Genomic DNA, 141,228 nt, shown 5'->3' with positions numbered 1-141,228 from the left:
AAGGTCCCTCCTCTGTCCTGGAGGACTTCATCCACATCAACACCTTTTGAAAGAACAGCAGCAGCCTCCACATTGCAGGCACACAATGAAGGGGCAGAGCTCTGCTGGGATGGAAAACCCACCCTGGGATTGTTTCCAGTTCTGAACCCAGAGGCCAGGAGTGCCTGCAGCTTGGAATGCTCATTCCCTGTGTCCCCTCTTTGGAGCTGTGCTCAGACTGGCTGTTTTCCTTCCAGAACGCTGCTGCTCTACCTCCCAGACAGCGAATCCACCTGAGGAGAAATGGAGCATCTGAATGTATCGCTCACCCTGCGAGGGTGATACAGACACAGACACCTGACTTGGGCTCACAAAGTTTTATTGCCATGAGGCCCTTGTTGAGTCCTTGCTCACGGGAACAGGGCAAACCAGCACAATGTTCAGAAAGGACCAGCTCACATTTCTGCTGCCATTTAAGCCTGATTATTGTTCCTCCTTCTTTACTTCTTTCTTTCCTGTTTTTCACAAAGGAAACATCTGAATACTCGAGATTTTTCTATATACTAGAACAACAATTTCTGGATATAGCTGTAGCAAAATTGGGCCTGAAAATTAGCCACTGGGGTGAAGAAAGAGAGGTAAAAGAGCAAGAAAATGAGGGCCAGGAAATCGGAAGAGGGATGATAAAGTGACAGGTACTAGCTGATGTTACCTGCTGCCTTGTTGGCTGGGGCTGAAGCAGGAGGATTGTTGAAGATTAGGGTTTTTCTTCTTTTTTCTGTCTCTCAGGGAATTTTTCTCCCATTGGTTGCCTCAGAGATGATGAACAGACACAAGAGACAAAAAATCCCCTGGCTGTGGCTGGGCTTCTTCAAATTCCATTGAAATGGTTCTTGAGGGGAGGGGGGAAGCGGTGCAGTGGCAGCAGTCTCTTAGCTATGGAGGAGGAGTCTTGTCCAGCTCAGAGGGCTGGAGTTGTGGTTTTGGTGTGGGACTGCTGCTGCAGAGAGAATTCCCTGCTTCTGCAGAGTTTTTCCTTCACTGCTTCTCCATACTGTGGGTGAGCCTGTGCTGGTGGTTGTTCAACCGGGACCTTTCAACACCCGACCTCACTGGGAGGGACCTTCACCATCTGCTTGGGTGCCTCAGGGGAAACCCGGGAACCCGATCTCCTCCTTGTTATAAGTGTTTTGGTCTTTAATAACAGTTAAATAAGTGTCATAGGTTAGCAAGCTGAGTCTCGGAAGTGAGGTTCTCCTTACAGCTTCCTCTATGACCTGACAGGACCTATCAGATGGCCAGTTTGAATATGGACAATTCTTTGAGCCACTTAAAGTTGTGACTGCCTCTGTGATACACACTTAAGAATAGACAAATTTGCCCCCCCAGGCTCTCTCTCATTTCTGGTGCTGGGAGAGGTGGCTGCGGTGCCCATGCGGGGGCCAGTGGGCCCGGCCCCTGCTCGGGCCAGGCCGGGCCGGGCCACGGCTCCAGGATGACCCCCCCCAGGGCTGTGGGACCCCACCCCCCGGGACCCTACCCCCCCTCCCCCCCCCCACTGCGGCCAAGATTTCAGCTTCGTGACCAACAGCGATAAGACGCATTCCAGCTGCAAGGCTGAGGTGAGATTAACCCGTCTATTGCTCTGAAGAGCTGAAAACCTGAGGGAAGAAAAAGAGTAGATGCTTAAAGCTGAAAGTCTATTGTGAAGCTATGATATATCAGAGTATCCCATTGTAATTTCATGAAGATATGGGGGGTGGAGTGTTCAACTCGTAAGCAGATGCACCTGCACTGAGATATGCACATGCTGACGCAGCTGTAATTTCATGAGAAGCTTGGACAGGGAGAGATGGAAGCGTTGAGGACTTTTGCTCCAAATGGGAAAGGAGAAAACCTCAGTTCCTAAAGATGCTCCCAGAGATAGTCCTAACGATGAAGATGAGGAAGAACCTTTCCTCCCAGGGAAGGAGAAGGGCCTCTGTTTTTGTTTCTGAATGGCTCAACCTTAAAATTGTACCCCAAAAATCTTCAAGAGTGGACCCTTGAAAGCAGTTGCAGGAAAAGCTGCAGGTCGGGGGGAAGGGATTCACATCACGAGCAGAGAGACCTCTTCCTAAATGGACTGAGCAATATTTGGAAATGGGTGGCTGTCTCGTTGTGATACTGTTTTCATAGCACGAGCAAGAAGAGACTTCTCTTTCTAAATGGACTGAAAAAGGTTATTATGGAAGTGATAAACAGACTGAACATCTTAAGGGTTGTCTTTTTACATTGTCAGTGGGAGAAGGGAGGAAGGTGGGAGGAGGAGAAGAGTTCTGAAGGTGTGGTATAATTTTTTTTCCCTCTTTTAGGTCTGTTAATAAACTTTATATTCTTTCATGTCGGGGTCCCTCCCCCGCCATGTAGCCCTGGGAGCCCTGAGGGAGGCACGGGGTTTCCCTGCCCCTGGTCAGCCTCGTTCCCCATTGGTTGGTTTGTGTTTCCTGCGCGGGCAAAGGACCTCAGGTCCCGTGACTGTAGCGGTTCCTCGGCAGAGCCCAGCCATGCGGCTGGGGAAATAAACATCTCTGAAACATCTATCAAGAATCCGTCTATATATATATTTCTTTTCCACGGGACTCCTGGTTTGATATAAGCGTTACAGTATCCCCACTGTAACATAATGGTAGAGAATTGTGAGCAGAACGATCCCTGATCCCTAAGCGACTGATTTGTGTGAGTAAACCCTAGAAACCTTGGATTCCTCTTCTTGGTTTTGTTTTGCTATTCCATATCTAAACTATGGAGGAACCGTGGGAAGACTCTTGGCTCTCAGAGCTGCATATGGACATTTATCTTAAACTTAAAATGATTCTTGAACATCTCTCTGTAATGTTTAGCTTGATCCAAGCTCAGAAAGAACTGAAACACTTCCTGGCATGGTTGTTTAAGAACTTTTTCTATGTTTCTTGGGATTTAATTCTTACCAAGGGCTTTTGGAAGACTGTTTGGACCCAGTTAATATTTGAGTCAAAATATATGCCGATGGAAGAATATTTTCGTGAATATTATTTAATAACCGAGACTGTTGAGCAATGTCAGCTGTGTCCTGGCGAAGGGAAGCCTGCCTCAGGGACCGTGCGGCCTCGGCCACGTGCACCGAGCGCTCTGCGAGCAGCAGCGAGACAATTCCCGCGCGTGGGCGGAGCCACGCGAGCCGCAGTGTCGGTGGCAGAGTGAGGCGCAGTGGGAGCGGCGGGACCTGGCAGTGCCCGCCCGGCCCCGCGCAGCGCGTGGTGGAGCGAGCCCCGTGAGAGCCTGAACGAGAGGGGCGGCTGGCAGCGGTGGAGCGGAGCTCTGCCCAGCCGAAACGCGCGCTGGAGCAGAGTGCGGGGGGGTCATCGCTCAGGGACCCGGCCGAGATGCAGCGCCTGGCAGTGGCAACGCAGCTGCGACTAGAGGAGGTGACGCACGGTGAACGGAGCGGCGCGGCCGGGCCCGGCCCGCGCGGCCCCAAACGCGACCCTGGGAAAAGCGCGCCGGAACCAGCAGTCCCCACAATTCCAACACGGGAGGGACCGAAAGGGAGAGCAAAGACACAGCGAGACAGAAAACAGCAGCCACTCGGAAAAAGGAAAAGACCATAGTAGCTAAGATCTTAGGGATAGTGAAATGGTATAATGTTAAACAAAATTATGGTTTTATAACAAGATGTGATAACCAGCAAGACATATTCGTGCATAGAACTGCTATTAAAAAGAATAACCCTGAAAAATGCATCCCAAGCTTGGGAGATGGAGAGGTGGTGGAATTCAAAATCATACAAGGTAGAAAAGGGTTACAAGCATCGCAGGTCACTGGGCCTGATGGTGTTCCTGTGAAAGGCAATATATATGCAAGAAATCGTAGTCATGTTAGACAATATCTCCATTGTAAACCCCCCCTACAGTCTCCCTTTCCTAATCCCACCTTTCCCTTTTATCCTATGTCCTATTATCCCCAGTGTATTCCCAATCCGTTTTTTCATCCATGGTTTTCCTCACAAAACCATGCCTTTGCCAATTGTTTCCCCAAAAATCCCTTTCCAATGCCGAGTGGGGGATGAAAAAGGGGGAGGGAAGAAATTAAACCCTCTCCTGCCTCAGTTTCCCCACAAAGCATGCTCAGAGAGTTCTGTCTCCCTTCTGTCAGCCCTAAGATGTTCCACAGAATCTGTTTGGACATTTAAAGACTCAGGAGGGTGGCTTGTTTTGTTTTGAAACTGTTCTTGTTATGTTAATCCAGTTGTCTTCATTCTCCTTTTATTAAAATAAAACGGGGGAAATGTCGGGGTCCCTCCCCCGCCATGTAGCCCTGGGAGCCCTGAGGGGAGGCATGGGGTTTCCCTGCCCCTGGTCAGCCTTGTTCCCTATTGGTTGGTTTGTGTTTCCTGCGTGGGCAAAGGACCTTCGGGTCCCGTGACTGTAGCGGTTCCTCGGCAGAGCCCGGCCATGCGGCTGGAGAAATAAACATCTCTGAAACATCTATCAAGAATCCGTCCATATATATTTCTTTTCCACGGGACTCCTGGTTTGATATAGGCATTACAGTATCCCCACTGTAACACTTTCAAGTTTGGTGCCTGCTTTGCATTTCTCCTATCGGAAGCCGCGGAGGGACGGGGAGCTCGGATCCCCGGCGGGGGGAGAAAAATAGACACCAGCCAATATGGTTGACAAATACACTCCCATTTATTAGCAGTCTAAAGGCACTTATATAGTATACCAGCTTGTTAGCTCCTAAGTGGCTTAACGCTTATCAGGACATATTTCTATTTCTACACAATCGGACTACATTGGCAGTTTTCCACAGTCTTGTTATGTTCAAAAGAATTTTGTCCTTGCCTCCTTATACTCCTAGATATCACACCTGCAAGTACGTTACTCCCTGAAATTTCTCAGGCTGAAACTGTTCTGCTTACAGAGACTTTCCCACGGAAAGTGTCTCATACACACAGGCCCAAAAACCTCCAGCTCAAGAGCTTGCACAGCTCCTTTATTGATCCCAATAACTCCATTCTCCAACATTCTCCTAATTCTTATCTCACAGAAGATAAACAGTAATGAGTATTTTGAACCAAACCACAACACTAAATTGGTGTTTCTGCCCGGTTACTGTTGCCTCTCGGAGGTGTAGCGACCTGGTTCAGGAACGGCACGACGACCACCTCAGGTCGTTCGGACCATCAGCTCACAGACACCAATGTGGTGGACGGCAAAATGGCGTTTATTCGTGGATTACATAGGGTTAAATAACCTGGGTTTGCCACGTCACTTCCTTCTGCTCACCTATCACCTGTAGAGGGGAGGGGTTTTACCTGTCCCGTACAACGCGATATCTTCCGAACGCCTGTCCCTAGTCACCTACATTTCCCCCCCCTCTATCCTGAGTTACCCGCATTTCCCCCCCCACCATGATTTATTAAGAAACATACAAAGTATAAATGCTATAAAATTTCAAGAACTAGTAAAACCTACATAACAAGTTACAAAAAGTGGTATAACATTCACAAAATAGATGTGTTCTAGAGCAATTGTTGGCGGTCAACAAATAGAATGTTAACCTTTTCTAACCGGCTTTTAACAAATGACACCAATTTGTTTAGTATGCAAGGCCCAAAAATCAACGTTAGGAGTAACATAGTGAGGGGGCCTATTAGAGTGGAAACAAGGGTGGTCAGCCATGGAGACTGGTTAAACCATGACTCGAACCATCCTTGTTGGGCTTCTCTTTCTCTTTTTCTCTGGGCTAGCCTTTCCCTTAGTTCAGTCATTGAGTCCCGTACGACTCCGGTGTGGTCTGCATAAAAGCAGCATTCTTCTTTCAAGGCGGCACACAGGCCTCCTTGTTGCATGAGCAGGAGGTCCAGTCCTCGCCTGTTCTGCAGGACGACTTCTGAGAGAGAGGAGACAGATTTCTCTAGAAAGGAGATGGATTTTTCGATTCTTTGTAAGTCCTCATCAATAGTCATCTGCAGCTGAGAAAGTCCCTGGTGTTGGGTCACGAGGGCTGAAACACCTGTGGCCGCGCCGGTGGCTCCAAGGCCGAGCAGCATTGCGATGGTTATGCCTGTTATTATTTCTCTCTTGTGGAGCCGGCTAGGTTCTTCAAGAAGGTGGTACATTTCTTCTTCTTGGTGATACAGGACTCTAGGAACAATTAAAACTTGGACACAAAAGTCAGCAGAGTTATCGAACTTATCAAGAAGCACACAGGGGCTTATTCCGGATCGCTGGCAAACAAACATCCCTGATGCGAATGGGACCACCCACTTATTGATCGTTTTGTTAAGTTTGACAAATTCAGTACAGACATTGCCTATTCGTTTTGCTAAGGCCGCATTGCCAAAGCACTCGCCTCGGCCTGTGATCTGACTCAGAGTAACTCCCCACACTATCGGCGGGTGGCTGCCCACTTTCATGGCCAAAGCCACCCAGGGATCTCGCTCCCAGGGGGTTGTTCCTGCTGTGCCTGGAGCGCAGACAGGTTTAACTGAGCCATCGGTTGAGCTGTGGAATTGGTCATTTCCCGGGGGGGCAGTGGGTGCGGGAGCTCCACGGCCCATTGGGGATTGACATAGCTGGGCCGCTTCATGTCCCGAGTGGGAGGGAGCTGTGTGCGGCCCGGATGCCCCCTCCCCCTCCCGTTTCCCTGGAGCTTGGATCTGCACTCTCTGGCAAAATGCCCCTTTTACCCACATGCCCAGCATGGTCCTCTAGGTCGCGTCTGGTATGGGGGAACTGCTGTTGATGGAGGCTCCAATTGGGGGCAATTTGTTACAGCGTGGCCTGCCTGGCCACACTTAAAGCATGCCATTACACTCGTTATCGCAGTGCGGACAGCTGCCTGGATTGGGGCCAGATGATCTTCTTTTGCGACATGCTTAATCATATCTGCAATACTGGACCCGGCTGGTAATGACCGTAAAATGTCCTTAGTGGTAGAGTTGCATTGTTGGCGCAAGCATTCTGCCACCACAGGGCCCTTCGCTTCTGAGGGCAAGTTAGAGGAATCAACCGCTGCCTGGAGGCGGTCCACAAACTGTGTGAAACTTTCACTCTCGCTCTGCTTTATTGTGGACCATGGCGATGGTCTAGCAATAACTCTGGAAGCAGAGCGGATAGCTTCTCTAGCGGCGCGGGTAGTTACCATGACTTCGTGGGCCCGTAGGCCCTCGGCCTGCGCCTGAGGGGTGATCATGGTTGGGTCCGTGCCCATTAGCCGCTGTAGGCTGGACCCGTGGAGGGGGTGGTCTGCCCCAGTTACTAGGGCTAGTTGCTTTGCGCAATTGTCCTCCCATTCTTGTTTGAAAACAATCATCCCTGCCCCATCAAAAATTAATCTGCAGGTTTGTTTAATGTCAAATGGGAGCAGGTCATCCCCTCCAAAAACGCTGTCAATGAGGGTGGAAACCATAGCCGAATTGATCCCTTTGTCTGCAATTGCTTTAACAATTGCTTGTATATCTTTAGGATTTATCAGTGAGTAAATCCTCTGGTTTCCGGCTTGCCCTCCTACTCGGACCGGGAAAGCTAGCGAGGCTGAAGGGGCCCATTCAGCACAGGCTGTTTTTATCTTTCTCCAGTCTGTAAGCGGAGTACGTTCTTTTTCAAATTTCCCCTTGGCCCGGGTAGGAGCGCGGTAGTTATAGCTTTTATCTGTTCTGAAATCATCTTTGTCAGAGTCGGAGTCGGTTACGGACCGTTCGTCAAGCCACTCGCTCCAGCTATAGTCCGACTCGGAGCCGGAAGTCGACTGACTGGATACTTCCGGGCTCCGGAGCTTTTTCCCCGGGCTTCTACCCCGCCCCCTTCTCTTAGGATTGGGCCGCTCCTTCCCCCTGGGCTCGCCCCGCCTCCTGCTGAGGGAGGCTCTTGCTATATAAGGGCATGTTTCCGGGCGAGCGCTCTGGTTGGCCTTGGTTCCTCCTCCGGGATTCCCTCCCCTTTTCCGTTCACGCGCGTCTGCGGCATCCAGCGGACCTCCCCCGCTCCCGCCGGCCGCGTGTGTGCCCCCCGGCGAACCTCCGCCGCTCCCGCCGGCCGCATGTGCGCACCCCGGCGGACCTCCGCCGCTCCCGCCGGCCACGTGCGCGCACCCCGGCGGACCTCCGCCGCTCCCGCCGGCCACGTGCGCGCACCCCGGCGGACCTCCGCCGCTCCCGCCGGCCACGTGCGCGCACCCCGGCGGACCACCGCCGCTCCCGCCGGCCACGTGCGCGCACCCCGGCGGACCACCGCCGCTCCCGCCGGCCACGTGCGTGCACCCCGGCGGACCTCCGCCGCTCCCGCCGGCCACAAGTGCGCACCCCGGCGGACCACCGCCGCTCCCGCCGGCCGCGTGTGTGCACCCCGGCGGACCACCGCCGCTCCCGCCGGCCACGTGCGCGCACCCCGGCGGACCACCGCCGCTCCCGCCGGCCACGTGCGCACACCCCGGCGGACCACCGCCGCTCCCGCCGGCCACGTGTGCACCCCCCCCCGTCCCCTCCGGGGTCGGCGCCATTCTGCGGGGCATAGGGCGGGGGTCTCGCCCACGCCGTTTCGGACTCCGCTTTAATGGCAGCCTCCCTGGCTTCCTCCACCAGCCCTCCCCAGAATGACTGCACCCGCTCCTTTCCCTCTGCAGGTAGGGTTGGGCTGGGGGGCCGTGGAGAGGGTGCTTGCTCCTGCGAGTCTGTGCGCTCGGCAGGGCAGCTTTCATCCGTAGTTTGCGTGGCCGCACCAACTCCCAACCGCGGTGTGGCCAGCAAACAGTTCCGTGCGGCTTTCCAGGTCTCCTGCTCTTGCAGGGCCTTACGCAAAGCCTGCACGACTTTTCCCCATAATTTAAGGTATTTCCCCGAACCCGAGGACATTGTTTCATCGGCTAGAGCCTTAGTACATCTGTCCCATACTTCTGGGTGGAGGATATCCACCGGTCGGTCTATGACCCCAATTTCCAATAGCCTCGCAACAGCGAGTGTAAAATCTTTCGGTTTGCAATCAATACCCCATTGCTTATGAATCTGAGATACGACCTTTGCGAGAGCTTCCATCCTCCTCGCTGGTCCGGGAGCGTCCTCCCCGCCGGGCTGGTCCTGCCGCACCGGCCGCCGTTCACCCGTCCAGGCGAATTCCCGATCCCGATTCCGATTCCGGTTCCCGGGTTTCGGCACCACTTGTTGCCTCTCGGAGGCGTAACGACCTGGTTCAGGAACGGCACGACGACCACCTCAGGTCGTTCGGACCATCAGCTCACAGACACCAATGTGGTGGACGGCAAAATGGCGTTTATTCGTGGATTACATAGGGTTAAATAACCTGGGTTTGCCACGTCACTTCCTTCTGCTCACCTATCACCTGTAGAGGGGAGGGGTTTTACCTGTCCCGTACAACGCGATATCTTCCGAACGCCTGTCCCTAGTCACCTACATTTCCCCCCCCTCTATCCTGAGTTACCCGCAGGTTACAAACCCAACCCTCTACAACAAGTTAGTAAGTAATGTAATAAAGATAAGAAATTAGAGTGTTAAGCTGGTTTGTCAGGTCAAGTTAAGAAGGGTTCTGTGGCCTAGTGATTGGTGTTGGGAGAGGGTGCTTTGGGTTTGATTTTTCTTTTAGCTCGGTTTGTTTAGGGAGCTGGGAACTCCCAAAGGTACGATGACACTGCTTCCTCAAATGCATGACATCATCCTACACATCATCAAGAAAGGTGTGGATTGGACAAAAAGAACAGCCAATGGAATCATCCCCTGGACAAATGATTGGTCAGAAATGAACCACGGAATGAGCCAATCATAATGAACATGCAAATGAAGGATTGAAAGTGAACTGACCAGTCGTGAACCGAAACAAAGACTGTATAAACTGTTCTGGTGCCCAGCACCCGGTGCTCCTGAGGTGACCCATTTACCAAAGGAGCACCCAGCGTTGTGCCTGCGCTGTTTTTTTTCTCTGCCTGGCCGTTTATGGCATTTAGGCTATTCCCTATACCCGTCCCCAGTTACTGTTGAATAAATAATTAGTAATAATTTAATTGGCAATGTCAAGAGAGTGTTTTTGACACTCCCTCTCTCTGGAGGGAGCACCTCCTGGCTGCTTCTGGGAGCCTGGCTGCTGCTGCCTTCACCAGGACATCCCACTAACACCTGAGAGCTAGGGGAAAACCCAAAACAAACCCCCCTCCACCTTCTCTTTCCTCCCGTTGCTGCCCAGCCCTCGCTGGTTTTTGCCCTTGCTTCTGGGGTTTTTGCTACACTTTAACCTAACACCCTGTGTCCGCCCGGACTCCCTGGTGCTCCTGCCACCACTTCAGGGCTTTTGCTACACTTTGTTTGCCACCCTGGGTGTGCTCACCTCTGCTGTTCTAGCCTGCCACTCCGAGGTTCCTGCTACAGTCCAGCTCACTGCCTGGAATGGTGCTGAGACCGGCTGCTGCCCGTGAGTTTCGCAAGCAGAGCCATTTCCTCTCTCTCTGCCGCCCGAGCCGCCATTGCCGCGTGAGGGAGAGGAGGCTGAACTTGCACCACAGCGCCCCCTGCAGCCACGGGGGAATCATCGCACCCACCCTGCCTGGCCGGGAGCCACCAGCGCCCCTGCTGGCTGTGACCAGAACTGCACCAGAGGGGAAAATGCCTGTGGCTGGGACAAGGCTGTTACTGGGACTCTGGTTCTGTTTATTGTGGCTGCCACTGTTGTTGTTTGTTTGTCTTGAGATATATATAGATGTTTGTAAAGAACTGTTATTCCTCTTCCATATCTTTGCCTGAAAGCACCATAATTTTGAATTTATAATAATTTGGAGGGAAGGGGGGTTGTATTTGCCGTCCCAGGAAGGTTCCTGCCTTCCTTGGCAGATGCCTGTCTTTTAAACCAAGACAAATGTAAATAAAAATGAAAAGCAGTTACCTCTTGCCATTGCATTAATGCCCTAATTGGTGTCATGCCATAAAGTTTGCCAAGATGATGAGAGCTGAAACCAAGTCTCAGCTGTATTTCTACACACTTATGTCCCAAATTTCAGTAGTACAAAATTAAACAAATTAGGGAAAGAGTCGAGAGGATGCTCAAATCTGGAAATTACATTTTTCAATGAAATGGAAAACTCATTGGGGAGGGTTGAGAAATGCCTGAAGAACAAGAACACCCTGGGATGCTGATAGAGATTGACGTGGTTAAGAAACAATGCAAAGCGGAGTTTGCTCATCCGGCTTGAGCAGTGTCATAGACAGGTCAGTAATGTCTGTTCTAATTCATAAGTGGTGGTTAAAAATCTCAATAAAGAGGACTAATCATAAATATTCCTGACCTCTGAACTCAGAATAATAGTAAGAAGCTATTTTGCTTTGAGATAAAGGAGGTGAAATACAGCAAGAAATGAGGACGTAATCCAAACCCACCATGTAAGATCAGTTATCAGATCTAGACCTCTGCTCTCTTTAGCCCTAATTCATGAGGTCTCCCTTGACTCCTCACCAATCCCCAGGGAAGCTCCATGGACTCCAGCTGCTCTCTCACATAACAGGAAACTGCCCCTCCTCATCTTCCCAGCCTGGCCTTCTTAAAATCCATGTGGCTCCATTGCACAGCTCCAGTAACAGGAGCCATTGAATTATGTCTCCTCAATCCAGACAAGATCACAGACCTGAAACCACACCCAGTTCTCTATCCCATCCTGTTTATTCCCTACAAGGGCTGCATTAGGTGATAGGTCCTTCCCAGACCCCCTCAGCACAGGGACTGCCCAGAAAGGGCTTGGGGGTTTCTCCCCAGTGGAGCATTGTCAGCACTTCCTGGTTTGGCACAGACTGGTTCTAGGTAGCAGGGGGGCCTCAAAGATGGCTCCTGTGAGGAAGCTGCTGGAAGCTTCCCACCATGTCTGTCAGGTGGCTCTGAAGATGGACATGCTGCTGGCCCAAACTGGGCCAATGAGAGAGGTTGGTAATGCCTCTGTGATGACATATGTAAGAAGAAAATCAAAACAAAGTCACAAGATTTTGGATTCTAGTCAAAGAGGAGGAGGAGGTGAGAACATGTGAGGAAAACACCATGGCAACCCCAAGGTCAGTGAAGAAGGAGGGGGAGGAGGTGCTCCAGGTGCCGGAGCCAAGATGCTTCTGCAGGCCGTGGTAAAGACCATGGTGAAGCAGGTTGTCCCCCTGCAGCCCATGGGGATCCACCATGAGGGATGCAGAGATCCACCCACATCCTGTGGGGAGGTGCCCATGCCAGAGTGGGTGGATGCCTGGAGGAGGCTGTGATCCAGAGGGAGACCCAGTGGAGAGAGAGGGCCCTGCTCGCAGGCTGGAGCAGCCTGTCCTTGGCGGACTGCACCCTGTGGAAGAGTGACCCACGCAGCAGCAGTTTTGGGAGGGCTGTGTGCCCGAGGGAGGGGCTCACACTGCAGCAGGTGTGGTATAGCTGCTGCTCATGAGAGTGAACCCACGCTGGGAAGTTCACAGAGAACTGTCTCCCGAGCAAGGGACCCCATGGCCTCACAGGGGAAGGACTCCTCTCCAAGAGCAGCAGAAGGAAATCTTGGTGAGGACTGTCATAGGTTAGCAAGCATAGTCCCGGAAGGGATATCCTTGCTAAGGGGTGCTTACAGCTTCCTCTGGGACCTGATAGAACCTATCAGCTGGCCAGTTTGAATATGGACAACTCTTTAAGCCACTTAAAGTTGTGACCACCTCTGTGATACACACTTAAGAATAGACAAACTCCCCCCCAAGCTCTCTCTCGTTTCCGGCGCTGGGACAGGTGGCTGCAGGCCCCGTGTGGGGGCCAGCAGGCCCGGCCAGGCCCTGCTTGGGCCAGGCCGGGCCGGGCCACGGCCAGCCTGGAGCCATGGGCCTGTTCCAGCCACGGAACCCCCCCCTCATTGCCTTGCCGTGGGCGACCGGAGCAGCTTGGCTTCCCCCCCCTCTCCACTGCGGCCAAGATTTCAGCAAAGCGGCACCTCTGTCCGGCAGAGGTCAGGTGACCACAAGGCCGAGGTAAGATTAACCCATTTATTGCTGTGAAGAGCTGAAAACCTGAGGGAAGAGAGAGAGGAGATACTTAAAGCTGAAAGTCTGTTGTGAAGCTATGATATATCAGAGTATCCCGTTGTAATTTCATGAAGATCTGGGGGGTGGAGTGTTCAACTCGTAAACAATAGGCAGATGCTGACGCAGCTGTAATTTCATGAGAAGCTTGGACAGGGAGAGATGAACCAAATGAGGACTGTTGCTCCAAATGGGAAAGGAGAAAAACCTCAATTCCTAGAGATGCTCCCAGAGATAGTCCTAACGATGAAGATGAGGAAGACCCTTTGCTCCCAGGGAAGGAGAAGGGCCTCTGTTTCTTTGTTTCTGAACAGCTCAACCTTAAAATTATACCCCAAAAATCTTTCAAGAGTGGACCCTCGAAGGCTGTTGCAGGAAAAGCTGCAAGTCGGGGGAAGGGACTCACATCACGAGCAGAGAGACTCCGCTTCCTAAATGGACTGAACAATATTTGGAAGTGGGCGGCTGTCTCGGTGTGATACTGTTTTCATAGCACGAGCAAGAAGAGACTTCTCTTTCTAAATGGACTGAACAAGGTTATTATGGAAGTGGTAAACAGACTGAACATCGTAAGGGTTGGCTTTTTACATTGTCAGTGGGAGAAGGGAGGAAGGTGGGGGGATGAGAAGAGTTCTGAAGGTGGTATAATTTTTTTTTCTTTTCTTCTTTTAGGTCTGTTAATAAACTTCTTTATATTCTTTCAAGTTTGGTGCCTGCTTTGCGTTTCTCCTAATTCTTATCTCACAGAAGATAAACAGTAATGAGTATTTTAGCCCAAACCACTACACTAAATTGGTGTTTCTGCCCGGTTACAAACCCAACCTGCGACAGGACTGACCAAAGCTTGGTGCCCTGTCTCCTTGGGCTGTCAGTGGCAAGGAGGGAGGAAAGTGTTCTAAGGGCTTATTTTACTTCTCATTATGCTCCTCTGATTCTGTTAGTAATAAATTCACTTTGCAACTTAAATTGAGCCTGTTTTGCCTTGAAGTGTTTCTCCCGGTCCTTATCTCACTCATAAAGCCTTCCTTAACTGTTTTTCCTTTTCCCTCCTGATGGGGTTTTCGAAGTTCCCCTTCTGTTTTCCTTTTCTCTTAAAGAATTTTCCCCATACATGTTGCAAGGGGGACAAATTACTGGGTGCTTAAGAAAAACAAGAGACAGGCCAGAGAGGGAGGAGTCCATCTGGCTACTCTCTTTCACCTGGGCTAGTGGGCTGTTAGTCCCCGGTGTTTTGGATGGAGAGAGAGGCTGGAAGGAATTTGTCAGCATGGCAGGCTTCTGCTTTTTTGGCTGCCTTCCTACTACTGGAGAGACCCTGGGATTCCCTTTCCCTGCCCTGCTGGGAGCTGGGCTGCAGCCGCCCTGCCCGCGCCGTTGCTTCGAGCCTTCGCTACTCTGTAGCCCAAGAGCTGCCTGGCCCAGGGCTTGCAGCGTGCCTGGGACTGGTCCTGCTGCAGGGCTGGGGCTGGCAGGGCCTTTCCCACACCGAGCGGCTGTGGCCAGTGGGGGCCCTGCCTCAGCCCCGCTGTGGCCACTTTGCCTGCAGAGCCCCCGCTTTCATTTCCGCACCCTGCGAGCCCAGAGCACGAGCCGTGTGTGCCTGTCCCTCTGGGGCAGCCTCCTCCCTGCAAAGCCCTCCTGACACTTGGCCTGACACTTTGGGGAACTCCAAGAGCCATGAAAGCTGCTGGAGGGACAACAGGGCAGGACACCAGCAATCCTGCAGCTTCCTGGTACTTCCACCTCCAAGTGATAGAGGAGCCAGTGAGGAGTGGGGCTCTGCTGGATCTCCTGCTCACCCAGCACAAGGCACTTGCTGTTCTGCTGCCCAAGGTGCCTCTGCAAGGGGCACTGTGACCAGCTGGCCCATGCCCAGGGACCTGCCCTTGGCTGCAGCACAATGAGCCTGGCTTTATTTATGGAGAACATTTTGGTGCCCTGAGTCCCCACTGCCATTTGTCCCTCCCAGGTGAAGGCACTGAGACTGGGGATTGAGAAGGAGGGAAGGCTCTGTTGTGTCCCCCTGTGCAGTGGTTTAGTGCATGGAAGAGGAGACACGGCTTTGCTGCAGATCTTGCACAGCCTGGAGCTGCAGGTCATGGCCACGAGTGTCCCAGATGGGACAGGAGAGTCCAGGGCTGCAGGACCACCCTGTGGTGGTGGCACTGGGAGAAGAGGGTGAGATTTGGTGCAGCCTGTGCACATCCTTGGGATGAAATGGACACAGTTCAGAGCCCTGGTGCCAGTGAGTTGTCACACAGCACAGATGAACTGAATCGTGCCGCAACTGGGCCAGGAGACACTTCAGAGACAGAGTTGTGGGTATTTGCTTTATTCGGCGCGCCGGTTGTGTGGGGATTGCTCCTCCAAACACACACAGCTGGTGCTCTCTACAACACACTATTAAGTGTTAAATTATGAATATTCATCACATTCCTTGGGACAGGTGTGGTTATACAAATTATTTCTCAGAAGTCATTAGCATATGGGCCACGCATGCGCTGTGTGTCCTGGTGGTTGCACTGGAGGAAGGCCTCTCCTCTTCCTCGGGGGTCTTTTCTGATGAAGGCCAGTAGTCATCCTCTCTGAACTTTTCACCTTTCTCCCTCGGCATGCATAGTCCTTTGAGGAATGATTCAGCAATCTCTGAGATGATCCTTGTCCCCTCTATCTTGACAAGATTAGGGTGAATTCGGCTTCTCAGGCTTTGTAATTAACATCTTCTGTCTGAACTAACATTTGCTGTCTCCCAATAGTTAACTTGTGCTTTCATGAGTTAGTTATTGACTGCCCCTTCTTCAGAACAGAGAGCAAAGGTGGGTGTGAGAAAGAGGGTGCAGACAGTGTTGAAATAACTGCCTGAAACCACAATCTGAGCTTTCATCAGAAACAGTCTGTAATTTTCAAACCTTCAGCCTGTGCAGAGATGTCCCAGGTAATAACTGATCTTATATGGTGGTTTTGGAGCATGTCCTTACATGTTGCTGTATTGCACCTCCTTTGTCTCATGGCAAAATAGCTTCTTATTATTGCTCTGAGTTCAGATGTCAGAAACATTCATGGTTAGTCATTTTTACTGAGATTTTTAACTACTAATTAAGCATTAAAAGACATTCTTAATCTGTGTATGGAACAGTTCAAGCTGGCTGAGTAAATCCAATTTTTTATCCCATGTTCACCACCAAAATCATTATCAGCATCACCTGACTTTATTGTTCTTTCTCAAGGCACCTCTCATCCCATCTCATTCAATTCCCATTTTACTGAAAATCCTAAATTTCCAGTTTAGGGCACTATCTGCATTCCTCCTCTAATTCCATATTACTTTATTGTGGGGTTTCAGTCTGTTCAAGCACAGCTGGGACATGGTTCCAGCTCTCATCATCCTGACAAACTTTATGACGTGCCACCAGTTAGGGCAATAATGCAATGACAAGAGGCAATGGTGTCTCATTTTCATTTACAATCTCCACTTTACGTGGTAGTAACAAGGGGGAAAAATCCTCCATGGATCAAATTACCTCAGCTTGTTCAAACACTTGATCACCCTCATGGGCAAAATACTACCAAAACCATTCTGTATATTTAATGGGCATTCTCATGTTGCAGCTTGTGTCTCTGAGCCAGTCAAGGCACCTCACCAAGAAGATGTCAAATGGAGAGAGAAATGCAGCAAGGCCATTGAGGCCCAAACTGCTCCCTGGGTCTGACAGACATTGTTCCCTGGGGAGGTGGTGGAGCCTCCATCCTTGGAGATATTCAAAAGCCTCTGGAGAGGTTCTGGCCAACCAGCTCCAGGTGTCCCTGGGTGAGCAGAGGAGTTGGACCAGGTGATCTCTTGGGGTCACTCCCAACCTCACCTACTCTGTGTTTCTGTGATCCTTTACAGGGCATGTGACACCTGGAACCATAGTTTTCAGAATCTCCAGTGTCAGATGTGGCTGTATGCATACCCAATTCTGGTTTGTGTTTAATTTTCACTTCCTCTTGACTGTTTAACCTTTGCAGATGTGGTGACAGAAAGTGCATAAGAAGATGAGTGGTGTGATACAGAGGCACAGAATGCTTCTGAGCCTGTTGTTTCATTCCACTCTGGGGAACTGTGGGGGGTTCTTTTTAAATGATGACCTAGGACAGAATTAAGCCAAACAAGGCGAATATTCCATCTGAGAATTGTTTATTGGTAATGAAAAGGGTGTTGCCCTACCAAAGAAGAATAGGAAAGGAAGAAAAGGAAGACGGAAAAGGAAAAAGAATAGGGGAGAGCAGCAGAGAGAGCAAAGACAGAGAGAAACAGCAGGAGTTACCACTGGAGCTCTGGAATGTGCTGTCAATGTCCAACCGGCAGAAGGTGTGTGCACACTCCCTGCCGAGGGGAGCCTGCGCAGCTCTCAGAGGGGCACGGCTCCACAGGCACAGCTCCCACATCGACGGGCGGCCAGACACGAGGTGAGTGGGGATCGGGCAGGAGGTGCAGAACCCTGGACAGGACCATGGTGGTGTCACAGTAGCGGGCTGGATCCGTGAAGCGGGGTTGGAAGCAGATGGCTCAGGCAGGAACGAGACAGGCAGGGACGAAGCACGTAGGGTATCAGGCAGGAATGCAGAGAGGCAGGACAGGAGATGGGTGGAGAAGGTGAGGGAGACAAAGCGTCAGGGCAGGACACAAGCTAGGTGGTCAGCAGGCATCCAGCTAGCTGAGAGGAAGACCGAGCGAGTGAGCAAGGGAAAGCAAAAAGAGCAAAAAGGTTTCAGTGAGCACAACAGGTAAAAAGCCTCCAGGGCAAAAAAGCCAAAAGACCAAAAGAGCCTGGAGCTTGTGACAGAGTTACTGTTATACCCCCTGGCTCTTCCCAAGGGTTGCTTGCTGGCAGACCACTGGTCCAGTCAAATATTCGAATGCAGTCCGTTGGTGGAGACCTTTTGCCATCCGATTGGAGAACCTTTCTAGAAGGCACAGTCCACACAGTACACAGACACAGTAGGAGACCACCAGTGTGTCCTTGGTGGTCTCCTACTGCTTGCCTATTACTGAAATGGCTGTCAGGCAAAGTCTCCCAGAGACAGGGCTTTCCTCCATCTTCTCCTAGCTGCCTTTTGCAAGTAACGTGTGTGAAGTCCCTCCCTCACATATCTCTGACAAACAATGTTGAGACAGAAATCAAAATTAAATGGCTTCTCACACTGGTGCAGTATTGATCACTGAGCAAAATGGAAGTCAGGAAGCAATTCCAACATGTTGGAAAAATCATTTTAGTGTGTTGCCTGTATCACTTTACTCCATAATTCTGGTTGTGGTTGAAGAAAGAATGGAGCTGGAATTTCAATGTCCTCAGGAGAAGCCATTAAGGGAATTGTCTGTTGCTTCTGACTTCTTCTGTCCAGCTGTCATTACATTTGTCCTGAGCTTGACCTCCCACCCCACCTGCATTTCCTGGGCTTGCTGTGCTGGGAAGTGCTTGTGTTGCCTGAAGACTCAGATCATTTTTAGGGCATTTTTGCCTCCTGGGACTTGGTGTGTGATCCTCCTGTGCCATGGCAGATATATCGAGTGCCTGGCTTATGTAAATGAAGGAAACAGCATCCAAAGTGCCCCCCAAATCAGAGCAGCTGAGTTACCCAGAGAGTTCTGCACCAAATCTCAGGTAAGAGCCCTGGGAAGCTTGGATTTTAGGTATTTTAGCATTTAATGTGTGTGAATCATCTGGGATGTACAGCAACATGGTAATCATTTAATCTGGAGAATGAAGCATTAAGTTGCAGTTATTATTTCTATGTGATGTATTTATTATATTCTTCTTCCTAGTTATTGGCCCTGATTTTGTTGCTCTTTTACCTCTGTGTAAAGGGATGAAGGGAGAATAATTCAAACAAACTGTGAGGAGAAAACTGGGAGCCAACCAGAAATGACATGAAGATTGAGCTCTCAGGCATGGACCAAGAGTGCCCTGGAGAGACAAGCAGATCAGAGATCCCCAGCAGCACTCCCAGGGCTCCAGGACAATAGAAGGGCTCTCCTTGGAATGGTCTGAGATGAGATCCCACTGTCTCTGGGGTCTCTCCCATTCCATTTTGTCATCTTGGGATTTGAGTAGCCCATCTGACCAGGGCTGAAGACCTCCTGCAACTTGTTGTGGCTTAGACTGGGACATGTAGAAGAAAGCAGAAGCTGGAGATGAGAAAAGGGATTTCAGAGAGTATCCTGAGGGCATGGGCAGGTTTTGAGGTGAGATTGACACCAGAGGTGGTGGAAGCTCAATGACAGGGCACAATGTGCATTGTATCTGCCTGAGCTGCACAGGGCTCTGGATTCAGGGGCTCTGGCCCCATGCAGGGAACTTTGTCATGTCCTGTGTCTCTGGCTGAATGGCAGTGAAATTCCTGGCTACAGCACAGGAAGCCATGGGAATCCTACCCTGAAAGATCCAGTGCTGTGCATGGAGGTTTCTGGTGGCATTTGGGTGTTGTGTGGGTGTCCAGGAGATCGCATGCCCAGGTGTGATCAGCAGGACACAAGGCTTACAGGAGACACACACTTTTCTGCAGCAGCTGAACATGGGGCTTGAAGCAGGAAAAGCTCTAAAACAAGGAGGAGGGAGTGAAAGATCTTGGCCAAGCCAAAGAGCACAGAACTGTTCAACTTTGTATTCCCAATGCTAAGAGAGTGGATGCCCACTGCAGGCAGCAGTGAGGGCCCACTGAGTCAAACAGGGGATCTCTGCTCTGCAAAGCACTTGGGATTGCAATGGAGTTGGTCTTTGGGAACTGGAAGGAATCCCTGGTGCAGCTGCCCCTCTTCCTCTGGCTCATCAGGGCAGCTGTGAGATGTGAGGCTTTGGGAAAGGAGGAGCAGAGCTGCACATGGGGCACCTGTAAGCTCTGCTGCTTTCTTGCCTGAGCACATCCTGGGCTGGGGGCAAGGGACAGAGGCAGAGAAGAGGAACAGAGCAACCCTTGTTGCTCAGCAGGGCCAGGAAGTTCTGCTGGGAGAAAGGAGATGGCCAGAGAGAGAGTTTAAGGGATCACTGGAAGCTGATGTCTTGGAGCATTTCCCTTTCCCAGGCTCCTGCCCACTGCTTCAGGAACTCCCAGCAGCACCTTCCACTGGTCTCCTCTGATTCCCAGCAAAGCCAGCATGAGGATGAGCAGGAGAGCCAAGCTGAGCCAGGTTCATCCTTGCTGGAGCTGCATGGCTTGGGGACCCCTGTCCCAGGGACCTGAGCCCACCCGTCCCTCTGTGCTGACACCACCTGAGAACTGAGCGGGGAGAGCAGCTGGAGTTCCAGGCACACCCGAGTGGAGAGGGAGATTTCTGTGGGGTGGGATAGGCAGAACAGGAGCTGATAACTGGGGCAGGATGGAGCTGTGAGGGGGGTGGGCAAAGGAGGACCCACCCATAGCAATGATGCAAGGACTTTTTGTGTCATGGCAGAGCTTTGGGAGTGCAGGTGTGTGGAGACCTACACAGAGTGTTCTGCCTTTCTGTTGTTGTGTCTCTCTCTGCTGTTGGAGAATGGATTTCTTGGGATCAATAAAAGAGCTGTGCAAGCTATTGAGCTGGAGGGTTTTTGTGCCTGTGTGTATGAGACACTTTCCGTGGGAAAGTCTCTGTGAAAAGCAAAACAGTTTCAGCCTGAGAAATTTCAGGGAGTAACGTACTTGCAGGTGTGATATCCAGGAGTATAAGGGAGGCAAGGGCAAGATTCTTTTGAACATAACAAGACTGTGGAAGACTGCCAATGTAGTCTGATTGTGTAGAAATAGAAATATGTCCTGATAAGTAAGCCACTTAGGAGCTAACAAGCTGGTATACTATTTAAGTGCCTCGAGACTGCTAATAAATCGGAGTTTAGTTTTCAACCATATTGGCTGGTGTCTGTTCCTCTCCCCCCGCCGGGGATCCGAGCTCCCCGTCCCGCCGCGGCTTCCGACAGTCTGCCATAAGATTTTGGGAAAAGCTGTGGAGATGAGTAGCTCTCAGCAGTTTCTCTTGCAATATCTCATCCATCTCTGTTTTAATTTAATCTTTCTTTCTCTAGGTGGATCTTTCTGCTCTTCATGTCATAATTCTTTAGAAATCCAGACTTTTACTGCACAGACAGGAAAAAATGATGCAAATGAAATAATACTGACAATCAATGAGGTGGAAATCAATGCAAAAACCTAACAAGGAAGAGGGAATTACCAATGGAATTCTTTAAAATTTTATTAATAACTAAATTTCAAGGAACTTTCAAAATTTCACTGTGACTATGGTGACTATTTACAAACGAACCTATCCCCAGTGATCATTGCCATTATGGGATTTGGTATAGATAATGTAAACCTATCCTTAACACATGAGTGACTTGGTCATTTTCTCTGATATTGACCTAAAAATTCTTCTTGGAAACTCACTGACAAAGACATGACATGTGATCTTCCGGAACACCCACAGACCGGCTTAATCTTTACTGTTTTATTTGTCTTTTCTTTTTCAGTGTTCAAAGTCAATCCCTAAACAGACTGATCAAAGTTCATCTTGAACTGAATGTGTGGAGATAGTTCTTAACCTGTTAACAAGCAAAAGCCAGCTCTAATTCTTAAATAAACCACACTTTGTGGACATTGAGAAGGATCCCTGCTGGTCTTAGACATCTCTGAAACACTGAAGCTCCATTTGCACAACACCAAAACAAAGCACTCATATGGCAGATGAGACATGACCTTCAGGCAGCAAAGAGATTTTGGGGCAGAGGAATGCCACATTTAAACTTTGGAATGAAATTCTTCTGTTCATTTTCCTTTGTTTCTACAGGTGGAAGTTTCTCTGGCAAGAGGAAAAATACCTGTCCCATATCAGTGCTCACCTTTGCTGACCGAGGCAGGTAAGCAGCTCTCTGATGTTTCTTTCTCTCCTGAACAAGTGGTGAATGTGCTGCTGCTTTCGGGGTGGAAAGGAACCACTCTCTTCCCTTCACCCGAGCTGTGCACACAGGGACCAGCAAGCTCTTCCCATCCCCCAGGTCTCCTCAGGCAAAGGTGGCAAGAACTGGGAGCATCGGCAGCACAGGTGTTTCCAGGGGGGCTCAGAGAGGAACTGAAAGTGACAGGGAATGGTCATTTGGGAGAAAAGCTGAGCTGTGGACTGGCCATCTGGATCTGGTGTTTGTTTCCCCAAGGATGGTTCTGCTGCCTTTGGTGTCCAGAGCTGGCTGTGCTGTCCTGGTACAGCTTGGAAGGGGGGGCTGCAGAGCAGGAGAGAAGGGTGGAATTCCCCCTCTGGAAAGGGCTGTTGGGCCCAGGGACACCCTTGGGGCAGGGCCTTGAGGCAAAGCAGGGCTGATGATAATGCTGGAACTTCCTTCTCAGCAAGCAAGGCTGGTTCCAAGTCTGGCCACTTGGAATTCTTTCCTGTTGGAAGCTGCAACAGTGTGAAACTGCCTTGATTTTATGGTAACTCAGGATGATGATAACTCCCAGAGCACCCAGGGGTCAGCAGCCTCTGCAGAAATGTGAATGAGCTTAAAAATTTCCTGGTTAGTTTCATTTCCTTGAATGATTGAGGTTGTCAATTCATAAGCAGCAAACCTCATGTCATCACGACATTGTTTATCAATTAAATCATTCTTCTCATGATTCCAGAGCATTCAATGATCTTTTCAGACCTCACAGGTATTGCAGAGTCAGTGTCAACTCAACTCCATTTTCTCCCCTTCTGGTCTAACACTGATTATTGCCCTCAGTTAAACTGTGGCCGGTTGTGTCTGTCAGCAGTGTTAAACATGAAGCCATGGGGGATGGCAAAACTCTGCCTTTGTGTGTTACTTTGTTTGTTTATTTATTTGGTTTTTTGTTGTGTTGAGTTTTTTAGACCTATTTTCAGGTCTTCTTTTGAAAAGCATTCAGTTTGTTTGGGAATGCGGTTTTGGTCTCTGAAGTAGGAACTGATAACTTGTTAGACAGCGAGGTCTCTTTGGGGCCCTCCTTGGATGACAGGAACATTCTGTAAAAGTTGGATGAAAAAAGACCATGACATTTGTCAGAAGAAGTTTCAGTGTTCCCGAACAAGGTGTGTAAGGTCTCAGCATGTTCTGGCTGGAATTCCTGGGTCAGATGTTCCTGTCTTCTGACATTTCCCTTTTCTAAGCCTCCAGCAGCTGATTCAGAGGGGAACAGGTTTCTACACGTCCTGTGTCACATCTGCCTCTCCCCAAATGTCTGGATTAATATCCCAACCCTAATAATATCTGAAACAGCCCCTGAGAGATATTTTTAAGTGACTGAGGAGCAAACCCCTCATTTCTAAGAACAACTGACCTCTTTCCCATATCAACTCTCCAAATTAATGCTTCCAACAAAATTTCCTATGGCCTTATGGGAAAGTCACCTGCAAAGCACAAACGTAGTGCATTTCCAAACCCTTAAAAACCCCTGGGCAGCAGAAGCAGCAGAATTTAACATGACAGTTTCCAGAGTTCAGTGCCAGATTGACATTCAGTGCCCTGAGCTCCCTGTGTAGTTTATGGACACGTGGGTGATGTGGTCAGTGGAACTGAGTTTGTGGCCATCTCACCCCAAGACCTTTGGCTTCTTGAATGATGTGAGACTCTCATGGTTTAACCCCAGATGGCCACTAAGTACCACACAGCAGCTCGCTCACTCCCTGGCCCTTGGCACTCCCTGAGTGGGGAGGACAATTGGAAAGAAAATTTTTGATTGAGACAAGAACAGCTTAAGAATTGAAAGAAAGTAAAAAAATATAGTAAGAAGAATTGCAATGAAAAGGAGAGAGGGGGAGAGAGAGGGAGGAATAAAACCCAAGCAATGCCCAGTCCAATTACTCACCACTCACTGAGCGTTGCCCAGGCTGCCCCTGGGCAGTGATCAACCCCCTTCCTGCCAATTCATCACAGTTTATATACTGGGCAGGACATTCTGTGGTCTGAAATATTCCCATGGCCCATCCAGGTCACCTGTCCTGGCCCTGCTCCCTCCTGGTTTCTTGTGCAGCTCCACACAGGCAGAGCAAGAGACACTGAAAAGTCACTTGGGGTGAGCACAGCTGAGCAACAACTGAAACATTGGTGTGTTATCAACATTGTTCTCATCTTGAATAAAAAAAAAAAAAAAAAAGCCCTGGACCAGCTACAAGGAAGAAAATTAACTCTATCCCAGCCAAAACCAGGCCAGAGACCTCACAGTGCCCATTTTTCTCCATGTCCCATAAATACAGCTCAGAGTAACCAGCTCAGAAGAGAAAGCCTGTGCTGTGGAGATCAGAGTGGAGACGAATCCCCATTGTGGTGGTCTGTGGTGAATTGGATGAAATCCCTCCAGGAGTTCCTGTGTCTCCTTAGCAAGTGAAGAGGGGGAATTTGTGATTAAAATCCAGTGAATTAAACACTTGCCCTGTAACTCCAATTGTGCTTCCCCAGTGGCCAAACATGGCAGGTGTCTTCCCAGGACAAGAATTGATCCAGAATGTGGAATACTGATGTCTGCTTTGATCCACCACCACACTTGTTCAAACAACATCTGATTTAGTTACATCAGACACAGCTGTGAGACCTGGAGACAGCCTTGTCTAGAAGCTGAGATGTATCCAGACAATGCAGTGCAGCATGTTGAATTCCAGCTTGGCAGTCATCAGGATGGCCCACCTTCCTCACTGGTCACTAAAGTGGGAATATTGAACACTAATACACTCATAAAGTAATGAAGATATCACACCAAAAGTGTTTCTATGAGGACTGAGATAAGGGCAGTCAGGCACATCCTGGCACATCCAAAGTGCAGAGGGAGCCAGAGCCAGAGAAGGGCAAGATCTTTAGTGCAGTGCATCAAAGCCAAGCCTGGTACAGCTCCCTAAGTGATTCCAGGTTCGTGCTGAGCTGATGCACTGTCACTCTGCAGCCTGATGGTTCCCAGGGAGCTGCAATTTCAGGATACCAAGTGCCATGAATTCCCCTTCCTCCAAACATGGGCATGGGAGTGTGAAAACAGTTTCTTCCTCCTTTTTCCCCATCTCAGAGCTTGGACAGAGAGACTCTTGCAACCTAGACTAGAGATTTAAGCTGGTGTTTTAATTAGGGTGTCCATTAAATTTCACTGCAGGCAGTGGGGTCTGGGTTGAACTTTCCTCTCTTGCATCCCCTGTCACAACATCCTGGGAGCACATTGGACTGAGATAAGCTCCCTGTATCTGCAGGGGTAACTGAGATCTCTGGAAAGGCACAAGTTTTCTTGATGTCTGAACTCAACTCTTTGAGCACTTGGCACCTTCAGAAGTCACAGCTGGTGCCAGGTGCCAGGGGAGAGAGATCAGAGGGCTTTGGGAGAGTATTTCCCTTCTTTGCTCACTTCCCTTCTGTGCCTGTTCCAGGCCAGCTGCAGGATCGTCCCACCCCGGGGACTGCAGGGATGGAGCAGAGGAGATGGCCCCTGTTGGCTCTGACACTGTTTCTGGCCATCCCTGTCTCAGGTAACGCTTCCAGGAGCTGTTCTGCTCCTTTCTGGGGGATTCCAGCCTGCAGATGATCAGAAGTGCAGGAGCTGAGGGTCGTGCTCTCCTGAGCATCCCTGATTTGAACTCCACAAGAGCCAGAGCTGCCCTGCCCCTCTGCTCTTGGGGAATCCAGCCCATTGCAGCAACTTTCTGTTTTTCCCCGTTCTCTGTCCCAGACCTCTCTGTCCTTCCCACCAGTACATTTTCTGGTTGATGTCAGCCAGATGCTCACTCAAGTTTGGTTTCCACAGAACATTTCAAGGTCACCTGTCCTGAGAAAGTAGTTGGAATTGTTGGCCAGGATACAATCCTTCCTTGCACCATCTCTTCCACAAAGCCACTGGACAACCCCCAAGTGCACTGGATAAAAATCACAGATGGGCACACAGAGGACATCTACACATACGGGCAGTTTGGGGGTGAACCAATGCAGAAATACCATGGGAGAACATCAGTGCCAGGAGATGGATTTGCCACTGGGAATGTGTCCCTGACACTGAAGAATGTCCAGCTGGCAGATGAAGGAATGTACAGTTGCATTGTGACATCCAGGGACTGGAGCGCTGATACATCCACCAAGCTCAGCATTGCAGGTTGGAGACTTTCTGCGCTGGGTGGGGAAGGGGGGAAGCTCTTACAGAGGGAAAAGAGCTCTCTGAAAGGTCACTGTCCCCCAGCTGATGCCGCCTCATATGACCCAACACATCACCTCCCCACTCCCAGTGGCCTATGGGCTTTTTGATCAATCAAGCAGTTACTGTGGTTTGTTATGAGTGTCACAGCTGGCATTAGTTTTAGGCGTGAATTTCTCTTCTAAGGGTTAGGTATTTTTTGTTCTATGTGTTTTATATGCCCTTAGGAAAAAAGACATTGTTCTCTTTTCTTCCTTTGATGATTATTAGTTGTAAGGTCTTGTTAGGATGGTTGAGTAATCCAGCTGTAAATAACCATGCTGCAATACTAAAAATATTGTTCTGTAAACATAAAAAGATAAACCATGTAATAATTGTCGTTTTAGAGTTCCTGATTGTGTTGCAGCTTTAGCTACAGGAGATTTATTAGGTTACTATATGTCCAGTTAGGTTACTATATGTTCCGGTATGGAGCTGGGTTTATTTGCCTGTAGGGGTCCAGAAGTCTTCATCAGTACTTTCCACAGCCATGTAGGTAGCCAACAGTCCTTTCCACTGCTGCTTGAGTGGCTCCTTGTCTCATGTCTGGATATACACCCAGTTTTCTGTCTGGTGAGGATATACTTGAACATCCAAGGCTATTAGAGGAACTAAAACAACACAACTCATGCAATGATAAAGATGTTTTTTCTAGAGACTTGCTGCAGCAGTTCCATCTCTGGCCTCAAGTTGCAGACACAGAGCTATTCTCGCCACTGCCACACAGGAGCAGTTGGTGAAGATTCAGTAAGAAACTTGTTTTGTTGAGAACAGAAAACAACCTTGTACAGAGAGAAGAGCAGTTTAGAATGTGGGGAATATCCATCGGGAACCGATTGTGTGTTGGTGGCCATTAGAATCAATAGTACCAGGCCACAGGTCCTCAACTGTCCATCAGAGTCATAGGTACAATCCCAGTTTGGGGTAACTTGACCACAGCTGGTTGGCCCACCTTTAGGTTGCCCTGAAAAGCTTCAATTTTAATCATTTGGAGCTGTTTCAAAATACATAGGTCTCAAGAAATTTTGTGAAGTGGGACTACCCATGGGTCCATGTTGGTTATTTATCTGATATAACACAGACCTTTTATTCCATCCAGATTCATGCAGTCTAAGGTAGAGCTTTAGCAAACCATTGGCACGCTCCACAGTCCCATTGGATTTGGGATAATAAGGTATATGGAAAACCCATTTAATACCTTCCTTTTTGGCCCAGTCTTATACCCACCTGTGCACTTCCCATTCCTTCTCCTACTACTTCCACTCCTGTTTCAATACTAAGAGCAACTCCTCTGTACTTCCCTTCACCATCAATGCGTTTGGCTGAGGTATCAGTGAACCAGACATCTTCAACTCCAGAGTCTGAAGTGAATGCAGGAACATAGATTTATATGGCTGTTTTAAAGCTGACATGTCTGGAGTCACAGCTATCTGTAGTTTTGTAGGTTTCAGTGACATCCATTTGATCTGTGACCTCAGAGATATTTGCACACCATTTGTGCACCGTTGGTGTTTGTGCAATTCCCTTTGGCAGAGCACTGCCTTTCCTAATACTGGCCAACAGATTGAAAGGTCCTTGGATTTTCACAGGCTGACGCTGTTGAATTTTTCTCTGCTTAAGAGCATGGGTCAGAGATAATAATCCCTTTTCCCAGTGTATCTCTTCTCAGTATCTTTTTATGCTGTGGAACTGAACCCTAATGGTCTTCTGGATCCATATGGCCTTTCTGAAACATTACATTAAGTCCCATGTTCAGCAAGGACCCATTCAGATAATGTAGGATCACTGGTGTGACCAGGTCCAAGTGATTGGTATGTTTTAAACTCTTCTATCAGCGTTTGCAAAGCCTGTTTGTGACTGTCAAGCCATTGCCAGTTTTGGCTTTTCCTCATTAATGTGTACAAGGGTCTTGCTACTATAGAGAATCCAGGAACGTGGTTTTTCCAGTAGCCCAAAATATCCAGTATCTTTTGAAGTTCCTTTTTAGTAGTAAGGGTAGATCTGGCATGTAGTTTTGTAATGGTTTCATCTGGAATTACAGCTTGGCCTGCTACTCCTCAGGTTCCCAGGAATTGCACCTATGAGAGGGGCCTTAGCACTTTTATCCTCTCATCACTTAATCTGCTCCTTATATCCTGTCTTGTTGTTCTTACTGCACTTTTCTCCTCACCTCCTACCAGCACAGCATCAATATATTGATAGATTTGTACTCCTTCCGGAGTTTTTGTTTGTTGAAGGAGTTAAGCTAAAGCATTGTGTGCTATGATGAGTGAGTGCTTATACTCTTGGGGCAGGCGGCTGAGGGTGTATTGTGCTCCTTCCAAGGTGAATGGAAATTTGGGTTTATCTCCTTCCTGAATTGGAACATGTCTTTTATATCCCAAACTACCATCCATTCACGTGCAGCTGCCTGCAGTGTAGCAGTGGGGTTTGCAATATTTGGGATGGCTGCAGTGAGTGGTCCCGTATTTGCATTAAGCTTTCAATAATCAATTGTTAAAAGTCAGCTCCCATCTGCTTTTTTCATCAGACAGAAAGGAGAATTGTAAGCAGAATGCATCCTAAATATAATGCCTCTTTGCTCTAAACTTTTATTTGCTTTATTGATCTCTTGTTTGGCTGCTGGAGGTATAGGGTATTGTTTGATATTAATTACAGTAGAAGTAGTCAACACTGGAACCATTTGTGAGACATTGATTTTCCTGTCCTTCCCAGAAAGATACTGTGTGGGTTTTTTTACTGTGTGGGGTTTTTTTACAGTGAGGGACTTTTGTGTGTCTTAAGTACCAAACATCCTCTCTGGGTAACTGCCAAACTTTTCCATTGAGGATTCCTGCTTCTAAAATGTTTTCTCCATGATCTGCAATTGCAAATGGATGTGAAGTCATTCACTTTTCCCCAGGTAATCATAAACGCAGTTTGGCAGTGTAACAAATAACATTTTTTCCATTAAAACCAGTCAAACAACTTTTTTTAAATTAATTTTTAAAACTTATGTTTAGATTTTCATCATTTTTGGGGGTGATTAAAGAGATTAGAGCTCCTGTGTCAATTCAAAACGTCAAAGACTTCCTGTTGTGTTGCAAAAGGATTGGAGGTGTGTTTATCCCATGAGGGTTTGAGTTTGTAGTTTCCCCCCAATCCCCCACTCTGGGCTGCCTTTGATTAACTCTGCTATGACATTGTTAGGTTGTTTTCCTAAGGCTGCTCTGGGTATCCCCAAAGCCACGGCTGTTCTCCACAGCTCATTTTGCTGTTCTCAGGGGAAGCCAGTTGGATTAGGCTTTTCTCTCAGGTGGGTTTTGTTTAAAAGTCTTTGCCCAACTTTCAGGACATTCATGCATTTCAGTATTTGGGCGCCTTTTGTGATTTTCCCAGCACATCTCTCTTGCATGGTTTACTGTCACGTTTCTATATGTCACAACCTTCCCAAAAGCGCCTCCAAGAAAGCCTCTCGGTGCAGCTAGCACACTTGCACACACACACCGGACAGCTAGCTAAAACAGTCCGACGATGAATGAGCAAGAAGAGTTTTCACATAAGGTTTTACAGGAGAGCTTTAATGCATCCACACTCGTGCAAGGTTTCAGAGAATTCCCGGGGCAGAGCAATGGAGGGTCCAGGGCAAAGGAACTAATCGAGAAACTCTGAGGGGGTATCAGGTAACCAGGGCTGTGGCGGCCAATGGAGCCAACCAGGGGAGCAGAAGTGGGGTACACTAACATGACAGAAGAAAGCATTCTGGGGGAAACTTTTCAGTCACCATAAGCTGGAAAGGAACCTAGGACTTATCCCACCATAGGACTCCTTTCATTCCTTGTCCAGCAGGCCCACCAGCCTCCACAGTTTACTACCTCATGCAGGAGTTCTACCCACGCAGAGATGTGTCAGGGCCTGTGGGTCTTGTAAAGCTTCATTATGCATTTCATCTCCTTTGATTTTGTCTCATCTTCCCTCCAAATAATTTTTTAGCATAGTTGGACCTCCTCTTAACAGAGGTCTAACATATCCATCTCTGAGGAGATTGGAATGTCTCCCTCTGCCCCTCTGTGCATTGCCTGCACGCAGGCAGCTTTTGTAACAGCAGCAGAGGTGTCATTAACTGACCACATAGGGATTGAGGCTTGTTCTCCTCTCTCCGTAATATTTATTCATCTCTGTGGCAATGAAGGAACATCACAGCACAGCACAGCATCAGACCAGTGGGGTACATCGATCAATAGCATCCCAGCACTACTCTCAGGCTCTTGGTTCAAAGGACCTCATGTTTCTTGGGCTGACTGAGCAATGTGTTCTCCCCCAAAGCTTGTTCAGTAACATCCCCAGGCTCCCAGGGTGCAGAGCTGCCCTGGCAGTGGGCTTTTCCCAGCACAGACAGGACAGCCTGGACTCTGCTGGGTCCCATTCCCCCATGGGTTCTAAGGCCAGCTGTTGTCCTGCACAGGATCTTTCCAGCTAGGATGCTGGCAGGGGAATGTTCTTTCCTTAAGGAACACTTGGAAATTACCATAGCCTGGGCTCTCCCCCATGGCCAGGCTGTTGGGCAGTGAGGAGGCCACGGGGTTCCTTTCAATATTCCTGACCAGCAGCACAGGAGCTCCAAGCCCATGTTTAGAAGGGCTCACAGTGGTGCTGAGACTCCTTTCAACAGGCAACACATGAAGGAGGAAAAAGTCTCCAAGTCATGAGGAAGACTAAAGCTCCAGGAGAGAGGTCATGGCTCCTTCCCGGAGAAAATGCCTAGTGGAGATGGACTTGTAATCCAGGGAAGAGATCAGTAATGGTCCTCATGAGTGCATCAGTATGTGAATTCTCTATCCCTGTTTTTAAGGGATGAGTGAGTTCTTTCCCATGGTCTCTGAATTAGAAGGATTCTTTGGGGAAAGAGATGTCTGAAGTTCAAAGATTTAGAAACAGGCACAACATGAGGGAACTGAGTCTGAGTTCCTTGTCCATAAAGAAAGCAGGTAAAAAAGAAAACATTCCCAGATTGCAACTCCAGTTGCAGGTTTAATTCCTCTGAGGTGAATATTGATCAGGCAGAGAGTGGAAGGAACAATAAGAGACCCTAAGAAGAGATCTTCAGTAAGAGAATTTGAAACAGAGTTTTTGAGCATCCCCAGGGCAAATGGGTGGTCTCATTTCCAAGGAGGCAATGTCAGTGTTCCAGGGATACCTGTCTTTCTTCACAGAAAGGACACTAGTGTCCAGTAACAATGGGGACCTGGAATCCATGTTGCATTGAGACCACCAGCAGCTCTCACAACAAATTCAGACTCTGCAGAGAGCTTTCCAGAACATGCAGAGCTTTACACAGCGTGACCTTCAGCTCCTCAGAACAGAGCTGGAGAACAAACTAGGTGAGCAGGGATATTATCCTTCAGGACTTAATCTCTCTGAAGGGAAAAGCTGCTCTAAAGAACAACTGTAGCTCATCCTCCAAAGCACCTCAGAGGGGATGGGGAACGACAGTCCTTACACGGGGAACAGCTTTAGCACACCGTGACACTGAAGGAGCTCCGTGCTGAAGTGTTCTCTGCAGGGGTAAAGGTCTCTCTTCTCTCCCTTGTCCTTGAAGAGAGTGGGAACTGTGAGTTCTCTCATTGCCTGACACTTACTAACGTTCCTCCGTGAAGTCTGGTCCCTGTCTGTCCCTTTCCCCATTGCCCTTCTGCTACTTCCCCACTCCTGGTGCCACGTTGGGCGAGGCTGGGCTGTGCACACCGTGTGTCTGTGCCCATGACGAGCCCCGCCCTGTGCTCCCCTGCTCTTTTCAGGGCCATCTCTGTGGGCAGTGCATGAGGTGGGGGCAGGGAAGGGCACTGGCAGCACTCAGCATTCTCTGACCAATGTCCAGGGACCTTCCCCTGGCCAGGCACAGGGCCCGTGTCCATCTCAGGGGCCACTGACCAAGGCTGAGGCCCAGTGAACATTCCTGAGACTACAGTGTGGCTGGAGAGGCAGGTGGGGGATGCCCCAGCACACCTTCCTCCTGACAAAGACCGTTGCCTCCCAGGGCCTACTGATGCTTTCTGGAGCGATGGAGTGGAGTCATTCCTGCCCTCCGAGAGCCCATCAGGCCTTGGTCAGGCCTTCAGAGAGGCTCAGAGGGAGTGGGCAAGCCCCGAGAAGGGACACTCTGGCAGGGACTTTGAATCTGAGCTTTTGGGCATCATCATTGCAGATTGTTGTCTCCTCCTCAAGAGGACAGTGGCAGTGTCCCTGTGACATGGTTCTTTCTTCCCAGGAAGGACAGTGGAGTCAAATACAAGGACCATGGAATCCATGTGGAAGGAGGACCTCCAGGAAGTCTTCCAAAATATTCAAACTCTGCAGCAAGCTTTCCAGAAGATGCAGGACTCCACACAGCGTGACCTTGAGCTCCTCAGAAGAGACCTGGAGAATGAACGAGGTGAGCAGGGCCATTGCCCAGCAGAACTGCATCTCTCTGGAGGTAAAAGATGCTCTACAGGCCAACTGTCCTGGGAGCTTGTCCTTCACAGCTCCACTAAACGAATGGAGGACCATCCTTACATGGTTAAGAGATTTCTCATCCATGCCACTGAGACACCTCCAAGCTGAAGTGTTCTCTGCAGGAGTCAAGGTGCCTCTTCTCTTTCTTGTACTTGGAGAGTGTGGGAACAGTGAGCTCTTTCATTCCTTGATAGTTGTTAAGTCTGCTCTACAGGCAAATCATCTAGTGAGCTCATCCTCCTCAGCTCGTCAAATTGATGGAGAGGGACAGATTTCCTGGATGAGTAGCACTTTTGTCCTGCCCCCTAAGACACCTGAATGCTGAGGTGGGGACTGCAGGTCATCAAGGTTCCTCTGCTCTCCCTTGTCTTTGAAGGGAGTGTGTACCATGGGCTCTCCATGACCTGAGATGTGCAAAAGGTGTCCACCTGCACATCCTCCTACACAGTCACCTTCTCACAACAGAGTGGTGTCTCCCACAGTCCACAGATGCTATGTGGAGAGATGGAGGGGGATCATCCCAATGCTTCATCCTGCCCATCAGGCCTTTGCCAAGCCCTTCAGAAAACTCACAGGTCCTGTGCTCTTTCCACAGCCCTCCAGCAGTCAATCCATCCCAACCAGTTCTGTTGAGGTGGGAGGGTGTTTGTTTTCCTCTTTCCAGAGCCCACGTGCCCCTGAACCCTGGGAGCTGGACACTGCAGGGAGGGAAAGACCACAGGAGTGTGAGAGCCCCAGATGGAGCATAAGGCCTCAGGCCTTGGGCAAGCCCTGCTGCCCCGCCCAGCTCAGGAGTGCCTGATCAGCCTGACAAGTGTCTCCATGGGTAACTGGTACAGGAAAGTCATCCTTGGTTCCAGGGAGACCCATCTCTGTGGAAGACCATCTCCTTCGTAGTCCGTGATCTGGACATTCCTCTGGCCCCTCTTTCCCATCTGAAAAGGAAGGAGCTTTTATTTCTCCTTGGACCTCTGAGGGAGCAAGTTGGAGCCACAGGCCCCATGTCTGGAAAACAAAATTATCACACATACACTGTTTTCTCTGGAAGATTTTGTTGAAATGAGAGTAGAATTGTTTTAAGAGAACTGTGTGTGTGTGTGTGTATGGTGGGGCAGTAGGTGAGTGTGGGGGGGGCCTCAGTGTCATGTAGAGCAGAGAGTTGGCCATCTCTGTTTGGATCTCCACTTCCAGATTGAGAAGTTGGGAATTACTATGGAAATGTGTTGCGTGACGATCGGCGACGGAAGATACAGATACAGAGCTGACTATTTATACCTCTTCAGCTGTAACTAAAAATAGATTTCTTATATAAGCAGCAATCACTATAACAACCATATCTATGTTTCTTAATAACATTGCAAAACTACAAGCTAGCACTAACCGACACAGATACATACCAAGCATGCCATTCCCTTATACTAGCTATTTCCTGGTGGGCCGTACTGCCTGCCATGGTTTGTGGTGTTAGCGTGTCCACTTCTGAGATGAGTTTAGCAGTGCTCTCACTTCTGCTTTCTAGCTGTATCTCCACAACAATTAGCAGGTTTTAAATCACTCTGGAAGTGTTGCCCTGGGGCAGTGTCAGCTGGCACCAGGAGATACTCAGGCAGCAGCTGGGCTGCGGTAGGGAAGGTCCATCCCTACAGCAGATGGGACCAGTGAAGAGCCCTGCAGCTACAGCTCCTCCCATCCTATGGCCAAACCAGAGAGGTCTCCTCCATGGAAATTCATCTCACTTGTTCCCTATCCCTTCTCCCCTACCACCAGCATGGCCTCTTTTTCCTTCTCCCCAAGAATTCCTGTCTGGATTTCAGGGATGGTTGGAGTTCTTGCTGCTAAAAGACTGAAGAAAGAATTCCCAGAAAGATTACTGTGTGGGCTTCTTGTGGGTCCAAAGGACCAAACATCCGCATTGGTTAATTGCCAAACTTTTCCTTTAAGGATGCCTTATTCTAAAATATTTTCTTCGTGATGTGCAGTCACAAATATATGTGAAGCTTTTCCCCAGGTAACCATAAATGCACTTTGGCAGTGCAACAGATAGTATTTTTTCCATTAAGATCTGTCAAACTTTTTTTTTTTTTTAACTTATGTTTAGATTTTCAGCATCCTTGGGGATGATTAACAGATGTGAGCTCCCGTGTTAATGAAAAACTTTAAAGGTTGACTTTTAACTCCTACAGCTAAATAGATATGGGGCCCCTCATTATGAGAAAACCATTGATACGCAAGAATGTGCAGGGTGAGAAGGCCCAAAGCTTGCCCAGTGCCTAAGGGTTTTTTCCTGTTGTGTTGCAAAAGGATTGGAGATGTGGCTTTTTCCTGAAGAGGGTTTGAGTTTGCAACTTTCCTCGTGCTGCTCCTCTCCTCCAAAATTTTCTACCCTGTCCAATAATACTCAGTCTCCCCCAGTGAAACAAACTCTCCTGAAATATTCAGTTTCTAATTCCCCTGCTCTTCACCCATATTTTTCCTGTAGCTTTTCCAGTTGCAGGGGATCCCAGAACGTAGTTTTGACCATGTTCCTCCTTTTACCTCCTTGGGGTCCTCTGGAAAATTTGGTCTTAATTATGTCTCTCATTTTAAATTCTGGAACCTTTTCCTCTTTAAGAGGTGGGGGTTCTGTGGTTTAATCAGCATCCCATTTGCTCTTTTCATCACTAATTTCAGCAGGATTTTCCCAAATATCACCATCCCAATCTTTGGATGATGTTATCAATTACTGATTTTTTTTTAAATCCATAGGATTTTATTTTTTTATTAATGTCAATTCTAATTTTTCTTCCAAAGTTTTTGTCTTTTTCTTGGATTCTTTAAACTATTGTATCAATTTGTCATTTTGGTATTGTAGAGACAGTTCTACATGGTTTTTGTTACTTTATTTCATTTCTCCGAATGAGAAATTGGTTACTTGCATCATCAGTTTTCTCTAGTGGAATGTAGCCTTTAAACATAATCCCAATGTATGACAAATAACTCCTCCTTTTTTTTTTACCTTTCAGGAATCCCCATTTTAAATCTTTTTTCTCTTGTACTTTTCCCCACTCTTACCACTTATCTATTGGCCAAGGATGGACAGTTTCAATATGAATATTGGTAGTCTGCAAAGTTTTTTGTCTGTTTCTCAAAATCATTTGTCATCCTGCCCAACTACACCAAAATGTCACAGGGAGAGTGGCATCTTCAGACAAAGTTTATGAAAGAAGCCCTGCTGCTGAGTCTGAGGGACAAAAAGCATTCTTTTGTGTGTTTAAACTCCTTCACAGAAAGAAGCTTAAATGAAGGGAAATCCTTCCTTAGCCTCAGATTTTGGCAACAGTTTAAATTTAAGGAAGTTATAGAGGTATAACTGAATCCCTTTGTCCTGCAAGTTCTAATGATGACAAATCTCATATATCTATTTATAAAAATGAATTATTTATTAACAGATTTAATATTTATTGTTTATTATTTATTCATTAGTTATAAATGAACAGACAACAGATGAAGGATCTTAATAAGAATTACTTACTATACAGTATAGAACTAAAAGAACTACTAGTAGATTGTAGGATAACACACACAGGGCACTGTATCAAGGTACCTGTATTAAAGCTAGCAAAAGAAGTAGTATTGATTAGGAGTCAAATGTAACTTATTGCCGAAGTGATGATAACTTACACAGATTCCTTCACTTAACCCCTGAGGAGGAATTGTGAAGTAGGGGTTCCCACTCAGGGGAGAAACTCCACACATTTCCAGGAAAATGTATAGAAGACTTCTGCTTTGTGAAAGTTTGGTGTGGCTTTTGTAGTTGTAAAGTGATTGGCTGTCTGTCAGAAATTGCACTTCAAAAGTGAAATGTTTATTGTCAGTTGAGAGATGCCAGACCAGTGTTAGCCCCGTGGCACCAAAATATCTCACTACAAGACAGCTCGTCCTGTTTGAGTAGTCTGACCACTTAACAAATAACAGATAAGCTCTTAGGGGTGGGTGAGATTCCCTCCTACGAAGTCCCTTCCCAGTGCCAGGGAAGGCGACAGCTCTCCAGTCCAGCCAGACCCATCCCAGAGCACCATGGGGCACTGCAGGCAGGATGGGCTGCAGTGAGAAATGAGCAGGGTCCCTCCTGCCCCACAGGCTGTGCACATCCCGAGGGAAAGCAGGCTCTGCCCATCCATGTAGGACTGGGACTATTTCTCCATTCATCTCCACAGGAACTCTTCAGGTGGATACTCAAATTTGGGGGAAAGATTGAATATTGCGAGATGACATTCAGATGTTTCCTTTTCAAAGGTGCTGTTTGTCCATGTGCATTGCCGCCGGTCTCTGTCACCTGGATACAACTCGCTTTATTGCTGCTGTTGCTTTTGCTCACATTGGCTGCTGGTGCTATTCTCGTAATACGAGGTAAGGGCTCTTGGTTCTCAGGACCTCATGTTTTCAGAAGCCTGGCCACGGGAGTTCAATCCCTGTGAGAAGGTTCTATGCAGAACCTGCTCAGGCAGAAGCTGTTCCTCATGCTTGGTAGAGGAAGGCTCTGAACCTGGGTCAAGTGAAGTGGCTGAGAGTTTTACACATCACATCACTTTTGGAGTTTGAAAGAAGCAGACATTTCTCAGCTCCTTGTGAGACTGGTCTGACAAGTAGGATGAAATAGCAAGTGGACTCTCTTGCTCTACTTGACAGAAGCATTAGAGAATCTTCATGCTAAGCTCTTGTCAGGTAGAAGCTTTCCACGTGCTTGTCTGTCATCCAGAAGCAAAAGGGAGATACCTCCACATGCAGCTGAGAGCTTGGGTGGACCCTGGTATTTACAGGCAAGACAAGGAAGAAAAATGGGATTGGTGACTTTTCCTGGGGTGAATTAGAAGGGTCCCTTCCTCTGCCTCCACTGGTCTCATCCTCCCCCAAGCCTCCACTGGAGCTCGTTCATCAGAGCTGGACCTGTTTCCCTGAACTGCCAGTGGTGCCTCCCACCTTGGCAAGGGCCTCTCCAGAGATCTCTGCCTCTGCAGCCATGGCTGGGGACAGGTCCCCTTTCCCCAGTCCAGTGCCAGCTGTTCCAGCTCTGTGGTGTCTGAGGGCACAGCCATGCTCAGCACTTACTGGGGGCATTTGTGGATGTGGTTTTCCTTCCTGGCTGGGAGCTGGAGCAGGGCCCTGCCAAGCCTGGAGAACCTGTGGCAGAGTGTCATGGCCAAGGGCCCAAAGCAGCCCCAGGAAACCATTGCTCATGGCAAGGCAGGACTGAGCCTCCCCTAACAGCTCTCCTGAGCTCACACCACTCACAGCTTCTGAGATCTATGCATGGAGCTTCAAATGGATCTAGAGAGGTCCCCAAGGGCTGACAAATGCCCAGGAAGGGACCACCATGGGAACACAAGGGAAGGAAGAAGTGCAGCTGATGAAGCCGTGGAAGATGGGGCTGTGGCAGACACCTGGGGGCACATGTGGACACGTGGGCACAGAGCCCACCTGACCAGGCCATGTTGGTGACCTTGGCAGAGGCTCCTGGTGGCATTTGGACTGTTCTTATACGACGTTCACACTGGAGTATCTCTCACCTGGCTGTGGGGTTCCTCTCTGCAGCACCACTGGGAGATACAAACCTGACCTCTCTGGTGTCAGGAGTGTTCAGCACCCGTTTGGCTGAAGCCCTGAGCCTTCAGCTTGGTCTGCAGAGCAGACCCTGGTCTCAGCAGGAGACCCCACTACATACCTCCTGTGCTCCTTCCCACCCTGAGCAGCTCTGCCATGCGCTGACAGAGGCAAAACCAAAGTCCTAAGCAAATTGGAAGAACAGAATTGGCCTGTTAAGCAATCTCCTGGGCATGAAGGAGAGCTGTCAGGGGAGGTTCTGGGAGGAGAAGGGCAGGAGCAGAACAATCCCAGTGTGGGGTGTCAGGAGGGGAAGGGGCCGAGTGAGGCCCGAGCAACCTCCCTGTGAAAGCCCATGTGGTGCTGCAGAGCCCTGGGGTGTGATTGTCACTGCAGAGAAAAGCGAGGCCAGTCGAGGTCTGTGCCCAGAGCACGTTACCTGCAGAACCCCTTCCAGTGCATAGAGATTTTGAAGCTCCTTTTCTTTTCTTTGATGTCTAATGGAGGAGTCTCATCCTCACGTCAGGATATCACAGATGAGCAGGGGGAGAGTCTGTCGGAGCTTCTCTCACTTCCAGTAGGAAGCAGTAGAAATGTTCACTCTAAACTCTCTTGCAGGCAGACAACACCACATTCCATGGATTTCCTCTAGGAGTAAAGAAAAGACACCTTCCTGTGCAGGTGAGTGCCAGGTCTTGCACTACGTGGAAACAAAACCCTACCTAGAAAGAAGATCCAGAGGGCTTTTGTGCATGAGGGCCCAGCACAGTGAGATCAAACAATCTCACCCCTTCAGACATTTCCACTTCCAAGGGCTTCCAGAAAGTCCTTTGTTATACTTCCCACCCCAAGAAGATGCCCAGGAGCCCAGGCTCCCAGGGTGCAGGGCAGCCCTGGCAGTGGGCTTTTCCCAGCACAGACAGGACAGCCTGGACTCTGCTGGGTCCCATTCCCCCATGGGTTCTAAGGCCAGCTGTTGTCCTGCACAGGATCTTTCCAGCTAGGATGCTGGCAGGGGAATGTTCTTTCCTTAAGGAACACTTGGAAATTACCATAGCCTGGGCTCTCCCCCATGGCCAGGCTGTTGGGCAGTGAGGAGGCCACGGGGTTCCTTTCAATATTCCTGACCAGCAGCACAGGAGCTCCAAGCCCATGTTTAGAAGGGCTCACAGTGGTGCTGAGACTCCTTTCAACAGGCAACACATGAAGGAGGAAAAAGTCTCCAAGTCATGAGGAAGACTAAAGCTCCAGGAGAGAGGTCATGGCTCCCAGAGAAAATGCCTAGTGGAGATGGACTTGTAATCCAGGGAAGAGATCAGTAATGGTCCTCATGAGTGCATCAGCATGTGAATTCTCTATCCCTGTTTTTAAGGGATGAGTGAGTTCTTTCCCATAGTCTCTGAATTAGAAGGATTCTTTGGGGAAAGAGATGTCTGAAGTTCAAAGATTTAGAAACAGGCACAACATGAGGGAACTGAGTCTGAGTTTCTTGTCTTAATTGATCCATAAAGAAAGCAGGTAAAAAAGAAAACATTCCCAGATTGCAACTCCAGTTGCAGGTTTAATTCCTCTGAGGTGAATATTGATCAGGCAGAGAGTGGAAGGAACAATAAGAGACCCTAAGAAGAGATCTTCAGTAAGAGAATTTGAAACAGAGTTTTTGAGCATCCCCAGGGCAAATGGGTGGTCTCATTTCCAAGGAGGCAATGTCAGTGTTCCAGGGATACCTGTCTTTCTTCACAGAAAGGACACTAGTGTCCAGTAACAATGGGGACCTGGAATCCATGTTGCATTGAGACCACCAGCAGCTCTCACAACAAATTCAGACTCTGCAGAGAGCTTTCCAGAACATGCAGAGCTTTACACAGCGTGACCTTCAGCTCCTCAGAACAGAGCTGGAGAACAAACTAGGTGAGCAGGGATATTATCCTTCAGGACTTAATCTCTCTGAAGGGAAAAGCTGCTCTAAAGAACAACTGTAGCTCATCCTCCAAAGCACCTCAGAGGGGATGGGGAACGACAGTCCTTACACGGGGAACAGCTTTAGCACACCGTGACACTGAAGGAGCTCCGTGCTGAAGTGTTCTCTGCAGGGGTAAAGGTCTCTCTTCTCTCCCTTGTCCTTGAAGAGAGTGGGAACTGTGAGTTCTCTCATTGCCTGCCTCCTTGAAGTCCGGTCCCTGTCTCTGTCCCTTTCCCCATTGCCCTTCTGCTACTTCCCCACTCCTGGTGCCACGTTGGGCGAGGCTGGGCTGTGCACACCGTGTGTCTGTGCCCATGACGAGCCCCGCCCTGTGCTCCCCTGCTCTTTTCAGGGCCATCTCTGTGGGCAGTGCATGAGGTGGGGGCAGGGAAGGGCACTGGCAGCACTCAGCATTCTCTGACCAATGTCCAGGGACCTTCCCCTGGCCAGGCACAGGGCCCGTGTCCATCTCAGGGGCCACTGACCAAGGCTGAGGCCCAGTGAACATTCCTGAGACTACAGTGTGGCTGGAGAGGCAGGTGGGGGATGCCCCAGCACACCTTCCTCCTGACAAAGACCGTTGCCTCCCAGGGCCTACTGATGCTTTCTGGAGCGATGGAGTGGAGTCATTCCTGCCCTCCGAGAGCCCATCAGGCCTTGGTCAGGCCTTCAGAGAGGCTCAGAGGGAGTGGGCAAGCCCCGAGAAGGGACACTCTGGCAGGGACTTTGAATCTGAGCTTTTGGGCATCATCATTGCAGATTGTTGTCTCCTCCTCAAGAGGACAGTGGCAGTGTCCCTGTGACATGGTTCTTTCTTCCCAGGAAGGACAGTGGAGTCAAATACAAGGACCATGGAATCCATGTGGAAGGAGGACCTCCAGGAAGTCTTCCAAAATATTCAAACTCTGCAGCAAGCTTTCCAGAAGATGCAGGACTCCACACAGCGTGACCTTGAGCTCCTCAGAAGAGACCTGGAGAATGAACGAGGTGAGCAGGGCCATTGCCCAGCAGAACTGCATCTCTCTGGAGGTAAAAGATGCTCTACAGGCCAACTGTCCTGGGAGCTTGTCCTTCACAGCTCCACTAAACGAATGGAGGACCATCCTTACATGGTTAAGAGATTTCTCATCCATGCCACTGAGACACCTCCAAGCTGAAATGTTCTCTGCAGGGGTCAAGGTGCCTCTTCTCTTTCTTGTACTTGGAGAGTGTGGGAACAGTGAGCTCTTTCATTCCTTGATAGTTGTTAAGTCTGCTCTACAGGCAAATCATCTAGTGAGCTCATCCTCCTCAGCTCGTCAAATTGATGGAGAGGGACAGATTTCCTGGATGAGTAGCACTTTTGTCCTGCCCCCTAAGACACCTGAATGCTGAGGTGGGGACTGCAGGTCATCAAGGTTCCTCTGCTCTCCCTTGTCTTTGAAGGGAGTGTGTACCATGGGCTCTCCATGACCTGAGATGTGCAAAAGGTGTCCACCTGCACATCCTCCTACACAGTCATCTTCTCACAACAGAGTGGTGTCTCCCACAGTCCACAGATGCTATGTGGAGAGATGGAAGGGGATCATCCCAATGCTTCATCCTGCCCAGGAGAGAGGTCATGGCTCCTTCCCAGAGAAAATGCCTGGTGGAAATGGACTTGTAATCCAGGGAAGAGATCAGTAATGGTCCTCATGAGTGCATCAGCATGTGAATTCTCTATCCCTGTTTTTAAGGGATGAGTGAGTTCTTTCCCATAGTCTCTGAATTAGAAGGATTCTTTGGGGAAAGAGATGTCTGAAGTTCAAAGATTTAGAAACAGGCACAACATGAGGGAACTGAGTCTGAGTTTCTTGTCTTAATCGATCCATAAAGAAAGCAGGTAAAAAAGAAAACATTCCCAGATTGCAACTCCAGTTGCAGGTTTAATTCCTCTGAGGTGAATATTGATCAGGCAGAGAGTGGAAGGAACAATAAGAGACCCTAAGAAGAGATCTTCAGTAAGAGAATTTGAAACAGAGTTTTTGAGCATCCCCAGGGCAAATGGGTGGTCTCATTTCCAAGGAGGCAATGTCAGTGTTCCAGGGATACCTGTCTTTCTTCACAGAAAGGACACTAGTGTCCAGTAACAATGGGGACCTGGAATCCATGTTGCATTGAGACCACCAGCAGCTCTCACAACAAATTCAGACTCTGCAGAGAGCTTTCCAGAACATGCAGAGCTTTACACAGCGTGACCTTTCAAACATTCTAGCAGACCTGAAGAACGAACGAGGTAAGCAGGCCCATTCCCCAGCAGGCCTTCATCTCTTTGAAAGCAGAATCTGCTCTGCAGGCAAATCATCCTTTAAGCTCGTCCTCCACAGCTCCTCAAAGGAGGTAGTGAAGGACAGTCCTTACCTGGGGAAGAGCTTTTGTGATATCTGACACTGAAACAGCTCTGTGCTGAAGTGTTCTCTGCAGGGGTCAAGGTTCCTGTTCTCTGTCCTTGAAGTGTGATCTGTGAGTTCTCTCATTTCCTGACACTTGTTAACGTTCCCCCTGAAGTCCGGTCCCTGTCTCCGTCCCTTTCCCCATTGCCCTTCTCCTTCTGCCCCACTCCTGATGCCATGTTGGGCAAAGCCAGGCTGTGCACACCATGTGTGTCTGTGCCCATGATGGCTCACCCCATGGGCTCCTCTGCTCAGCTTGGGGGCATCTCCATGGGCAGTGCATGAGGTGGGGGCAGTGAGGGCACTGGCAGCACCCAGCACTCTCTGCGCAGTGTCTGGGGAACTTCTCCTGGGCTGGTCACAAGGCCCTTATTGTGAACTCACTCTGCCTCTGATATGTCTGTGATGCCTTTTCCTGGTCTTAAAATCAAGAGTCATACACGGTTAGAAGGGGAAAAGGGATTTTACCTTGGTAAAGGGATTTTACCTTAGGTGTACACGTCCAGGTCATATGCATCGAGATGCACCCCACCGAGTCTATCTCCCCAACATCGGGTATAACATTATAGGTTTTACTAACTAGCATATCTATCAAAGATTCCCCAATGAGAGGCTCAAGTGAGCCCCCCTCCCCAAGGAACCTTCCCCTGGATGGTTCTATCTTGGTTTACAGAATGTGTTCTGGAGAGGACCTTGGGGTCTGGGGCACACTGATCCCTAGCTACGAAGCTTCTAAAATGTTTAATCTCTTAGCTTGACAAACAAGTCCAAGAATGTAGGCAATAAGCACTAGGAATACAGAAGTTGTAAAAAGGTATAACAGGGGTATAAAAGAAAAGGCAAAAATATTCATGGCATCATCAGAATGGTCCTCACTTTGAATTTCTTCTATATCTCTCCCTTTCCCCACTCACCTTCCTCGTGTATAAGGTAGTTGTGTCCCACAACCCACAGATGCTGTTTGGTGAGATGGACCGGGGTCATCTCAACCTTCCATCCTGCCCAGCAAGCCTTGGTCAAGTCCTCAGGAAGGCTCACAGGGCCTGTGCTCTTTCCCCAGCTCTTCATCAGTCACTCCATTCAAACCAGTTCAAAGAAACTGGTAAGGAGTAAGCCCAGGCCCAAGTCCTGGCTGGAAGCTGACCTGCTGGAGAGATGCTCTGCATGGAAGGACCTGGGGGTCTTGGTGAACAAAACATTGTCCAAGAGGGAGAAATGTGCCCCTGTAAATGAGAAGGGCAGTGGTATCCTGGGGTGCATTAGCATGGGCATTGCCAGCAGCTGGAGGGAGGAGCAGCCTTGATGAGGCCCATCTGGATTGCTGAGTCCAGTTCTGGCATTCTCAGCACTAGAGAAACATGGAGTGGGTCCAGCTGAGGGCTACAAAGATGTTCAGGGGACTGGAGCATCTCTCTTGTGAGGAGAGCCTGAGGGAGCTAGGCCTGTTTGGTCTGGAGAAGAGAAGACTGAGAGGGGATTCTCATCAACGTACAAAAGGGTCAAAAGAATGGGTGTCAGGAGGATGGAGCTGGCACTTTGCAGCAGTGCTGAAAAATAGGATGAGAGACAACAGTCAGAAACTGAAAAAAAGGAATTGCCACATGAATGTGACAAAGATCTTTACTGGAGGGTGAGTGAGCACTGGAACCGATTCCCCAGAGAGGTTGTGGAGTCTCCTTCTCTGGAGATATTCAAAAGCATTCTAGACACAATCCTGAGGAAGGGTTTCTAGGAGACCCTGCTTGAGCAAGGAGGTTGGACTAGATGACCTCCAGTGCTCCCTTTCAAATTTACCCATTCTGTATTTCTGTATGTCGCGGGTTGGGTTTGTAACCAGGCAGAAACACCAATTTAGTGTAGTGGTTTGGTCTAAAATACTCATTGCTGTTTATCTTCTGTGAGATAAGAATTAAGAGAAATGCAAAGCAGGCACCAAACTTGAAAGAATATAAAGAAGTTTATTAACAGACCTAAAAGAGGGAAAAAAAAAAAAATTATACCACCTTCAGAACTCTCCTCCTCCCCCCACCTTCCTCCCTTCTCCCACTGACAATGTAAAAAGACAACCCTTCAGATGTTCAGTCTGTTTACCACTTCCATAATAACCTTGTTCAGTCCATTTAGAAAGAGAAGTCTCTTCTTGCTCATGCTATGAAAACAGATTCACACCGAGACAGCCACCCACTTCCAAATATTGTTCAGTCCATTTAGGAAGAGGAGTCTCTCTGCTCACATGTGAGTCCTTTCCCCCAACTTGCAGCTTTTCCCACAACTGCTTTCGAGGGTCCACTCTTGAAGGTTTTTGGGGTACAATTTTAAGGTTGAGCCATTCAGAAACAAAAAAACAGAGGCCCTTCTCCTTCCCTGGGAGCAAAGGGTCTTCCTCATCTTCATCGTTAGGACTATCTCTGGGAGCATCTTTAGGAACTGAGGTTTTCTCCTTTCCCATTTGGAGCAAAAGTCCTCATCTGGTCCATCTCTCCCTGTCCAAACTTCTCATAAAATTACAGCTGTGTCAGCATCTGCCTATTGCTTACGAGTTGAACACTCCACCCCCCATATCTTCATGAAATTACAACGAGATACTCTGATATATCATAGCTTCACAACAGACTTTCAGCTTTAAGCATCTCCTTTTTTTTTCTTCCCTCACGTTTTCAGCTCTTCACAGCAATAAAAGGGTTAATCTCACCTCGGCCTTGCAGCTTTGCAGCTGGAATGTTGAATTTTTCTTATCGCGGTGGAGAGGGGGGAGAGCCAAGCCGCTCCGGCTGCCCATGGCAAGGCTGGGGGGCGTTCCATGGCTGGAACAGGTCCATTGACTCCAGGATGGCTGAGGCCTGGCCCGGCCTGGCCCAAGCAGGGGGCCTGGCTGGGCCTGCTGGCCCCCACACGGGGCCAGCAGCCACCTGTCCCAGCGCCGGAAACGAGAGAGAGCTTGGGGGGGAGTTTGTCTATTCTTAAGTGTGTATCACGGAGGTGATCACAACTTTAAGTGGCTTAAAGAATTGTCCATATTGAAACTGGCCAGCTGATAGGTTCTATCAGGTCCCAGAGGAAGCTGTAAGCACCCCTTAGCAAGGACATCCTTTCCGGGACTATGCTTGCTAACCTATGACACAGTAATTCTGTGAAAGTTTGAGGGGCTTTTTACTTTTCTTTCCAGAGCCCATGTGCCCATGAACTCTGGGAGATGGGCACTTGAGGGAGGGAAGGACCCAGAGAAAGAGTTAAAGAGAGGAATCTTTTGCTCAGGCCTTGGGCAAGACCTGTTCCACTGGCTCAAGAGTGCCCAATCACTCCTGGTGTGACTTCTGTCCTGTCTACACCAGCTTGCCATGAACACTGTCCCTTTCCTGGAAAAAACAGCTCTGGACCTGGATCATTCATACTGCCCTGTGTTCTGGGCTGGGTCCTCTTTGTCAGTGAAAGAAGATCAGAGACTCCTTGGTCTTTCCAAGAGGAAAGGCCCAGTGTCATTACTGGGAGAAGGTCTCACCTTAGGGAAGGCAAGGTCCTTGTCCCAGTGATGCTGGTCATTCCTCACGGGAAGGACAGTGGAGCCCGTCAAATATCTCTAGTGGGAACTGGTGGAGGAAATCTGCCTTCGGTTGCTGTCAGGTCCTTGTCTGTGAAAGCCCATCTTCTTTTTATTCCATGGTCTGGCCATTCCTCTGGCCTCACTTTCCCATCTGAAAAGGAAGGAGAGGTCAAGCTCATCTCACAGCAGTTCCTAGACCTCCACAGACTTCAGAGGGAGCAAGCTGGAGCCATGTGCCCCATGTCTGGGAAACAAAATTGTCACACACCCTACTTTACTGTTTTCACTTGACCAGGGAACAGAACTGGCTAACATAATTGTGTGTGAAGGGGGAAAGCAGGGGCATGTGAGCATGGCCTCAGTGTCATCTAGAACAGACAGTTGGCCAATTCTGTTTGGACCACCCATCTAGAATCTGGAAATGACTATAAAGAATGAGCAGATTTTAAGGCACTCTGGAAGTGCTTCCCTGGAGAACTGTCAGTTTCTATCAGGAGATACTCAGGCAGCAGCTGGGCTGTGGTAGGGAAGGTCCATCCCTACAGCAGATGGGACCAGTGAAGAGCCCTGCAGCTACAGCTCCTCCCATCCTATGGCCAAACCAGAGAGGTCTCTCCATGGAAATTCATCTCCCATGTTCCCTATCCCTTCTCCCCTACCACCAGCATGGCCTCTTTTTCCTTCTCATTAAGAACTCCTGCCTGGATTTCAGGGCTGGTTGGAGTTCTTGCTGCTAAAGGACTGAGCACCCCAGTGCCTCCGGCTTTGCTGCCTTTGGAGAATGGCCCGGGGCTGCTAGAGGTGTTCCCCAACTGAGACAACAAGTGTGTTACTGCAGGTGAACCTTGTCCTTTTGGCCAACAGCTTGGGTTGTGTCTGAACACTTGGGGGCCCAGCAAACCTTGACAAATCTGCTCATTGTCTGCTTTTCTCTTTTCCCACAGAATTTTTCAAAGTACTGCACTACGAAGGTAAGCATAGGGCAGGTGAGGAGGTGAGTCCTCAGAGCCTGAGTGCAGCTCTGGAAACACATCCCACCCTCTCAGAGAGCTGTTTGGAGAAGAACACACTCAGGGAAAGTGTGTTCTTTCACGACTTCTATCATGGCTGTGTGCCACCCAAGGCCCTGCTTTTCTTGTCAGGAGCCCTCTCAGCTGTGGGGAGCAGGCACAGCCAGCTTACACTTTTGAGAAGAAACTGCTTAAAGCTTGAAAATCCCCTTCAGACTTTGCCAAAGAGTTAATCCTGACACCCAAACCTCATTCCAGCTGCTGCCAACTCCTGCTCCTTGTCCTCAGACCACCCCCCAGCAATGCAGAGATGGAGGGAGAGGGGGTTCAGCCCCACAGCTGCCTCCTTGGAGCTGCCTGCTGCAGTCCCAGCAGCGCTGGAGCAGTGCCTGGCATTTGGTGCCTGCAGGCTGCCACTCTCTCTGGCAGCAGCCCAAGGAAGGGACATGGTGGGAGGGGAGGGAGAAGCTGGAGGTGCCCTGAGGCAAGAGGCTGCTGAGTGCACCTGAGTGTGGAGGGGGGAAGGACAAATGGGAGGGGACTGAGGGCACAGAAGGGAAAGGCTCAGAAAATCAGAGCTTGTGTTTTCTGCTCCTCATGGCCTGACTTGACCATTGCAGGGGATGTCACCCTGGATGCTGACACGGCTCATCCCAGGTTGGAAATCTCTGCAGATGGGAAGAGTGTGAAAGATACTGGTGTCATCAGACATGTGCCCAGCAATGAGAAGAGATTTGATTCCCATCTGTTTGTGCTGGCAAAGGAAGGATACACATCTGGGAAACACTGCTGGGAGGTGTCTGTTGGGAGAAGAAGGAGCTGGGCCTTGGGTATTGCCCGGGAATCTGTGACTCGCAAAGGGCCATTGACTCTGTGCCCTCAGAATGGCTTCTTGGCCATAGGGCTGGCAGATGGACGAGACTATTGGGCCTACACAGATCGTTTGACCCGTCTGAGTGTGAGTGGGCACTTGCACAAGATTGGGATCTTCCTGAACATCTCAGCCAAGAAGCTGAGATTTTACAATGCCCATAAGGGAGCAACTCTCTACACTTTTAGCATTGGGGATGGCAACAGTCAGGAAGGGAAATTCATTCCCTTCCTCTCCACAGGCCCTGCTACTGCAAAGCTTGACCCTGAGCCTCTGCTAATAGTGCAGGAATTTGATGATGATGACTAGGTTGCTCTGCATTTCAAAGGTCACTAATGTAAAGTCAGTGATCAAATCCCATTGTAATCGGGCTACTGCTTAATTTGTGTCTAGCAAACAAAGGTAACGTCCTGGGGTGATGTTATGAGGTTGGTTTTTTTTATTCCATAAGCATCTGCTTAATGCCCAAAGGCGCTGTGTCTTTAAGATGGACCCGGGGGGCGGGGCCATGGGACCCATGTGCAGGGCAGTTGAACGGTTCGACCCAACAACTCTGGGGCTTCAGGGTCTCAGTGGGGCTTGAGAGGGAGTGTGCCGGGAGCGCTGTGCTGCTTTTTTTGTTGTTTTTTTTTTTTTTTATTCCAGCTAGGTGGAAAAAGGTTGTGTTTGGGGTTTTTTTGTCCTTTTTCCCTTCCCTCCCCCTTGCCTCCCTGCCTCACTTCCCTTCTCTCCAATCTGGGGAGCCTGTGGGGTGGTCCTGGTGGGCCCGCAGGGTGGCCCTGGCTGGTCCGAGCCCATGTGTCTGTTCCCTCTCCAGGCATTTGTTGTATTTTGAGGGGTTTGTTCTGTTCTACCCTGGTTTTTTGATGTTAATAAACAGTTTGGTTTTTTTCCCACTTTTGCTCATTGTTACCAATTTGTCCCATTGGTGGAGGAAAAGGGAAGGCCCTTTTTCCTTTGGAGGAGGCACTCATTCCAGAGCGCTTCCTCCTAAAATTTTGTCTCCAAAAACCAGGACAGTTAATGAAGGAAAATAATGATCTGTTACAGTGTCAGCTCTGAATTTTTTGACATTATGTATCAGAATGAAAATTTTTTTCAGAGAATGTAGGAACCCAGAGTTCCAAGAATATTTCTCTGCCTCTTTTTAAGGGTTCTTACCCCCCTGAACAACACTGTTTTAACCTCCAAGCTTGGAAAAAATTACCAATGATCAGACAAGAACTAGAAAATACAGTGGTGTGAATTAGGTGATAGACTACTATGTAAAATTGTTACAAGGTGAAAAATTTAGAGGTTTTAGGCTTCTTTTTGTAGTAAGTAGATAAGAGTAAAAAATATCAAAATGGAGGATTGTTGTTGTTCTCCAAACCTTCTTCTTCTTCTTCTACTACTCCATGCTCTGCAGTAAAAGTAGTTTGGATTGATTGGATAGAAAATTCCAAAGTTCCTAGTCGTGTTACTGAATAATTGGCAGGAAAGTGAAAATAATGTACATTTTTAGTAACTATTGGTTAAAATATCTTTAAAAGGCTGTGTAAATCTTGATAATTGCTCTCACTCCTACTTTTCTTCCTTCTATGCTGTACCTGGGTCACGCTAGTGGGTCTGTTCCTCTGATAAGACTTAATAAACAACTATCTGGAAGCATTGAAACCAAAGGAGACGTCTCGGTTTATCTCTCAAACTCCTTGCAAGGACTTTCAGCAAATTCTCTCCCATCAGGAGAGACTTGATTTATGGCACAGTAAAGTGTCAAATGGTGCCCCGTGTGAGGATCGAACTCATGGCCTTCAGATTATGAGACTCTTCAGTCCCCTACACATTTGAGCTCATGGACTGAACGCTGCACCCTGGTTTCAGTTTAAGAGTTGATGCAGGTTTGAGTGGAACAGGGTGAGTTTCCCTAAGTAGCACGGTCCCCCATGTGGGCTGGTGGGAACCCCATTCCATATGCGGTCCCCGCATATTAAGAACGTACCACTGTAGAGGCGTTTCGGGGCTTGACCTGTGAGATTGATTCGGTAGTAAATTGCTTCGGACTTGTAGTTTCTCAGAAACCAGTCTGCAAGAGGGTTCAAAGGTGCCTATTAACATAGGACCAGTAGTGGGCAGCTTGAATGTCATGTAACCATCCCCAGTCTGGTTTGTGGAACCCAGTAGATCTAACTCTTTGGGTGTCCCCATGGTGACATTGATGCTTTTCAAGAATGCAGTTTGCCAGCAGGCTTGAGTCCGATCAGCCCTGAACAATTGCCATTGACTGTGGCGTTCCCTATCAGTGAGCTGTTGTCTAGCATCCCTCAGAAGTCTTGTGGGTTAAAATATGGGACCCCAGTTAAGCAGGTGCAGAATGGGTCCCCCGGCGTGGCCAGGCTCAGACACATGGAGTCTTGCCCCATTAAATTAGCTAGGGTGACCCACATGTTTTGTCACTTTTGGATTGGTGTCAACATTGCGTGCGACCTGGTTAGGATGCTTACAAGAAGCAAACCTCTCAGAATATTTGCGGGCCCAGTGCTGCTTTGTCGCTTCCCAGCGCTTGGGGGCCACCACATGCTGCCGTGGGACATGAACCTGTGTGCTACACTCTCGCCCTAACACTGCCACCCTCCATACTGCCTTCACTCAGTCTAAATGAGCGGACAGCCGATCAAAGATGTCCGCCAATACCCTTGTCTCAAGACAGTCAAAAACAATTCCCCACTCTACCTCTGTGTCTGGTGCTATACCCAAGAAGTTACACAGTTCCCCTTCTTAGTTCTGCCTTTGATCACGATCCACACAAGGCGGGCTCATATACCACCATACCACCTGCTTTCTAACGTTAGCTTGTGTGCCCAGAGGGTCCGCCAACAACCACCGCAAGTCACTAGCAACCACCCAGGGCAGCCGCTACATTCACCACAGGGTCTCGCTATTTCCCCCACTACAGAGAGTGGTGGACCTGGCAAGTTCTCAGCCCCCTCACTCAGCCACGTCTGCAGCCTCTCCCAAGGCTTCTTGGGACAGGGGTCCCAGAGTTCCAGCTGTTGTAGTAGTGGCGTTACTTTCCTCAGGAGCCGATGCTGACTGTGCCTTCTTGCTTCGGGGTCCTGCATGCGTAGCACGGCACCACTTGCTGGGCACCCACAGCAGTCCCTCTGGGGAGGAAACACACATATATCCTTGGCCATTAAATAGCACTGGGCTGGGACCTTCCCACAAACCTGTTTGAGGGTTACGATACAAAACACTTATTCCTGGAAGAGACTGCTCGATGCTACAAACCATCTGATGATGGATTGCCACTGGAGGCTCCTCCCTATCCCCGGCCAGAGAGAGGAAGTTCAATGTAAACAGCAGTTTGCTTAGCCATTTACTTGGTTCCATCTCTTCCCCTTTCTGTTGGGCAAGATATTCTTTTAGTGTATGATGGGCTCTCTCTACCAGTGCCTGACCGGTGGGCAAGTGTGGGATCCCCGTGATATGTTCTACCCTCCACTGCTGCATAAATCTGGCTAGGCGACCGCTGGTGTATGCTGGCCCATTGTCCGTTTTGATCTTTTTGGGTACCCCCATTACTGCGAAGCAAGAGAGCAGATGCCGCTCCACATGCAATGCCTTCTCTCCATTCTGAGCAGTAGCCCACAGGAAATGTGAAAAGGTGTCAATTGTTACATGCACATAGCGCTGTCAGCCGAACTCAGGGATGTGAGTGACATCCATTTGCCAGAGCTTGAGGGCTTTCAAACCCTTGGGGTTAACCCCCACACTTAACCCAGGGCTGTGATGGCTACAGCGGGGACAAGCCCGCACTATGCTGCTGACTTCGGTGGGGGAAGACATGCAATCAATGTGATTGATAAAGCAAGCTTTGTTTATTGGCAATACAGAGGCACTTATATAGTATTGAGTGTACATGCTTATCAGTTCTTTAATTGGTTTAAACTTACGAAAGTGCATTCTTGTTTGTACATAATTGGGTTAGATAAAAGACTACATTTGGCAAGCTTCTATTATTTATGTTTTAACTTGAGAAATCAAAGTTCTTCCTCCCTTCTCATGGTCAGTACATCTTATCAGCACAGCACTGTACCTCCTTAAAACTCCCTTTTGGTTCTCAGGCCTGTTTCTCACGCAGGCATTTTCTCATGCAGGCCTTTGGTCATGCAGGCCTTTGCTTGTACAGCTCTTTTATTGATCTGTACCTTTCGGCTTTATCAATGATCCATGTCCATGATCCTCTAACCATTCTTCAACACTATGCCTTTTGCTTCTAACAGCGGGATCCTAAACTGTCTCTGCAGGTGTTTTGCATTTTGGTGGAACAAATCATGGCTACATCTGGCTTGCTCAAAAATGCTCGCAGGTGGGAGATTCACTATGGGGGCACAGGTCACCACCTTGTCTGCATGGGCATTGCCCTCTCCCCGCCCAATGTTCCACTGGTGGCTCCGAATGTGTAGGATACAGTAGGGGTGTGTCCGTTGTTGCAGGGTATGCTGCAACGTGATAAGCAGTCTGCCGAAATGTTCATTGTTAGTACGCCAGATTTCTTCATCATGGATCTGTTGGGCTACTCCAACAACATATAGGGAGTCGCTGACTACATTCACCAGTTCATTTGACCACTGTCGTAATGCCCATATCATGGCGTGCAGTTTGAGTGTTTGCAAGCTGTTGGCCGGTTCTCCCACTATGACATGAGTCTTCCAGTGGTCATTCTCTTTCCATGCACAGGTGGCCTGCTTTGTCTTCCTCCCCAAATCCGTGAACACTGTGCGCCCAAGTACCGGCCGATCTACATTCAGCGGGCGGTCCAGCCACTCATAGCACCCCAGCAGCTGCGCCAGCCTTCCCTGTGGGCGCTTGTTATGGACCATGCCAGTGAATCTGAGCAGAGCTTCTTGCAGTGCCTCTGCATGGCGTAGCATCCACTCCAAGTCCCCTGTCCGGACCGGTATACTGATGTCCTCTGCCTCTCTGCCATCCAACTCCACCACTTGGTTGCGACTCTTTCGGATTAAAAGCGCCACCATCTCCACCCTGGACTGTAGTCTGAAGCGTGGCTGAGTCAGCGGGAAGATCCATTTGAGAATCCAGATATCCTCCCCCTTTTTCTTTTGCCATTGGTGGATGATGGCATGTGAACCCTCTGCACCGGTCAGGGTGATGAGGATGGTAAGTGGGATTCCTTCTTCTCTGCGTGACACCCATGTGTGCCGCAGCTTATCTGTGACCTTGGTGAGAGCTGCTGCTTGGTCCAGGGAGCATTCTCGAGGTTCAGCAGCGTTCGCCCCATGCAGCCATGGCAGGAAGGGGGTAAGGTCAGTGTTCATGATTCCCGCGACTCCGTGGACCCATTGCAGATCTCCTAGCAGCCGTTGCGCATCATGGAGCGTGGAGATTTCTGTGTTTAGCTTGATCTTTTGGGGCCTAATTAGCAATTCTGATACGAGCCAGCCCAAGTACTTCCATGGTGCAGTCCGCTGGATCTTCTTGGGGGTGATCTCTAATCCAGTCTCATGCAGTTGCTCTCTGGCCCATTGCATCTCTTTATCTGGGAACTCTTTAGCAGTAGATATCAGGATGTCATCCATATAATGGTAGATGAGTGCTTCTGCGTAGCGTTGTCGAATTGGACGTAGCGCCCAGTCAACATATAGCTGACCCAGCATGGGGGAATTTTTCATCCCCTGGGGCAGGACAACCCACTCGTAGCGCTTAGTAGGCTCACTGCGATTCTTTGTGGGCACTGTCAAGGCAAAACATTCTGTGTCCTTTGGATGCAGTGGGATTGTGAAAAAGCAGTCCTGTAAGTCAATTACAGTGATTTGCCATCCCGCTGGGATCATTGTAGGAGCCAGTAGCCCAGGTTGCAGCGCCTCCATAGTTTGCATGCACGCATTCACTTGTCGAAGGTCGTGAAGGAGGCGCCACCTTCCCGACTTCTTTGGGATCACAAAGATGGGGGTGTTCCATGGACTGACCAAAGGCTTTATGTGTCCTGCTGCTAGCTGTTCTGCAACAAGCTGTTCTACTATCTTCAGCCTTTCATCTGTTACTGGCCACTGCTCGACCCAGACAGGATCATCTGTTACCCAGGTGAGAGCCCGTATGGGCGGCTGATCGGCATTGGCCGTCAGCATAAATGCTGGTCCGTGGTGAGCACAAGGCCTAGCTGCGCAAGGATGTCACGTCTGATCAGGCCTTGCAGGGTCTGAGGCAGCTTCATAACATAGGGCCGACACACAATGGTTTGATTGTCCTCAAACTCTAGGGCAATTGGGGTTGCACTTACTTGGGGGATTTGTGTTCCCCCCATCCCTACCAGCTGGGCTGCTGGTTTTTCCAGTCTCCAACCAGGTAGCGATACCACCTGGTTAATTATGGTGACGTCAGCCCCAGTGTTGAAAAGCAGCCGTATTTTGATGGCTTCTGCCCCCCTTCACAGGATCACTTGCCACTGAGGTCGTTGGGCCAGGTTCAACGTCCAAAACATGTCGAACCCAGAGGACCCAAAAGTGTGGTCTCTGTGGACACTGCTGTTGCTGATTTCCCCATTGGTCATTAGGGGAATGGGGATGATTTGGGCAATGGACTGCCCTGTGGGATAGTCACAGGTGACTGCAGCATGTAGGCCATGATCTTAATTTTGCCGGTGTAGTTGGCGTTGATGACTTCAGGCAGCACCACTACTCCCTGCCAGCTGGTTTATGACCACCCCACAAGTAGACCACCCAGATGAGGGCCGTCTGATGACGGGGGCCCTTGGCTGTGGTCAGGATCAGGGTGACCTGGTGGTTCGTCAGTGTGACTTCTATTGAGGTTGCCACATCCACTCCAAGGCTCCCTTGGGTGGCTGGCTGGTTCTGTTGAAGGAAACCACCGGGGTTGCACTCAACTCGTGGCTCTTTGGGGCAATCGTGTCCTGGCACGCGGCCCCACTGTGCTGTGCTGGCCATTTCCCGCATGGCGGTATGCTATGGTGGTGTGGGTGTCGGAATTGCAGTTGTGGCACCACACCATTTTTCCGGCAAGTGTGCCTCATCTGCCCCTCTTCACTGCACCAGAAACAGGCTACTCCGCCTGTCTGGGGACCAGGAAGTGGGCCAGCAGCCCTCACCCCCTTTTTACTTTGCGCCCCTCCCATCAGCGCTGAGGTGATGACTTGTCCCTGTTCTTGCAGGACATTCTGCAGCATTGCGGTAAAGGCAGCTGTTTGAGATGACGCCTCCGCACGGCTAGCACGCACGAGCATCTCATCTACTCCTGCTCCCTGGGGCAGCGTGGCAAGAATCATCTTAGTTTGCCTATTAGCATTTTCAAAGGCAAGGGTCCGGAACATTTGCTCTTGGAGCTCTTTGGAGAGCTCAGTTGCGTCCTTCAAGGCTGCTGACCGACGGTCAATGAACTGACCATATGGCTCTGACAGCCCCTGTTGGACTGCCGCATATGGAGGAGACTTCTTCTTTTCGGATACTGACAACAAGGCTTTGTGGGCAAGAGTCCGTGACAACTGATGAATGATTGTGGGCATGGTCAGCTGCGTCACCGTCGCTCCATAAGCTCCATTCCCAGTTAGCATGTTGGCTTGGATCACATACAGTGGGTCTTGCGTATCACCTTGGTGTTTGCTAGCTTCTTCTTGTGCTAGCCGCTTCCATGTTTGCTCCCAGAGCAGGAACTGTGAAGGGGTCAACAACAACTGTGCGATGCTGATGCGATCATTAGGACACAGGACATCTGCTGTAAAGATAAACTGCAGGATGCTCCGTGTAGCTTTGGACCAGAGGCCGTGCGTGGTGACCGTTTGCTTCGCTTGCTGCAAGATCTTCCAGTCATGGGGTTCCCACTTTGTGGTGTCCCCCTGTATCAGTACAGGGCAGGCTAGGGCATCTACGGCTTGCCAATCTCCTTCAATGATTGTGTTACGGACAACTCCATTCCATCTCCTTTGCAATGGATCAGTCTTTGCTGTCAGGGCTGACAGAGGCAATGGCTGCACCTCCTCTTGCTGGGAGGGAAGGGCTGTAGGCCCTGTGCCCAGTTGTCCCAATGGGAATGGAGGAATTCTGGTGGCCATCTTGACTGGTGGGTCCATGGGATGCCATGATGCTGATGGTGTGGCTTCGCGAGCCTTAGACTCCAGCGCGTCCTGATGCGTAGACAATTCAGCAAGCTTCTTCATTACTTCATGCATCATCTGTCGGTGCTTCTCCTCCTCTTGGGGCTGACCCCCGGCAGCCCTGGCTGGCTCTGCCTCTGCAGGTGACAAAGTCGTAGAGGCTGCTTTGCAGTCGGACGATGATCTGCTGTCTGGCAGAGGGGGGTGGCACGCTGCCTTTTTCGGCTGGCAGCTAGGACCGCTCGTTTCTCCTCTGCTCACCTGCGCCCCACCTCCAGAGTCAGGAGGCTCTGCTTCTGCCTTCGCTTCCAGTTCTCCCTCAGGCTTCTGCAGGGTAACTTCCTTCCCTGCTGGGTCCAGCAGCTCCTGCAGCGAGCGTACAGGTGCTGCTGTTCCCTTCATCGGTTGACCTGAAGAATGGCACAACTCTGGACTCCACCCTTGCCTCCGGCCACCTCTCCGTGAGACCCCCCTCTCTTTCTTTTCTGGGGCCACCACCCCCCAGTGCCTCCATAGCTGCCACAGCCACCTTCCTCTCTGCTTTCATTTCTGCGAGGGTATTAGTCACAGCTCTCCGTGTTAATCCGAGAGCTTTAGCTTCTTTACCTTCCTTTCCACCCTCAATTGTGGACTTCCATAGTCTGTTTCCAACTTCCCACCACTCTGCGGTCGAAAGCAAAAGCAAAGTGCATTTCAAAAACCCTTGTTCCTGGGCCCACATTATTAGGGCATAGAGATCCCGATCTTTTACAGTCTCACCTCTCTTAGAGTGGATACTGGCTAGGAGATGAGTTGCAGCCTCGTATTCCATAGCTGTTTTACCTGTGAGGACTCACTCGGCCGTGCAAGCTCCAGTCTCTAGCACCACTCAGCTTTTTGCCGGGGCACTCCCACTCCAGCTCTCCAGGCTCCTCACTACCAGTGCTTCCTCCAGCTCCCATGCACCTCTGAGTAAAAGGGGCAATTTCCAAACCCTCTCAGGGGATTCAGGTCATAGTGTGAAACTTGGCAGGTGCTTTAGGGAGCTAGACGCATCCACCTGGAACTACAAACCCAACTGAAATGGGCTTGAGGAGCTGCCAAGCCAGGAAGACAAAGGAGATGCAGGATGGAGCTGCATGCGTGGGAAGGTGCTGGCCCAGCCAAGAATCAGCAGTGGGAACATGGACAGGGGCACGGGGCTGAGCTGGGCTGCTGCCTGTCTGACCAAACCCCTCTGTGCCCCATGGTGCAGGTGCCGGTGTGATGGCCCAGGACATCTGCAGCTCCCCAGGGCATGGTGAGTACAGGGATAGGTCCTGTAAGGGGAGTTGTGTGGGGCTGGAGATGGGAAGGGAGAAGGGCTTTTTTCCCACATGTGTGAACCCCTGGAGAGGAAATTCTTCCCCTCCCAGATTCTGCACTTGCATCAGCAACACTCTCTCAGGCCATCCCTGTGTTCTCATCTCCAGGTGACCTCCCAGCTCCTGCCTTCCAAATGAACCCTGCTGCTGCACAGGAAGGGGAACAGGTTTTGGTTTAGTGCATAACTGGCTGGAAGTCTGCTGATACCCAAATCATCTTCTGCAAGGACAGGGTGCAGGTGCAAAGCCTGAAAGCCCAACAGGGGCAGGGGAGGTACTACATGCACTTCAACATGAAAGGGGAGAGTGCAGGGACATTCATATGTGGGTACCAGCACAAGGACAACAGCAACCGAGTGAGGAACTCTGCCCTCAGTGCTTCCCAGAATCTGCGTCTCACAGGTGAGTCGTGGCACTGGGGCACACATAGGAAACACTCCAGCGCTCCTGAGACCCCAGCTGAGGGAGGGGATCCTGCCCTGCCCCATGGCATGTCCCTGGGCAGTTGGGATGCTGGGGGTCAGGGTGCACTTCAGCACAGCCTTGGGCACCAGGGACACTCCTGCCAGTCCCAGCAGAGCATCCTGCTCCTCTCCTGCCCCAGCATCACAGAAAGGGCAGAGTGGTGGTGCCAGATCTAATGCAGAGCCACAGGTGTGCAGGGCATTCATTTATTGATCCCCACAGTTGATAGAGGATGGATTGGGGGTCCTCACAGTGGCTCAGTACCTGGAGGAGCTGCAGATTCTCTCCCTGTCCCTTTCTCCTCTCAGGCAGCGGATTAATCTCTCAGTCAGGGACATCCACTGCTGGTGAGTGATTCCCTCCCTCACACCCAATGTCCCTCAGCATTGGGCCAAGGCTGCTCAGCTTCTAGCACTAGGGCACTGGGAGGATCATCAGCCAAGATCTGGCCTGTCTCTAAGGGCATACTGTGCTCAAAGCTTCCACTCCCCATAACACCCTCCTCTTTCCAAACAGCTTCTGTGCACACAGATACCAATCCCATGTGCCTGGAGACATTTTACAAAGACATCATGATAAGGTTGGTGGTCATGTCTCTCCTCCTCCTGGCTACAGCCACCTACTTTTTTTGTGAGATATGGCAAGAAATTTCTGGATTTTCAGTCTGGAGTTGCATCCTGACACAGGGCTGCTGCTGTCTGACCTCTGCTGGTTTAGGATGGTCAGCTCTTTACCCCATATCAAAGAAAGCTGAGCTTCTCAGCCTTTTCCTTTGTCACTGACAGATGTAAAGCTGCTGAGACGACAAAACCTTTACCAAAGGGATGACTGTCCTTGAATGCCAAAATGTGTAGAGAGAAACCAAATGCATCCCTGCCCCAGGCACACACTGGCTCCCATCCTCTGGGAACAAGGATTGAGGCTCTGAGCTGCCCTGAGTGCAGCCAGCACGGCTCCTCCACACTCTGGCTGAGCACAGCTGCTGAGAGCCTCGGAGAAGCCAGGCTGGGAAAGGGGAGTCAGGGTTGTGAAGGCTGGGACAGAAAAATCCCTCTGCCAGTGAGATGTGCAGGTTCAGCCCATCATCTTCACTGCAGAGCCCAGAGCAGGGAAAGCCAGAGCTGTGCAGGAACTCTGCCTCCCACCTCTGCCTTTCTTTTCCTTGCAGGGGCCTGCAGAGAGAGATGCCAAAGGTGAGCAGCAATCCCTGGGGGCTGCGGGGCTGGGGCTGATGGAGACGGGGGCATCCCAGCCCCCTGGGGTGGTCCTTGTCCAGGGGCAGCATGGTCTGTGCCCATGGGGGGATTCCCCCACGGTGCAGGCAGGGAGGAGCAGGGCTTGCCCTGGTGTCTTGGGGTGACCTTATGATGTGTATCCCATATCGCTGCCTATGCCCAGAAATTAATTTTTGTGCCTTTCTATGCCTCTAAACTGAGCCTGAGAGGGGGAAGGAAAACTGAGCAAAACTTTTTCAAAGCAGTTTGCAGCTTGTTCAAGGTCATACACAGATAGCAATTTGTTTTCCCAGCTGTGGCAGGGGAGGGAGGAAGCACCCGGCTTGCTGTGCCCAGGACAGTTTTTTGGCCAGTGGTTCAGCTGCTTTTTCTCCAGAGAGAAACTGAGAGTTGAATTTTTCCTTCCCTAGAATTTCAGATTTTCTCCCTTTTCTGCTGGACTGCTTGATTGCTTTAACATCAGAGCACATCAGGAGGACTTTCCACTGGGCACAGAGGGCCTGGCCCTGGGCCAAGGCCCAGCTCTGAGGAGACCAAAGGGAGGACTCTAACACTTTCCCAGGTTTTTCCTCCATGGCGAAAGATTTTATTATTTAGCATTATTTTCCTTTTCCCGTGTGTTTGTTAAATAAATAGCTTTTATCTCTTTCACTTTCCTTTGAGGAAAATTTTTTTTTTCCTGAACCTGGTGGGGGGAGGGGTGGTTGTGCCTTCTCTCAGAGGATATATTTCTAAATTTGGCCAATCCGGAACACCTGGCCTTGACTCCAGCCATGGACCTGATGCAAGACAGAATCACCCACGGCAATGGCTCCAATGGGCTCATCACAGTCTGGGCACAGACCCCAGATCCCTTTCCCCCAACTCTCTCCAAGCAGCAGCAAGTTCATTGTATGTCCTGTCCCCTGTCCAGCTGCAGAGGGGAGTGAGAGAGAGGCTTTGGTGGGTGCCTGGAGTCAGGCCAACATCAACCCACTACAGGGCCCCACAATGTCACATTGATTTCATGAGCCCCCATAGTGTCACAATGCCAACCTGGTTCCTTCGGCCCTGCAGTGTCACACTGGCCCCTTGGTTCCACAGTGTCCCAATGACCTCCTTGGATCCTCTGTGGCACATGGGCCCCTCGGTTCCATGAGGCCCTGCAGTGTCACAATGCTCTTCTTCATTGAACAAGAGCACAATAAGCACTAGCTTCTATGAGATTCTGCAGTGTCACAATGCTCCCTCGTTTCCATGAGATTCTGCATTGTCACCAAGGCTCCTTGGTTCCATGGGGCCTCACTGTGTCACATTGGTGGAATCCTTGATTCCATGAGGCCCCAGAGTGTCACAAATGCCCCTTAGGTCCTGTCTTGGAATGATATATTATCATTATTCATAATGATAATATATCCCATAATCATCTGTGCCCCAAAAATTCTTACTGCATCTTTAAGACACTGCTGCTGGGGATCCTGTGTGTGTTGGGGGACAAAATTTGCTTTTGCACAGGCAGTTTTTGAAAGCTTCTCACCCAGGTTCTTATTTCACATCTCTGCACAGCATGGTATTTGCTTTGCTGGCTTGGTTTTCTGCTCAGGAAAAAGTTGTTTTGGTTTTTTTTTTTGTTTGGTTTTTGGGGGGTTTTTTTGGTGGTTGTTTTGTTGTTGGTTTTTTTGTGGATTTTTTGTTGTCTTTTTTTTGTTTTGATTTGGGTTCTTTGTTTGTTATTTTTGTTTTTGGTTGATTTCTTTTTTTGCTTTTTTTTTGTTTTCCTTGGCTGTGAGAAGCTGCGGGAGTAATCTGTGGGTTGCCTTGAGACAAATTCCACAAGCTGGTTGTCTGAAGCCAGAGTTATCATGCCAACAGAAAGTGGAAGTGTAGCAGCTGCAGAAAAGCTTGAAAAAGCTCAGGTCCTCTCTGGAGCACAGCAGAGCTGACTGGGAGACACCAAAACAGCTGGCAAAGGCCCCAGGGGGCTGTGGAGTAGAGCATGGCCCTTCACAAGCCTTGGGAAAAGACCACTGCCCAGTGGCGTGTCCTGGCCTTCACTGGGCTTTGCTGAGGCTTGAAGGAGGCCTGCTGCCCTCCAAAACCTCCAGGGCTTTTGGTGCCTCTGGCTCATCAAGGAACTACTGCGCTACAGAGAGGGGCAGAACAGTCAGTAAGGGCTGGTGTGAGACCACAAAGTTAATAATTCATATTAAAGTTAATAATTCATAGAATTCCCATTCAAAGTCCATTGGTCATTCCCTTTCAATATCTCTTGGTCTCTGGTCAACAAAGGAATCACCCAGTTCAGCCCAGGAGAGAAAATGATGAGGAGTTGTTTCTCTCAAGGTACGTTACTGGATTTTTTTTGCACATATTCCTTGTTAATATTTAAGAGCCCTTCACTCTATTGGTCTGTTTTCAGGGGAGAAAACCCTCCAGATATTGAGTGTTTTATTCTACTTACATTCTTACCCTCCTTTCTGATTAAAGCAAAAAAGCAAAAGTGAGTTTAAAGAAGAGGTTCAATCCTGGGAAAGCATCCCTGGCATTTTCTGTACAGCGCCTTGGGTTCGACCCATGGGATAGCCATGGGCCCAGGGGCTGTGACTTCTGATGGGTCCCTGACGGGATTTCTGAATTTATATTCCTTATTAGAGCTTTCTTGTTTACCTGAGTCTAGTTTCCCCTTGAACACCAGGAAAACTTTCCTGATGGGCAGCACCCTTGGGTAAGGAGCTCCTTAATTCCTGGCCAATTTGTCCAAGTCCTTCTGCTTCTTTGGAATCTGGCCCCTGGCAGAGAAAACAAAAAGTCACAAAAAGCAGAGAGCAGAGGGAAACAGAGTGGAAGAAAGAGAGGGAGAGAGGGAGAGCAGAGCACAGCAATGAGCCCTGAGCAGACTTTCCTGGGGAACAAGCAGGTCAGTCCCTGTCTCTGCCTCCTGCCTTCAGCTGGTCATGACTGCTCTCATGGATCTGGTCCAAAGGGAATGGCTGCTCTGTGGGATGGGCTGCTGAGGCAATGTCTTGTGCAGCCAGCCTTGTGGAAGAGGAGGAGGGGAGGGGGACAGTGAGGTACTTTTACTTCTGTCTTTGTTTCTCCCCTTGCTGCTCTGTTGTGATTTGCCAAGAAGATAAAATAAGCTTCTGCAAGTCGAGTCTGGTTTGCCCTGATGGCAACAGGTGAGGGATCCCCAGACTTCATATCAACCAATGAGCTCTTCATTCATATTTTCTCCCCCTTCCCAGTTCAGGAGGGGAGAGAGAGAGGAACAGCCAGCCAAGGTCAAGTTGTTTCTCTACAGCTTGGCCAGGATAACCTCTAGGAGTGGAGTTAGTCTGTAGGAATGTGCACATGGACTATGGTCCATTTCCTCTGACTCTGGAAAACAACAACTGGGGATAAACGTCTTGTTCTGCACTCTGCAGAGGCAGAAGGTATTAATTTAGTTACACTGCACCCAAGATGGGATTGGGACCAGCTGAGAGTTCTTCAGAACCTTGTTCTGACTCTGCCTTCTGTTCCCTAGCCTGGGTTGCCCACAGAGCTTTTGGACACTTTTTTCTATGCATTGTGGACTGAACTCTGAGAAAGAGACATAGGAGAGCAGAAAAAACCAGAAGATGTCTGGAGAAGGACGTTGAGATGCTCGAACACATCCAGAGGGGGGCAACAAGGCTGGTGAAGGCTCTGGAACACAAGCCCTGGGTAGAGGGATTCCTTGTGGAACAAGGGCATATGATACCCCTGGAAAGATTGGACAACCCAGGGTTGCTGAGGAAAAGCCCCTGAACTGGCCCCTGGCTGCAGGCAGGCCTGGAAAGCACCTGGCTGCAGGCAGTCCTGAAAGTCCTTGGCAAAGTTATACACTGGTCATCTCCCCCGCTGATTAGAGGCTGTCTAGAGGGACTGGGCATGAATCTTTGCAAAAAGTAGATATAAGCTTGCATAGTTAAACAAAAAAGGGAGAATGATGCTTAATCGTATCGGTGTACGTGTCGTTACTTTGGCCAGCTCTTCAGTCTCAGTTCCTAAAACCTGGCGCCCAAACAGGGACTCGAGTGACTTTCGCTTAGATGCGGTTTGTTTTCGCTTAAATGCGTTTCGCTTAAATGTGCAAGACTCCAAATCATCCCACCGACGGTGAGGAGCCTGGAGAGCTGGAGTGGGATTGTCCCAGCAAAAAGGTTGAGTGGAGCCAGAGACTGGAGCTCACGCGACTGAGTGGGCCCTGCAGGTAAGAATCTATGGAATACGAGGCTGCAACTCATCTCCTAGCCAGTATCCTCTCTAAGAGAGGTGAGACTGTAAAAGATCGAGATCTCTATGCCCTAATAACGTGGGCCCGGGAACAAGGGTTTTTGAAATGCACTTCACTTTTGTTTTTGACCGAAGAGTGGTCAGAAATTGGAAACAGACTGTGGCTGTCCACAACTGAGGGTGGAAAGAAAGGTAAAGAAGCAAAAGCTCTGGGATTATCATGGAAAGCTGTGACTAATACTCTCGCAGAAATGAAAGCAGAGAGGAAGGCGACTCCGCAGCCATGTAGGCACTGGGGGGTGGCGGCCCCAGAAAAGAAAGAGAGGGGGGTCTCACAGAGCAGCGGCCAGAGGCCAGGGCAGAGTCCAGGGTTGCGCGATTCTTCAGGCTGACTGCAGGTTGACCGATGAAGGGAACATCAGCACCTGTACACTCACTGAAGGAGCTGCTGGACTCGATGGGGAAGGAAGTTACCCCACAGACACCTGAGGGAGAAATTGTTACAAAGGCGGAAGCAGAGCCTCCCGACTCTGGGGGTGGGGCGCAAATGAGCAGAAGAGAAGCGAGTGGTCCTAGCTTCTGGCCAAAAATGGCAGGGCACCACCCCCCCCGCGGCAGACAGCAGATCACTGCCCGACTGCAAAGCAGCCTCCACAACTTTGTTGCCTGCAGAGGCAGAGCCAGCCAGGGCTGCCGGGGGTCAGCCCCAAGAGGAGGAGAAGCACTGAGAAATGATGCATGAAGTAATGAAGAAGCTTGCTGAATTGTCTACGTGTCAGGACGCGCTGGAGTCTAAGGCTTGCGAAACCACACCATCAGCACCGTGGTGTCCTGTGGACCCGCCGGTCAAGACGGCCACCAGAATTCCTCCGTTCCTGTTGGGAGAACGGGGCACAGGGCCTACGGCCCCTCCCTTCCAGCAAGAGGAGGTGCAGCCCTTGCCACCGTCAACCCCGATCGCGAGGACTGATCCATTGCGAAGGAGATGGAATGGAGTTGTCCGTAACACAATCATTGAAGGAAATTGGCAAGCTGTTGATGCCCTAGCCTGCCCTGTACTGATACAGGGGGACACCACAAGGTGGGAGCCCCATGACTGGACGATCTTGCAGCAAGCGAAGCAAACGGTCACCACGCACAGCCTCCAGTCCGAAGCTACATGGAGCATCCTGCAGTTTATCTTTACAGCAGATGTTCTGTCTCCTAATGATTGCATCAGCATCACACAGTTGTTGTTGACCCCTTCACAGTTCCTGCTCTGGGAGCAAACGTGGAAGCGGCTAGCACAAGAAGAAGCTAGCAAACACCAAGGTGATACGCAAGACCCACTGTACGTGATCCAAGCCAACATGCTAACTGGGAATGGAGCTTATGGAGCGACGGTGACGCAGCTGACCATGCCCACAATCATTCATCAGTTGTCACAGACTCTTGCCCACAAAGCCTTGTTGTCAGTATCCGAAAAGAAGAAGTCTCCTCCATATGCTGCAGTCCAACAGGGGCTGTCAGAGCCATATGGTCAGTTCATTGACCGTCAGTCAGCAGCCTTGAAGGACACAACTGAGCTCTCCGAAGAGCTCCAAGAGCAAATGTTCCGGACCCTTGCCTTTGAAAATGCTAATAGGCAAACTAAGATGATCCTTGCCACGCTGCCCCAGGGAGCAGGTGTAGACGAGATGCTCGTGCGTGCTAGCCGTATGGAGCAGTCGTCTCAAACAGCTGCCTTTACCGCAATGCTGCAGAATGTCCTGCAAGAACGGGGACAAGTCATCGCCGCAGTGCTGATGGGAGGGCCGCAAAGTAAAAAGGCGGCGAGGGCCACTGGCCCACCTCCTGGTCCCCGGACGGGCGGAGTAGCCTGTTCCTGGTGCGGTGAAGAGAGGCCTGCGTAACCTTCAGGAGACAGGCGACCCTATTGGAGATTGGCTTAAGGGTCTGGGTATCACTGGATGGCTGCGTACCTTTGTAGTAGAAGGCTGTCGATTGCTATTTTCAGTTATATTAGGCTTAACAGTATTTGGGTGCAATTTTTCTTGCATTAAAGCGGGGCTGCGAAAGATTATCAACCTGGCCTGGGTTGCCCAAAAAGAAAATGGGGGATGTGTAGAGGGATTGTGGAACAGGGGCATATGATACCCCTGGAAAGATTGGACAACCCAGGGTTGCTGAGGAAAAGCCCCTGAACTGGCCCCTGGCTGCAGGCAGGCCTGGAAAGCACCTGGCTGCAGGCAGCCCTGAAAGTCCTTGGCAAAGTTATACACTGGTCATCTCCCCCGCTGATTAGAGGCTGTCTAGAGGGACTGGGCATGAATCTTTGCAAAAAGTAGATAAAAGCAAAAAAGGGAGAACGATTATCAAATCGTATCAGTGTACATGTCATTACTTTGGCCAGCTCTTCAGCCTCAGTCCCTAAAAGCCCTGTGAGAAATGGCTGAAGGAGCTGGGGTTGTTTAGCCTGGAGAAAAGGAGGCTCAGGGAAGACCTTATCACTCTCTACAACTCCCTGAAAAGAGCCAGGTGGGGGTGGGTCTCTTCTCCCAGGCAACCACTGAAAGAACAAGCGGACACAGTCTTAAGCTGCACCAGGGGAAGTTTAGGTTAGACATATGGAAAAAAAATACTTCACTGAAAGAGTGATTAGGCACTGGAATTGTCTGCCTAGGCAGGTGGTGGAGTCACCATCCCTGGACATGTTTAAAAAAAGACTGGATGTGGCACTCAGTGCCACGGTTTTGTTGATGAGGAGGTGTTAGGTCATAGGTTGGACTTGATGATCTCAAAGGTCTTTTCCAGCCTAGTTCATTCTGTGATTCTGTGAACCTGGTAAGAGCTGTTTGTCTTCCTTTTGAAAATGATGGAGGCAAAGGGAGTAATTTAAAACTCCTTCAACCCAGGGACCTTCAAGTAAAATAAGAAGGAATGTGTTCCACCAAAAAAGGTGTTCAGTGCATTGTTGCAGCTCCTTGTGGAAAGGTCTTAGTTAAGTTTCCTCTTTTCCTGGTTTTGTTTCTTCTCTATGAACCTGATGCCCAGAACGTGAGCCCGAGAAGCCGATTGTCCCAGAAGGGCTAAAGAGAGTTGGCAATCCAGGTGAGTATGGTGGATCCAACTGCTCTTGCCTCTGATCATCCTTGGGAACTTCTGGGATGTGATGTGTCACTGCAGAGAGAAGCGATGCCAGTCGAGGTCTATCCCCTGAGCACGTTACCCGCAGAACCCCTGCCAGCGCTCTGAAGTGGATGTGACCTGTGGGAAGTGATTAATGTGGTGAGAGGGATGTACCTGTTAGATGAGAGATGTGTCCTGCTTTTGCAAACGGTGTTCCTCGGGCTTGTTAGAGAAGGCTCTTGACAGAGCCTTCAGGTCAGGTGAAGTGGCTGAAGGTTTAACACATCATTTCTGGGCTTTGCTTTCACTCTTTGACTGGAAGGAAGCATTTCTCAGCCTCTTGTGAGACTGGCCTGACAAGTAGGATGAAACACCAAGTCGAGTCTGGGCCATGGAAGCAGTAGACCTTCTTCACTCTATACTCTCCTGCAGGTAAAGGCTCTTCATCTCCTCAGCTGTCATCCAGAGACAGAAGGGAGATGTCTCCACATGCAGGTGAGAGCTTGGGTGGACCATGGTATCTACAAGCAAGAGGAGGAAGGAGGATGGGACTGGGGGACTTTTCCTGGGGGGAATTAGAAGGGTCCCTTCCTGTGCCCCCATTGGTCTCATTCTTCCCCAAGCCTCCAGGGGAACTTGTTCATAAGAGCTGGACCTTTATTCCCACAAGTGTCAGTGGTGCCTCCCCCATTGGCAAGGGCCTCTCCAGCGACCTCTGCTTCTGCAGCCAGGGCGGGGGATAGGTCCCATCTGGATGATACAGTGCCAGGTGTTCCACACAAAATTCAAAATACCAAACTGAGCCTGAAGAAAGGAACCAACTTCTCTGGAAATCTCCAGGGCCTGAAGGAGAGCTACACTGGGAGGTTGTGGGAGGAGATGGGATGGAGGACTGTAATCACTGTGTGGACTGGCAGGAGGGGAAAGGGCAGTGAGGCCCATGCAACAGTCCTGGGGAAAGATCACGTATTACTTGACTGCTCTTTTGGCAAACACAGCTTCATGGCCCTGGAGAGCACCAGTGGGTGCCACAAACAAAAATACCACAACACTGAGCTCAGGTTCCTGGTTCTCAGGGTTCTTGGTCTGCTTGTGTGCTCTGTTCATTCCCAGAACCTGTTCCATGTGTTCTTGCAGTTCCTTAGGGAATGATCCTAGTGACATGTCCTCTTTTGCTGTTTTGTTTCCCTTTCCATATGAACCTGATGCCCAGTACCTGAGATCAAGAAGGGAACTGTCAAGGAACAGACAGAGTTCTTTGAGAATCAGGGTAAGTGTGCTGGATCCCACTGCTCTTGCCTCCGATTCATCTCTGGGAACTTCTGGGATGTGATGTGTCACTACAGAGAAAAGTGATGCATCTGGAGCTCTTTCCATCTGAAGTAGTTACCTGCCAGAAGGCCTGGATGTCAGGTGGGATTTATTTGGTCAGAGAGAAAAAATCCTTGACAAGACACATGTCCAGCTCTGGTGGAGGGTGTTCCTTGGGCTTGGTAGAGACAGGCTCTGAACAGATTGGTCAGGTGAAGTGGCTGAGGGCTTTAAGCACTATCACTAGCCCGAGCTCTGCGGCTTCTGTTCCGGAGTGTGAGGTGCTGCGATCTTCCAAGAGCGTCTCATTAGCGAAGCCTCTCAGCAGGAGCAGCCACATACACACACGTGCATGCTTCAGTCATAGGGGTCAACAGCAAAGAGGCAGGAAGGATCTTTGCATAGAGTTCCACGGATGGAGGGTTACTGTATCCGCACCGAGAAGGAGACCAGAAGCAAAAGACAAGAAACAATGGAGGGTCTAGGTTTAAGTACAGGAGCAGAGGGAGCATCAAAGACCAATGATCTGAAGGCATGGGGGCAGTACAAAGGCGGGACTGGGGAATGGGAGCCAATGGGGAAGCTCTGGGGGAGTGGTGAGGGGCAAAAGCCAATGGGGGGAACTTGGAGTGGCAAACTTTCTAGGCCATGAAACATATAAAGTAGCAAGGGGGTGGAGCAGCCAACAGCCAACCAGGGAAGCAGAACTGGGGGTAGATTACCATAACAGAACAAAGCATTCTGGAAGAGGCTTCTTTTCTCACCATGACCTAGGCATAGCTCTCTGGTATTAGGGACTGTCTTACCAGAGAACTCTTTGTCCCTTCTACCAGAGCCTGACCAGCCACTACAAAACACCACTTCTGGGGTTTGTGTTCATCTTTTGATTTCATCAGGGAATTTCTCAATGTCTTGTGAGATTGGTTTGACAAGTACGATGAAATACCAAGTGGACTCTGGCTCTGGCCTGTGGTATTAACAAACTTTATTCACTCTATGCTCTCCTGCAGGTAAAGGCTCTTCATCTCCTCAGCTGTTGGCCAGAGATGGAAGGGAGATACCTCCACATGCAGGTGAGAGCTTGGGTGGACCATGGTATCTACAGGCAAGAGGACACAGGAGGCTGGGATTGGGGGACTTTTCCTGGTGTGAATTAGAAGAATTCCTCTGTCTCCATTGGTCCCTCAAGCCGGGGAAAGATCATGTGTTCCTAGTCTGCGCTGTTGGCAAACACAGCTTCATGGCCCTGGAGAGCACCAGTGGGTGCCACAAACAAAAATACCACAACACTGAGATCAGGCTCCTGGTTCACAGGATCTTGTGGTTCTTGGTCTGCTTGTTTGCTGCGTTCATCCCCAGAACCTGTTCCATGTGTTCTTGTAGATCCTTAGAAAATGATCCTAGTGACGTGTCCTCTTTTGCTGTTTTGTTTTCCTTTCCATATGAACCTGATGCCCAGTACCTGAGATCAAGAAGGGAACTGTCAAGGAACAGACAGAGTTCTTTGAGAATCAGGGTAAGTGTGCTGGATCCCACATCTTGCCTCTGGCCATCCTTGAGAACTTCTGGGATGTGATGTGTCACTGCAGTGAAAAGTAGCACATCTGGAGGTCTGTTCCTAGTAGGAAGTTATGTGCACACTCCCTTCCTACAAGAAGGCCCGGCTGTCAGGTGGGATTTATTTGGTCAGAGAGAAGAAATCCTTGACACGACACATGTCCTGCTCTGGCAGAGGGTGTTCCTTGGGCTTGGTAGAGACAGGCTCTGAACAGATTGGTCAGGTGAAGTGGCTGAGGGCTTCAAAAATTACTTCTGGGGTTTGTGTTCATCTTTTGATTGAATTAGGGAATTACTCAATGCCTTGAGACTGGTCTGACAACTCAGATGAAATACCAAGTGGACTCTGGCTCTGCCTACTGGAATTAACAGACTTTATTCACTCTATGCTCTGCTGCAGGGAGGAGATCTCCATCTGCTAAGGTGTCATCCAGAAGCAGAAAGGAGATACCTCCACATGCAGGTGCGAGCTTGGGTAGACCATGGTATCTACAGGCAAGAGGAGGCAGGTGGATGGGATTAGGGGACTTTTCCTGGGGGGGATTAGAAACTTCCTTTCCTCTGCCTCCATTGGTTTCTTTCTCCCCCAAACCTCCAGGGGAGCTTGTTCATCAGAGCCTGGACCTTTATTCCCACAAGTATCAGTGTTGTCCTATAGGAATTTTTTAATTGGCTCAATTCTACTCTTAGAGTTCTGTGTCTCCTCACAGTAGAAGCTGTAACTGGAACCAAGATCTACCACGTCCATCAGACACACAAACATACAGACACACAGATACAAAATACCCACTCTAACTGTTGAAATTCTCATTTTTGTTCCATCAGCAAAGGTTTCTCCTGGCTGTGAGTTTCCTCTCTGCAGCTCCACTGGGAGAGATAAACCTGACCTCTCTGGTGTCCAGAGTGTTCAGTAGTCATTTGGATGGAACCCTGAGCCCTCAGCTTAGTCCTTAGGGCAAACCCTGCTCTCAGCAGGAGACCCCACTACACACCTCCTGTGCTCCTTCCCACCCTGAGAAGCTCTGCCATGTGCTGACAGAGGCAAAACCAAAGTCCCAAGCCAAGCCTCAAGAACCCAACTGACTTGTTAAGGAATTTCCAGGCATGAAGGAGAGCTCTCAGGGGAGATTCTATGAGGAGAAGGGCAGGAGCAGAACAATCCCAGTGTGGGGTGTCAGGAGGGGAAGGGGCAGAGTGAGGCCCAAGCAACCTCCCTGTGAAAGCCTATGTGGTGCTGCACTTGAATTCTGTGGCAGCCAAGGCACCTTTCAAGGCCCAGCAGAGCATCAGAGCAGTGAGATACATTGATCAACAACCTCCAGCACTGGTGTGAGGCTCTTGGTTCACATGGTCTCATGTTTCTTGGGCTGACTGAGCAATGTGTTCTCCCCCAAAGCCTGTTCATTAACATCCCCAGGCTCCCAGGGTGCAGAGCTGCCCTGGCAGTGGGCTTTTCCCAGCATAGACCAGGACAAATACACCAGACCAGGATCTTCTGTGGCATCCCATACCCTCATGGGTTCTAAAGCCAGCTGTTCTCCTGGCCCAGCTCTTTCCAGCTGGGATGCTGGCAGGGGAATGTTCTTTCCTTAAGGAACACTTGGCAATTTGCATGGCCTGGGCTCTCCCCCATGGCCAGGCTGTTGGGCAGTGAGGAGGCCACGGGGTTCCTTTCAATATACCTGACCAGCAGCACAGGAGCTCCAAGCCCATGTTTAGAAGGGCTCACAGTGGTGCTGAGACTCCTTTCAACAGGCAACACATGAAGGAGGAAGAAGTCTCCAAGTCAAGGAGGAAGACTGGAGCTCCAGGAGCAAGGCCAAGGCTCCTTCCCAGAGCAAACTCCTGGTGGAAATGGATTTCAGAGCCAAGGAAGAGAAAAGTAATGGTGCCTCTTTCAAAGAACAATTTTGTTAGGCTGACTGCATGTAGCGGTTTGGGCTAAAATACTCATTACTGTTTATCTTCTGTGAGATAAGAATTAGGAGAAATGCAAAGCAGGCACCAACTTGAATGAATATAAAGAAGTTTATTAACAGACCTAAAAGAAGAAAAGAAAAAAATTATACCACCTTCAGAACTCTCTTCCTCCCCCCAACTTCCTCCCTTCTCCCACTGACAATGTAAAGACAACCCTTAAGATGTTCAGTCTGTTTACCACTTCCATAATAACCTTGTTCAGTCCATTTAGAAAGAGAAGTCTCTTTTTGCTCGTGCTATGAAAACAGTATCACACCGAGACAGCCACCCACTTCCAAATATTGTTCAGTCCATTTAGGAAGAGGAGTCTCTCTGCTTGCGATGTGAGTCCCTTCCCCCGACTTGCAGCTTTTCCCGCAACTGCTTTCGAGGGTCCACTCTTGAAAGTTTTCTGGGGTACAATTTTAAGGTTGAGCTGTTCAGAAACAAAAAAACAGAGGCCCTTCTCCTTCCCTGGGAGAAAAGGGTCTTTCTTCATCTTCAAGACTATCTCTGGGAGCATCTCTAGGAATTGAGGTTTTTCTCCTTTCCTCTTTGGAGCAAAAGTCCTCATCTGGTTCATCTGGTTCATCTCTCTCTGTCCAAACTTCTCATGAAATTACAGCTGTGTCAGCATCTGCCTATTGCTTACGAGTTGAACACTCCACCCCCCATATCTTCATGAAATTACAACGGGATACTCTGATATATCATAGCTTCACAACAGACTTTCAGCTTTAAGCATCTCCTCTCTCTCTTCCCTCAGGTTTTCAGCTCTTCACAGCACTAAAAGGGTTAATCTCACCTCGGCCTTGCAGCTGGAATGTGGCTTATCGCTGTTGGTCACTGACCTCTGCCGGACAGAGGTGCCGCTTTGCTGAATCTCGGCCGCAGTGGAGGGGGGGTTCCGAGCTGCTCTGGCCGCCCACGGCAAGGCAGTGGGGGGGGGGTTCCATGGCTGGAACAGGCCCATGGCTCCAGGCTGGCCGTGGCCCGGCCCGGCCTGGCCCAAGCAGGGCCTGGCCGGGCCTGCTGGCCCCTGCACGGGGCCGGCAGCCACCTGTCCCAGCGCCGGAAACGAGAGAGAGCTTAACCCTTTTATTGCTGTGTGTAGTGGTTTGGTCTAAAATACCCATTACCGTATATCTTCTGTGAGATAAGAATTAGGAGAAATGCAAAGCAGGCACCAACTTGAATGAATATAAAGAAGTTTATTAACAGACCTAAAAGAAGAAAAGAAAAAAATTATACCACCTTCAGAACTCTCCTCCTCCCCCCACCTTCCTCCCGTCTCCCACTGACAATGTAAAGACAACCCTTAAGATGTTCAGTCTGTTTACCACTTCCATAATAACCTGGTTCAGTCCATTTAGAAAGAGAAGTCTCTTTTTGCTCGTGCTATGAAAACAGTATCACACCGAGACAGCCACCCACTTCCAAATATTGTTCAGTCCATTTAGGAAGAGGAGTCTCTCTGCTTGCGATGTGAGTCCCTTCCCCCGACTTGCAGCTTTTCCCGCAACTGCTTTCGAGGGTCCACTCTTGAAAGTTTTCTGGGGTTCAGTTTTAAGGTTGAGCTGTTCAGAAACAAAAAACAGAGGCCCTTCTCCTTCCCTGGGAGCAAAGGGTCTTTCTTCATCTTTAAGACTATCTCTGGAAGCATCTCTAGGAATTGAGGTTTCTCTCCTTTCCTCTTTGGAGCAAAAGTCCTCATCTGGTTCATCTGGTTCATCTCTCTCTCTCTGTCCAAACTTCTCATGAAGTTACAGCTGCGGCAGCATCTGCCTATTGCTTACGAGTTGAACACTCCACCCCCCATATCTTCATGAAATTACAATAGGCTACTCTGATATATCATAGCTTCACAACAGACTTTCAGCTTTATGCATCTCCTCTCTCTCTTCCCTCAGGTTTTCAGCTCTTCACAGCAATAAAAGGGTTAATCTCACCTCGGCCTTGCAGCTGGGATGTGGCTTATCGCAGTTGGTCACCTGACCTCTGCCGGACAGAGGTGCCGCTTTGCTGAATCTCGGCCGCAGTGGGGGGGGGGTTCCGAGCCTCTCTGGCCGCCCACGGCAAGGCAGTGGGGGGGGTTCCATGGCTGGAACAGGCCCATGGCTCCAGGCTGGCCGTGGCCCGGCCCGGCCTGGCCCAAGCAGGGCCTGGCCGGGCCTGCTAGCCCCTGCACGGGGCCTGCAGCCACCTGTCCCAGCGCCGGAAACGAGAGAGAGCTTGGGGGGGGAGTTTTCTGTTCTTAAGTGTGGATCACAGAGGCGGTCACAACTTTAAGTGGCTTAAAGAATTGTCCATATTCAAACTGGCCAGCTGATAGGTTCTATCAGGTCCCAGAGGAAGCTGTAAGCACCCCTTAGCAAGGATATCCCTTCCGGGACTATGCTTGCTAACCTATGACACTGTGAAGAGCTGAAAACCTGAGGGGAGAGAGAGAGGAGAGGCTTAAAGCTGAAAGTCTGTTGTGAAGCTATGATATATCAGAGTATCCCATTGTAATTTCATGAAGATATGGGGGGTGGAGTGTTCAACTCGTAAGCAATAGGCAGATGCTGACACAGCTGTAATTTCATGAGAAGTTTGGACAGAGAGAGATGAACCAGATGAACCAGATGAGGACTTTTGCTCCAAAGAGGAAAGGAGAAAAACCTCAATTCCTAGAGATGCTCCCAGAGATAGTCTTGAAGATAAGAAAGACCCTTTTCTCCCAGGGAAGGAGAAGGGCCTCTGTTTTTTTGTTTCTGAACAGCTCAACCTTAAAATTGTACCCCAGAAAACTTTCAAGAGTGGACCCTCGAAAGCAGTTGCGGGAAAAGCTGCAAGTCGGGGGAAGGGACTCACATCGCAAGCAGAGAGACTCCTCTTCCTAAATGGACTGAACAATATTTGGAAGTGGGTGGCTGTCTCGGTGTGATACTGTTTTCATAGCACGAGCAAAAAGAGACTTCTCTTTCTAAATGGATTGAACAAGGTTATTATGGAAGTGGTAAACAGACTGAACATCTGAAGGGTTGTCTTTACGTTGTCAGTGGGAGAAGGGAGGAAGGTGGGGGGTGGAGGAGAGTTCTGAAGGTGGTATAATTTTTTTCTTTTCTTCTTTTAGGTCTGTTAATAAACTTCTTTATATTCATTCAAGTTGGTGCCTGCTTTGCGTTTCTCCTAATTCTTATCTCACAGAAGATAAACAGTAATGAGTATTTTAGCCCAAACCGCTACACTAAATTGGTGTTTCCGCCCGGTTACAAACCCAACCCACGACACTGCATGATGTGTTACTCCTGCAAACATGTTCAGTCTGTTCTTGTGATTACTTTGGTAAAACTACCCTTTAACTGTATTTAGCATCCCCGTGCAGATACCCAGGACCCCAGGCACCCAGAACGCAGAATTGCCCCAGCAGTGGGGTTTTCCCAGCACAGACCAGAACAGCCTGGACTCTGCTGGATCCCATCCCACCTGGGTTCTAAGGGCAGCTGTACTCCTGTCCCTCCTCTTCCCAGTGGATAGTTTCCCGGGGAAGATTCTTTGTTATTGGAACACCAGTGTTTTTTCAGACGAAGGACAATGATGGCTGAGAATTCCATATGGAGAAAGGACCATGAGAATATTTTGGAACAAATTCAAACTCTGCAGCAAATAGTCATTGCAGAGAGCTGGTCTTCCCCTCAAGGAGAAAATGGCAGTGACACAGTTCTTTCTTTATTGTGGTGGTTTATTTTCCTGCCTTGGTTTAGCAAGCCACAACCTTCCCAGAGAGCGCAGTGAGGCTGCTTCAGGGAGAGCGGTTGTTTTGCTCACCCATAGTCCTTCTGGATGGCCCCATGCTCCTGCTCTGGCTAGCTGGGCTTTGCAACACGGTGACGATAAAGGAGGCAGAAGGGTCCCTGCATAGCAACCTCAGAAGAACCTTTATTTCCATGATGACAAACCAGTTCCCAGAGGCAGAGAGAGCGCATGGTCAGGAAGCTTGGGATTTTCTCAGGGTGCATGGGCGGTACATGGGCGGAGTTGGGGTACTGGAACCAATAGGGAGAACCCGAGGGTGTGGCCAGGACTAGGGGCAGGGAAGGGGGGACAATGTGGAAAAGGCAGACAATTTAATAAGAAAAGGAGTGGGGAAATACAGCGCTACATTTCTTCACAGGAAGAACAGTGGAGGCAAAAAAAATGGCCATGGCATTGTTACGAATGGAGATGAGAGCTTTTAGACGAGTCCTGCCTTAGGCTCAGACTTCTGGCAGTAGCTCTATTTGAGGTGGCCTGTACTCCAAATTGATCTTGCTGACAAGTTCTCAAAAATGGCTGATTAGATCTATTATAAAATGAATTATTTGTTGAATAGACACAAGATTAACAGACAGAAGACTTTAAACAGAGTTACTTAGTACACAGGATAAACAAAGAACTACTAGTAGATACAAAGTCAGTCCACAATAAAAGCTACCTATATTACAGCTAGCCAAGAAATAGTACAGACTAGGAGTCAATGTAACTTACCACCAAATTGATGATGGAGTACACAAAGAGCCCTTTCACTCAGCTTCAGGAAGAGTAACCACGGAGTTTGCATCCAAACTTTGGGGAGAAGCCCTAAGTGTTAGTGTGCAGAAGCCTTCTACTTTTTGTGAAAGTTTGTGTAGATTTATAGTTTGTAAAGTGAAATGTCTGTCAGGCAGAAATTCCAGCTTATCTCTCTACATCTTGCTCTCAGGGCGAGATGTTTATTGTCAGCTGGGGATTCCACCTCCCTGGCGCCAGAGATAATTCTCCACTGGACAGAGGTCCAGCCTGGGTTGTCTCACCAATTCATGTGAGAGGGAAAATGCCATGAGTTATGCACCAGCTAAGAGGCAGAACAGATAAGCTCTCTGTGGCAGAGGGGAAAGTCCTGCTACAGACATCCGTATAAAAGGAGAAACATCACAAAGTCTACCAAAATTTTGAAATCTGCAGGAAGATTTCCTGAAAGGGCACGACACCAAATAGACTGACCTTAAGCTCCTCACAAAAGACCTGGAAGACAAACAAGGAGAGCAGGGTCAGAGCCCAGCAGAACTTCATCTCTCAGAAGGGATGAGCTGTTCCTGCTCATGTGAGTCATGAGAATCTGTCGTGTGAGCTCATCCTCAAAAGCTCCGCAAAGAGGATGGGGATTGACAGTCAACAAATGCTTTACAGATGTCTCTTCCATGCCACTGAAAGACCTCCATGCTGGAGGGTTCCCTGAAGGGGTCAAGGGCTCTCTTCTCTGCTTTATCCCTGAAGGCAGTGTGAATTTTGAGTTCTCTCATTGCTTAATATTTATTAAGGTTCCCCCCTTGAACTCCTTCCCTGTTGCTGTCCCTTTCTCCACAGCCCTTCTCCTAATCCCTCAATCCTGGTGCCATGTTGGGCATAGCCAGGCTGTGCACACCCTGCGTGTCTGTGCCCATGATGAGCTTCCCCCATGTGCTCCCCTGCTCAGCTCAGGGTCATCTTTGTGGGCAGTGCATGAGGTGGGGGCAGGGGAGGGCACTGGCAGCACCCAGCACTCTCTGCCCAGTGTCCTGGGATCTTCCCCTTGCCAGGCACAGGGCCCATGTCCAAATCCATGGCCACTGACCAAGGCTGAGGCCCAGTGAACATTCCTGAGACCACAGTGTGGCTGGAGGGGCAGGTAGGGGATGCCGCCACACCTTCTCCATGGAAAAAAGCATTGTCTCCCAGGGTGCACAGATGCTGTCTGGAGAGATGGAGTGGGGTCATTCCTGCCCTCAGTGCTGCCCAGCAGGCCTTGGTCAGGCCTCTCAGGAAGGCTCTGAGGGACTGAGAGGCCCCAAGAAGGGACACCCTTGCAGTGACTTTCAAATTGAGCTTTTGGGCATTGTCATTGCAGAGCGCTGGTCTCCCCCTCAAGAAGACAGTGGCAGTGTCCCACTGACACAGTTCTTTCTTCACAGGAAGGAGAGTGGAGGAAAATAAAAGGGCCATGGAAGACATGTTGAAGCAGAACCTGCATGAAATCCCCCAACAAATGCAAGCTCTTCAGGAAGCTTTCCGGCGCATGCAGGACTCCACAAGGTGTGATCTTGAGCACCTCAAAACTCACCTGCATAATGAACAAGGTGAGCATGTCCATTGCCCAGCAGATCTCTCTGAAGGGAAAAGCTGCTCTAGAAAGAAAATGTGCAACAGTACCTTCTAGAGCTAGCACTTTGTCCTGGTACCGTGCAAACTGCTGCCTGCTCCGAGCAGGACAGATGGAGTCCGATTGCGGCGTGCAGGGAAACTTGTGAAGCACCTGCTTGAGTTCGCCTGGTTCCCCAATGGCTGAGCGTGAGAAGGAGGTAGGATAAAGCAGAGGGCCTCTCGTGGGGGAAAAGAGTTTATTCCAGGGTGAAGAACCCATGAGGAGCAACACAAGCCACATGCCTGACTGGATAGTTTTGTACCCCAACAAGCAGGTGTGGAAAACACACAGTAATACATCAGACAGGGGGTGTTACCAGGGAGGGGAGAAGAGATTACAACCAATGGGAGAAGGGGTAGGCGGGGAGGATTAACAAGGAACAATTAGCTGCCAAATAACCTAGAGCTGGCTCTGGGTCAGTCTGGGTAAGCGGCTGGATGTGGGGAAAGGAGGTATGCAACTAAAAGGTAAGGCATGGATTTATGTATTTTTCACAGCCTTATGAATGCTCAGGGCTTTTGGGGCTGGCCCTGGGGTTGGTCAGGGTTCGCTGCAATGAAACCATCCTGTGGGATCATCCTCCAGAGCTCCTCAAAGAGGATGGGGATGTGTTGGGGTCCCTCCCCCGCGCCCTGTAGCCCTGAGGGGAGGCACGGGGTTTCCCTGCCCCTGCTCAGCCTCGTTCCCCATTGGTTGGTTTGTGTTCCCCTGCGCGGGCAAAGCAGCTCGGGTCCGACTGTAACAGTCCCTCAGCAGAGCCCCGGCCATGAGGCTGGGGAAATAAACATCTCTGAAACATCTAGCAAGAATCCGTCCGTATATAGTTCCTTTCCACGGGACTCCTGGTTTGATATAGGCGTGTTGCAGTATCCCCACTGCAACAAAATGGTGGGGAATTGAGGCCAGAACGATCCCCGATCCCTAAGCGACTTTGTGTGAGTAAACCCTGGAAACTTTGGATTCCTCTTCTTGGTTTTGTTTTGCTATTCCATATCTAAACTATGGAGGAACCGTGGGAAGACTCTTGGCTTTCAGAGCCGCATATGGACATTTATCTTAAACTTAAAATGATTCTTGAACAACGATTTGTAAATTTTAGCTTGATTCAAGCTCAGAAAGAACTGAAACACTTCCTGTCATGGTTGTTTAAGAACTTTTTCTATGTTTCTTGGGATTTAATTCTTACCAAGAGCTTTTGGAAGACCGTTTGGACCCAGTTAATATTTGAGTCAAAATATATGCCGATGGAAGAATATTTTCGTGAATATTATTTAATAACCGAGACTGTTGAGCAATGTCAGCTGTGTTCTGGCGAAGGGAAGCCTGGCTCAGGGACCGTGCGACCCAGGCCACGTGCACCGAGTGCTCTGCGAGCAGCAGCGAGACGGTTCCCGTGCGCGGGCGGAGCCACGCGAGCCGCCGTGTCAGTGGCGGAGCGAGGCGCAGCAGGAGCGGCGGGACCCAGCGGTGCCCGCCCGGCCCCGCGCAGCGCATGGTGGAGCGAGCCCCGTGAGCGCCCGAACGAGAGGGGCGGCGCGCGGGCGGCGGCTGGCGGCAGAGTGGAGCTGTGCCCAGCCGAAACGCGCGCTGGAGCGGGGTGCGGGGGGGCCATCGCTTGGGGGCCTGGCCGAGATGCAGCGCCTGGCAGTGGCAACGCAGCTGAGAGCAGAGGAGGCGACACACGGAGAACGGAGCGGCGTGGCCCGGCCCGGCCCGCGCGGCCCCAAACGCGACCCTGGGAAAAGCGCGCCGATAATTCCAACACGGGAGCGACCGAAAGAGAGAGCAAAGACACAGCGAGACAGAAAACAGCAGCCACTCGGAAAAAGGAAAAGACCATGGTAGCTAAGATCTTAGGGATAGTGAAATGGTATAATGTTAAACAAAATTATGGTTTTATAACAAGATGTGATAACCAGCAAGACATATTCATGCATAGAACTGCTATTAAAAAGAATAACCCTGAAAAATGCATCCCAAGCTTGGGAGATGGAGAGGTGGTGGAATTCAAAATCATACAAGGTAGAAAAGGGTTACAAGCATCGCAGGTCACTGGGCCTGATGGTGTTCCTGTGAAAGGCAGTATATATGCAAGAAATCGTAGTCATGTTAGACAATATCTCCATTTTAAACCCCCCCTACAGTCCCCCCTTCCTAATCCCACCTTTCCCTTTTACCCTATGTCCTATTACCCCCAGTGTATTCCCAATCCGTTTTTTCATCCATGGTTTCCCTCACAAACCCCTGCCTTTGCCAATTGTTTCCCCAAAAATCCCTTTCCGATGCCGATGGGGGGATGAAAAGGGGGACGAAAGAAATTAAACCCTCTCCTGCCTCAGTTTCCCCACAGGCATGTCCAGAGAGTTCTGTCTCCCTTCTGTCAGCCCTGAGATGTTCCACAGAATCTGTTTGGACATTTAAAGACTCAGGAGGGTGGCTTGTTTTGTTTTGAAACAGTTCTTGTTATGTTTATCCAGTTGTCTTCATTCTCCTTTTATTAAAATAAAACGGGTGAGATGTTGGGGTCCCTCCCCCGCCATGTAGCCCTGAGGGGAGGCACGGGGTTTCCCTGCCCCTGCTCAGCCTCGTTCCCCATTGGTTGGTTTGTGTTCCCCTGCGCGGGCAAAGCAGCTCGGGTCCTGACTGTAACAGTCCCTCAGCAGAGCCCGGCCATGCGGCTGGGGAAATAAACATCTCTGAAACATCTAGCAAGAATCCGTCCGTATATAGTTCCTTTCCACGGGACTCCTGGTTTGATATAGGCGTGTTGCAGTATCCCCACTGCAACAGGGATGGACAGTCCTTCCATGCTTAATAGATGTCTCATCCATGCCACTGAAAGGCCTCCATGCTGGAGTGTTCTCTGCAGGGGTTCAGGGCCCTCTTCTCTGCTTTATCCCTGAAGGCAGTGTGAATTTTGAGTTCTCCCATTGCTTGATATTTATTAAGGTTCCCCCCTTGAATTCCTGTCCCTGCCTCTGCCCCTTTCTCCAAAGCCCTTCTCCTAATCCCTCAATCCTAGTCCCACGTTGGGTGAGGCGAGGCTGTTGCACACCCTGCGTGTCTGTGCCCATGATGAGCTCCCCCCATGGGCTCCCCTGCTCAGCTCAGGGTCATCTTTGTGGGCAGTGCATGAGGTGGGGGCAGGGGAGGGCACTGGCAGCACCCAGCACTCTCTGCCCAGTGTCCTGGGATCTTCCCCTTGCCAGGCACAGGGCCCATGTCCAAATCCATGGCCACTGACCAAGGCTGAGGCCCAGTGAACATTCCTGAGACCACAGTGTGTGGCTGGAGGGGCAGGTGGGGGATGCCGCCACACCTTCTCCATGGAAAAAAGCATTGTCTCCCAGGGTGCACAGGTGCTGTCTGGAGAGATGGAGTGGGTTCATTCCTGCCCTCAGTGCTGCCCAGCAGGCCTTGGTCAGGCCTCTCAGGAAGGCTCTGAGGGACTGAGAGGCCCCAAGAAGGGACACCCTTGCAGTGACTTTCAAATTGAGCTTTTGGGCATTGTCATTGCAGAGCGCTGGTCTCCCCCTCAAGAAGACAGTGGCAGTGTCCCACTGACACAGTTCTTTCTTCACAGGAAGGAGAGTGGAGGAAAATAAAAGGGCCATGGAAGACATGTTGAAGCAGAACCTGCATGAAATCCCCCAACAAATGCAAGCTCTTCAGGAAGCTTTCCGGCGCATGCAGGACTCCACAAGGTGTGATCTTGAGCACCTCAAAACTCACCTGCATAATGAACAAGGTGAGCATGTCCATTGCCCAGCAGATCTCTCTGAAGGGAAAAGCTGCTCTAGAAAGAAAATGTGCAACAGTACCTTCTAGAGCTAGCACTTTGTCCTGGTACCGTGCAAACTGCTGCCTGCTCCGAGCAGGACAGATGGAGTCCGATTGCGGCGTGCAGGGAAACTGGTGAAGCACCTGCTTGAGTTCGCCTGGTTCCCCAATGGCTGAGCGTGAGAAGGAGGTAGGATAAAGCAGAGGGCCTCTCGTGGGGGAAAAGAGTTTATTCCAGGGTGAAGAACCCATGAGGAGCAACACAAGCCACATGCCTGACTGGATAGTTTTGTACCCCAACAAGCAGGTGTGGAAAACACACAGTAATACATCAGACAGGGGGTGTTACCAGGGAGGGGAGAAGAGATTACAACCAATGGGAGAAGGGGTAGGCGGGGAGGATTAACAAGGAACAATTAGCTGCCAAATAACCTAGAGCTGGCTCTGGGTCAGTCTGGGTAAGCGGCTGGATGTGGGGAAAGGAGGTATGCAACTAAAAGGTAAGGCATGGATTTATGTATTTTTCACAGCCTTATGAATGCTCAGGGCTTTTGGGGCTGGCCCTGGGGTTGGTCAGGGTTCGCTGCAATGAAACCATCCTGTGGGATCATCCTCCAGAGCTCCTCAAAGAGGATGGGGATGGACAGTCCTTCCATGCTTAATAGATGTCTCATCCATGCCACTGAAAGGCCTCCATGCTGGAGTGTTCTCTGCAGGGGTTCAGGGCCCTCTTCTCTGCTTTATCCCTGAAGGCAGTGTGAATTTTGAGTTCTCCCATTGCCTGATATTTATTAAGGTTCCCCCCTTGAATTCCTGTCCCTGCCTCTGCCCCTTTCTCCAAAGCCCTTCTCCTAATCCCTCAATCCTAGTCCCACGTTGGGTGAGGCGAGGCTGTTGCACACCCTGCGTGTCTGTGCCCATGATGAGCTCCCCCCATGGGCTCCCCTGCTCAGCTCAGGGTCATCTTTGTGGGCAGTGCATGAGGTGGGGGCAGGGGAGGGCACTGGCAGCACCCAGCACTCTTCCCAGTGTCCTGGGATCTTCCCCTTGCCAGGCACAGGGCCCATGTCCAAATCCATGGCCACTGACCAAGGCTGAGGCCCAGTGAACATTCCTGAGACCACAGTGTGTGGCTGGAGGGGCAGGTGGGGGATGCCGCCACACCTTCTTCATGGAAAAAAGCATTGTCTCCTAGGGCGCACAGGTGCTGTCTGGAGAGATGGAGTGGGTTCATTCCTGCCCTCAGTGCTGCCCAGCAGGCCTTGGTCAGGCCTCTCAGGAAGGCTCTGAGGGACTGAGAGGCCCCAAGAAGGGACACCCTTGCAGTGACTTTCAAATTGAGATTTTGGGCATTGTCATTGCAGAGCGCTGGTCTCCCCCTCATGAAGTCAATGGCAGTGTCCCACTGACACAGTTCTTTCTTCACAGGAAGGAGAGTGGAGGAAAATAAAAGGGCCATGGAAGACATGTTGAAGCAGAACCTGCATGAAATCTCCCAACAAATGCAAACTCTTCAGGAAGCTTTCCGGCACATGCAGGACTCCACAAGGCGTGATCTTGAGCACTTCAAAACTCACCTGCATAATGAACAAGGTGAGCATGTCCATTGCCCAGCAGATCTCTCTGAAGGGAAAAGCTGCTCTAGAAAGAAAATGTTTTCAGCTCATGGTTCAGAGCTCCTCAAAAGGGATGGGGATGGACAGTCCTTCCATGCTTAATAGATGTCTCATCCATGCCACTGAAAGGCCTCCATGCTGGAGTGTTCTCTGCAGGAGTCCAGGGCCCTCTTCTCTGCTTTATCCCTGAAGGCAGTGTGAATTTTGAGTTCTCTCATTGCTTGATATTTATTAAGGTTCCCCTCTTGAACTCCTTCCCCATCTCTGTCCCTGTCCCTACAGCCCTTCTCCTAATCCCTCACTCCTAGTGCCACATTGGGTGAGGTGAGGCTGTGCACACCCTGCGTGTCTGTGCCCATGATGAGCTCCCCCCATGTGCTCCCCTGCTCAGCTCAGGGTCATCTTTGTGGGCAGTACATGAGGTGGGGGCAGGGGAGGGCACTGGCAGCACCCAGCACTCTGCCCAGTGTCCTGGGATCCTCCCCTTGCCAGGCACAGGGCCCATGTCCAAATCCATGGCCACTGACCAAGGCTGAGGCCCAGTGAACATTCCTGAGACCACAGTGTGGCTGGAGGGGCAGGTGGGGGATGCCGCCACACCTTCTCCATGGAAAAAAGCATTGTCTCCCAGGGTGCACAGATGCTGTCTGGAGAGATGGAGTGGGGTCATTCCTGCCCTCAGTGCTGCCCAGCAGGCTTTGGTCAGGCCTTCAGCAAGTCTCACAAGTTAGTTGGATTTTTCCTGTCATAGGAGTTTTGAGAATTGCCTTTGGGTCCCCAATTGAGTAGAGAAGTGAGTTCTCTCCAAGGGTCACTCAGTAGAAACGATTCCCTGGGGGAAGGGAATTTCTTTGTGCCGCAGCTCATTTAGTGTCCAGGCAGGACATTGAAGGGAACTGAAATAAGGATCTCCTCCAGAGGAGCAATCCCCCGAGAATGGAACTCCCCTGGGATATCCACCTTGTCTTCCTGTTGATGATGGATAAGGGCATGAAGTTCCATGAGCAGTGACTGGATGTGTCTCTGAGCTCTGGGGCCTGTGGAGAACAGTTGTCCCTGCAGGAGCTGGTGCTGGGAAGGAGAAGGAGTCAGCTGGGGCACGGACACCAATGTGGGCCTGCCTGGACCCAGATGGTGCCCCTGGGCCTTGCTCAGGCAGGACACAGTGTGTGTTGGGGAACCGCCTATTGCCCCCAGGGCTGGGAAAGCTGAGGGACAATTGGCCTTCCCTGACTATGGGTCCTGTTCTTGCTCCAGCTGAGTGAGAAAAGCCATGTCAAAGAGCATCCCAGAGCAGTCCAGTGAAACCCCTGGAATTCCTGATGGCTAGAAATGGCTAAGAGAACAGTATATGTGGGGAGGGGAAGAAGGGGAGTATGAGAGTGGCATCAGCGTCACTTACTGCAGAGAGGTGGGTGCCTGCTTTATTTCCTCAGCAAGACTTAACAAATCCAATAATTATCTGGTTTTCTTTTTTCTCACAGACCGTTCAGAACTACTGTCCTACAAAGGTAAGCATAGGGGAGATAATGTAGGTGAGTACTCAGAGCCTGAGTGCAGTTCATCCCACCCCCTCAGAGAGCTGCTGGGTGAAGAACATGCTCAGGGAAGGGAGGTTGGATGACTTTTTTCATTGCTGTGTGCTGCCCAAGGCCCTGCCTGGGCTTGTCAGGAGCCCTCTCAGCTGTGGGGAGCAGGCACAGCCGGCTTGCACTGGCCACTGCAGACTCAGCTCCCACTTCTGATTTGGCCTCTTGGGCCTCTCAGGAAAAGTGTCTGGAGCTGATCTTGCTCCACAGCAGGAGCAGCTCCTTCTCCTTTCAACCTGAGCTGAGCTAAAGGACCTCAGTTCATGCCATTGCACCTTGCTCAAGTCTTACCAGGGGTTCATCCCATCCTCCAATGAGCATGGAAAGCTGAGGCAAAAACCTTATCTTGACACTGCAGATCACTCTTCCACTCTAATCCATGTGCAAGCAATATCCTACACTGGTGCTGTCCCGTCATTAAAGAGAAACTGCTTAAAACTGGAAAATCCCCTTCAGACTTTGCCAAAGAGTTAATCCTGACACCCAAACCTCATTCCAGCTGCTGCCAACTCCTGCTCCTTGTCCTCAGGCCACCCCCCAGCAATGCAGAGATGGAGGGAGAGGGGTTCAGCCCCACAGCGGCCTCCTTGGAGCTGCCTGCTGCAGTCCCAGCAGCACTGGAGCAGTGCCTGGCATTTGGTGCCTGCAGGCTGCCACTCTCTCTGGCAGCAGCCCAAGGAAGGGACATGGCAGGAGGGGAGGGAGAAGGTGGAGGTGCCCTGAGGCAAGAGGCTGCTGAGTGCTCCTGAGTGTGGAGGGGGGAAGGACAAATGAGAGGGGACTGAGGGCACAGAAGGGAAAGGCTCAGAAAAGCTGAGCTTGTGTTTTCTGCTCCTCATGGCCTGACCTGACCATTGCAGGGGATGTCACCCTGGATGCTGACACGGCTCATCCCAGGTTGGAAATCTCTACAGATGGACAGAAAGTGAAAGATACTGGTGTCATCAGACAAGTTCCCAGCAATGAGAAGAGATTTGATTCCCATCTTTTTGTGTTGGCAAAGGAAGGATACACATCTGGGAAACACTACTGGGAAGTGTCTGTTGGGAGAAGAAGGAGCTGGGCCTTGGGTCTTGCCCGGGAATCTGTGACTCGCAAAGGGCCATTGACTCTGTGCCCTCAGAATGGCTTCTGGGCCATAGGGTTGGCAGATGGACGAGACTGTTGGGCCTACACGGATCGTTGGACCCGTCTGAATGGGAGTGGGCACTTGCACAAGATTGGGATCTTCCTGAACATCCCAGCCAAGCAGGTGACTTTTTACCATGCTGATAAGAGAGCAGCTCTGCACACTTTTAGCATTGGGGATGGCAGCAGCCAGGAAGGCAAATTCATTCCCTTCTTCTCTACAGGCCCTGTTACTGCAGAGCCTGACCCTGAGCCTCTGCTAATAGTGTAGTTTCTGGTGGTGATGAGTAGTTCACTCTGCATTTCAAAGGTCAGTAATGTACAGGCAGTGATCAAATCCCATTGCAATCAGGTTGCTGCCTAATTTGTGTCTCCTGAACAAAGGTAATAAATGAGAGGGCAGATCTGTAACCATGGTCAGTTCTGAATATTTTTACATTATGCATCAGAATGAAAAATCCTTTTTTCAGGGAAATTTTATATGCTCATGGAAAAAACAGATCTTTCATGGTTTTATGAAAATGCGATTCCTCTGGATAGCGAGTTATCCTGAAAAACTTACTATCCTTCTCCTGAGAGTCTGTGAGCTGTCATTGTTTTTAGGAGGGAGAGGAATAGAACATCTTGGTGGGCACCCAGTAACGAAAGAATGCAACCCACTACACATGTCCATGTGGCTTTTGTATATCTCCAAGAGATCTCCACAGACTTTCTGGGCATCTTGTACCTGGGCTTGGTCACCCTCACAGTAACAGTTTCCTGATGTTCAGTGGGAGCCTCCAGTGTTTTAGTTTTTCACATTCCTTCATGTCCTGTCACTGGCACCTCTGGGAAGAGCCTCCTTCAGGTGTTGAGACACATTGCTGAGATGTTCCCAAGCCTTCTCCTCTCCAAGTCAGCCTTTCCTCCTGGCAGAAATGCTCCAATCCCTTAATCATCTGTGTGGACCTTTCCTGGACTCTCTCCAGTAGTTCTGTGTCTCTTTTGTATTGGGGAGCCCAGAAGAGCAGCTGTGGCCTCTCCAGCGCTGAGGAGAGTGGAAGGTTCCTTCCCTTGACCTGCTGGCACCATTCCTCCTAATGCAGCCTTAGAGACTATGATCCCTCTTTGGGGCAAGGGCAAATTGCTCTCCCAGGTTTCACTTGGTGTCCACCAGGACTCTGATATCTCCCAGTGTCCAACTGCTCTGCTGAGGTCCCCCAGCCTGTGCTGCTGCCTGGGCTTGTCCGTCTCTCAGCACTTTGCAGTTCTCCTCACTGAACCCCAAGAGGTTCCTGTCAGTCCATTTCTCCAGCCTGTCTGGGTCCCTCTGGGTGGCAGCCGGACCATCCATGGCCAGGGTGGTTCAGCCACCCCTCCCAGTTGGGTGCCATCAGCAGACTTGCTGAGGGTGCCCTCTGCTCCATCACTGGGGTCAGGCAGGAAGAAGTTGACCAGGACTGGGGCAGGATTGACCCCTGGGCCTCGCTCCTGGTGAAACATAGATTTAGAGGAGACATCAAGATTTTAGTTATAGGCTAGCTGTGTTGAATTAGAGTAGGAAGGAATTCGGACCCAGCTAGAGTTAATTAAAATAGTTAACAGAGCTGGACCTGTAATGGGTTTTAAGATGTTATTAACTGATTACCAAATAACTGATGATCTGTCATTTGCATGTTTGCTTAGCTGTGCTTAGAACGAGGAACAGAAACATTGGTAAGTTGGTGTAGGGAACAAGGACAATTACCAATTTCCTCCCTTGGTGGGAGCCTGTTCAAAAGTCACGCAAGAGGAAACTTAGAGGTCGCTAAAGTAATTAGGATTGTTAAAGTTCAGAGAGGCGAAAAGGTCAAAATGAGGAAGATGAGCATACTTCTTCTTTTTAAGACCACTGACCCAATTCAAACCACTGACTCAATTCAGAAGACACACTACGCATGCTTAATGATATTTAAGCTCACTTCCATACAAAGCAGAGAATGGGAGGTGTTAATGTTATGAATATGCATTTGTATTTTGGATATTCATAATTTTTGTAGATAAAAAGCTTTGTGTTTGCTTGGATCGGGGACCTGTACCTTAGGGAACTATCCCATGCAGTGCCTGGTGCCAAATAAAACATTCACTTTCTAACTCTAAACTGTTAAGAGAGTTTTTGTCCGTCTCAGTTGGATATCGATATTAGATCGATATTCATATTTTGGTAAATCATTTTGGCAAATCATTTTGGCGAGCCAGGCAGGAGCCTGCTCTATCTGGCCATGGGGCAAGGGGTCTGAGGACCCCCCTTGGGTGCCCGCCCCACATTTTTTGGGAGAGGGGGCTTCTTGATCCTCTGACATCCAGAGAGAGACCAGGACCTGCCAGAACCATGGACAAAGAGGTATGTCTATAAAAATTAAAGGGGTACCTTAAAGAAGGCAGCTTGTAAGACACAGTGGGACGCCCTGTGCGAAGCGGAAGCCTTGGGAGAGTTTGGTTGTAAGTGTCCGTGGAAAGTGTAGTAGTTTTTTTAACTGAGCAGATAACGGCTCCAAAGGTTCATCTCCCGTAAGGGGCGTAGAGCTGCCTCTGTTTCCCAGGGAGGGGAATGAGGTACAGGGGCGCTGCCTTGGTCTCTCGTGGAGGAGAGTCGGGCACGCAGCGTGGGTGGCCATGTGGCGCATGTGGCTGCGGAGTTCAAGTGGCTGCAAGAACTCCAGCTTGGTTCATTCTCCTACAGGGGAGGGAGGACCGTGGGGTTGCACACCGGAGGAATATGGGCAGTAGCAGCGGGAGCGGCGTTGGCTCCGGTCCGGTTGGTGGCTTAAAAGCAGCATTGGCTTGTAGTTTTGGATATGAGTGATGAACAGAGAGAGAGACTAACTCTATTTTGAGTGCTGTGCGCATGCGTTAGAGATGCGCCAGAGGTCTACAGGGGCCTCTTTGGGTCAAAGAGTACGGACCCCTAGGCTGCGCAAGCACTGTAGGGGTTTGGTGGCTGGGTTATGCCAAAAGGGTTTGTTGGAACTGTGAATTAGCAGTGCGTTGTGTGCGTGTGTTTAGTTAGTTTGTATTGGATGTGTTTTGATTTGTGTGTATTTGGAGAGGATCAGCCATGTATTTGTGTGAAGAAGTTATAAAAGTTTGTGTTTAGTGGAGTTGGCAGAAGGATTTTTGTGCTTGAGAGAGCGGAGGAATATTCTTGTGTTTCGAGAGTGGGTCGTAAGAAAAGAATTAAGTAGTGTGCATGAGCTTTAAGTTGTGTGAATGGTGGTGGTGAAATTTGGTTAAGCTATTAGTGAAAAAGTGGTAAATGTGTGTTTAAAAGTTGTTAAATTTGTGTTTAAAGGAGCGAGCGGAGTTAGTTTGAAACTATGCCCAGCGTCACTTTGGCAACTGGCAGAGTGATTTGAGTTTGTAGCTTTGGATTTTTGTTTTGTAGGTTTTTGGTATATTTTGAAAAGTTTGATTGTAAGTGAGTTTAAATTTGGTTGGTTGGTTCAGGGTGACATCTAGACCAAGGGCTAATAATTTTAACCTTAGCAGCGAAGCAGAGCGGCGTAGCATGTAGCGCAGGTTCAAGACTAAACCCCCCTGCTCACTCAGCAGCAAAAGCGAAGTGGCAGGGGCTAAACCCCCTGCTCAGCAGAGTGAGGCAGCAGCACAAGCTGGAACTCGCTAGCTCGCCAGATTTTAGCGGAGCCTTGGGAAACCCCAGCAGAATATTTGCTCAGGGTTGCGAAAGGCTGGTGGTGGGATTTGTAAGTTTGAAATTGTTGGTATAAGTGCTTGTTTTAAGCATTTGAATGTGTGGTGTGAGTTTTGTGTGCTGTGTGATTTTTTTTTAGATTTGAATATAAAGGAGGGAGGTTTTTTTGAGTGGTGGAGTGTGTGTGTTGTGAATTTTTTATTATTAACAAGCTTTTCTGTGAACTTTAAAAATGGTGGCAAACAAAAGCAAAGACTATACTGTCGCGACGGAGGGAAAGCCCGGACGCTCAATATGAGTGGATCAGCAGGATTCCGTTTATTAATCATACTAAAGTTTCTTATATACTATCAATAATAGGCTTATGAATATTCGTAAAGGCGCATTTTAAGTGGTTCACGTAGTCTTAGCTGACTTCTTAACCCCTCCTAACTCCTCTTCTGTGGTCAGCAATTCTCTTTCTTCTTTGTCTTTTCTAACCCACAGTATTTGATTGTTTTACTGCCAAAACCTCAACCTTGCTAACTCTGCAATAAAACACTTAGCTTAGCAATAAGAACTCAATGGAAGCCCTGTTGTTGAGCAGGAGAACTTGTAGCTTTTGCAACTTCATTTGTTACACAAGATGCGTGCGATCAAACTTCAGCGGTTTGATGTGCCCTTTCTCACGTAGCCAATCTTCCACAATATTCCCTTTCCCACAATCTTCCTCAATATTTCCCCCAATACTATACTGCCATCACATGGTGGAAGGAAAAATCTTCTGGGCCCACATCATTCAACCTCTGCTGTTTCAGCCTCTGACTTGGTGGGATCCAGAGCAGCAATGGAACAGCATGGGTAGGAGGAACTTGGCTTCCTCCCCTAGATCAGGATATTGTCGATACATATAGTATTAACACTACTTTTGTTACTGATTTACCACCTATACGCTTAACATGAAATCAAACAAGTGCCTCTTTACCTTGTGCTAAATTTTCTATGCAATTGCATCTAATATATGTACACTCAGACAATGCAAAATTGACTGCTGTTACATTACCAGCCATTCTGTCTACCTCCAACAAATCTGTGCATGCCATCCCACCTCATTTCCTGAAATGTCGTTTTACACCCATGTCTGATATACGGCATTTGGAATGGACATTATGTATAGGACAAGGGCCACAACATTAATTCTTACCGTATGGGAGGGTAATTGATTGGGGACCACATGGTATCTTTAAAGAAAATGGGACCAATGCAACCATTCTCCCATCCCAGAAGGCAAACCACAGTATTGTCTGGCATGATGGTGGAATGGCTGGATCATTAATTCAATATTATTTAGGTAATAATCAGTCCCATGTGCACAAACAGTTGTGGAAAATGTTGTTATCTGCTTTTGGCAATAAGAAATACCAAGTAAAATATAAAAAGAATGCTACAATTGCTACTTTAACACTGCAAGAAGAACAATTACTAATGACTTGTACTTCACACCCGTATGTTTTTGCTTTAGCCAATAATTTTTCGATACATTATAGAAAAGGTTTGTATTTTTCATCCCCTGATTCTTTTGTTTTCAGATCATGTATAACCTATGGAGATATGCGTAACTATTCTGTCCTTCTTCCATTTAAAAGAAGATCTGAAATTTGGGTACCTGTAAATCTGACCCAGACTTGGGAAGGACAAGATGGTCTCTTGCAATTGGCTCAAATACTCCAAGAGGAAATCCAAACAAGTAAGAAACGAGTTCCCAGATTTCTGGGTTGGTTGATCTTTGCTATTGTTTATGCCATAATAATATAAACCACAGCCTCTGTGGCTGTCACTGCCTTAACTCATTCCATTCAAAGTGCCTATACCATGGGACAGGCTTTAACTAATGTCACAAAAGAATTACAAACACAAGAAAACATTGATAAGGAAATAATGGCTAGATTAATGCCTTAGAAAGTGCTCCTATATGGTAGGAGATAAAGTTGAGGCCCAAAAAACTCATCTATCCCTGCACTGTGGATGGGAACATATCCATAATTCCTTATGTGCCACTCCCTTTCCATGGAATAAAACAGAGTACGACTGGGAGACAGTTAAAAACCACCTCCAAGGGGCCTTTGACAAATCCTTACAACAGAATATACAGTCACTTAACGCTCAATTAACAGGTCAACTCACAACATTGCAAACTGTGCAGAAACAAAAGATGTTGATAGATCTGAAAAATGATCTTTCATGGCTGAATCCAAAGAATTGGTTTTCTGGGATAAATTTATGGGTTTGGGTTTTCATTGGTCTGAGTTATCTGGCAATAATATTGTTTTAAATCTTCTGTCTCGTCCTTTTTAACACAATCAGAACTGTTAAAAGCATGCAAAAACAAGTCATGGTTACATTAGCTTTATCTATGACCTCATTGGAAAAAAAAAAGAGGGAGATGTGAGAAAGCAAGAAGCCTCACACTGCAGAAAACTCCTGGGAAGCACGGAAGAAAGTTGATTACACACTATCTGAAAACAGGAAAGGCACGCTGTTTCTTCGAAGCCTGCAAACCTCAAGGAAACTAACAGTCAGGCCAACGGATTTATTACAGGCCTGCAACCGGCTTGCAAGCAAAGGACTGAACAGAGAATTCTCACACTAAGTGTGTAAGTACTCTCCTAACTCTGCAATAAACAGATTCATTTTGTGTTGCTGTTATTCCCCAGAGAACGGCGAATCACGACACAAGTCCAGGTTGCAAGGTATGGCCGAGGCGACCTTGTTTAATCACCCATAACCTTTATAGCATGGTTTGCAAAAGAGAAATTACATGATTGGCCTATTGGCCCACCACCTCCCGAGGTGATAGGTTGAGCAGTAAGACACCCATTTCCAAATATTATTCTCACAAGACTGAAAACAATTCTAGTGTTCTCACAACAACCTGAAGGTGCAGAAATGGTTTACATTTTTACAAACTGTTGTCCATCAAGTTCTCATGAGAATGAAAGCTTTCACAGAGAAGCTGTGAGAAACTGGATTTCTCTAACTGCTTTCTTATGAGGAAGTTTCACAGGAAAATTCCTCTGCTAGCCCTTGCTAGCATCCACAATTTTGCTCTCAGTTTATGAGTCTTGCATTCATACGCCAACAGGTATAGGGATTGGCTACAACAGGGTGGATATCCTGTACTATTTGATTGAGTGCTGTCCTGGGTTGCAGTGTATTCTATTACCATCCTCATGAGCAGTGGAAATCAGGTGGGGCAGTATTTCCTTGCCTCCTCCCCCCAGACTATCTTGCTGTTAATGGCCCATCATTGTCCTGCCCCATGACTCAGAGATAACTCCCTCCGGATTATCTTCTGTTAATGAGCCTAATCAACACTTGGCCTTGTGACTCATCACCCCATTGTGAGATGCTCCACCCAGAGGGAGGAACCAAGCATCCCATCGTGGATATAATCTGGGACTCTGAACACCAGAGAGAACCCTTCCCACTGGATTTCCAGAGGACAGGAGCTACACAGCCACCACTGGACCTTCTGAGGAAGAGCTTTTTTCTACAGGATCACTGCTTCAGAGGACTGCAGCCACCATTCTACTAGACTGCTACCACCACCCTGCCTAACAGGGTGCCAGATTGTATCCTGACTCTGTCCGTTTAACCCAGCATTATCCACCTTTCCCCCCGCCCCCCCCCCCCCCTTCTTTTATTTCCCTATTAAATTGTTATTCTGACTTGGTGTCTCCCACTAGTTTGTTTTCAAACTAGTACATTTATCCAAGCCGCACAGTCAGCCTTTTCCTCATTCAAGACTAAACCATATGGTTTGGATAGTGCTATCAGGGCTACTATTCTCTGCAGCATCTTCCAATACCAAACAAGCATCACCACGGATAAAATCCAACTTGCACTTACTAAAATGAGTAATACAATAAGAGGATGAATCAAGGTATTGAGTATACCAGTTGCTGTTGGTGGCCATCTGTAAGAGACAGTCCGAAGATACCTCATCTGCCTCATGATCATCACCAAGGACAGAGGCTGAACACAGGAGTCCTGGCCTGGCTGAGGTGGGATGTCTGCCAAGTGTTGCCTGCAGGTGTGCCTGCTGGGAACTGGTACGCATTCCTGAGGAAAATTAATGCAGGTCACAATGGACTGCACCGTTCTTGCTGCCCAGGCGGGAAGGACTGTGCTGAAGCAGAAAGGAATGACCTGTCCTGTACACCTGTCCTGTACCTGTTTTCCGAAAGCAACGGGCCCCATAGCAATGGCTGTAGATTTCCCCCACCTCTTGGCCAGTTGCCCCTCACTTCTGAAAAGGACTATAAAGGGACTTTCTGAAATAACTGAGCCCGAGATCTCCCCACGGAAAGAAGACAAATCTATTGGCAGAAGACCACGAGGACTTCGTCTCATCCATTGGTAGATATTACCCACCCCCTTTTTCTTCCTCTCTACTCTTTTACTTTGTTTTTCTTTATCTCCACTCTTTCTCTCCTCTATCGCATTATCATGTTGTGGGCACTTAATAAAGGTGCACTGTTTTGATAAAAACTGAAATCTCTTGTGTCCTTTTACACTCTGAGATCTACAAAACGAACCATCATGACCTCTGCTTGTATTAGCGGATCATGACACCATCCAAAAAGCACATCCCTCCAACTGTAGGTACAAAAATGCTATTAGCGAGGATTTTCTTGTTATTTTCTCAGTCCGTGAGAGACTTTTCTCTCTCACAGAAGAGGTAGCAGGGAATGTAAACCACCAAGCCACCTGCAACCTTGAAAAGTCTTGTTTATGGTATAGTAGGAAAATATTTTGACAATGGATGTTTTAGGATTTTAGTCAATCACCCCCAAGGGGTGGCTGGTCCTTTGTCCAATTAGACTATGAAGAAAAAAGTCTATAAAAGAGTTTGTAAAATAATTAAAGAAATCAATCTTGCTGCACAATTCCTGCCTGTTGGATCTTCTCTCCTCCTCCTCCCTATGTCTGCGGGACACGGTGATATAACGTAGGAACCAGGCCTGTGGTAATATCCAATGATGAGACAAATGTCCTTCAAATTGTTTAAAAACTGTTTTGATAGCTTCTGTATCATGATGCACCGCGATCAATCTTCGTTCCTGCGCCTTTGACTTCCTCTAAAATTTGTCTCAGCTCTTGATGTTTTAGCAGCTGAGCCACTAGGGTCAGATTCATTCCTATAGGCACAGGCAAGACTTCCTGAACAGTAATCATGTTTGCCTTTATATACTGATGTGATATTACAGGTGCCTGATAAGAAAAATCTCATCCTTCAATTTTCGTAAAATTGCAAATACACAAATTAAACTGGGTCTCACTCATTTAAAATTAAATTTTCTATTGTTATGGTGGGACATGCCATCCTGAGGCAGACGCAACCTTGTCCAGTATACACTAGCCATGTTGTTTGGTTAATTGAATGCACCTCAAAGTGGCAAATGCTTTGGTCTGTGTCCAAACAAATGTCTTTGTTCTCTTCTAAAATCCCTTCACATACGTACCCTAACTGTTCCCTCATAGAACAGGGCTCTAGGTTAATGGTTAGCCACTGCCCTTTAATTTCTCATGCCCACATCCTATGTTCAGAGTGGTATAATACAGTTCCCTCATGATTTAGTCCTAGAGTGGCTATTGGATGTATCATGCTGATGGAGGCATTGTGTGTGGTCAGGACAAAGGCTGTTACCACACTCATTACGGGGTCGTAAGAGAAAGTGACCAGAATCCACCAAGATTGAAGTGCTCTCTCTGTTTCAGAGGCATCATCCTAGACAATTTTTCGAATTTCGGCAGGGAATATTCCTTTTCCACCTTCCTTAATGACTGTGGCGGCCACTGAATGCATCCACAATTGTGCTTGGGTACATCCAAGAGCCAAAGAAACATTTTTACTGGCTGTACCTAGGGCATTAATCATCAATTCATGGTCTTGCTCTTCTGTATTCTCCCAATCTGGTAGATTTTGGACAGTTTCCAATGGTTATCACCGAGGGCCAGTAAGGAGGATTGCAATGGTTGCTGCAATTTTATTAAGTCACTCTCTACTGCAGTCAATTTGTTCCTTAGCACTTCTGAGTCTATTGTGTTTAAAACTCCCAATCCTGTTCCTAATAATCCGGTAAGATCTCTCTTTGTTTTAAAATTATGAAACATATGGTTTTGAAGCCAAGTCTTCAAATTCATAAAAGGTCTTTTGAGAAATGGGGCGCATTCTGGCCAGATGGTGGATACATTTACCTGCATCCCCATTTCTACTTGTTTCAAAGACCATTTTGGGCTAGTCAGTAGTCTTTGAACCCCTGTCCTTTTGATTGCATATGGTCCAATTTTGCTGATTTTGGGGGCCATGGACTGTTCTCCTTTTCCCTGAAACGTTGTTTTCACTTTCTTTGATACTGGTGAGGGTCACCTTATTTTGATCTTTATGATGTTCAGTACATACTTGGGTGATATTAAAATCAATGTCATATGCTTTTGTTGCACACCCCTCTATTTTGAGTCTAAACTCCAGACACTTGCTCAGTCATTTGTCACAGCATTCAGGGCCAAATCAGATAAGCTTCATGGGCGGATGGTAAGCCTCATGAAACCCATCTTGCACAAATGCATATTTACATCCCCAAACATCCCTTCCTTCCCACAGGCTTGCATTTGTGACTCTGAGCATTTTGTTCAAAGCCTTCCAAAAGTGAGGATCATCTTCCCTTGGCATCGGTATATTTCAGTTGCGTTAGAGTGGCGTGGTACTGCTTTAAATCTTGTTACAATTGTAAGAATAATTAGTAAAGTCTCAACTTTCCACATTATGTACATGGTAACTGAGTTCATCAAGCGCTTTTTTGGGTCAGCTTCAGTTCACTGTCGCCTCGCGTTACCTCCCAAATTCCCTCAGGGGCCTTCTTTACCCGGAAGTGATGAATCCAGGCCTTCTGCTCTTTGATCTTGATTGCAGTGAAGGTGGTGAGGAGCACCTGGAACGGTCCTTCCCACTACAGTTCCAAAGTCTTCTCTGGAAAAGACTTAACATACACATAATCCCCAGGTTGTACATCATCTACTGGCCCATCTAATTCCTTGCTTTGGGCTCCAGCCCCGTATTTTTCAATTTCTCTTGTTTATTCAAGGCCACCATATATCTGTGTAGGGTTTCTTCCCCCACCTGAATGGATGAAGTTCCCTCCTGAACCGCATATAAAATTTCAAATGGGCTTAATTTTTCCTTTGTTCTGTGTTCTGTTCAAATTCGCACTAATGCAAATGGGAGAGCCTGGGGCCACGGCAAATTTGCTTCTTGCCCCAATCTTATCATTTGTTGTTTAATCAAATGGTTCATCTTTTCCACCTGACCACTAGACTGAGGGTTATACGGGGTATGTAACTCCCAATCTATTCCCAGGTGGTGATTGATTTGTTGCACAGTTTTTGAAATAAAATGTGGCCCTCTATCTGAAGACATAGTGGCTGGAACTCCAAAGTAGGGTATTATTTCTTGCAACAGTGCTTTGGTCACCTCTCGTGCTTTAGTCGTCCTAGTGGGAAAGGCCTCTGGCCATCCTGAAAAGGTATCTGTTAGTACCAATAGGTATTGATACCCCCCTTTCCTGGCTAATTCTGTAAAATCAATTTGCCATTGTTGCCCAGGTCCACAGCCTTTCCCAGTGTGTCCAACTTTAGGTTTTTGAATATTCTTAGGATTAATTCGGAGGCAAAGACCACACTGGTGAGTGTCATGGGTTAGCAAGCATAGTTCCGGAAGTGATGTTCTTGCAAAGGGGTGCTTACAGCTCCTCTATGACCTGACAGAACCTATCAGCTGGCTCATTTGAATATGGACAATTTTTTAAGCCACTTAGAATTCTGACCGCCTCTGTGGTCCACATATAAGAATGGACAAACCCCGGGAAGCTCTCTCTCTTGCTTCTGGCCAGAGGACTGGTAACGGGGCTGGGCCCATGTGGGGCACAGTGGCCCTGCCCGGCCCTTCCAGGACCTGATCGGTCCTGCTGGGACCTGATCTGTTCGGGCCGGGCCGGACCACAGCCACCCTGGAGCCGTGCAGCCCTGTTCCACCCATGGCCCCTCCAGTCCTGCTATGTGCAGACAGTGCGGCCCCCTCTCCAGTGCGGCCAAAGATGAAGATTCAGCTGAAGCTGCCCACTGCCCGGCAAAGATTATGTGACCAACAGCAATAAGCAAAATTCCAGCTGCAAGGCCCGTGTGAGAGTAATCCTTTTAGTGCTGTGAAGAGCTGAAAAACCCGAGGGAGAAGAAAGAGGAGATCCTTAAAGCTGAAAATCTGTTGTATAGCTATGGTGGTGATAGACTATATCAGAGTACCCATTGTAATTTCATGACAGCATGGGGGGTGGAGCGTTGTCGCGGGTTGGGTTTGTAACCGGGCGGAAACACCAATTTAGTGTAGTGGTTTGGGCTAAAATACTCATTACTGTTTATCTTCTGTGAGATAAGAATTAGGAGAAATGCAAAGCAGGCACCAACTTGAATGAATATAAAGAAGTTTATTAACAGACCTAAAAGAAGAAAAGAAAAAAATTATACCACCTTCAGAACTCTCCTCCTCCCCCCACCTTCCTCCCTTCTCCCACTGACAATGTAAAGACAACCCTTAAGATGTTCAGTCTGTTTACCACTTTCATAATAACCTGGTTCAGTCCATTTAGAAAGAGAAGTCTCTTTTTGCTCATGCTATGAAAACAGTATCACAACGAGACAGCCGCCCACTTCCAAATATTGTTCAGTCCATTCAGGAAGAGGAGTCTCTCTGCTTGCGATGTGAGTCCCTTCCCCCGACTTGCAGCTTTTCCCGCAACTGCTTTCGAGGGTCCACTCTTGAAAGTTTTCTGGGGTGCAATTTTAAGGTTGAGCTGTTCAGAAACAAAAAAACAGAGGCCCTTCTCCTTCCCTGGGAGCAAAGGGTCTTTCTTCATCTTTAAGACTATCTCTGGAAGCATCTCTAGGAATTGAGGTTTTTCTCCTTTCCTCTTTGGAGCAAAAGTCCTCATCTGGTTCATCTGGTTCATCTCTCTCTCTCTGTCCAAACTTCTCAAGAAATTACAGCTGCGGCAGCATCTGCCTATTGCTTATGAGTTGAACACTCCACCCCCCATATCTTCATGAAATTACAACAGGATACTCTGATATATCATAGCTTCACAACAGACTTTCAGCTTTAAGCATCTCCTCTCTCTCTTCCCTCAGGTTTTCAGCTCTTCACGGCAATAAAAGGGTTAATCTCACCTCGGCCTTGCAGCTGGAATGTTGCTTATCGCTGTTGGTCACTGACCTCTGTCGGACAGAGGTGCCGCTTTGCTGAATCTCGGCCGCAGTGGGGAGGGGGGGTTCCGAGCCGCTCCGGCTGCCCACGGCAAGGCAGTGGGGGGGGGGGGTTCCATGGCTGGAACAGGCCCATGGCTCCAGGCTGGCTGTGGCCTGGCCTGGCCTGGCCCAAGCAGGGCCTGGCCGGGCCTGCTGGCCCCTGCACGGGGCCTGCAGCCACCTGTCCCAGCACCGGAAACGAGAGAGAGAGCTTGGGGGGGAGTTTGTCTATTCTTAAGTGTGTATCACAGAGGCGGTCACAACTTTAAGTGGCTTAAAGAATTGTCCATATTCAAACTGGCCAGCTGATAGGTTCTATCAGGTCCCAGAGGAAACTATAAGCACCCCTTAGCAAGGATATCCCTTCCGGGACTATGCTTGCTAACCTATGACAAGCGTTCAAACTGTACTTGTGAGCAAAAGCACCTGTGCTGGAATAAGCAAATGCTGGAGCAGCTGTAATTTGATGAGAAGTTTGAACAGGGAGAGATGTGTTGGGGAAGATGATACAGGAAAGCCTTATAAATATGATTGCCTGACAAAAGATTTTGGGAATATGAAAACTATAAGCAACATCGAAATGAAAGCCACCTTTGAGATATAAAGTCTTAGTTACGGAACAACTGAAAAACAATGGTGTGGCCGGCTGAAGGTAATCCCCTCTTGATTGAATAATACAGTCTGCTTGCAGACAGGTCCGAGGGTCAGAGCAGACCCTACTAGCTCAGCAGAAGGGGTCCAAGGAGTAGTTTTTAGAAGTTAAAATGTAACACTCTATGGTAATGTAAGAACTCTTATAGGCTGTATGTAAATGCTATAGGATTTGTACCTTGTATTAGATTGGCTAGTGAGAATTAGAATATTCACTACAGAAGATGATTTATTGTATTGTAACAAGGACCTCACTCTCTTAGCTCTCTTAGCTCTCTTAGCTCTTAGCTCTTAGCTCTTAGCGCTCTTAGCTCTTAGCTCTCAGCTCTCTTGCTCTCACTCTCTCTCTCTCTCTTACACCTTGGGCCTGCTTGGAGCTGCAGCTGGCAGCTCTAAGCAGTGCCCTTGTACCCACGCCCTTTGCAATAAACAGCGTGCTCCAAGATCTGCTTATAAAGATCTCTCGTCTCCATACCGTCCATGCTCCCCCTGCAGAGTTTCTACAAGATGGAAGTGATGAGGACTCTTACTCCAAATTGGAAGGAGAAGACCTCAGTTCAGAGAGATGCTCCCAGAGATAGTCCTAGAGATGAAGATGATGAGGAGCCTTTTTCTCCCAGGGAAGGGAGAGGGCCTCTATTCTTAGAGAAGAAATGCTCCCAGAGATGAGTGAAGAGAACTTTTGTTTCTGAACGGCTCAACCTTAAAATTGTACCCCATTAGCTCAAGATTGGACCCTCGAAAGCAGTTGTGGGAAAAGCTGCAAGTCGTGGGAGGGGACTCTCACATGATGTGAGCAGAGAACCAACCCGGGCAGCTGTCTCGTTGTGATAATGTCTCCATAGCATGAGCAAGAGAGACTCCTCTTCCTAAATGAACTGAACAAGGTTATTATGGAAGTGGTAAATAGACTGAACATCTCAAGGGCTGTCTTTTTACATGGTCAGTGGGAGAAGGGAGAAAGGTGGGGGGAAGAGAAGTGTTCTGAAGGTGTGGTATGATTTTATTTTTTTCCCCTTCTTTTAGGTCTCTTAATAAACTTCTTTATATTCTTTCAAGTTTTGTGCCTGCTTTGCTTTTCTCCTAATTCTTATCTCACAGAAGGTAAAGAGTAATGAGTATTTTGGACCAAACCACTACAGTGAGTTACTTGTATCACTGCACTTTGCAGTCTCCTAGCCATAATCCTGTCTTTCAAATAATTGTACAAAGCATCCATTCCCCAGTGTGTTTTCTCGTGTTCTTTCTGCACCAGTGACCACAACAAATAAGAAGGTATTATAAACTTGTTATCTTTAGTTAAAGTCCATCCCTCCTGATTATAACTTGCATTTTCCTTCTTAATAAGTTTCTTATCTTTCTTGTTGTATTCTGGCCTACTTTCAAGGCAAATCTTTCCATCCAGTATTAATGTTGCCTCAGCCTTTTCATTGGGTATTTCACCTTTGGCTGTGTCTTTTGTCTCTCTGTCAACCAGCAAATTTCCCTCTTCTAATTCAGAAGTCACTTTTTGGTGTGCTTTAATGTGCATGATTACTGCATTAATGTACCTTCTCAGGTAACTGAACCACATCCAGTAACTTCAGTATTTCTGGTTCATGTTTGACACTCTTCCCTTGTGAGTTTAACAGTCCTCTCTCTTTCCAAATGGTTCCATGTGCATGAACCACCCCAAATGCATACCTTGAGTCTGTATAAATATTAATCTTCTTTCCTTTTGCCAATTCTAAGGCTCAGGTTAGAGCAATTATTTCAGCCTTTTGTGCAGAGGCGTTCGTTGGCAATGGTCCAGACTCTATTACCTCTCAGCTGGTGGTAACTGCATACCCAGCATGTCTCTTTCCACTGATAACCTAACTGCTTCCATCAGTGAACCAGGTCTCAGCACCCTCGAGAGGAGTGTCCTTCAGATCTGGGCGACTGGAGTAAGTGGCCTTGATGGTCTCCAGGCAGTCATGGGTCACTGGTTCTCCCAGGTTCCCACTGAGGAATGAAGCTGGGTTCACAATGTTAGTTGTTGGGGAAGATGAAACAGGAAAGCCTTATAAATATGATTGCCTAACAAAAGATTTTGGGAATATGAAAACTGTGAGCGACATCGAAATGAAGGCCATCTTTGAGATATAGAGTCTTAGTTACTGAACAACTAGAAAACAATGGTATAGCCGGCTGAAGGTAATCCCCTCTTGATTAGACAATACGCTCTGCTTGCAGACAGGTCCAAGGGTCAGAGCAGACCCTACTAGCTCAGCAGAAGGGGTCCAAGGAGTAGTTTTTAGAAGTTAAAATGTAACACTCTATGGTAATGTAAGAACTCTTATAGGCTGTATGTAAATGCTATAGGATTTGTACCTTGTATTAGATTGGCTAGTGAGAATTAGAATATTCACTACAGAAGATGATTTATTGTATTGTAACAAGCTCCTCGCTCTCTTAATTCAGCTCTCCTCTTAGTTTGTCTCTCTTGCTCTTTACTCTCTTAGCTCTCAGCCTCTTGCTCTAGTGCTCTTGATTCATCTCTCTCTCTCCTACACCTTGGGCCTGCTTGGAGCTGCAGCTGGCAGCTCTAAGCAGTGCCCCTGTACCCACGCCCTCTGCAATAAACTGCATGCTCCAAAGACCTGCTTATAGAGATCTCTCCATCCGTCCATCTCCGGCCGGGCCCGACCGAACCCTCACCCTCATCACGATCAGTTTCGACATTAGTCACCACAATTTCAACATTATCTTGTTCTACCAGTATGGCCTGGTACTTCAGGAATCTCTGAGGGGAGAGCCAATGTTCCCCTTTGAGTTCCAGGACTGCAGATACTGTGTGAGATACTAGCACAGTAATTTTCTGGCCCAGGGTAAACTTGCATGCCTCTTGGATGTTTATTGCCACTGCTGCAATGGCTCTAAGGCACCCTGACCATCCCTTGGCTGCTGCATCCAGCTGTTTGGAAAGGTAGACTACTGCCTGCCGATAGGGGCCCAAGTCTTGTGCCAGTATTCCCAAGGCAATTCCTTGCTTTTCGTGAGAAAAACAGAAAGAATGGTTTACTCACGTCTGGAAGTCCCAGGGCTGGAGCCGACATGAGGGCCTTCTTCAGTTGGTTGAAGGCCTGTGTTGCTTCCTTTGTCCACTGCAGGCTCTTGTTTCCTTCCGTAATCAATGCATATAAAGGTTTAGCAAGCAACCCATAATCATTAATCACAGTCTGCACCATCCTGTCATACATAGAAAAGTTCTCAGCTCTTTTGCTGTCTGGGGTTTCGGGGTCTGGCATATTGCTTCTTTGCACTCTCATCCCAAGGTTCTTTGTCCAGCACTTATTTCATAGCCCAGGTAAATAACTGTTTGCTTTACCATATTTTGGACTTCTTTCGGGACACCCAATACCCGTGCAAGCCCAAAAAGTTGAAGAGGCTTACCATCCATTTCATACATGCCTCTTGGATCTGGGTGGCTACCAAAAGGTCATCCACACACTGAAGCAGCTGTCCTTCTCCCGGTGGGGGTTCCCAGGATTCTAGATCCTTTGCAAGCTCTTCTCCAAATATAGTAGGAGAGTTTTGTATCCTTGGAGTAATACACACCATGTGAGTTGAATTTTGCATCCACTCTTGGGGTTCTCCCACTCAAATGCAAAAATTTTCTGGCTGGCTTCATGGAGAGAGAGGCAGAAGAAAGTATTCTTCAAATTTAAAATGGTAAACCAGGTTAGTTCAGGTGTTAAACGAGTTTACAAGGTGTAAGGGTTAACAACCACTGGGTACAAATCCTCAGTCACTTTATTGACTGCCCTCAAATCTTGTACTAACCTGTGTGACCCATCAGGTTTCTTCACGGGTAAAACAGGAGTATTAAAATCAGATCGACACTCCCTTAACAATCCAATTTGCAAAAAGTTCTCTATAATTGGCCTGATTCCTTCTCTGTCTTCCCTTTTCAGAGGATATTGCTTGACCCTTACAGGCTGTTTCCCTTCCTTAAGCTTGATTTGAATTGGCAGGGCATTCTTTGCCCTCCCTGGGGTACCAGAGGCCCACACCCCACGGAATACTTGATCCATTATCTTCTTAATAATTTCTTCTTCATTTGCTATTTCAGTTTCTTTGGTTATTAGCATTAGGCTCAGCAGCTCCACATATTGTTGGTCTTTTACTTCCAAACTGATTTCCCCATTTTTAAATATTATTTTCGCCTCCAGCTGCTCTAGCAGATCTCTGCCCAAAAGTGCAGATGGAGTGTTAGGGACATATAAAAATCTATGAATTCCCAACTGTTTCCCCAATTTATATTTCAGTGGTTTACAAAAGTATGCCTTTTCAGGTTGCCCGGTTGCCCCTGTTACTACAACATAATCACTTGATATAGGTATCAAAGCTTTATGCAACACTGAATATGTTGTCCCTGTATCTATTAAAAATTCTCCTTTCTTTTCTTCATTCCCTAGTTTAACTATAACTAGAGGGTCCTCTAGGGTAGGGCCCTCTGGTCCTCTTCAGTCTTCTTTTAAGTGAGCAACCACCCCCTCTTCCCAACTACTATAAACTCTCCACGCCACATCAAGCAAAGTCTTTAAATTACACCTCGTTGGGCCTTGAATCTTCTGGAGCTTCCGCCACCGTCTCCTGTGGATTGTCCTAAAAATAAGTTTACCAATTGTTGCACTCCTTTTTCAGAGCCAGGATCCAAGGTTGCATGGCGACGCATCGCATCTTGCAAATTGTCTAGTAATTCAGAAGGTGTTTGAGAGGGACCCTGCTTAATAGCATACAGGGCTGACCAGTTTATGGCTTTGGGGATTGCCTTTTCCAGCCCTTTTACTATGAACACTTTTTGCTGTGCCATTTCATCTGGCTCATTAGGGTCCCACTCTGTATCCTGAAGAGGAAGTACATCTTTAACCTCCTGCTGTGTTGTTCTGCAATCATCGTCAGCCATATTCACAGCTGCCTTTAAAACTAGTTGCTTTTCTGATTCTGTTAAAGCGTCAAGCAGTAACCGAATATCAGCCTAATCAGAATTATGGTGCTTTATCATAAATTTCAATTTCTTAGCAACCCCTATCGGGTGACTCTGGTAATTCCTGGCCACCTTTTCCCAGGCCTCTAAATCTATTGTAGAAAAGGGGATTTTAACCAATATAAGCATCCTTTCATGATTTACTGCTTCCCTTAAAGGTGCTTGTATAGCTCCTCTAGTTTGTTTTCAGGTCCTTAATGCTATAGGGCCCTGTAGGGAGGATGGTTCATCCCACTTGCTGTCACTACTGGGTAATGGTGGGTATAGGTTGGTCATTGCTGCTTTCCCAGAGGGAGATGGAGTAGGGAGTGGAGCAGGGTTTGAGGCTGGGGATGATGGTGGCTCTGAATTTGGATCTTCTACCACTCCTCTTCCTCCCCCTCTTTTAGGAGGTGACCTGAGTAATCTAGCATGCCAGCTGATGGCCATTTCATGTCCCTCTCAAGGTTATAAAGCGGCCACCATTTTGTGCAGAGCTTAATAAGCTCCCTCTCGGTTTCTGTGCCATTATAGTCCACTAGTTTTTTCTAGTGTGTAAAAATACATCTCAAGGGGCTACTTTTGGGAATAAATGTCATTAAGCATGCGTAGTGTGTGCTCTGAATTGAGTCAGTGGTCTTGAATTGGGTCAGTGGTCCAAAATGAATGAAGTAAGCTCATCTTCCTCATTTTGACCTTTTCACCTCTCTGAACTTTAACAATCCTAATTACTTTACTGACCTCTTAAGTTTCCTCTTGGGTGACTTTTGAAAGGGTTCCCACCGAGGGAGGAAATTGGGAATTGTCCTTGTTCCCTACACCAACTTACCAACGTTTCTGTTCCTCGTTCTAAGCACAGCTAAGCAAAGATACAAATGACAGATCATCAGTTATTTGGTAATCAGTTACTAACATCTTGAAAACCATTTCAGGTCCAGCTCTCTCAACTATTTTGATTAACTCTAGCTGGGCCCGAATTCCTTCCTATTCTAACTAATTTCAACACAGCTAGCCTATAACTAAAATCTTGATGTTTCTTTTAAATCTGTGTTTCAGTTAAGCTTCCCAGATTCTTCACAGAGGGAGAGCCAGATATATTCTCTTTAACCTCAGCATGGGATCCCTCCTGAGCCGTTATAGTTTCATAGATCACTCTCCGGGAGGGAAGCATATTTTCAACCGCCTTATCCCCTTTTGTCGCACAATTCCATAACTTGACTCCCACTTCGTCCCACAGTTCTTTAGTAAATATTGTAGCCGGGGTAACCCCGGGCAGCCTGGCTGCTGTCCATTTCAGCATGACTTTTAGGACATGCGAAGACAAAAGTTTGTCATGCTTATCTAGTTACCTAGTCATGACTTCAAATACGTCTCTTTCTTGGGCAGACATTCTGTTACCCATGTTCCCTGAAGCTCACCTCCTTATCCTGGAGGGATTCTCTGCCAGCCAGCTCCTGCTTCCTCGTCAGCAGCACTTAGGTTCTGCAGGGCTCGCTGTCGGCCACTCAGATTAGGCAGATCTTCGCTTCCTCACATGGCAGCACCATTTGACGGCGATTGAGAGACAGGACACGGCTTGATGCAAGCAAAAGCTGATTTATTGTTTCTACAGCATGGCTTCTATCCTGTTTCTACTACCTTAGTGAAAACTGCATTATCCATGTTTCCTAGCAACATTGATTGAGCACCATCTTGCATGATTTCCTTTAAACAAGACACAATGTAATATATAACATTCCTTCTACTTTCTTCAAGTCCTTGTTTGCTGTTCCCAGGGCTCGTGGCCCACTAAGATTAAAATGTCCACATCACTTATCAACTCTCAAGAACTTTCTGTTCGACTTCCCAACTGTCTCTCCATACTCCAGCCCCTCTCACTCGAGACCCCCATACCAAGACCCCCATACCACCCCCATTCCCAAACTCATCCATAATGGAGCTTCATGGTGTGGGGCCCTTGTCCCAGGGACCTGAGCCCACCTGTCCCTGTGTGCTGAGACCACCCGAGAACTGCATGGGGAGAGCAGCTCGGGTTCCAAGCACACACAATTGTGTGATTGGAGATTTCCAAGGGAGTGGGAAAGGCAGCACAGGAGCTGATAACTGGGACAGGAACAAACTCTGAGGCGAGTGGGCAAAGAGGGAAGCACCCAAAGCAGTGGTGCAAGGACGTGCTGTGGCCATGGCAGTGTTAAGGAACCCATCCAGTGTGACCTTGTTGAGTCTCTCTGGGAGAACCTCCAAGGCCACAGATTGGAACTGCTGGGACTGGAGCCCCTTCACAGCGGCGGCAGCTCCAGTGACCCAACGCGTCCCTGCTCACACAGTCCCACCAGGTTTCCTCACTGCTTCAGCCCCAGGTTTGCCATGGCAGAGTCTCAGATGTCTTGTTCCACAAAGCCATTTATTCACGGTGCAGTAACACAGTGCAAGCTCGAGCTGCTGAATCCAAGCAGGACCCCAAACAAAGCACCCCTGGGCTCAGGTCATGTTTCTCATCATTTTCCCTTTTTTACTCACATTTCCCACCTTTTCCCCCTCAAGTTTCCCACCACTTTTCCTCTCACATTTCCCCCCTTCTGTCCCCAGATTTGCCATCATTTTTTCCCTCATGTTTCCTGCCTTTTTCCTCTTCTGTTTCGCACTCTTTTTTCCTCCTCACATTTCCCCTTTCTCCCCTCATGTTTCCCACCACTTTTCAACCACACGTTCCCCACCATCTTCTCCCCTCAGATTCTCCACCATTTTCTCCCCTCATATTTCCTGACCTTTTGTCCCCTCACATTTCCCACCCTTTCCACCTCACATCCCACCCTCAATTCTCGCTTTTTCCCCCGAGTCTCTCTGCTAGCTTTAACATAATTGCTTCCATATTGCTTCAAAAATGGCGCACTATACTCATAGATAGAGCTGTGTGCTACAGTCATTATCTTTCTGTAATTGATTTCAAGACATTGTTTATTTGAAAAGCTAATCTATATCTAACTAATATATATAATATATATTCATAATATATATAATTTGTTTACATGATATAAATATAATTTGTATGTACTACTTATAATTATATATATATATATATAAATATATAATTTTTACATATTGTTTACTTAAAGAAATTATATAGATAGGGTAATTAACTTTCTAGAACTATATACAGAGTTTGGACAGGTCAGTGGCTGGGCTTGGATCCAGCCACACTGACTCCTCTCCCAGGATTTTAGGCAGGCAGGTCTGAGCGCCCAGGATCCTTCTCTCTGGCCCGCAGTATTTCAAGTTCTGGGACAGAAGCAGAGCCCACATGAGCCCCGTGTCTGCACAGAAGGGGCCATTGCAAGGCCGGGAAGACGCGCAGATGCATCGGGGGGATGCGGCTGTGCGCAGGGATGCAGCCCACCACAGCTTCTCTTACCTTTCTGCTGACAGATGAACTTGAAGTGGGCGCAGAGAGCATCCAGAGCCATAAAGTGGTCTCTTCTCTCTTGAGCAACTTGAATGGATGTGCCAGCAGCTTCCCCAGGCCTGGGATCTGCATCTCTCCACAGGCAGCACCTCTGTCCTCATTTTGACCAGCCTGGGGGAGGCAGGCAGAAGAGCAGAAGGGCTGAGGGCCGGCAGCTGTGCCATTTGGCAGGAGCCAGGAGGGGACTTGCCATGACCCTGGGCTTATTCTAGACCACCTCACGCCATGCTCAGGGGCTGGGGGGAATGGGTCCCTACTGCTCAGGGCAATGGCAGAGTCAGCAGTCATGGAAACGCCCGCTTGCACTATGAGAAAGACCTTAGAAAGCCAGGGCATCCTTTCCACACCTGATCATTCAGCAGGTGTTTGAGTGTGTGTCCCTGCCAAGCCTTACATCAAGGTCCCTCTCTGCTCAGCGGCACCAGCAGCACAGCGCGCGCAGGGAGAATCCTGATCTTCGCTGCTTCCTTGGAGACTTCAAGATCAAGCTGGTCTGAGCTGCCAGGGAATTGATGGAGGGATCCTTCTCTCTTGCTTGCAGTATGTCAAGTTCTACAATAAAACCAGAGCCCAGATGAGCCCCTGTGTGTGCAGAGACGCCTCAGCTCCCCTGAGCCCTAGCTCCCCACTCACCCAAGAGGACCTCAGCCACGGTGTCCTCACTCTGCTCTGTCAGGTGCCGCGCAGCCAGCCCTGGGCACAGAGCTCCGTCAGCCCCTGCTCCCCAGTGTGCTCCCAGCAGCGTGGCCCCTGGCCCTGCCTGACCCCCTCAGCAGCCCGAGGGTGGCACTGGCAAGGTGGCCACCAAAGCCACCTGTGTTGGCAGGGGGGCACAGGGAGGCCGAGGCCCTGCCCGTGGCAGCCCCAGGGCTGGGGGATGGGGCCCGGCTGCCCAAAGAGGGACCTGGGGACTGGGACTCACCAATGAACCTGAGGGCCGCCTCTCGCATGGGGGCCTGAGGGCTCTCCAGGTAGGGCTGGCTGTCCCACACAAACTGTTCGGCCCTGCTGCTGTCCTTGGCCAACTGCAGGGAGCACAAGGGTGTGGGCAATACTCAGAGGGCCCCAGCTGGCCAGATCAGCCCCTCCTGGCAGCACCCCCGTGGCTCAGAGCCCTCCCTCATGCTGGGGGCATTGAGGGCACATGGGCCTGGAGGAGGCTCCAATTCTCAAGACAGGAGCAAGGGTGCAGCTCCAGGCTGGGTGCTCTGGGCAACAACAGCCCAGGGGAGGCCCAGCTGCAGGGCTCACAGCCCCGGCACGGTGTTGTGGGCAGCCCTCGCCCAGCCTGGGTCTCGTCCTCACCAAGCACTCGCCCATCCTCCACGTCTGCTCCGTCTGCGCCAGCTGCTTGAGCTCTTTCCACTTGAGGAGCTCTGCTATAGCCAGGATGGCTTCTGCAGACGCCTGTGGGACAGAAGCTGGGAGGTGGCACCAGGGCCTGCCTGTGGAAGGAGTCCTGGGCTTTGTTCCTGGGGTGACCGTGCCCTTAGGAAGCTGGGACATGCCCTCGCAAAGCATCCAGGGGTCTCTTGGGGACAGGCCTGGGCAGCAGGGATTGAGGTGCAAAGCCCTGCAGGGACACCTGTGGGGACAGCTGAGAAGCCTTTGGGGACACACGTGTCCAGGCCTCGGTGGTGCGGGGCTGCTGCCGAGCCCTGCTGGAGCAGGCAGGGCAGAGGTTGGAAATGGCTGTGCCAGCTTGTCCGGCCCTGCTGGCGCTGGTTCCCAGGGGCTGTGCTGGGGCAACGCTGCCGGCTGCCAGCAGCCCTTGTCCTGATGCTCGGGACCCCCCAGGGGGTGTCAGCCACCCCTCTCTTGGTCAGTGCTCAGCCTGGACATGGGTACCTTGGCCACGCTGCGGGCCTGGTCACTCATGTGAAGGAGGAGGCAGACCAGGGCCTTCCAGGCATGTTTCTTCATGACATACTTGTCCACACACACTGTTTTGCCCAGCAGGTCTCTGAAGAGGCAGATGGAGTGCTCCCGCACACAGTCTTCCTTCTGGTAGGAAAGAGGAAACCTGAGTTTCACACACAGTGGCTCCCTGCCTATGGCCAGGAAGGGCTGAGCTGAATTGGCTGAGGCGAGGGGCGATTCTCTGGAATCGCAACCCAGAGCAGGCAGGATCAGTGCTGGGCTGCAAGGCCCAGAATCCATCCATGGATGGAGCCATGCGGAGCGTTCCCACATCAGCCTTACCGCATCAAAGAGGTACCAGAGCCTCGGCACCACCTTCACAGCAATGGGGCTGGCCTCCGTCTTCTTCAGATGCCCCAGTACATTTTGGAAGATGTCCATCACCATCACTGAAATGTCCCCAGGCCATTCCCACCGGACTTTCAGCAACTCTCGGAGGACACGCTTCATTTTTCTTGCCTGTATGAAAGACAGTTTCCATTCCATGAGAACTTCTGGGCCTGGTCAGCTCCCCAGGCAGCCTCCAGGCCATCCCATGGCAGGCAGGGCGTTTGGAGCAGTCACCCCAGCACCTGACTCGCAGACCAGGCCAAGCCACCACCTTCCCCGAGGCCTCAGAGTCCAGGTGCCACATGTCTGCCCCTGAGAGCAGCCTGCTCACCGTCTTGGCTCTCTCTGACAGTGTCATGAGGGCCCTGAGCACCAGAGGGGCCATTTCGATTCCTGAATATATCAGAGTTCTCAAGTCTTTGTACAATGGATCCAGTTCCTCTTCTTCCACATCAGAGGCCAGCATCTGGAAGAAAGCAGAAGAGAGCCCGGGCAGAGCTGGCAGGGCTGTCCTGGCTCAGCTCCCGCTTCCCACCAGCAGCTGAGAGCAAGGCCATGTGGGCTTTTTCTGATGACTCACAGCCAAGAAAGTGAGGCAGGACTTCTGCCGCTGTGTGAAGATGTCCTTGTGCCCATCCTGCAGTTTGATGTACAGCTCCTTCAAAACCTTCTCCAGAGTCTGGCGCACGGAGAACATTGCCTTCCACAGATGATAGACTTCATCACTGCAAGGCAGAGCGCTGTCAGCAGGGCTGCCTCGGCCACTGCAGCGTGGCCTGGGCCAGCCCTGCAGGACTTGGGGTGCGCAGGGGCCCAGCCTGGGCAGGTGGACATGGCTGACGGGGTGTTCCCGGTGGGACTGGGAGCAGCGTGCTGGCTCTGGGCTGGCCCAGCCGGCTTTGGCTGCTGTGGGCCTGGGCTGGGAAGCATGGTGGGATGGAGGGCCCCGCTTGCTTTGGGGGTGCTGCAGTGTTCTTGTGTCTGGCAGCCAGAGAGTCTCGGGGTCCCTCTCCCCCCAGGGAACAAGCCCTCTGGGCGGTCAGGGCCTGTACCTGAATATTGGTGCAACCTCCAGAGCTGTCGCAACGACTCGCCGAGGCCACTTATTGGCCATCAGGACAAGCAGTGTGGGAAAGCTGTGAGCGGTTGCTGCATTTGTTTCATCATAGTATGCAAAGATGTGTCTGACGACTTTTGGCACCTGGAGGGAACACAGGTGAGGGTGGTGCTGTCACTGCACTGCAGCCGTGTCCTGGGCTGCCCTTCCCCATCCCTCAGTCAGGACTTAAAGAACACAGATAACTTGTCTCAAAGCACTGCCAAAGAAGGAAGTTCGCAGAAGATGAGCCACCCCAGCAGGCATAGATGGCAAACAGGAAGGTGTTAATTCCAGCCCTGAATGGAGGTTTGGAATTAGCACACTGGACAAAATGGCATTTTGCAGACTGTGGGAAAAGCACAGACAGCAACAACAGTAAGATGCCACGCCTGGTGAGACACAGCTGGGTAAACTGTCTGGAGAAAAATTCCCACTGTGGCAAAAGGAAGCAACTGCTTACACACAGGCCAACCCAAGTTGTGCCAACAGCACAGACGCCTTGAGGATACGGGTGCCTCGGACAGATAAAAGAGGTACCTCGAGGACACTTGAGGATTCCGATCACTGAGAAGATCAGAAGAAGAAGGGCTGGGGGGACACTGCAGGGACCCATGTGCGGGTGACAATCTTTCTATGTAACGCGCGTGTGTGTGTGTCTCTCTTTCTCATTCCCCCTCTCTCTATATATCCCATTTACTCTTAAATGAAATCCGTACTGTTGACCTTGGCATATGGTCTTGATTGCACCTTAATTTTGGCCGAGGCATCTTTTAATGACCAGATCCTACCATTATTTGGGTGTCAGAAGCAGGATCCTAACACCCTCTCTGCTGCCTCAAGGTGGTTTTGGGCATCCCCCAATCCAGGCTTTGGGAGGGAGGGAGGGAGGGAGGGAGGGAGGCAGGAACCTGACAGGGCTCAAGGGCAGGCCAATCCAGCCACAGGCCACTTACATCCATCAGCCACAGCTGAGGGGATTCCATGGCCACCTCCAGAAACTCCTTGGGCGCCTTCTTGTCCGGGAGGCTGGAGCGCCCCAGGATCTCGATGGCCACAAGGACAACACCTGTCCTCTCAGCTGGCCTGAGGTGTCTCCCAAAGGCCTGTGGCAGGAAGGAAGGGAGTGGAGGCCAGTGCCAGCCAGTGCCCAAAGGCTTCTGCTCGGCTGGGCAGTGTGAGCAGCCCTGGCCAGAGGTGCCGGGCAGTGCTGGCGGCAGTGGCCGCAGGAAAGCTGGCAGCAGTGCCCACAGTTCCTATGCAGGGGAGGATGAGGAGGGCCCTGGGGCAGGGAGGAGGGCTGGGCTCTCAGGCATGGGGCACGGGCCCTATGGGGACCAGGGGCTCGCTGGTGGCCAGCAGGGCTGGAGCTGCTGCTTCTGCTGCTGCTGGGACACCGCAGTGTTCCCTGCTCGGGGACAGCGGGAAGCCTCTCACCAGGGACAGCCCCGCTGATTCTGCGCCCCTTTGCGCACACCAATTCCCTGCTGATGCCACAGATGGGAGGCCCAGCCAAGGGGAGGGCTGGTTACCTGAACTCTCCTGGCGCTGGGCTTACGCAGCAGGGAGGTGATCTCAGATTCCCAGTATGCTGGGAGCTGGGCACGAACCACTGGTGGTGTGGCACCTAAAGAGAGGGAAAACACGAATGTGTGGCTGAGACACAGCCGCTGTGCCAGCAGCCGACCCAACCCTGACAAGCGTTCGGATGCAGGAATGGCTGGGAAGTAGTCGGTCACGGGAGGAGGTGGTGGGCACTGGTGGAAATGGGGAGCTGCTTCCAGTGTCTGTACCCAGTGGGGCTGGGCCGAGATGCTCCGAGCCCCTGGAGCTCAGCATGCAGTTCCCCGTTACACCGTGGCTGCAATACTGCTCAGGGGGAAGGGCTTGCGGGGCTGGAGTGTGGCAGGGCAGGACACGAGCTCTCCAGGGGACGTGGGGAAGGGGTGGAGTGTGGCTGAGTCCTGCTGGGAGGAGCAGCTCGGCTACACGGGAGCATCATGAGGCTGGCAGAGAGCGTGGGGCAGGAGCGGAGGTGACAGCAGTGCTGGGGACATGGTGCCACCTGCACCAAGCACAACAAGGGGTCTTCGCAAAGCCCAGGAAGACAAGAAGCTGTATCTGGGTATGAGGCGGTGCACGGAGGATGCCGCCCACCACAGCTTCTCTGACCTTTCTGATGACAGGTGAATGTGAAGAGAGAGCATAGACCATCCAGAGCCATAGATCTTGTCTTTTCTGTCCTGAATGACTTGAATAGGAGATGACCCAGCAGCTTCCCAAGGACTGGTATCTGGACCTGGCTGCTGGCAGCACCGCCGTCCTCAGTTTGGCCAGCCTGGGGGAGGCAGGCAGAAGAGCAGAAGGTCTGAGGGTGGGCAGCTGAGGCCTTGCAGTTGTGACCTCGGAGTTGTGGCTGTGCCAGGGCACAGGGATGGGGAGATGGCCTGGCTGGAGGGTGGCCGGTCCTTACCTGCACAGTGGAAGAGTCGGCCAGCAAATGGCTCAGCAGCCTGACCCTGCCCATGACCCTCTCCTGCACAGCCACTGTGTCATAAAGGCAGTAGTCCAGCAGAACCTGGGAAGAGAGAAGCTGCAGGTGAGCCCCGTGAGCAGACGCCCACTCCAGCAGCAGCAGTGGCAGGGCCGTGCCCATGAGAGACACTTGCGCCGTCCCTCCAGACTTCCTGTGCCCTCAGGCAAAGCCTGTAGGGGGGATCCTGTCCCTGGGGGCCCTGGCAGGCCTGGCACAAAGGCCCCAGGCAAAGCTGGTGGGCAGCAAGGAAGGCAGGGGCTGCCCTCTGCTCCTTGTGCTCCAGCAGCGCCTGGGGCCAGCCTCTGCTTCCCCAGGCCAGCTGAGCACCCTCCCCGCAGCGCGCTCTTGCCTGCACGGCACTGGGGGAATGTCCTGGTTCTGGCTGGGACAGGGTTCATTTGGCAGGAGCCAGGACAAGACTGGACACAAGCCCGGGCTCCTTCCCCTCCTGAGGGAGGAACATTCCTTTCACCCCCCACTCTGTGCACAGGCCAGACCTCCAAGATGTCCTGAAGCATCTTGCTGGTTTTGGAGGCAGGAGAGCTGAACACCATCACCTCCAGCATGGTGTCCATGGCATGCAGGGTCTGCAAGGACGACAGAGAGCAGTGGCCGTGATTCTGCTGCTCCCTCAGGAGCTCTGAGACTGATCTGAAGTGCCAGTGTGAGGGGAGGGACACAGGAGCAGGCCGTGTGCTGGGGGCAGAGCAGCCGGCATTGCAGGATGTGGCTGGAGCCTGGCAAAGCATGAAGGGATGAGGGTAGGAAAGCAAAGCTGAGACCGTGGCCTGCCTTGGATCTTTGGTCCTTAGGCAGCACAGGGTGGTCGGGAGCAGTCTGGACAGCCTGGAGGCTCCTCCAGTTCACTCAGCACTTACCCGAGCATAGAGAGACGCTTCCCGGCTCTGCATTTCCTTCCTTGATGGAAGGAAAAAGATGCTCTCAAAGCATGCTCTTAAGAGTTTTCTCTTCCTCTCCAGCACCGTCCCCAGCGTGCTGCAAAGAGAGAGGGGCCCAGCTGGACACTGGTGCTGGGAGCAGCGCCTCAAGGTCTCCTGCAGCACTGGGGCTGGGCTTGCAGGAGGGATGAGCAGGTGGGCACGGAGTGCTGGGCAGGGCTCTGCAGGTGTGATGGGCCGGTACCTCAGTCCAGCAATAGCGAGCATGGCCAGCCGCCGCACCTCCGTGCAAATCTCGTTCTTGGGCTCCAATTGCAGCAGCACCTGCAGAGCACAGCTGGGCTGCAACCTGGCAGCTGCCAGCACCCAGAGCCACCAGAGCCTTGCCCTGCCCAAGCACTGCCCTCACAGGCTGCTGGGGCTCCTTGCTCCCTTCCCCAGAGCACCGGGCACCCCCTCACCTGGATCTTCTCTCCCAGCTTGTATTTGTGGCAGAAATCACCCAGGTCCTGGAAGAAGCCACAGTCCCTGGCATTTCTGCACAGGGTGCAGATGCTGTCAAGGAACTTGAGCTTCAGGTCCTCGTTGTGCAGCTGGGGAACAGAGACAACGGGGCAGCGTGAAGCGAGGAGACCCAGCCAGTGGGACCAGAGTCCTTGGGGTGCAGTGCCCTGTGGGAGCAGCTGCTCTGCAGAGCCAGCACCCCTGTGCAGGCACAGCTGCCATTCAGCAGGCTGTGGGTACCTGTTTGGGGCTGAGGACGAAGGCCTGGATGAAGTCCATGGCTTTCTGTGCGGATAAGGCCTCTAACGGAGGGGGAGAGAAAGGAAACTGCAGAGGGTGCATCAATAGCAGAGAGCAGAGGAAGGAGATCTGCCCTCTGCCCATGCTGTGCCCGCTCCCTTGGCACTGCCTTCCCGGGCAGCTCCCGACTGGAGGATGCCCAGCAGAGGAGCTGCCCTGCTGGAGCACGGCGGGGCAAAGCCCAGTGCCCCGGGCTGAGGAGCGCTCTGGCAGAGGGGCAGGACACGTCCAGCATCCCACAGCACCACTGCCTCTTGCCAGCCACTGACCCTCGCTGCCCACGCCCCAGAGCAGCAGCTGGGGCCCCTCTGCTCTCCCCCTCCTCGGCACAGGCTGTGCCGGGGCTGGTGTCCTGCCCCGAGCAGCCCCAGCACTCCGGCATCACTCCCACCCCTGTGATCCCCGCTGCCCCTGGGCCGGGGAAACCTGATCCCAGCCCTGCCCAGTCCCACAGGGCCCCTCACTCACTGGGCCACAATGGCTGCACCATGGTCACCTCAGCAGGCTCCGCTGCAGAGCTGCTCTCCTGAGGAGCCCCGTTCTCCTCCCAGGCCACCCTGGGCTGTCTTGGGGGTCTCTTCTCCATTCTACAGACTAGAGAAGAAGTTCTGACAATAGGCAAGGGGGAAGGTTTGGTTTAATATCTTACTCCCTGCTGCAGGGCAAGACGTGAGCAAAAACCAGCGGGCTTCTCGCCAGCTGCGTGCTCCCGTCCTGTCCCGTCGCTGTCCTGCCGGACACTGCAGGCTGGGCGCTGGTTCCACGTCAACAAACCCTGGGAGCCGTTGCTAGGGGCAGGTGGCGGGTCACAGGGGGCCCTTTGTGACACCCCAGTTCCCCCACTATGGTGCTCCCACTGAAACACTCCAAACCATGCACTGCTCCCTTCTCGCACTCCTCTCCCCTTCCCCCTGCGGAGGGATGGAGAGGAGAACTGCAGTCAAAAAAGTGCAAGGTTGTTGCAGTGACCCAGCCCACTGCAGGGCTGGGGCAGCATGATGCCAGTCAACCCCAGCCCATCCCCTGGATCGAGTTTCCCAAAGAGGCAGACTCAGAGGGTGGGTCGATGGGCGGCTCAGAAGCCTAAGCTGCACCCCCTGGGCGGTGCCCGGGTCCAAGCCGCCTCCTCCGGTTCGGGAAAATTCTCGGTTATCGGTTGTTCACTGGTTCTCTGTTATAACTCCCGCCTCTCCGTTTCCCCCAGTGGTTCTTCTGACATTGTATCCTCCCCCTGGCTTGTAACTCATTGGTTGTTTTCCCCTTTCCCCGCGGTTTTCAAGTTGCCTCTAAAACTGAGGACAAGCCTCAAGGGACCATCCCATCACATCCCATCACATCCCATCACATTCCATCCCTTCCAAGCTTGTTCGGGTTGCGAAACTTCTAACAATAAACCTGTTAGGAGCCAGACCAGAACAGCCTCTCTCTTCCTCTGTCTCTGAGCTAACGTGAGCTGATACCATCAGCTCCTGCTGTGTTCCTTCTGCAAAGAAGCCAGCTAGCTAGCCCAGCCAGCAGCTCCTTCCTGATGCCGAAGTCGCTTCTGCGACACACAGAAGAACGCAGCTGGACTCTCTCTGACCTGGGGCACGCCAGAGCTCGTGCTTCGAGCACAAGAACTGCGTTACAAGGTCACAGGTTGAGTTAAGAACAAATGACTAAAATCAGCAATCAAAGAAAGCAAGAGCCCTGAGTTGCCAAACCTTATGGAGAACAAAGGAGAGCAAGGCCTGTGATGACAGTGTGGTGGATGGACACGGAGATAGCCAGCATGAATGGAAGACTTGAGAGGAAAAACAAGACTTGCGGGCTGGAAACATGGTGGAACAAAAGTGCAGGAAAGAGGAGGGGACAAAATGGTTAGAAAAATGAGGGGAAAAGGACAGGAAACAAGGGGGGGAAAGTGCAGAAAACATGATGTAAAATATGGGAAATGTGAGGGGACAAAAGGGCAGAAAACGTGAGATGAAAAAATGGCAGGAGACGTGAGGGTAAAAACGGCAGTAAATGTGAGAGGAAAAAATGGCAGGAGACGTGAGGGGGAAAATGGCTGGGAAATGTGAGGGGGAAAAGGGAAAATGGCAAGAAAAATGACATGAGCCCAGGGGTCCTTTGTCTGGCGTCATGCTCGCATGCAGCAGTTTGAGCTGTTTCTGTGTTTCTGCACCTGTGAACAAATGACTTTTGATACCCAAAACTAGGTAAGAAATAAAACTCTATAGTCAACCTGGCTAGAGAGCAGCTATTTGTTTATTCAGCACTGGGACTGAGGGGGTCACCCCACCACAAAACTCACTCAATCTTCTTTAGCCTTCAGTTACATTTTAAAAGTCCTTCCACATAATGTCACAATTACAATATACCATTAGCATACTCATATTTACATAAAGCTCTGTCATGGTTTTACAACGGTTTGTTGCTTCCGCGCATGCATCAGTTCCTTCTGTGGTGGTTGTCAGTCTCTGGTAGTCTTTTGATGAAGACTTCTGTAGTCTTCCTTACATTTGAACTTTTTACCTGTCGCTGTTGCACACAGGGACAGAGAAAAACGACATAACTTCAGGTCAGAGAAGATTGTCAAAGCCGACCCTTTAATGCCAAAACCCCATCTTTTTATAGCATGGATTGCAAAAGAGAAATTACATGACTGGTCCCTTGGCTAGCCACCCACCACAGTGAGTGGCTGAGCGGTATAACCACCCATTTCAAAATATTTTCTTCCGTGAACCAAAACAAGACCTTGCAGGTGCCAGATAGAAAGTTTACAAAACAGTGTTCCACTGTTTCTCAGCTAAAGCACGAGAAAGGAAAAACTTCACAAATGCTTGAGCAGCTGGAAAATTCCTCTGCTCCTGCTTTTTAGCATCCACATTTACCTCTGTCTTCAACACACGCCTTGTGCTTCTTGTTCTTCAGTCTAACTTGTTTTCAGCTAATTTTGCAATTTGCAAGTTCTGTTAAAACTTGCTCTCTTGCTTGCTTCTGCTTGGCATGTTATCTTGCTTGCTCTGCTATCTTGCTTTACCTGCTATCTTGCTTGCTTTACCTGCACATCTTGTTACAAAATGACTTGTGGTTAACCTTTTCTTACATACCACTTAGGTTTCCAATCCCTCCTTTCTTTTTACTTTTGTGAATTCTTTCACAAATTATCGTGTGCTTGTTCTCCAGAAATGTGTTCCTCTTTCTACTCTGTGTCTCAATTTATATCTCTTCCAATCATCATAAGAAGTTTTGATTCGCTGGCAGCACCACAAAAAGCACTGGCTAAATACGCAGGTACACAAGATGATTATTCCTAACAACAAGAGTCCCATGAATAATTGTTTCAACCACTTTAGATAAGGGAGCCAAGACCTAAGTGTCTCCCATAAGTGACTTGACCAAGATGTATCATGCTTTATTACTTCATGGAGTATCTTTGCATGTTGCCAGATTGTATGTGTATCTGTTGTTATTTGCCCTGATTGGTCTATATAAGTAAAACAGCTGGCATTTTTCAATGTACAGACTCCTCCCATTTGTGCTGTGATCATATCTAATACCATACGGTTTTGAAATACTGCATCTTTTAAAGAATTTATTTCTGTTTTCCACCATCCAGTGGCACCTGCCATTGAGTTTGCAATTATTTCCATCTCTGCTGAGATGTTCGCTATTGCTTTTTCTAAGTGTACAATTCCTAAAGTTGGGAATAAAGCTCTGACAAAGCTGTGAAGGCCTGTATTGTATCTAGTCAGAGAATTAGAAGGTATACTTTGACTAAATCGGTTTCTCCAAATTCCTCTAACGATTTCTGTAATTAAACTAGTATGATTTGTACCTTGTATAGGTGGGACGAGATACCCCATAGTACACTGGCCTGTCTAATTTCCAGGTAGTTGCTTCCATTTCCACACAACCACCAAAAGCCATCTGGCAAATCACAGCTAGTTGTGATGCCCATGTCAGCATTTTTAGTATGCCTTGCAAACCAACAGTCATGCCATTGAGCAAATTGAACTTTAAAATCTGGTGAGGTAGGTGGTGAATTTACATAACAGATTGATTGATGAGTGATAAGTGACAAGGGGTTTTCCTAAAGGGGAACCTATTTGTTTGCATTGTGTACTAATATTGTACGGGGTATACGGGCTTAATGCAGTCCAATTACTAGAGGCTACCCCTAGCAATGGTAAGTGCAGTTGTTGTACCTCTCCACACAGCCAACATCCCTTATTCCAGTAGGATTAGCTATTCCCTCAAGCAAAGCTACATACTTATTTACATCAAAAGTGACTACAATCTGCCAAAAAGCAACAAAGCATAACAAAGTATTCATGATTTTCGCCTGAGTTTCAGCTTCAGTCTGTCATTCTCAATGGTTGTTACTGTCCAAGGTGCAAGAGGAGACTTCTTCACTCGGACATAATGAATCCAGGTAGGTTTTTCTCTCATGCAAATTGCAGTGAAGGTTGTCAGGAGGACTTGGAATGGTCCTTCCCACTTCTCCTGGAGTGGATCACCTGAAAAATTCTTAACATACACCCAGTCACCTGACACTGTTGGGGCTGCCCGAGGCAGCACAGCATCCAGCTGCAGACATCCTTTGTGTCAGCTGCAGCAGGCAGGGGTTGGCTGCAGTGAGCAGGGAAAGCTGTCGGCTGCAGCGAGCAGGGAAAGCTGGCTCCTTCACAAGGAACGGACCCCAAACAAAGATGATGTAAAAGTGTTGTCAGAGGCAAAGGATGAGAGAGGGGTCTTTGTATAGGTTCCAGCTGGTTTATTGCAGCTACAGGGTCCAGGGACAAAGACAAGAGAGTGAGACAGAACGCAGTATTTTATACAGGGCTGGAACAAAGGGAAACAACCAATGGGGATCGACTGAGGAGGAGGAGATGATAGAGGAATATCCAACAGGGATAACTTCAGGGAGGGAATTACATGAGTAGACCAATGGGGCGTCGAAGAAGGGAGAACTTTCCAGAACTAATACATAATCAACTAGGGGAAATACATAAACATGAACTTATACATAAAACTGGGTGGAGAACTCCTGAACCATTAAAATTAAAACATGTAAACTAAGAACCACTAGGAACATGGGAACTCGCCATATCCAAGGGGTGAGGATTAGACCTTGGTGTTCTGGAGGCCTGTCCACCAGTCCTCCGAATGTTCTGCTGCTGTGGCCACCGCCTCATGCACCGTGACACTCACCAGGATCAGTTGTGTGCCATTTATGATATGGTTGCTTAGGTTGATTCTCAAATACAGTATTATACTTCTGATGCAGCTGAGTGTTAATGGCTTTTAAGTATTCAGAAATATCTTGAATACCAACCTGGGTCAGGTTTTCATCATGAGCGGCATTTAACCCACAAGGTCTACCATACAAGATTTCAAATGGGCTACTCTTTCCGTTTGACCTTGGCTTTACCCTGATTCTGATGAGGGCAATGGGTAATGCCTGGTACCAGTACAAATTTGTCTCCCGACAGATCTTGGCTATTTGTTGTTTAAGCATGTGGTTCATTTTTGTCATACATGAAATCCCTATTTGTGCTTGGTCTTTGCATATTAAGTGTTTTAATTAATTAATTTTGAGTTAAATATTTTTAAATTGCATGTTAAAATTAACCCATCAGCCCAGGTACACAAATCAAGTTTTATTATTATGGTTTTCACTTGTTCAAAGCAGTTCGTTTGCACCCTTCCCAGTAAAAAAATCCCCAGTTAAAAGTTCCCCAGTTAAAATCCCTTTTCAAACATTAATCACTTGTACACCATAAGAGTTATCCTTCCTGTGTTTACTGTATACTTTTACAAGTGTTTTAAGATGTGTGGGATGTATTTTTTTATGTTTTTACTTGTACTTTGGTTCCAAGGCAGATTTCAAAACCCCAGTTCCAACAAACAGCCCAGCCCCCATAGCCATTACCCTGTAAGCTCCATGGCAACCTGAATTTTAATGACCCTTAGCTCAACTAATACCACCCCTCTGACAAGGATGAGCCATTGGTGGACAGAGATGATCTGTCAAAGGGAAAACACCAATCACCTTAAACCGAAGGGGCGGGCTGTGGGCGGGCTGTGGGCAGAGCAAAGGCACTATAAAACAAGGAGTAAGAGAAAGGCACGCCCCTTCTCTCCAGCCTTGAGGTGCAGTTCAGTGCTGGGAAGGCGTACTCCTATCAAGGAACTTTTAGTAATTTTTTGGCTTTTGGACCAGCCAAAGGCCAGCCTAGCACTGCAAGCCCTTTTTCTCTACCTGAGGTCTAGTGCTGTTTCAGCTCGAAGATCTAAAATCCCTGTGCTCCTGGGGCATACCATCTACCGAGCCATAGGATCCCAAATTTTTATATTTTGCTAATTTTTGCAATTTTTCAATTTTTCTGTTTTTAATAAATTGTTTTAATTTTTAACTAAGAGTTGTCTCATTTCTCACAATTTTCTCTACTTGACTGCTAGCTTGTGGCCTGTAAGGAGTGCAGAGGTGCCACTCAGTTCCCAAGGCCTTGCTGACAGCTTGTATGTGGAGAGAGATTAGATAGAATTGAGCTACAGGCTGTGGGACGTGCCTGCAGATCCCCATGACAGCACAAAGAAGCTCCTCTCTTCCTGACCTTGGGGGGAAGAAATGCCACGTTACAGACGCACTAAGGAGAGAAGCCTGCCAGAAGCGGCCAGACACCTGAACAGTGTGTGATCACCCCCATAAAAGGGCATTAAGAAAGTGTGCTCTTGACATGGCAATGTGCGATAGGTTTCTTAGTGAAAAATACCATATAAGGAAATACTGTGTCTTGAAGAAGTGTATAGAACCAGATCATTTCTTTGAATAAACATCTCAGTATCCCTGTCAGTCTGAGTCCGTGCCTCAGTCGTTACCGTCCTCATTTGCACTTGTCCTGAGCTCATGGTAAGGACAGCGGGTGCTGGACTCAGCTGCTCACACACAAACCTCTGGTGACAGCAGAACTGCCCCAGGCTGTCCATCCTCGGAGCCCCAGAATGGCACAGCGCTGCTCCACAGGAGAGCTGCCTCACCCACGGGTTTGTGCTCAGGGCACTTTGAGAGGTTTTTCAGGTTGGTGAGCCAGGATGTTTCTGCTTTCAGGAGCTCCATTGCCCTGCAAGAATTTAGGAACAGAAACTTAAAGCCATGGGATTCACTCAGGGCATATTTAGAGAATCACATGAAACCACCGGAAACTTTCCTTAGGGTAAAGATGTTTCAGTGCAATTCCATTTCTCTCCAAAATATACTCTGGCCCCTCTCAGATCATGCTATAGGCTGTGCTGGGAAGATATCAAGGAAGATGAAAGATTCAGAAGCAAATTAAGGCACAGCGTTTGAACCCTCACAGGAATTTCTTGCTCTGATGACTTTGCTGAATGTTTGAGCCAAAGCTGCTCAGGTCCAAACAGAGCCATGTCCAGCTGGTTGCTCCCTCCCAGCCTCCTCTTTCTCGGAGAAGACCCAGCTCCCAGGGGTGAGGAGCATTTGCATCATCAGTCAGCATCTTTGCTTGACAGATGGACACCCAAAACTCGATTTTTGGGGTAGGCAGCTGCATTGGATGTACCTGATCCTGGGCAAGCACCTGCAATCAGCCCGACTGGAGCAGTGGGGTTGGAGCAGAGGAATTCCAGAGGTACCTGCAAGCTCAGCCAGGGTGTGCAACAGTCCCCAGGGCAGGAATTGCCTTGGGGGAGAGGAGCTGTGCAGGAGGAGCCCCTTGCAGAGGTTTCCTCTCTGCTTTGCTGTGTTTGTGCAGCCTGTGAGTGTGGGGAGGAAAACCACAGCAGCGGGGCTGTGCTGTGCCCAGCAGCTTGAGAGCAGAGCTTCCGGCCAGGGAACGAGCTGCCTTGGCTCTGGTGTTGCTGTGAGAAAAAGAGACCTGAGTCAGTGTGAAATTATAAACAATATGAAGTCTTCTGTTATTGCAATAAATTCCATTGATAGTGACCTCTAACAATTGCTTTCTCTTTATTATTTTGTGTTGTTTTCCACTTCATTATTGTCAGCATTTCTTTCAGTTACACCATTTTTTCATGACTGTGCAGTGAATGAAAAGATTTCGAAAGAATTTGGAAAGATTTCTAAGGAATGATGAGATGAACAGCATGAAGACCCACCTAGAGAAGGAAGAGAAACTCAATTTAAAGAAAGAAGGATGAGATAATGCAGGACAAACTGCTGACAGCTTCTCATCTCCACAGCTTTTTCCAAAATCTTATGGCAGACAGAGACACAACAGCAGAAAGGCAGAACACTCTCTGTAGGTTTCCACAAACCTGCACTCCCAAAGCTCTGCCATGGCCACGCCAAGCCCTGGAACCATTGCTTTGGGTGGGTCCTCCTTTGCCCACCCCCCTCACAGCTCCATCCTGCCCCAGTTACCAGCTCCTGTTCTGCCTATCCCACCCCACAGAAATCTCCCTCTCCACTCGGGTGTGCCTGGAACTCCAGCTGCTCTCCCCGCTCAGTTCTCAGGTGGTGTCAGCACAGAGGCAAAGGTGGGCTCAGGTCCCTGGGAAGGGGGTCCCCAAGCCATGCAGCTCCAGCAGGGATGATCCTGGCTCAGCTTGGCTCTCCTGCTCATCCTCATGCTGGCTTTGCTGGGAATCAGAGGAGAACAGCGGAAGGTGCTGCTGGGAGTTCCTGAAGCAGTGGGCAGGAGCCTGGGAAAGGGACATGCTCCAAGACATCAGCTTCCAGTGATCCCTTAAACTCTCTCTCTGGCCATCTCCTTTCTCCCAGCAGAACTTCCTGGCCCTGCTGAGCAACAAGGGTTGCTCTGTTCCTCTTCTCTGCCTCTGTCCCTTGCCCCCAGCCCAGGTTGTGCTCAGGCAAGAAAGCAGATCTTACAGGTGCCCCATGTGCAGCTCTGCTCCTCCTTTCCCAAAGCCTCACATCTCACAGCTGCCCTGATGAGCCAGAGGAAGAGGGGCAGCTGCACCAGGGATTCCTTCCAGTTCCCAAAGACCAACTCCATTGCAATCCCAAGTGCTTTGCAGAGCAGAGATCCCCTGTTTGACTCAGTGGGCCCTCACTGCTGCCTGCAGTGGGCATCTGCTCTCTGTGCACTGCTAATGCAAAGCTGACCGATCCTGTGCTGTTTGGCTTCTTAAATCTATGTTTTTCCAGAAATTGTCACTAACACTCTGCAGAGATGGTTTCACTTTCTGTTCCATTCTTTGCTCTGCACCCTCTTCCTTCAATTCTTCACTGTGGTTCCTGGCTCCTTCCTCCAGCTCTGCAGCTCCTCTCTCCAATGTCCTTCTTTATCCTTCCAGCAGAACCAGCAGGGGAACACGTGGCACAGGCCACAAAGAGTGACAACAGCAGTGAGAGGGAACAGCCCTGACACCTGGAAGAGAAAGTACCAGAAGTAATTTTCACTAAAGCCCTTGCATGATTATTAAGTGCCATAGTTCTTCTTATGAAATCCATTCCTTGCTCCTGTCATGGTCAGGTGATGGCAAGGCACAGACTCACTGGAACAAGGAATAGCAGCCTCTCTCTCTCTCTCATCTCAGTGCATTCTCTTATTTCTTATTTTTGTGAAAGTTTCTTTAAGAACCAGACACAAAACACACGTCTAAGTTCCTAGAATAACCCTGGAGCAAGGTGTTCACAGTTCAGGTTTTATCTTCAGAAGGAACATGATAATTAGAAACTTGTACTGATACACACTAATTAAAAAGAGAGGAATGGAAAAACCACAGGCATTAGAAATGTAATACATATATCACATAAAAATCATAAATGCAACTGTCTTGGGGTGACTTTATGATGTGTATCCCATATCGCTGCCCTATGCCCAGAAATTAATTTTTGTGCCTTTCTATGCCTTTTAACTGAGCCTGAGAGGGGGGAGGAAAAACTGAGCAAAACTTTTTCAAAGCAGTTTGCAGCTTGTTCAAGGTCAAACAGAGATAGAGACTTTTTTTTTTTTTCAACTGTGTCAGGAGAGCGAGAGGGAAGGGAAGCACCCAGCTTGCTTTTCTTTCAGCCAGCTTTCTGCAGTTTTTTTTCCTCAGCTCCTTTTCCTCCAGAGAGTTGAACTTTTGTTTTCCTGGGACTTTGTTGTTTTCCTTTTCTCTCTGCTGGACTGTTTCAACATCAGAATACATTGGGAGGACTTTCCACCAAGGCCTTGGCCCTGGAGGTGGGCCCACCACCACATCCCAGCTCCAAGGAGGGAGAGGGAGATCTACGGAAGGACTCTGAATTTTCCCCCAGGATTCTCTCAGCAGAGCGGGAGGTTTTATCATTTAGCATTATTATCCTTTTCCTGTGTGTTTGTTAAATAAATAGTTTTTATCTCTTTCACTTTCCTTTGAGGAAAATTTATTTTTTCCTGAACCCAGTGGGGGAGGGCTGGTTGTAGCCTGCCTTCTCTCAGAGGATATATTTCTAAATTTGGCCAAACCGGAACAGCAACCTAACACTTCATTCTCCAGATGAAATGGTTCTCCCATTGCTGTACGTCCCAGATTCTTCACACATACACAGATTGTTTAAACACTTACAATCCAAGCTTCCCAGGTCTCTTACCTGAGATTTGGTGTAGAACTCACTGGATCATTCAGCTGCTCTGCTTTGGGGGGCACTTTGGATGCTGTTTCCTTCATTTGCTGAAATCACACAGTCGATGTATCTGCCACGGCACAGGAGGATCACACACCAAATCCCAGGAGGTAGAAATTCTTTGAGTCTTCCAGCAACACAAGCACTTCCCAACACAGCGAGCCCAGGGAATGCAGGCGGGGTGGAGGTGAAGCTCAGGACAAACGTAAAGAACGCTGGACAGAAGAGGTCAGAAGCAACATATAATTCCTCCAATGATTTCTTCTGAGGACATTGAAATTCCAGCTCCATTCTTTCTTCAACCACAACCAGAAGTATGGAGTAAAGTGATACAGACAACACACCATAATGATTTTTCCAAACACTTTGGAATTGCTTCCTGACTTCCATTTTGCTCAGTGATCAATACTGCAGCAACTCAGAAGCATTCTGTGCCTCTGTATCACACCACTCATCTTCTTATGCACTTTCTATCACCACATCTGCAAAAGACTAAACAGCCAAGAGGAAATGAAAATTAAACACACACAGGAACTGGGTACAGACACAGCTCCATCTGACACTGGAGATTCTGACACTTTTCATTTCAGGTGTCTCATGCCCTGTACAGGATCACAGAAACACAGAGTAGGTGAGGTTGGGAGTGACCCCAAGAGATCACCTGGTCCAACTCCTCTGCTCACCCAGGGACACCTGGAGCTGGTTGGCCAGAACCTCTCCAGAGGCTTTTGAATATCTCCGAGGATGGAGGCTCCACCACCTCCCCAGGGAACAATGTCTGTCAGACCCAGGGAGCAGTTTGGGCCTCAATGGCCTTGCTGCATTTCTCTCTCCATTTGACATCTTCTTGGTGAGGTGCCTTGCTGGGGTAAGAGAAAACAGGCACAAGCTGCAACATGAGAATTCCCATGAAATGGACAGATATTTTTGGTAGCTTTTTACCATGAGGGTAATTAAATATTTGAACAAGCTGATGTGATTTGATCCATGGAGGGTTTTTCCCCCCTTGTGTCTATAGGGTAAGGAGGAGAATGTAAATAAAAATGAGAAGCCATTGCCTCTTGTCATTTCATTATTGCCCTAAGTGTTGTAATGCCATAAAGTTTGTCAAGATGATGAGAGCTGAAACCAAGTCCCAGCTGTGCTTGAACAGACTGAAACCCCAGAATAGAGAGGTTTGAAATTAGGGGAGGAGTGCAGATACTGCTCTGATCTGGAATTTCAATAAAATGGGGAACTGAGTGGGATGGGATAAGAGATTCCTTGAGAAAGAAAAATGAAGTAATGGGGTACTGCTAAAGATTTTGGTGGTAAACCCAGGATAAAAAAATTGGACTTGCTCATATAGTTAGAACTGCCTGATACACAAATTTGGAATGTCTGTTCTAATGCTTAATTAGTGATCAAAAATCTCAGTAACACTCACTAACCATGAAAATTTCTGATCTCGTAATTCAGACTAATAATAGAAGCTATTGTGCCTTGAGATAAAGGAGGTGCAATACAGCAGCATGTCAGGAAATGTTCCAAACCCACCTTGTAAGATCAGTTATCAGGTGGGACATCTCTGCACTGGCTGAAGGTGTAAAATTCAAGGCCATTTCTGAAGAAAGTTCCCACAGTGCTTTCATATTTTTATGTCAGTTGTTTTTAACACCAACTTCAGCCTGTTTCAGACCCCCACCTTTGCTCTCTGTTCATCTGTGCTGGGCAATAACTCACTGGCACCAGGGCTCTGAACTGTGTCCATTTCATCCCAAGCATGTGCACAGGCTGCACCAAATCTCACCCTCTTCTCCCAGTGCCACCACCACAGGGTGGTTCTGCAGCCCTGGACTCTCCTGTCCCATCTGGGACACTCGTGGCCATGACCTGCAGCTCCAGGCTGTGCAAGATCTGCAGCAAAGCCGTGTCTCCTCTTCCGTGCACTAAACCACTGCACAGGGGGACACAACAGAGCCTTCCCTCCTTCTCAATCCCCAGTCTCAGTGCCTTCACCTGGGAGGGACAAATGGCAGTGGGGGACTCAGGGCACCAAAATGTTCTCCATAAATAAAGCCAGGCTCATTGTGCTGCAGCCAAGGGCAGGTCCCTGGGCATGGGCCAGCTGGTCACAGTGCCCCTTGCAGAGGCACCTTGGGCAGCAGAACAGCAAGTGCCTTGTGCTGGGTGAGCAGGAGATCCAGCAGAGCCCCACTCCTCACTGGCTCCTCTATCACTTGGAGGTGGAAGTACCAGGAAGCTGCAGGATTGCTGGTGTCCCGCCCTGTTGTCCCTCCAGCAGCTTTCATGGCTCTTGGAGTTCCCCAAAGTGTCAGGCCAAGTGTCAGGAGGGCTTTGCAGGGAGGAGGCTGCCCCAGAGGGACAGGCACACACGGCTCGTGCTCTGGGCTCGCAGGGTGCGGAAATGAAAGCGGGGGCTCTGCAGGCGCAGTGGCCACAGCGGGGCTGAGGCAGGGCCCCCGCTGGCCACAGCCGCTCGGTGTGGGAAAGGCCCTGCCAGCCCCAGCCCTGCAGCAGGACCAGTCCCAGGCACGCTGCAAGCCCCGGGCCAGGCAGCTCTTGAAGCGCTGGGCAGAGCTCAGCCCACAGCAGACGCTGCAAGGAGAGGCTGTGGCTGCAGTGCCCCAAACAATGCTGGCCCAGGGGGGATGTGCCAGGCTGTCTCCTGCTCGCCCGGCCTTCCTCCTCCTCCTCCTCCTGCTGCTGCTGCTGCTGCTGCTGCTGGGTGAGTTGGGGATGGCTTTGCCTTGGGGCTCAGCACTGCAGGGCTGCTGAGCGGGGCAGGACAGGGCCCGTGCTGGGCCCAGGGCAGGCCCCAGGGGAAAGGGTGTGTGGAGCAGCCGTGCAGCCCTGAGGGGCAGAGCTGCTCTGGGGAGGGCAGCAGGACCAGTGCTTCCTCCAGCTCCCATGCACCTCTGAGCAAAGGGGGCAATTCCCAACCCCTCTCAGGGGGTTCAGGTCATCGTGTGAGACTTTTCAGATGCTGAAGAGCTTTAGGGAGCCAGCAGCATCCACCTGGAACCACAAACCCAACCAAAATGGGCTTGGGGTGGTGTTAAACCCAGAGATAAAGTGACACTGAACCGTGCCATAAATCAAATCCCTCCTGATGGAAGACAATTGTCTAAAAGTCCTTGCAAGGAGTTTCAAAAGATAAACTGAAACTTTTCCTTGAGTTTCAATGCTGCCGGATAGTTGTTTATTAATTCTTATCAGAGGAACAGAGTCACTAGCGTGACCCAGGCATAACATAGAGCACAGAAAGCAGGAGAGAAGTCTCTAATTATCCAGATTTACACGGCCTTTTAAAGATAATTTAACCAATAGTTACTAAAAACGTATATTATTTTCACTTTCCTACCAATTATTCAGTAACACGGCCAGGAACTGCGGAATTCTCTATCCAATCATTCCACACTACTTTTACTGCAGAACATGGAGTATGAGAAGAAGGAGAAGAAGGTTTAGAGAACAACAACAATCCTCCATTTTGATACTTTTTACTCTTATCTATTTACTACAAAGAAGTCCAAAACCTCTAAAATTTTCACCCTGTGACAATCTTGCATAATAGTCTATCACCTAATTCACACCACTGTATTTTCTAGTTCTTGTCTGATCGTTGGTAATTTTTTCCAAGCTTGGAGGTTAAAACAGTGTTGTTCAGGGGGGTAAGAACCCTTAAAAACAGGCAGAGAAATATTCTTGCCACTCTGGGTTCCTACAATAAAGGAGATGCAGGATGGACCCGCATGAGTGTCCCAGTTTGAGACAAATTCGGAGGACTGTCCAAATGGAACATTCTCTGATTGAAGGCAGGTTTCAGCGATCACACCCCCTCCAGGTTTGGGGGAAAAAAAAGTTTCCTCAGAGGAAAATGAAAGGGAGAAAAACCTATTTATTTAACGAACACACGGGAACAGAATTGTGCTAAATAATAAAACCTCTTGCTGTGGAGAGAACCTGGTGAAATTCCAAGTCCTTTTGTAGGTGTGGCTGTTCTCTCTCTGGAGCTAGGGTGTGGCCCCTCCAGGCTGTGGTGTTCCCTCCTGGTGCTGGTGACCCAGATTGGAACAGAACAGTCCAAGGAAAGTTCTTGCCTCAGCTAGCGAGCCGGCTACACAGCAGAGAATTTTAACTCTCTATCTCTCTCCTGAGAAAAAGCCGAAAAACTTGGAAAAAAAAAAAAGGAAGGGTGCTTCACCCCAGGACAATGGGTGGGAAGGTGCTGGCCCAGCCAAGAATCAGCAGTGGGAACATGGGCAGGGGCACGGGGCTGAGCTGGGTTGCTGCCTGTCTGACCAAACCCCTCTGTGTCCCACAGGTGCTGCTGTGATGGCCCAGGACATCTGCAGCTCCCCAGGGCATGGTGAGTACAGGGATAGGTCCTGTAAGGGGAGTTGTGTGGGACTGGAGATGGGAAGGGAGAAGGGCTTTTTTCCCACGTGTGGGAAATTCTTCCCCTCCCAGATTCTGCACTTGCATCAGCAACACTCTCTCAGGCCATCCCTGTGCCCTCATCTCCAGGTGACCTCCCAGCTCCTGTCTTCCAAATGAGCCCTGCTGCTGCACAGGAGGGGGAACAGGTTTTGGTTCGGTGCATAACTGGCTGGAAATCTGTCACCCAAATCATCTTCTGCAAGGACGGGGTGCAGGTGCACAGCCTGAAAGGCCAAAAGGGGAAGGGGAACTACTACATGCTCTTCACCATGACAACGGGGAGTGCAGGGACATTCACATGTGGATACCAGCTCAAGGATAACAGCAACCAAGTGAGGAACTCTGCCCTCAGTGCTTCCCAGAATCTGCGTCTCACAGGTGAGTCGTGGCGCTGGGGCACAGACAGAAAACACTCCCAGGCCCCCCAGAACCCAGGGGAGGGAAGGGACCCTGCCCTGCCCCATGGCATGTCCCTGGGCAGTTGGGATGCTTGGGGGCAGGAAGGTGTCCAGCTGTAGGATAGCTGTGTGTATGGGCTCTCAGCATCAGCAGGCCCCAAACTCAAACCATCCCAAAGCAATGGCACCTCCTGGGTCTTAGCCATGGAAGAAGCTTTCTTGCAGCACAGCCTGTTTTGGGTGGGTTCATTGTTCCCAGTGGATGCCTCTGGCTTTGAAAAGGGCTCCAGCATCTGCCAAGTCTCACACTACGACCTGAACCCCCTGAGAGGGGTTGGGAATTGCCCCCTTTGCTCAGAGGTGCACGGGAGCTGGAGGAAGCACTGGTCCTGCTGCCCTCCCCAGAGCAGCTCTGCCCCTCAGGGCTGCACGGCTGCTCCACACACCCTTTCCCCTGGGGCCTGCCCTGGGCCCAGCACGGGCCCTGTCCTGCCCCGCTCAGCAGCCCTCCAGGCCACACTTCCCTCCTTCCTCCTGGATCTCTGTGTCCAACCTCCCCTCCCTTCTCCAGAGTCACACAGCATCTACAACAGGATGCTGGGGAGCTCAGCACAGGAGCTTTGACACCTTGCCCAAATTGTCCCAAGGCAGTTTCATCCCCCTGTACAAATCCTGCATCCCTGACAGGGGGACAGTCCAGCTGCCCAGCACATCCCACTACTGGTTTTGGCATGGATTGATGGGATCAACAGCATCCTCTGGAGAGAGGGATGCAACCAGAGGAGAACAAATTGCAGTTCAAGTGCCTGCAGCCCTCCAGGTTCCACCTCCACAGCTCAGCCTGGAGCTATAAGTATCCCACAAATGCCTCCTTGAGAGAGGGACCCTCCCACCTCAAGCATCAGGAGAGCTCAGGGCCGTGTGTTAAAATCATTAAACCCTCCCTAAGCCTTGAGATCCTGGGGTGTGACTGCACAGCAAACCCCAGCCTGGCCTTACACTATTCCTGCAGGACAGAGCAGACCTGGCCTTTCCTCATTGCTTTTCCTGTGTTAAAACAAAGAAAATCTTTGTACTAGGAAATCAATTGTTCCTTTGTGATGCAGCACTTGGAAGGGCTGTCCTGCTCCCTCTCAATTGCTGTCTTGAATAAATTTGGCTCATCTTGGGAAAACAGGACTAAAAACGGCTCTGACTTATCTTTTGTATTTTTCTTCCAAGCTGCCATGTTTTACAAACACTCAGCATATTTCCCACATCTTCTATGCTCCGGAATCAACTGCAGTTGCTTTTTTTTCCTTTAAAGCTTTTATTCTCATTTTCTTACTGATACTCCAAAGTTTGTTCAAGGCTGGAGAATCAGAGAATCATAGAAAGGTTTGGGTTGGAAGGGACCTTAAGGATCATTCCACCTGCCTGGGATTCCACCCCCCTGCCATGGGCAGGGATATCTCTCTATAGACCAGATGGCTCCAAGCCCTGATCAGAAATTTTTGACCAGGTCAGTCATTCAGGCACATTTAGAGACACAAATTAAGCCTATGGAAACATCCCTCAGGGTAAGGAAATTCCAATGCAATTAAATTTCTCTCCAAAATGTGTAGTGGCCCATCTGAGAGAATTCTCTTGGCCATGTTAAGTATTTTGGTCATAGTGTGAGACTTGGCAGATGCTGAAGTGCTTTAGGGAGCCAGAGGCATCCACCTGGAAGCACAAACCCAGCCAAAATGGGCCTGGGGAGATGTCAGGCCCAGAGACAAAGGAAATGGAGGATGGAGCCCCATGGGTGGGAAGGTGCTGGTCCAGCCAAGAATCAGCAATGGGAACATGGACAGGGGCACGGGGCTGAGCTGGGCTGCTGCCTGTGTGACCAAACCCCTCTGTGCCCCACGGTGCAGGTGCTGCTGTGATGGCCCAGGACATCTGCAGCTCCCCAGGGCATGGTGAGTACAGGGATAGGTCCTGTAAGGGGAGTTGTGTGGGGCTGGAGATGGGAAGGGAGAAGGGCCTTTTTCACCCATGTGTGAACCTCTGTCACAGGGACAGTGGAAGCGAAAGACAAATCCTGCCTTAGCCTCAGATTTTGGCAACAGTTTAAATTTAAGGAATCACTTTGGTTTGCAAGTTCTAATGATGGCAAATCAGATATATTTATAAAAATTAATTAATTCTTTAAAAGATAAAAGCAGATGAAAGACCTTAATTAGGGTTACTTACTACAGAGTATTGAACTAGAAAGGACTACTAGAATATTACAGTACAACATAAAACAGTGCACGATACTGAGGGACCTATATCAAACCTAACAAAAATAATAGTATGGATAAGGACTCAAATGTCACCTACAACAAAATGACAATAATGTACATGGATTCCTTCACTCAACCTTCAGGGGAGTTACTGTGAAGCAGCATCCCTGCTCAGGGAGAAACTCCAGACATTTCCAGGGAAATGTGTAGGAGATTTCTACTTTCTGAAACTTTGCTGTGCCTTTTACAGTGGTAAAGTGACTGTCAGTCAGTCAGAAATCCAGCTTGTCTTGTTAAATCTCACTTCAACAGTGAGACATTTATTGGCAGCTGGGAGAGGCCAGACTGGTGTTAAGCCCTTGGCACCAAAACAACTCACTACAAACAGCTTGTCCTGTTTGAGTTACCTGACTGGTTAAACAAAGAACAAAAGAGCTCTTGGGGGGGAGTGAAATGCCTTGCTACAACCCCTGGAGAGGAAAGTCTTCCCCTCTCAGATCTGAGCCATTTTCCAGGCCTGAAACAGTTTATACTGTCCTGGTCCATCCCTTTGCCCTCTCTGCAGGTGACCTCCAAGCTCCTTCCCTGTTCTTGAACACCGATGCTACGTTGGGTGCAGTACAGGAAGGAGAACAGGTTTTGTTTCGGTGCCAAATTTTCCCAAAGTCTCCTGTCACCCGAATCATCTTCTGCAAGGACGGGGTGCAGGTGCACAGCCTGAAAGCCCAAGAGGGGAAGGGGAGCTACTACATGCTCTTCACTGTGACGAGTGGGAGTGCGGGGACATTCACATGTGGATACCAGCACAAGGACAACAGCAACCGAGTGAGGAACTCTGCCCTCAGTGCTCCCACAAACCTGAGTGTCACAGGTGAGTCCTGGCACTGGGGCACACACAGGAAACATTCACAGATGCCCCAAGTCCCCAGGGGAGGGAAGGGACCCTGCCCTGCCCCATGGCATGTCCCTTGGAATGCTGGGGGTCAGGGTGCACTTCAGCACAGCCTTGGGCACCAGGGACACTCCTGCCAGTCCCAGCAGAGCATCCTGCTCCTCTCCTGCCCCAGCATCACAGAAAGGGCAGAGTGGTGGTGCCAGATCTAATGCAGAGCCACAGCTGAGCAGGGCATTCATTTATTGATCCCCACAGTTGATAGAGGGTGGATTGGGGGTCCCCACAGAGTCTCAGTCTGTGCAGTACCTGCGGGTCCAGCTCCCAGGCGGGGCCATTCACTGATAGTGAGTGATTCCCTCCCTGCACACCAATCTTTCTTCAGCTTTGGGCTGAAGGCTCCCCAGCTGCCAACACCAGGACTTTGGAGATTTATCAATTGGAATCTCACTTTGGTCGAAGGGAATATCCTGCTCCCTGCTTCCTCTCCCCATCACGCCTTCTGTGCTCTCTACCTCTAAGAGCATATGTTAGAAAAAGTCAGGAGATTTTCATGAGCTGGGTGGTTCCACCATCATCCAACCAGTCAAGATGTGAGCTGAAGGGGCTGCTCAGTGTCTGGGGTGGTTCCTGAACCAGATACGGTGATTCACATGCTCTGGATTTCTCTGACAGACAGAAACCCCTCGATCAAGACAGGGCTGCAACCCAGACGTAAGTGATTGCTCATGAGCACTTTCCACCATATCCTTCCTCCTAAAAGTGCCCTTTCCCCTTTATGACCCTCCTTTCTTCCAGGGCCAGCCATTCCCCTCTGGATCTGGATCCTGCGCTGTGTCCTCACCTTGCTCGTCTTCTCATCAGCCCCCATCATCACCCTCATCCTGGAGAGATGGAGCCCCTGGGCCACTGGTGCTGCTCAGCCTGGACACATCCCCATCCCCAGTGCCCTCTGATTCCCTCCCTGCCCTGGACTCCCTGCTGTCCCTGCCATCCCTGCGTCTCTGCACCAGGAGCAGAGTGTGACCAACACCAGCCCCAGCTCCCTTTGGGCTCAGGCCAGTGGGGCCCTGTGCCTAAGGGATGTGCTGCCATTGCCCTGCTCTGCTTTGCTCAGCCCCTGCTCTCTCCTCAGACACAGCCCTGAGGACCTGGCACCCATCCAGGGCTGCTGAACGCCTGCTGAGGCACCTCCTGCTCCCAGGGAGCAGCATCTCCATTGCCAGGTCCATCCCTGCAGCCCAGAGGGACACACAGGGACGCTTTGCTGGCTGCAGCCTCACACAGCCATGTTCTGCAGCTGCTGCATCCCTCCAGCATTTCCCATCACCCAGGCTGATTCCAGCAGCCCAGGGCAGTGCCATGGGCACCCATGGGCTGGCTACGGTGCCCTTGTGCAGCACCTTGGTCAGCAGAGGCTCTGTGGGAGGCAAGTTATAAAGGGTTTGTTCAGCAGTGGGAGGTTGATGTTGCTCCTCTCTTTCAGAGTGAACCCTCTGAGCAGAGCTGAGAAAGCTGCTTCACTCTCGGCTGTTGGGCCCACGTGTACTGGGAGGGAGCTGCCATCCCCCACCCCCAGTGATCCAAGGGTGCCCTCCCTGATGGCACTGCTCTGGCAGACACGTCGTGGAGAAGCGCTGAGCTGAGGATGGCTGAGCCCATCTCCCCATACCCAGGTTCAAGGGGTGGCCATGCTTGTCCCTCTGCACCCCATACCCACCTGTCCATGGGCCAGTGAAAACCTCATGGGCTGAAAACCCCACCCAGCAGAGACGAGTGGGGTTATCTGGCTGCAGGACATTTTGGGGGATGCTATCTCAACTTCAGCATCCCCCAACATGAACCCCAAGCTCAGCACTCCCACATCACCGGCTGCTGTTCACACAGGCTTATCAGGAATTATTCCCAACTGAATGTCACTTGAGTCATTTACAATTCTCCTCAACAGCTATAAATTCAATCTAGCACATCCTAATTAAATCTGTCATTACCTCAAACTCTTCCAGTTCTTCCTTAGGTGTAAAAAGAGACTGGTTTAACCCCATCCAGGAACCAAGCCCCACACAGCTGCTCGATCGCTCCTCCACCAGCAGGATGGGGGAAGGAATTGGAAGAGCAAAATCTAGGAAACCCATGGGTTGAGATAAAGACAGTTTAACAGGTCCAGTGCCAAACAACTTCTTTCCTAGTCCATTTCTGCTGTCTTGGCATTGGTCAGGCAGTGCCCTGCTGTGAGGTGGCAGGTGGGGTTTCAGGGGAAGGATTTTATATGTAGATATGAAACCTTTTGCCAACAACGAAACATTTCTGAAGTTGTGATCCTGTTTATTTCTGATTGCTGGACACCACCCTGCACAAGACTGTTCCACATTTGTTTCCTTGTCACACCTGAGGTAACTGTTATATATGAAATCCACCAAATTGGCCTTTGCATGTTAAGTGTCCTGATTTTGCATGATAAGATGTTAAATGTCCTAGTTTTGCATTTTGCACATTGTGTTTTAATTACCAAATTAGCCTTTACATACTTAGAATGCCCATCAAAAGAGTTAAAGATATAAAGTTAATTCTCAGAACCATTTAATCACACAGTTCCTAGTTAAAATCCCTGTTGATAAAATATTCCCAAGTTTCATCCCTTCCTTAAGCCTTAAACTTCCAAATGTCTTGTTTCCTGCACATACCCAAGTTATCCAACTTAATTAGTATGTTTTAAAATGATTCTTAAAGTGTTTATGGTTCAGTTTTAAAAGTTCCTTAAAATGACTGTTGATTGTTCTGTTTTAGAAGTTCCTTGAAGTGTTTATAGGGCAGTTTAATGCTTTTGTTAGTTGTCCTTAAGTTCTACAAGTTTCTAAGCCCAGCTCCAAGCAGCAGACTTAACTTTCAAAGGCTATTTTTAGTCTCCTGTCCCTTAACCTGCCACTCAGCTCCACGGCAACATGAATGTCAATGAGGACATTTTCCTGCCTTTCAAGCAGCCTAGGCAAGAAGCTGTCCATTGGCTGGATCAAAGGACTTCATTTCAAGACTCCACCAATCTCACTAGACCACGGGGGCTGGATTGTGGGCGGACCTGGGCGGAGCATGCACGTTATAGAATCCAGTGTACAGCTCTGGAGCTGGCATTTGCCTCGGATTAGCTGTGGGCGAAGCCTGACGCTGGTGACTCAGGCCTCTATTCCCCAGAGGGACCATTTTAATTATCTAACTTTGGACTAGCCAAAGTTACCCAGCGTTGCAGGCTTCCTGCACCGGGGCCTTGTGCTGGTTAGGCCTAAAGGTCTCTAATTGCTGCAGACCCGGGTTTTAGGATTTTTACTTGTGGATTTTCCCAGACTGGATTATTTTAACTTTAATTAATTATTTTTTTATTATTCCTTTAATAAAACAGATGTTAATTTTTAATTAACATCAAGAGGGGTCTCATTCTTGACATAACTCTTTTGAGTTTTGTTGGCTGACTTTCATTTGCCACCAGAGCAGTTGGTTCTGAAATTACAGTCACAGTTTCCCTTACAGGTTTTGCTAGGGCACCTCTGTTACCAGTGGCACCCATGACTGCTGGTCCACTGAAGGGTTTCAGTGTAACAAGGGCCCCTCTCCAAAGCTGCATTTTGGTACTTTTCATTCCTGCTGCCCCATCTGGACTAGATACTGTAATTGGCACCTGAGCCATCCCCATCTGCCGCAGGAAACCGACACCTTCTGCCCTTGTACAGCAACTTCCCAGGGATGGCAGGAATTGGGCAGTGTCTGCACATGCTGCTAAAACTGCTGCACATGACCACTGATAGCACACAGGTGCAGCAACATCCTGCCCATCAGGATCCTGTAGATACAAAAATGCTGCTAGCAAGGATTTTCTTGCTAGTTTCTAAGTCCATGAGAGACTTTTCTCTCTCACAGAAGAGGTAGCAGAGCTATGTAAACAACCAAACTGCTGCAGCCTTGAAAAGTCTTGTTTATAGTATAGTAGGAAAATATTTTGACAATGGAGGTTTTAGGATTTTAGCCAATCACCCCCAAGGGGTGGCTGGTCCTTTGTCCAATTAGACTATGAAGAAAAAAGTCTATAAAAGAGTTTGTAAAATAATTAAATCAATCAATCTTGCTGCACAATTCCTGCCTGCTGGATCTTCTCTCCTCCTCCTCCCTATGGCAGTGGAACACAGTGATATAACCCAGGGCCCAGGCCTGCGGTAATACCCTGCTTAATAGCATACAGGGCTGACCAGTTTATGGCTTTAGGGATTGCCTTTTCCAGCCCTTTTACTATGAACTCTTGGTATCTTTTTGCTGTGCCATTTCATCTGGCTCATTAGGGTCCCACTCTGGATCCTGAAGAGGAAGTACATCTTTAACCTCCTGCTGTGTTGTTCTGCAATCATCGTCAGCCATATTCACAGCTGCCTTTAAAACTAGTTGCCTTTCTGATTCTGTTAAAGCGTCAAGCAGTAACCGAATATCAGCCTAATCAGAATTATGGTGCTTTATCATAAATTTCAATTTCTTAGCAACCCCTATCGGGTGACTCTGGTAATTCCTGGCCACCTTTTCCCAGGCCTCTAAATCTATTGTAGAAAAGGGGATTTTAACCAATATAAGCATCCCTTCATGATTTACTGCTTCCCTTAAAGGTGCTTGTATAGCTCCTCTAGTTTGTTTTCAGGTCCTTAATGCTATAGGGCCCTGTAGGGAGGATGGTTCATCCCACTTGCTGTCACTACTGGGTAATGGTGGGTATAGGTTGGTCATTGCTGCTTTCCCAGAGGGAGATGGAGTAGGGAGTGGAGCAGGGTTTGAGGCTGGGGATGATGGTGGCTCTGAATTTGGATCTTCTACCACTCCTCTTCCTCCCCCTCTTTTAGGAGGTGACCTGAGTAATCTAGCATGCCAGCTGATGGCCATTTCATGTCCCTCTCAAGGTTATAAAGCGGCCACCATTTTGTGCAGAGCTTAATAAGCTCCCTCTCGGTTTCTGTGCCATTATAGTCCACTAGTTTTTTCTAGTGTGTAAAAATACATCTCAAGGGGCTACTTTTGGGAATAAATGTCATTAAGCATGCGTAGTGTGTGCTCTGAATTGAGTCAGTGGTCTTGAATTGGGTCAGTGGTCCAAAATGAATGAAGTAAGCTCATCTTCCTCATTTTGACCTTTTCACCTCTCTGAACTTTAACAATCCTAATTACTTTACTGACCTCTTAAGTTTCCTCTTGGGTGACTTTTGAATAGGTTCCCACAGAGGGAGGAAATTGGGAATTGTCCTTGTTCCCTACACCAACTTATCAATGTTTCTGTTCCTCGTTCTAAGCACAGCTAAGCAAAGATACAAATGACAGATCATCAGTTATTTGGTAATCAGTTACTAACATCTTGAAAACCATTTCAGGTCCAGCTCTCTCAACTATTTTGATTAACTCTAGCTGGGCCCGAATTCCTTCCTATTCTAACTAATTTCAACACAGCTAGCCTATAACTAAAATCTTGATGTTTCTTTTAAATCTGTGTTTCAGTTAAGCTTCCCAGATTCTTCACAGAGAGAGAGCCAGATATATTCTCTTTAACCTCAGCATGGGATCCCTCCTGAGCCGTTATAGTTTCATGGATCACTCTCCGGGAGGGAAGCATATTTTCAACCGCCTTATCCCCTTTTGTCGCACAATTCCATAACTTGACTCCCACTTCGTCCCACAGTTCTTTAGTAAATATTGTAGCCGGGGTAACCCCGGGCAGCTTGGCCGCTGTCCATTTCAGCATGACTTTTAGGACATGCGAAGACAAAAGTTTGTCATGCTTATCTAGTTACCTAGTCATGACTTCAAATACGTTGTAAGAAGCCAGAGGTCGGAAGCCGCGGCGGTACGGGGAGCTCGGATCCCCGGCGGGGGGAGAAGAACAGACAGCAGCCAATATGGTTGAAAACTAAACTCCGATTTATTAGCAGTCTCGAGGCACTTAAATAGTATACCAGCTTGTTAGCTTCTAAGGGGCTTACTTATCAGGATATTTTTCTATTTCTACACAATCAGGCTACATTGGCAGTCTTCCACAGTCTTGTTATGTTCAAAGGAATCTTGTCCTTGCCTCCCTTATACTCCTAGATATCACACCTGCAAGTACGTTACTCCCTGAAATTTCTCAGGCTGGAACTGTTTTGCTTTTCACAGAGACTTTCCCACAGAAAGTGTCTCATACACACAGGCCCAAAAACCCTCCAGCTCAATAGCTTGCACAGCTCCTTTATTGATCCCAATAAATCCATTCTCCAACAAATTCCCCGTTTTTCTTTTGTGCAAGCAAAGCTGGAGGGATCACAGTTGTAGACTTTATATATTGTCTATTGCAAGCATCGGGAGGCAAGGTGAATACACTGCCAGTTCTACAGTAATCAAATATTATACAAATAAAACTAGTTATAATTTCAAACTTAACAACTTTAACTATCCCTTTAAGTTGAGACCGTCTTTTTCTATAATCATATAGTTAATTGATGTAACTTACTTATCTATTAGTGGAATGGGAAAAAATGATTTAAAAGACTTAAACAGTATAAACCTCTAAACCTTTCACAGCCTTGGCTGTGGCTAATAGCAGAAGATCAATAGCTACTTAACTTTATATTATTACATGTCTAACATTAATAACACACACTTAACTTATTAAGCACTTGCAAGGCTATATTAAACTTAATGGCTACGTAGCTTTGACATCACTTAAACTCTACACAACTTAACTTAGCAGAACTTAAAATTAACTTTACTTAAACTTAACTTTGCTTAGACTTAACACGAATTAACCTTAACACTACCTAAACGTTATGCAACTTAACCTTATCACTTAAATTCTACAGAACTTTAAACTTAACAGAACTTAAAATTAAAGAACTTAACTTTAACAGAAATTAACTTTAACATCACGTAAACTTAACAGAACTTAAATGTACTCTTATTTCAAGACATTACTTTTGAGTTTGGTGTTATACTCAAAAACTTTTTGCAATATACCCAAAAATTTATGCAATTATTTCTCTTAGTTTTGTTTTTGGAAAGAGTTCCCCGACACCCAGCACCAGTCACTAGCAACCACCTAGGGCAGCTGTTATTATCGCCCCAGAGTCTCATTATTTCTCCTGCTATGGAGAGTGGTGGATCTGGCAAGTCCTCAGCTCCTTCACTCAGCCACGTCTCAGCCTCTCTCAAGGGTCCTCAGGACAGGTCTCACAGTCCCAGCTGTTATGGTAGTGGCATCACGTCCCTCAGGAGCTGATGCTGACTGTGCTTTCTTGTTTTGGGGTCCTGTAGCATGGCACCAC

The 141,228-nt window shown here is 49.3% G+C and overlaps 3 protein-coding genes across 7 annotated transcripts; all 3 read left to right on the top strand.

Moving 5' to 3' along the window:
* Positions 1-21,508: 21,508 nt before the first annotated feature.
* Positions 21,509-49,696, top strand: LOC138102625 (butyrophilin subfamily 1 member A1-like). 2 transcript variants are annotated; one of them, XM_069000341.1, is made up of 9 exons: positions 21,509-21,894; positions 25,392-25,490; positions 25,766-26,107; positions 32,433-32,597; positions 36,935-37,048; positions 38,858-38,920; positions 41,025-41,189; positions 47,099-47,125; positions 47,785-49,696. In XM_069000341.1, exons 2-9 carry the CDS (start codon positions 25,430-25,432, stop codon positions 48,342-48,344), a joined length of 1,497 nt encoding a protein of 498 aa, XP_068856442.1. In that variant the 5' UTR covers positions 21,509-21,894; positions 25,392-25,429; the 3' UTR covers positions 48,345-49,696. The 2 variants fall into 2 exon arrangements, with proteins under 2 accessions (XP_068856442.1, XP_068856443.1); XM_069000342.1 differs by lacking the exons at positions 21,509-21,894; positions 25,392-25,490; positions 25,766-26,107 and adding an exon at positions 31,127-31,545.
* Positions 49,697-57,769: 8,073 nt separating this feature from the next.
* On the top strand, positions 57,770-134,868 carry LOC138102647 (uncharacterized). Its single transcript, XM_069000369.1, has 7 exons — positions 57,770-57,890; positions 130,258-130,302; positions 130,461-130,751; positions 132,670-132,714; positions 133,586-133,891; positions 134,588-134,626; positions 134,711-134,868. Exons 1-7 carry the CDS (start codon positions 57,770-57,772, stop codon positions 134,866-134,868), a joined length of 1,005 nt encoding a protein of 334 aa, XP_068856470.1.
* Positions 61,434-87,765, top strand: LOC138102626 (zinc finger protein RFP-like). 4 transcript variants are annotated; one of them, XM_069000347.1, is made up of 12 exons: positions 61,434-61,510; positions 62,694-63,401; positions 66,458-66,514; positions 66,965-67,027; positions 67,746-67,802; positions 68,854-68,916; positions 69,303-69,359; positions 77,311-77,475; positions 81,124-81,288; positions 82,749-82,913; positions 84,421-84,447; positions 85,386-87,765. In XM_069000347.1, the coding sequence occupies exons 4-12, from the start codon at positions 67,012-67,014 to the stop codon at positions 85,922-85,924; spliced, it is 1,254 nt and encodes a 417-aa protein (XP_068856448.1). In that variant the 5' UTR covers positions 61,434-61,510; positions 62,694-63,401; positions 66,458-66,514; positions 66,965-67,011; the 3' UTR covers positions 85,925-87,765. The 4 variants fall into 4 exon arrangements, with proteins under 4 accessions (XP_068856448.1, XP_068856447.1, XP_068856445.1 ...); XM_069000344.1 differs by lacking the exon at positions 62,694-63,401 and having other exon boundaries at positions 61,440-61,510; XM_069000345.1 differs by lacking the exons at positions 61,434-61,510; positions 62,694-63,401 and adding an exon at positions 62,322-62,346.
* Positions 134,869-141,228: the final 6,360 nt, after the last annotated feature.

The sequence above is a fragment of the Aphelocoma coerulescens genome, unplaced genomic scaffold (genome assembly GCF_041296385.1).
Source record: "Aphelocoma coerulescens isolate FSJ_1873_10779 unplaced genomic scaffold, UR_Acoe_1.0 HiC_scaffold_97, whole genome shotgun sequence".
NCBI classification, from domain to species: Eukaryota; Metazoa; Chordata; class Aves; order Passeriformes; family Corvidae; genus Aphelocoma; species Aphelocoma coerulescens.
Note: the sequence above shows the minus strand (reverse complement) of the source record. Positions and strands in the feature narration are given on the sequence as shown.

What these genes read in the sequence shown, in the direction of transcription:
- LOC138102626 (XM_069000344.1), top strand. Translation starts at nt 61,486, where the DNA reads ATGATGAGGAGTTGTTTCTCTCAAG. An exon ending in AAAGAGAGTTGGCAATCCAG is followed by an intron (nt 66,515 to 66,964) that starts GTGAGTATGGTG and finishes ACTCTCCTGCAG; the next exon opens with GTAAAGGCTCTTCATCTCCT. An exon ending in TCACCTGCATAATGAACAAG is followed by an intron (nt 82,914 to 84,420) that starts GTGAGCATGTCC and finishes TTTTTCTCACAG; the next exon opens with ACCGTTCAGAACTACTGTCC.
- LOC138102647 (XM_069000369.1), top strand. Translation starts at nt 57,770, where the DNA reads ATGCACTTCAACATGAAAGGGGAGAGTGCAGGGACATTCATATGTGGG. An exon ending in CTGCAGCTCCCCAGGGCATG is followed by an intron (nt 132,715 to 133,585) that starts GTGAGTACAGGG and finishes CCCTCTCTGCAG; the next exon opens with GTGACCTCCAAGCTCCTTCC. An exon ending in CACAAACCTGAGTGTCACAG is followed by an intron (nt 133,892 to 134,587) that starts GTGAGTCCTGGC and finishes TTTCTCTGACAG; the next exon opens with ACAGAAACCCCTCGATCAAG.
- LOC138102625 (XM_069000341.1), top strand. Translation starts at nt 25,430, where the DNA reads ATGGAGCAGAGGAGATGGCCCCTGTTGGCTCTGACACTGTTTCTGGCC. An exon ending in TCTGGCCATCCCTGTCTCAG is followed by an intron (nt 25,491 to 25,765) that starts GTAACGCTTCCA and finishes TGGTTTCCACAG; the next exon opens with AACATTTCAAGGTCACCTGT. An exon ending in CACCAAGCTCAGCATTGCAG is followed by an intron (nt 26,108 to 32,432) that starts GTTGGAGACTTT and finishes CTTTCTTCCCAG; the next exon opens with GAAGGACAGTGGAGTCAAAT.